A 140,655-nucleotide genomic window follows, 5' to 3' on the forward strand; every position below is an offset into this window, starting at 1 on the left:
AAAGAAACACCTCCCGTCACATAATAGTCAAAACACCAAACGCACAAAATAAAGAAAGAATATTAAAAGCAGTAAGGGAAAAAGGTCAAGTAACATATAAAGGCAGACCTATCAGAATCACACCAGACTTTTCGCCAGAAACTATGAAGGCCAGAAGATCCTGGACAGATGTCATACAGACCCTAAGAGAACACAAATGCCAGCCCAGGTTACTGTATCCTGCAAAACTCTCAATTAACATAGATGGAGAAACCAATTTATTCCATGACAAAAACAAATTTACACAATATCTTTCTACAAATCCAGCACTACAAAGGATAATAAATGGTAAAGCCCAACATAAGGAGGCAAGCTATACCCTAGAAGAAGCAAGAAACTAATCGTCTTGGCAACAAAACAAAGAGAAGAAAAGCACACAAACATAACCTCACATCCAAATATGAATACGACAGGAAGCAATAATCACTATTCCTTAATATCTCTCAACATCAATGGCCTCAACTCCCCAATAAAGAGACATAGATTAACAAACTGGATACGCAACGAGGACCCTGCATTCTGCTGCCTACAGGAAACACACCTCAGAGACAAAGACAGACACTACCTCAGAGTGAAAGGCTGGAAAACAACTTTCCAAGCAAATGGTCAGAAGAAGCAAGCTGGAGTTGCCATTCTAATATCAGATATAATCAATTTTAAACTAAAAGTCATCAAAAAAGATAAGGAAGGACACTTCATATTCATCAAAGGAAAAATCCACCAAGATGAACTCTCAATCCTAAATATCTATGCCCCAAATACAAGGGCACCTACATACGTAAAAGAAACCTTACTAAAGCTCAAAACACACATTGCACCTCATACAATAATAGTGGGAGATTTCAACACCCCACTCTCATCAATGGGACAGATCATGGAAACAGAAACTAAACAGAGACGTAGACAGACTAAGAGAAGTCATGAGCCAAATGGACTTAACGGATATTTATAGAACATTCTATCATAAAGCAAAAGGATATACCTTCTTCTCAGCTCCTCATGGTACTTTCTCCAAAATTGACCATATAATTGGTCAAAAAACAGGCCTCAACAGGTACAGAAAGATAGAAATAATCCCATGCGTGCTATCGGACCACCACGGCCTAAAACTGGTCTTCAATAACAATAAGGGAAGAATGCCCACATATACGTGGAAATTGAACAATGCTCTACTCAATGATAACCTGGTCAAGGAAGAAATAAAGAAAGAAATTAAAGACTCTTTAGAATTTAATGAAAATGAAGGTACAACATACCCAAACTTATGGGACACAATGAAAGCTGTGCTAAGAGGAAAATTCATAGCGCTGAGTGCCTGCAGAAAGAAACAGGAAAGAGCATATGTCAGCAGCTTGACAGCACACCTAAAAGCTCTAGAACAAAAAGAAGCAAATACACCGAGGAGGAGTAGAAGGCAGGAAATAATCAAACTCAGAGCGGAAATCAACCAAGTAGAAATAAAAAGGACCATAGAAAGAATCAACAGAACCAAAAATTGGTTCTTTGAGAAAATCAACAAGATAGATAAACCCTTAGCCAGACTAACGAGAGGACCCAGAGAGTGTGTCCAAATTAACAAAATCAGAAATGAAAAGGGAGACATAACTACAGATTCAGAGGAAATTCAAAAAAATCATCAGATCTTACTATAAAAGTCTATATTCAACAAAACTTGAAAATCTGCAGGAAATGGACAATTTCCTAGACAGATACCAGGTACTGAAGTTAAATCAGGAACAGATAAACCAGTTAAACAACCCCATAACTCCTAAGGAAATAGAAGCAGTCATTAAAGGTCTCCCAACCAAAAAGAGCCCAGGTCCAGACGGGTTTAGTGCAGAATTCTATCAGACCTTCATAGAAGACCTCATACCAATATTATCCAAACTATTCCACAAAATTGAAACAGATGGATCACTACCGAATTCCTTCTATGAAGCCACAATTACTCTTATACCTAAACCACACAAAGACCCAACAAAGAAAGAGAACTTCAGACCAATTTCCCTTATGAATATCGACGCAAAAATACTCAGTAAAATTCTGGCAAACCGAATCCAAGAGCACATCAAAACAATCATCCACCATGATCAAGTAGGCTTCATCCCAGGCATGCAGGGATGGTTTAATATACGGAAAACCATCAACGTGATCCATTATATAAACAAACTGAAAGAACAGAACCACATGATCATTTCATTAGATGCTGAGAAAGCATTTGACAAAATTCAACACCCCTTCATGATAAAAGTCCTGGAAAGAATAGGAATTCAAGGCCCATACCTAAACATAGTAAAAGCCATATACAGCAAACCAGTTGCTAACATTAAACTAAATGGAGAGAAACTTGAAGCAATCCCACTAAAATCAGGGACTAGACAAGGCTGCCCACTCTCTCCCTACTTATTCAATATAGTTCTTTAAGTTCTAGCCAGAGCAATCAGATAACAAAAGGAGGTCAAGGGGATACAGATCGGAAAAGAAGAAGTCAAAATATCACTATTTGCAGATGATATGATAGTATATTTAAGTGATCCCAAAAGTTCCACCAGAGAACTACTAAAGCTGATAAACAACTTCAGCAAAGTGGCTGGGTATAAAATTAACTCAAATAAATCAGTAGCCTTCCTCTACACAAAAGAGAAACAAGCCGAGAAAGAAATTAGGGAAACGACACCCTTCATAATAGACCCAAATAATATAAAGTACCTCAGTGTGACTTTAACCAAGCAAGTAAAAGATCTGTACAATAAGAACTTCAAGACACTGAAGAAAGAAATTGAAGAAGACCTTAGAAGATGGAAAGATCTCCCATGCTCATGGATTGGCAGGATTAATATAGTAAAAATGGCCATTTTACCAAAAGCGATCTACAGATTCCCATGCAATCCCCATCAAAATACCAATCCAATTCTTCAAAGAGTTAGACAGAACAATTTGCAAATTCATCTGGAATAACAAAAAACCCAGGATAGCTAAAACTATCCTCAACAATAAAAGGACTTCAGGGGGAATCACTATCCCTGAACTCAAGCAGTATTACAGAGCAATAGTGATAAAAACTGCATGGTATTGGTACAGAGACAGACAGATAGACCAATGGAATAGAATTGAAGACCCAGAAATGAACGCACACACCTATGGGCACTTGATTTTTGACAAAGGAGCCAAAACCATCCAATGGAAAAAAGATAGCATTTTCAGCAAATGGTGCTGGTTCAACTGGAGGTCAATATGTAGAAGAATGCAGATCTATCCATGCTTATCACCCTGTACAAAGCTTAAGTCCAAGTGGATCAAGGACCTCCACATCAAACCAGACACACTCAAACTAATAGAAGAAAAACTAGGGAAGCATCTGGAACACATGGGCACTGGAAAAAATTTCTTAAACAAAACACCAATCAATGGCTTATGCTGTAAGATCAAGAATCGACAAATGGGATCTCATAAAACTGCAAAGCTTCTGTAAGGCAAAGGACACTGTGGTTAGGACAAATCGGCAACCAACAGATTGGGAAAAGATCTTTACCAATCCTACAACGGATAGAGGCCTTATATCCAAAATATACAAAGAACTCAAGAAGTTAGACCGCAGGGAGACAAATAACCCTATTAAAAAATGGGGTTCAGAGCTAAACAAAGAATTCACAGCTGAGGAATGCCGAATGGCTGAGAAACACCTAAAGAAATGTTCAACATCTTTAGTCATAAGGGAAATGCAAATCAAAACAACCCTGAGATTTCACCTCACACCAGTGAGAATGGCTAAGATCAAAAACTCAGGTGACAGCAGATGCTGGCGAGGATGCGGAGAAAGAGGAACACTCCTCCATTGTTGGTGGGATTGCAGACTGGTACAACCATTCTGGAAATCAGTCTGGAGGTTCCTCAGAAAATTGGACATTGAACTGCCTGAGGATCCAGCTATACCTCTCTTGGGCATATACCCAAAAGATGCCCCAACATATAAAAAAGACACGTGCTCCACTATGTTCATCGCAGCCTTATTTATAATAGCCAGAAGCTGGAAAGAACCCAGATGCCCTTCAACAGAGGAATGGATACAGAAAATGTGGTACATCTACACAATGGAATATTACTCAGCTATCAAAAACAACGGCTTTATGAAATTCGTAGGCAAATGGTTGGAACTGGAAAATATCATTCTGAGTGAGCTAACCCAATCACAGAAAGACATACATGGTATGCACTCATTGATAAGTGGCTATTAGCCCAAATGCTTGAGTTACCCTAGATGCCTAGAACAAATGAAACTCAAGATGGATGATCAAAATGTGAATGTTTCACGCCTTCTTTAAAAGGGGAACAAGAATACCCTTGGCAGGGAAGAGAGAGGCAAAGATTAAAATAGAGACTGAAGTAACACCCATTCAGAGCCTGCCCTACATGTGGCCCATACATATACAGCCACCCAATTAGACAAGATGGATGAAGCAAAGAAGTGCAGACTGACAGGAGCCAGATGTAGATCGCTCCTGAGAGACACAGCCAGAATACAGCAAATACAGAGGCGAATGCCAGCAGCAAACTACTGAACTGAGAATAGAACCCCCGTTGAAGGAATCAGAGAAAGAACTGGAAGAGCTTGAAGGGGCTCGAGACCCCATATGTACAACAATGCCAAGCAACCAGAGCTTCCAGGGACTAAGCCACTACCTAAAGACTATACATGGACTGACCCTGGACTCTGACCTCATAGGTAGCAATGAATATCCTAGTAAGAGCACCAGTGGAAGGGGAAGCCCTGGGTCCTGCTAAGACTGAACCCCCAGTGAACTAGATTGTTGCGGGGAGGGCGGCAATGGGGGGGAGGGTGGGGAGGGGAACACCCATAAGGAAGGGGAGGGGGGAGGGGGATGTTTGCCCGGAAACCGGGAAAGGAAATAACACTCGAAATGTATATAAGAAATACTCAAATTAATAAAAAAAAAAAAAAAAAAAAAAAAAAAAAAAAAAAAGAAAGGGATCCCTGCTAAGAGCAGCGGTCTTTCTTCATTGTTAAAAAAAAAAAAAAAAAAAAAAAAAAAAAAAAGTTATCTCTATTTTTAAAATATACATTTCTTTTGATGTTCTATAAACTGGGATGTTCAAATCAGCCAAAATATTTGTTTTAGTTATCTGGAGTTTTCCCTTTTATATTGTATTACGGTTCTCTGAAAAATTTTGATGTTTTAGTCTACTTTGTAGACATTATGGAGTATAAGAGAATTAAATACTACAGTGCAAGTGTAGCTTATTTTATATATCTAACCCTGAAGATTGGGATCAATTAAACAAACAAACAAACAAACAAAACATTTAAAAAGGGTCTTGTTCTGAGTTTCAGAGGATTAGCCCTGACCACCATGGTGGGGAGTACGGCAGAAAGCAGGTATGGTGCCATCTCTGTAGCTGAGAGCTTACATCTAATCTACAGTTGCAGGCAGGGAGAAGGTGGGCCTGGCATGGAACTTCTTAAACCCTGAATTTCCACTGCAGTGGTGCACCTCTTAGAATAGTGGTTCTCAACCTTCTTAATGCTACGGATGCTTTAATATAGCTCCTCATGTTGTGAGGACCTCCAACTGTAAAATTATTTACACTGTTACTTTATAACTGTAATTTTGCTATTATGAACTGTAATGTAAACACTGTTTTATGAGAGTCCTAAGTGACCCCTTCAAAAGGGTCATTCAACCCCAAAGGGTTCTTGACCCACAGGCTAACTGTCCTAATTCTTCCACTATCAAGTGAGGACCAAGCATTCACATATATGAGCCTACGGGAGCCATTCTCATGTAGACCACCACAATTGGGATGAAGCTATGGACAATGCGGTGTAAATAAGCTTTCCCTCTACTACTCTATGGAATTATGCTGTCACAAATAAGATGTGGGTAAGAATTTGATGGCTACTTTTCTCCTGCCATAACATTTGTAGAACCTTCTAGCACTAGGAAAGCTAACCAAAGGGAGGAAGCCTCCAGGTCAGAATCAGCTTGATTCTTTGTTCTATGACTAACGAATATGGTGTCTTTAGAAACAGGTATTAGAAGCCAGGGTGAGCCAATGGTTTCTCTGAGGCCCTGATGTATGGAAAAGGAATGTAGTTCCTTATCTAAAACTAGGAAAATGTGTGGCAAGGCCAATAGCAGTCTCAAGTGCAGGCCTAGGTGGGTGGGGGTGGGGGAGCTGTAACTTCTGATCCTGGGAACCCAACTCCCCCCACAAAAGGACTATGGTTATCAGTCCCAAGGCTATTTCTGTGTTCAGTTTATGACACACTTGAGATATCCTATGTTCTTTTTGTACAATATTGTTTGATTAGCTTCCTGCTGACTTTGCCCATTATGATAACTTCCTGCTGACTCTGCCTGTCCCATGCCCCCCCCCCCACATACACATACATCTGAAGATGCTGTGTTTCTTAATAGACTTGCTTGGCCTAAGGCAGAATAACCTGCTGGGCCATGTTGGCAGGGTCTTACCCTCAAATTCTGGTTGGAGGAAAAAAGTAATCAATCATATCCATCTATAAACCTTGAAAGCTACAATAATAATGGTTCAGTAAGGCATGTGCTCTGGTGGAATAAAGGCACAAGCATAATGAAAACCACTTTCTGATTGTTTTATATCCCTGACTACAACATGAAACCCATACCTAGCACTAATACAGGGACAAGAACCTGCAGCTAAAAAGGTCACAGGGCTAGGGGAGAACAGCTAAATGACATAGAAGTAAAGTGATTCCTACTGAGTTAATGTTGGATGCATAGATGAACACACCTCTCAAATCTTATCAGAAAGCTGCTATTTGCAATAGATGGCGATTAATAGAGACATACAACTGTCCAAGATAAAGAGAGTAAGGGACTAAGGAATGTTCAGCCCTAACTGGGACATCTACATCAAAAATCCTCTCCTCCCAAGGCTCAGGGACCACTGTGAAACAGAAGAAAAAAAAGACTCTAAGAGCTGAGGTGGTTGATAATACAAGAAAGCAATATCCTCCAGACACAGCAAGGCAGCTGTACATACGAATGCATAGCAATTGTGACAAGTATTATGTGCACAGAGGTCCTTGTGCTTACAGAGAAGCAGTAAGAGCACCAGGAATGTTAATCACACAGGCATGTCTCCTCAATGGAGGAGATAAAGTCAAATACATGCATTTCCATCCAGAAAGCTGAGAGTGGAGGTTGTTAATGACCTGGTGACCTTTTTGCTATCTGTGGAGGCAGACCTCACCCAAATTCCCCCAAATAATTATCTGAGACTCTCCCCTTCATAGACCATTACCTATCCTTAGGGGAGATGTCACATTACTTTATAATCTAGTATTGGACCAACCTCATGAACACATGTACTCTGTACATGAGTCTGTAAGTAGTCACACTTAAAGCTTTATTGTGCACCTGGAAATGGACTGATTATTGCCTGGAAACCTTTTCTGAAATTGTACCATGTTTTAAATGTTGACCATGAACTGTCTGGCATTAGACTCCCCAAGTGTCTGATCCAGGTTGATAAATTCGATCTGTATGGGGCAGGGGAAGAGGGCATCTTTCACTTCCCTGCCTGGATACCTGCAGGAACCCCCCTCACATGTGCACAAACTACATACAAGCTTCAGTCAGACAAAATAATAAAGTCCCCCTAATTGAGGGGGGTGGGACTATTAGCAACTGATAGCTGCTGGAAGAGGGAGAGCCGGCTTTCTTTAGGGCTTTCTGGTACATATGTTGGTAGGTAAGTCGACCAAGCTCTAGTGGAAGGCCACACATTCAAGAATGTATAGATAGCACACACTAGATAAAAGGACACAAAGTGAGTGAGTAGGGAAGGGGACAGACCTAGGAGGAGTATGGGGGAAATAAGTATGATCAAAATACATTGTACAGAACTCTCTAATAAAAATATAAGAAGATAGAAATAGGTGGATTCAAATAGGCAATCAGTATCAGAATATACATGATTTTTATGAAAGCTTCTCTTTGGGGACTGGTTTTAGTTGACACCATCCTCCCCTTTATTAATACCATTTAATTAAAACAAAGTCCTAATTTATCTTATTTTTCCAAACTACCAAGATGTCACTGCACAAGGAATGAATAGTGAAAGAAACTTCTATCAGTTCAAGTCAAGTAGAGTACTTTGTGACTGAAAGCAAGGGCGTATTAAAGACAGATTTTCTAGGTACAAATTCCACATAGACCATTTCACTTGGTGTGATGATTTTGAATAAGATTGACCCCTCTTGCCTCATATATTTGAATGCTTAGTCATCAAGGAGTAGAACGCTTTGTGAAGGATTAGGAGTTGTGGCATTGTTTGAGTAGGTACGGCCTACTTGGAAGAAGTGTGACACTGGAGGTAGGATTTGAGGTTTCAAAGCACATGCTAGGTCCAGTTTTCTCACTACTCATGCAAGCAGATCAGGGACAGCACCATACATGATGATAAATGGAATAAACCTCTGAAACTGTAAGCAAATCCCCAATTAAATACTTTCTTTTAATAAGAGTTGCATTGGTCATGGTGTCTGTTCACAGCAGTAGAATAATGACCAAGACCCTTGGTATCGGATCAAGTTAAAGTTAATGAACCTTTTTTTCTAGTGAGAGATGGTGATATTAGATCATAGAGGCCTTGCGATATTGTCTGATTAAACAAGATCATTTATGTAGAGGCTTCAGAAGATTACTTGACAAATTACTGCTCAATGTGTTGATATTTTTAAAGAAAGCATTTACTTTATAAAATTCACCTAAGTTGTACCTCTTGGATTCATGGTAATAAAATTTAACTCCCTAAGATTTTCAGTCATTTTTTTCTGAATTTTATTTAAAAAAAAAAATCACAGGAAACATTAAAATGCAAACTACCAGTAGAGGGAAATAGTCATAGTCCTACACAGCTGTAAGACTTATAAATCACAATAATGACCAGCACGTCAAGTTATCCATAAGGTGCAATGGTGGCATTAATATCTTGGCACTAACCAACAGATGACGAATCAGACCTAAGGCCTGCTCAATATTAGAGAAATCATGCCAGCACTGGAAACCTAGCAACTACCCAGGCTAGTGATGCCGTGGGTGGGTCTTGGTGGAGAACCTGCTACCTCCACTTTACTAAACCAGGATAATTCCTAAGGGTTCTAAATACTTATCCTTATACCTGCACATAAATGTGGCTCTCACTTCTCATCAAAGAAGTCTCTCTTTGTAATAGACAGAACTATTAGAGAAATCTATAACTGGTCAAAATGCGGGGAACAACTACTCTTGGGGTACTCAGCCCAAATAGATGTCTAGAGCACAACATTTGCACCTCAGGCTCAGGGAATGTCCTGGAAGAGGGAGCAGGATTGTAAAAGTCAGAGAAGCAGAAAAGCTGCTGTGTCTCCTAAAAATGACAGGGAAGTTTCACTCATTGTAACAATGGGCTAAACAAGAGGCTAACAACAGCAGTAGACACACTAATGCAGAAAGGGGAAAACTCAGGGAGCCTTCCTTGCATGTAGAAGGGAATGCCCTACCACTTAAGTTTCACTTCAAGTGTTTCTAAACCTTTGGAGCTATATAAATCTAGAATATAAAATGTTTGGTCTGGTAAGATGGATCAACAGTTGAGAGCAGTTCTTCCTCCTGTAGGAGACCTGGACTCAGTTCCAAGCACCCAAATGGCTGCTCACAGCCATCTTTAAGTACAGTTCCAGGGGATCCAATGCCCTTTTCTCACTGTGAGTAACACACACACACACACACACACACACACACACACACACACACACACAAAATGCACTTACATGCATGCAAGCAAAACACTCATACACATAAAAGAAGAAAACCTATAAATTTTTTAAACTTCTGTTAGTCAGAACACATAATTGGCCTCATGTTTTGGTAGTTCCTAAACATGAATCTAAAATACATATTAGTTATGGCTAAAAGTTGTCTTTAAAAATTAAGCAATTATTTATTGTTTGGTTTCTATTTACTGTTAATAAGGATTTCCCTAAATATAGTAAAACTGAGCAGATACTATGTACCCAGTAATTTTCAGGAAAATGGGAATACTGAAATGGCCGTACCTCTACAGGAGCATACAGCTTGATGGGAAAGTTGGGTAACTCTCAGGAAGAACAGTTCAAGATACAACATATATTCTACTCCTACAGTACTAGATAATTCAAATTATCATTTATAAGTACATATCTCAAAAGAATCCATTTACTACATAAATCTTAAAAAAATAATCAAATGATTTCTAAAAAGTAAATCAATAACAGCATGAAAAGCAAATATTAGCATAGGCAGACATGAAAATGTAAGGAAGCTTGCAAGATAAAAGATGACAGGCAGGCCGGTGGTGCACGTCTGTAATGTCAACACTTGGGTGGAAGAAGCAGGAGGATCAGCACTGTCAAGGTCGGCCTGGCCAGACAGGGCAACACAGTGAAACCTTTTTTAAAGGACAGAACAATTAAAAAAAAAAAAAAAAAAAAGAAGTACCTTCACCCACACAATGTGACCAATGCAAAGAGAGGAGCAGCAACGTGAGATACTCCAAAGCCTGGAATCCAGCCCATGCAAAACAAGGACAGACTGGGAGAGGGAAGGCCCCTTCTCCTGTCTCTGCGTGTTCCAGTGGACACAGGAGAGAGATCTTCCTGAGGAGAATATGCTGAGACAGACTAGAAAGGCAGTGCTGCAAGAAGGCATAGAAGCAGCCATTATTTCCCTTCTGTCACACAGGCAAGTTAAAGTGAACAGATGACGAAACCACAAACAAGTGGAAAGGAATCGCAAAAGCAGAAATAAGAGCATCAGAAAGCTTTCAAAGGGGAAAAAATATTAGAAGGCAGGAACCTAACTCAACAGACCAAAAAAAAAAACAAAAACAAAAACTCAAGGAAACAAAAAGATTTCAAATTTGTTTGCTTAATATCTTCATAAGAACAAATGAATAAGCATGTACATATATCAGTATAAATATGCAGTTGATATGAACATGAAAAACTAAGAATTTTAAAATAACTTAAGTAACTGCCGTATGTTATTTGAAAATACTTCGGTCTAAAACAGTCTCAGCAATGTTCAAAACAGACATGATAATGACTGTGGACACAGAAGACACTAGTGGAGAACAGAGCGGTAGAACTTCCCTGAAGTACATTTAAAAGTCAACTAAGACTTAGTGACCAGGAAACGGGAATTGGAGAACACACTCTTGAAAAGGCTTCACATGCAAAATAAAACAGAATATCTGCTACAGTTAGGTTGGAAATGTTCTCCAAAGGCCTGTGAGACAAAGGTTTGGTCCCCACATTGGTACTGGGAGAGGGAAGCCTACAAAGTGGCCCACTGACTGAAGGATTTAGGTTACTACAAGCATGTGCCTTAAAGAAGATTATAAGACTAGAGTTTCTTATTCTGGTTTTAACCCTGCTATCCAGAGAAGAGTGGTGCAGGATGTTGCTCTCACAAAGTGCTGCTCACCACTGCCCAGAAAACAGAGCAGACCAGTCAGAAACGGAAACCTCCTACTGTCCCAGTGAACAACATTGGATCTTTTCATTTTTTAATGAGGTCAACCTCTTTAACAACTAAATCTTTACTACAACTCTGTTTCCACTTCTGAGAAAAGGTTTTACCATGTTTTCTAGGCAGACCTTAAACATATGATGTTCCTACCTCTGTCTGTTGAAAGCTGGGACTCCCACCACACGTGGCAGCTTTTGGTTATACCTTTTAAACATGCTCCTTTTCTGGCTAGTCTCAAAGTTTCCCAGTTCTTTCTTTCAAATGTGTTTGCTTTCAATAGTATCCATGCTGCTGCCTGAGTGCTGTGCTGTTTTGAGATTTCCTACATCAAAAGCACCTCTCCATTCACTCTGAGCTCAATTTCGCATAAAGTTTCACCAAGTTTCTGCTTGGTGATTGCCTCTGGTCAGATACCCTAAAGCTCCCACCTCATCAGCTTGACTTCTACTATCTCTGCATTTCACTATCACCAGTCTGGTCTTCTGAACTAGGTGCCCATTAAGTTCTAGCTATACCATCCTAGGTTTTCACAAGCCCTTGCTCCAAATTTTCCCAAACCAATTCCAGTGGCTTTTCCACACTGTCTTAGGAACAGTCACACAAAGACTACTTCTCAGTAGCTTAATTTTAGCTCACAGTTGAGATTTTAGCCCATGATTGGCTGGCTGACCCCTTTTGAGGGAGGGCTATGAAGAGCTCAACATCTCCTTATTCTTCCTCTTATGAAACGTTTTACTGCAACAAGTTAACCTCAAATGCCTATAGTGGCTAGGAAATGCATGTGAATATACAGTTTCTTATACAATAGAGAATGGTAAAATAGGGAGAGGCAGGCCTAGCAGAGGACATTTACTGTTAACTTGAAGTAAATGTTGTTGCCAGATGTTCCTATTTCTAAAGAAAAGTTAGAAGAGTCATGATGGGGGTTAGGGGTATGCATTACATTTAATTTTGATGCTCCAAAAATAAAGTCTTTCAAAAGAATGTCGGAGACTTGGAAATTTTAACATAAAGTTTCAGCTTTAATTTCTGAATATGAATCCTTTAATAAAAATAATAGATAAGTTAAAGGACAACATGTATCCTCTTATTACAAGTTTGTTATGGTTCAATGTTTGTGAGTCTTACAAACTGAGAGTAAAATCTGTAGACTTACTAGAAACCAGTAAGCTAAAGGGTACAAGCATTACACTGTGAACAAAGAATAATACTTAAAGCTGTCATCAGCAACTACACAAAAGCTGACTCAGGGAAGGTACAGGATTTAGGTTTGAATAATCAAAAAGGGCTCTGTGATCCATGTAGCAATACAGAGTACCAAAGGAGATGATATAAAGACTATGAAGATTGACATTGCTATAGTTTTGCTACAGGTTTTAGATCTTGAATGTTTGCAAAAGGCCCATGTGCAGACATGTTAGATCAGAAATTATGATGCTACTTGAGACAGGAGAGAACCTTCAGATGGGGTTGCCTAACAGAGGAAGCTAGGGAAATGGACATGTACTTGAGGGCTCTGGCCTCTCATCTCTCTTTGACTCCAAGCTGTCACAGCAGAATTTCCTCTGCCACATATTCCTACTATGATATGTTTTAGCCAGAGATTGAACAGTTCAGCAAGAGGGTCAACACTGCTTAAGCCTCTGAACTTGTGAAATCAAAGAAGTCTTCCCTATCTTTGTGTGCTTGGGTACCCAGTGTACGTGTGTATATGAAGGTGAGCCTCTGATATTGTTCCTAAGGACAGCAGTCTAACTTGGTTTTGAGGTAGGCCTTCTCTCTGAACTTGGCACTTCCTGGAAAGGCTAAGCTGACTAGCCAGTGAACCAGATACATACATACATACATACATACATACATACATACATACATACATACACACACACACACACACACACATACATCTGACCCCTGCATCCACCCCATCACTAAGATTATACATAAGAACCACAGACAGAAAATGAATAACTGGAAGAGCTTAATGTTTTACAAACAGACTGTGCATCTAGTATGTGTTAGAACTACAACCAGAAATCTAGGACATTTTCCTTACAAAGCTTCTATTTCAGCAGTTCTCAACCTGTGGGGCTTTACCCCTTTGGGGACTGAATGACCCTTTCACAATGACCACATATGACCATCAAAAAATACAGATATTTACATTACAATTCACACTGGTAGCAAAATTACAGTCATGAAGTAGCAACAAAAACAGTTTTATGGTCGGGGTCACCACAACATGAGGAAATGTATTAAAGGGTCACAGCATTAGGAAGGTTGAGAACCACTGCTCTATTCCTTTGTGCGCCCCCTACAGGTCTACAATGCTAGGATTCATTTTGTTTTGTGCCTTTAAGAATGCCATCACATTGAAAGTCTTGAGGAATCAGCTGACTTTCTAGGCTGAGTAGAGCAAAGAGCAGCCAGTTCAGTGGTCCCAAGGCATGTACGGATTACAGGGCACCACCCAGCTGTAGCTCTGGACTTCTTGCCTTTCTGTCATTAGGAGTCTATTAGCTGTACAAAAGAAAATTACAATTCTGTAAGCCATCACAAACAACTTAATATACTCTTGTTGAATATGCAATCAAAACAGCACTCCCACTGTTATAAAATTAATGCAGAAGCCTTTTACCTGGGAGACCCAGTTAAAGATAATAAAGATGGCTTATTACTTGTATAACTTTGAATTTACAGTTAATTATAAATAATAATTACTACTTATAACATAGCTTTAGGTTGTTTTAGAGATAAAGAAATTAATAAAGAGGCTAATTAACTTTAGATATTGACAAAAGAGAGACCTGTTTGGAACAGACATTATTACCTCATGCATTTATAGTATTTTCTAACTGTGGGTACAACACAGAAAAATTCTACTAATAGTTTCACTTCTGGAAACCTTCATATTAGCCTAGTTACCAAGGATCATCACAGACACATGTTCTGAAAAAGAGTGTGAAAGTCACATCACTAGTGAGAAATTATTTATCCTAAACACTAAGTACCACAGAGGTAAGGAGGTTTGAGCCAGAGTTGATTAATTTAGCAGGAAAATCTTGTCCATCTATTTTACATTATTTGTCAGCCCCCAATCACAATTCAAATCAGTTTCAGGAGTCCCATGAACACAACAGTATCTAAAACACGAGACGCATTTTCCCTCCCATTTGATTTTCTTCCCACGCAGCTCTATATTATTGAGAAAACCTGGACTTTCCCTCTGACTTCTATTTATCAAGAGTCCTACCTCCCAGTACTGTGTAAGCAGAGGCAGATGGCTCCCTGTGAATGAAAGAGTGAGTGAATGAACGAACAAATGAAGGAGAAGACCACAAAAAGAGGAAGATGAGGAAGGGAAGAAGAGGAAGGGAGGAAGAAGAGGAAGAAGAGGAAGAGGAGGAGGAGGAGGAGGAGGAGGAGTCCTACTCCCTTGACAAAAGAGATGAGAGTGTGAGTTAAGATCATCACTGATTATTTATACCTTGAGGCTTGAAAGCACCTCCCAAGTTAGATTATAAACAGAACACATACAGGTGTTCTTTAAAGAATTCAGAGGAAAAGGAAAGGAAAGCAGGAATCTCTTCCGAAGTATACTTTTTCAAGGAGTTAGAAGAATTTATTTTTCTACATGTGAACTCAGAAGTTTTAGTGCAGTGGTTCTCAACCTGTGTGGATGGTAAACCCTTTGGGAATTAAATGACCCTTTTACAAGGGTCAAGTCACATAAATAGCGTGAATATCAGATATTTACATTATGATTCACACCAGTAGCAAAATTGCGATATGAAGTAATAACGAAAATTGTTTATGGTTGGGGGTCAGCACAACATGTGGAGCTGTATTAAAGGGTCGCAGCATTAGGAAGGTTGAGAACCACTGTTTGAGTAGTAGTGGATAGTGTGATTATTATTATCTAGAAGATTAGTTCTTGAGTCCAGGCTACAGAACTTCCACTTTCACTTTCATAGCAGACTTAAATGTGTCCTCTTGCTTTGGTTAAACCCCTTTAGTATTTTATGACAGTTTCATTCATTTGAAAAAAAAAAAAAGCTATGAAATACACCTAATCTTTTGTTAAAGTGTTTAAGAGAGTCTTAAATGCTTAGAATTATTCATATCTAATTCGTAAGTTTAAAGAATTTCAATTAAAATCTCAAGAACTTACAAGAATCAAATACTTAGGGTTGTTATGTATGTGTAGATAATGTCACCTGTCCAAAAGTTCTACTTCAAAGATTAGTACACAAAATTGTTTTGCATCCATTTAAGGGTACTTACTGATCCTTTTAAACCAACTCCAGAACTCCTTCAATGAATAATTACCACTTTATTAACTCTATCTGGGACCAAAGTACAAACTTCAGATCACTTCCCCCATGTACTAGTCTTAGCAGTAAAGAGACTCTAGTGTTGGGGCTGGAGAGATGGCTCGATAGTTAAGAGCACTGACTGCTCTTCCAGAGGTCCTGAGTTCAATTCCCAGCAACCACATGGTGGCTCACAGCCATCTGTAATGGGATCTGATGCCCTCTTCTGCTGTGTCTGAAGATAGCTACAATGCACTCATATGCATAAATAAAAAAAAAAAAAAGAGAGAGAGAGAGACTCTAGTGTTTCAAAAGTCCCATCTTTTCTCCCAAGAATAAAAAATCAAGAACATTACTAACAGAAAAGAGTAAAGGTTAAGGAACAGTAGGACTAACAGAGTCTACAAGTTTCCAAGTTGACACAGGGCGGAAACCTTTGTCAAGTTTCTCCAAAGTCAGTCACCTTATTTTACACTATCTTGCAAATGTAGCTTGTAAAGGTGTTTGGGGTTTGTTTGCTTATTTGGTTTTTGTTTTCAAAGCAGGGTTTCTTTGTATAGCTCTAGTTATCCTGGACTCTGCTGTGAAGGTTAGCAACAAACAAACAAACAAACAAACAAACAAACAAACCACCATTGAGAGTGAGGCTGACTTGTGTTAGAGTTCAGAAATTGCTAAGTACCTTAAACTAAGGGAGACTTGAAGACTTAGGAGCAAATTCTGCTGCCTTCCTATTTCTTAATCCGCATTTTCCTCTGAAAGTAGTCATAAAAACAAGAGTTTCCTTTCCTCGTGGATGATGAAAGGAACCTAACACCTAGAAAGGCTACTCTCAGAAAATCCTCTTTCTAGAGGAGAGGAGCTCTGTCCCTCTGACCAGGTAGAAGGAAGGCTACACACAAGTAGAGATAAGAACAGGGAGAGTGGCAGCACTTGGGATGCAGACAGCTAAATCCCTGAGTTTAAGGCTACCCAGGCCTACAGAGAGGGCAAGTAGAGCTATACAGGGAAACCCTGCTTTGAAAACCAAAAACAGGGGTTGGGGATTTAGCTCAGTGGTAGAGCACTTGTCTAGGAAGCGCAAGGCCCTGGGTTCGATCCCCAGCTCCGAAAAAAAGAACCAAAAAAAAAAAAAAACAAACAAACAAACAAACAAAAAAAAACCCCAAAAACAAATAGGCAAACAAACGCCAAACACAGGACTTGGTACGTTCCTCCATTTCAGTCAACTACCATTAGATCATGCCCTTTTGTCCAAACACATTCCTACCCACCTGCCTATTCCTAAGAACAAAACGGTTTCCCTGGGACTCTTGGTCTTCATTTCTGAAAGCTCAACGCCACATAAAATTTTGCTTAAATAAGTCTATATGTTTCTCTCGTGTAGCCGACCTAAAGCTTTAAGAGCATGCATGGATCATGACCTTGTGAGCAGGGGAAAAGCCATCACACCTAATACTTGAAGAACTTTATGAATTTAATTTTCCACAATGAAACCACCAATAAAGGATGGCTACTCTTTTCTACTTAAAAAGACATTAAATTAGACTTTGTGAAACTTTCCTACAACGAAGAATGAATGAGACAACCAAGAAACTCAGATCGGTCAGCAACAGGCCTCATTCAAACTGATGTTGCAGTGAATTTTTCTTTTGACAATTTCATTTAAAACAAATGGAGATTATAGCTTATTTGCTTGGTGAAAAAAATGGATGTGTAATACAAAAATAGCCCCTGACAGTGTTTTCACTAACTCAATATTATCTCACAGATGTGTGTATATATGTATATATACATATATTAGTATTATATAATACAGTAAAAATATTACACATTATGTGTAAAATGTGAGAAGGCTTTTGAAAATCTAGAGTTTAATCATGTTGGCCTCTATACATAAAATATGCTGTGAAGCTGTTAATTAATTGTAAAACTAAAATATTGCAAAGCAGCTCTAATATTTGAAAACCTGTAGCAGCCACGGTCATATCTACTTTAAACAAAAAGATTGCAGCAAATGACTTTACAGCTTTTTTAAAGTCGAAATAATCTGAATTCCTGTATTTCTAGTTAGACTACGATACAATAAGCAAACTCAAAAGACAAACTCATATGATATATGGCAAGTCCTAAATGTGGAGCTAAATACAAGAAAGTGAGAAGTCTAAAGACTCTTACAAGACAGAGAGAGGTTATTGGAACAGGGTGAGCTCTAATTACAGATTCAAAAGGATTATCACCAGGACAGAGTTAACTAAAAACACTGGCTTCCCTTTCCTTCGATGTTGCAACAGTTTAATTTCTCACTTTGTAAAACTTGGGAATTATCTTCCCAAACTGTCTCTAACCAAGTGTTAGCATATTAACAATTCGATGCAAGGCTACAATCATCGGTGGATCAAAAGGAAAATTAGCGTGGAAGCTAGGGATGCTGAATATAGATAACTATCTCCGTGGAGATGAGAAAGTCAAGAGAAGGGCTGAACAGCAGTGGGCCACCAGCGACACACTCGGGAAGCAAGCGCCTAACCCATTGGAAGGACTATCAACAGGAGGCAGCTGGCGGAGCGGCCTGAGGAGCTGCACCGGTGTTGCAGGCAGCCCGCCCTCCTGTCCTACTTTACCCTCGGTCAAAGCCACCAGTCACCTGGAATGGGAGTTCCGGAGTGACTCGATCAGCCGCTGCTTCTGCTGCTGAAGACTGGTGAGGCCGGCAGGGGACCCGGCCGCGGAGGATGACGCGCTCTTGGTCAGGGGAAAGAGCCAGCTCATCCTCCTCGGGTCCCCGGGCCCGAGGCCCTAGAAGGTTCCGGCCTGCTCTTCCTCGCTTAGCCCAGTGGTTCCTCAGCGACCGAGCACGGCCGGGACCAGGCGCCAGGGGCCGCGCCTTCTCCGACACGCCGTACTCGCGAGTCCCAGGCTCCAGCCGGATTAGTTATCTCTGCGGACGGCTGGAAAAGGGCGACTCGCCTGCTGGACAGGACCCGGTGCGCTCTCGGCCAACACCACCCGGTCAGTTAGCTAGGCCCGTCGCCTGTCCGGGAGCTCCCCTGCCCAGCGTCAGTCACCTGCCCGGCCCGCCTCCTGAGAGCCCCGCCCACTCGGGGCTTGCGTCATCATGCCGCGCCCTCGATAGGACGTGCGAGGAGCGACGTCGCAGCGCTGGGCAGAGCGCAGCTCCGGCTCCCCTTTCCCCTTTGCAGGGCGAGAGCTGTCTATGGGGCTCCCTCTGCCGCCGCCGGTACCGCCACCGCCACCGCCGCCGGGTGCTATCTCTATGGCGAGGAGGAGGAGGAGGAGCGCGAGCTCAGAGACACAAGTAGATCCGGCGGGACCCGGGCGTGCTGGGGCAATGGGAAAGGGGCGGGAGTGGGAGCCGGAGAGGGCGCGCGATGGCGCCCGCTGAAGCGCGGCTGTGGTGGACAGAGCTGGCAGAGGGGGGGTATTAGAGGGGGAGGTAACGGGCCGGGGGCCTGTCTGGGGCGCGGCGCGCAGTGATGACGCCACCGCTTTGTACCTGGGACTTCGTTGTGGGAAGGAAATTGAGAGTGGAGGGCGGTGGCCTACTTCTGAACTAGTAGCTCCTCTTCGCGGTGGTTGGGAGTCAATCTGACTCTAGTAAATGCTATCAGCACCCTCGACCTGGCTGTGTGCCAGCGAAGAGAGTTATCCTTGACATGAATGCGTCTGTGCTTTCTTCACGTTGCCCACGGAGGACATGCGACCTCAGTAATGAGAAGGCCTTTGCTGCCTCTTCAGGGACCCTGAGACCGCAGTAGAGAAGAGGGGTGGAGGAGAGCGGTGTTAAATTACAGTGTTTCCGTAGTGTGTGAGTGTACCGACGTTGGCAGGAAGGAGAGTAAGAAAGAAGGCGTGCCCCTCATCACCTTTTGTTTCTGAGATTTCTCCAGCTTGCATTTACGAGTTTAGGACACAAAGCCATCCTCCTTTCACTCGTTTATTTTGTTGGGGGGGGGGGGGGTTATTGTTTGTTGGTCCCTGTTCGTCTCTATTAATTATCTCATCACTGTTTACCTTGTGAACCTTGTGTTTATGGCGTAAATATGAGGTCCCTTTTTGGCAGCCAGGAGAAATGTTTTTGAAATTAGAAATTTTTAAATGCTCACATTTCATTGCCTTCCTCCTTTCTCCCTCCCGCTATTTGAGCATTTATTTCTGAGATTGCCTGATGCTTTTCAAAACATTTTTTAAAAATAGTTCCTCCAATCTGGTTTGAATAAGATTTTAAATGTTTTGTTAGAAGAATAAAAGCAAGCATTCTATTAAGAAACGTTTGATTTCGTTAATTTCTTTTTTTTTTTTTTTTAAGCTTGAAATGGATCATAGTTTTGTGAAGAGTGAATTGAATTCGGAGCAGATCTTAGTGAGATTTATATTCACCTGGCAAATCGGTGTTGTGGTGCTTTTATTCCCTATATATTAGCTCTGTACCTTAAGAAAAGTAACTTTCTAAAACTTGATTTTGTTATGAATCATGAACTTTGAATAAGTAACCTAAGGTTTATACCAGCCCAGTTTTATAATTCACATTCATGATATCGGTGCTTTTTATTTCAACAGGTACACAAGTAAAGAGTAAAGTATTTTTATGAAACAAATCTTCAATCAAGTATAACATTTTGATGCTTCGCATCTAGACTCCTTGTGCTGTCACTATGCCAGCAGCAACTGTAGATCATAGCCAAAGAATTTGTGAAGTTTGGGCTTGTAACCTGGATGAAGAGATGAAGAAAATCCGTCAAGTTATCCGAAAATATAATTATGTTGCTATGGTATGGACATGACTAAATCTTTCCAAATGCCTTTCATAAGGGTGAAGTGGGAAGTGTGTGTGTGTGTGTGTGTGTGTGTGTGTGTGTGTGTGTGTCACACAAAGACAGAAAGAGAGACTGAGACAGAAAAAGTGAGAGAGTGAGACAGAGAAAAAGAGAGATAAGGAGTGAGAGACTGAGACAGGTTTCTGAGACTTGCTGATTAAGGGAGGCTGGCTGGCTAGGAAGCCTTGGGCTCCAGCTGCCTCTGCTTTCCAAGTACTTAAATTGCAAGCCCACGGACTATGCACCTTTAAACACAAGATTCTTGAGATTGAACTCCAGTCCCTGTGATTGCACGCCAAGTTCTTTACCAAATGAACTGTCATCCTCAGCCCTGGAGTGAGTTTTTAAAACCCTGAATTAATCCCTTTTCATTGATAACTAGGGATTAATTTAATTATAAAAACAACTTCTGTTTCCTTCAGGGAAGGCTATCAGAAACAAAACTATTTTGACAAGTTGAGTTTTTTACTGCTTGCCATCATTTGCAAGGGATTAGGAATCAGGGGCATTTGAATAAAAGTGGCAGACATGCTTTAGGATTTGGGCTTGCTTCACCTGGCTTTAAGGGCTTAAAGGAGACAGGCTTTGCTGTGCTCTCAGGAAGCTATGGCATTCCTATGGGTTCTTACTGAGTCTGAGCTGCTGAGTGAGAAGGCAAGAGTGTGATATACCAAGGCTGCAGGCGTGGAGGAGTCACTCATTGTGGTTTAGACTTTTTTTGCTAGGGAGAGGAGGACATGGTTACAGAATTTACTTGTCTGATGTACAGTTTTGTGAAACTGATTACATTCAGTGGGAGGACTCTAGAGCCTATCTAAGAATGTCAGCTCAGCTCTTAGCAATCCCAAGGCCATGCTACTAGTACCAGATAAACTTTCAGAAGCCAGTGAGTTCCTGGGTATCTTTATACACAAACAAAAACCAAAGTAGATCCTTTAATAACGCATTTCCAAAGCTCCAGAAACACACTAGATCATTGAACAACTCTGCTCTTGTATGTGGTATTCAGTCTGCCTAGAATGTTGGGATGATTATTTTTCTGCTGTGTTACTACATTTTGTGTATTTGTTATAGCTAACCTGTTTTTCTTGATCTACACAATTACTAGCTCTAGAAGGCAGTATTTCAATGTCTTGCACCTCTTTCCCTGGTCCACTTCAGGTCTAGCCTGTTTATTGACTCCAGTAATTGACTGCTGATTGTATTAAATTCAGGAAGTTTTGATTTCTCTACTGTTTCATATTGACTTACTATTCTCCTCCTCCTCTTCTTCTTCTTCCTCCTCCTCCTACATTTTCTTCTTCTTTTCGTGCTAGCCTTAATTCGAATTCTCATGCTAAGCTAATACATAATTTTTTTACTATCACAAGTTTTTAAAAAAAGTGCATCTCTGTGAATGAACAGGATACTTACTTAAAATAGGAATATCTGTACATAACATACCATTCAATAAAGGTGTACTTGTCCATAATTAGAGCAGAAACTTTCTGTTTGAGTGGGGACTATTATTTTTATGAGCAGAAGAAATTGCTAGTGGTATATCTCAGATAATAAGGAACAGCTGCATTACAGAAATAGCAGCCTGCAAGAGGGACTGTGAATCTTGACATGCTTTCTGTGAATTAGACAGAAAATACCTGGGCTAACTAAAGAAATGACATTAATGAGACTTTTACTTTGGTGTCAGATAAATGTCTCACTGCATTGTTTGGAAAGCACAGTATATTTTCTACTTTTAAATCAATCCTTCATGCAGTTTGAGTTTAGTAATGTAATGCTATAAGTGTGGTTTCATATGCATACTCCTTAGGAATGAGATTATGACTTTTCCTTGGAAATGAAGGAAATATTTGCTTGAGTTTATTATGAGTTATCAGTACAGGGTAATCATTTAATGACAAATTTCAACTAAGAAAAAGTAATTTAAGTTTATAGAATTTTGAGGCTTAATAAGTAATTAATGCTCTTCATGCTTTTAAAATAATCATTGACTATCAACATATAGAATTTCATTGTAATAGAATTCTCTGACTTGTATCAAAAATTTTCTGAGAGTTTATGGTTGTATTTATGACCATCTAGTAAATACTGAATTTTACAATTACTTCACAGGACACCGAGTTTCCAGGCGTTGTTGCAAGGCCCATTGGAGAATTCAGAAGCAATGCTGACTATCAGTACCAACTGTTGCGATGTAATGTAGACTTGTTAAAGATAATTCAGCTTGGACTGACATTTATGAATGAGCAAGGAGAATACCCTCCAGGAACATCAACTTGGCAGTTTAATTTTAAATTTAATTTGACGTAAGTGGGAAAAAAATATATGACCCCAATTTCCCTGGAAATTTATTAAATATAGAAATTCAAAAGCTTAGGCTTATTATTATGAGGCAACTGTAATTGCCTCATAATTAGAAAGATAATAAAAACTTTCTAATTTCAAAGACTTTAGTTATAGAGATGTTATTTCTAAAATATGATGACTGATTTTATGGAAAGTTGTGAAATTGTATTTTTGTTACTGTTTCTGTTATGTTTGTCATTGTTTAAGGTGCTGCAGATTAAACCTGGGATCCTAAACATGACTCTTACATTTTACTATTACATTTTGCTGCTGTTTTACTTTTTTTGAGACAGAGTCTCATTACATAGCCCAGGCTGGCCTGGAACTCTCTATGTAGACAGCGCTAGGCTCAAACTTTCAGAGATCCATCTCTTTCTGCCTCCCAAATGCTGGGATTAAAAGGCATGTGCCACCACACATAGAACGGTCACATTTGTTTTATGCCCAACTTGGAATTCATATGACTGGGGTGGCACTTTGCTGACTAAGCACACGGATACCATTGAGCTACACCTCCAATCTACTATAGATTTGTTAAGAGAGTCATTGCTCCTGTGAAGAAATTTTATCACAGTCATACTTTGCGTTCTAAATACTTACCACATGTAGTAAGATGTTCTTGGAAAATTGGGGATATTTTCTTTTTAAATTCATGTTCTTTAAAGGACTATTCCGATGTAATCCTTAACCTCTTAATCTACATACAGAGGACGTAATAGTATTGAAACTTGCATATATACCACAATCTGATGTCTAACTCAAATCTTTGGTATAAACTATTTCTTTAGTTAAAATAGTTCTACATTATTTATTGTAATCGTCATAGCTGAAGGAACTGCATGAAGGTGAGTCCATCCTTTTGACACAGCATCACTGGCTAAGTTCATGCTCAAGAACCATGCAGTTGGATTTTAAAATTTATGTGTATATAAATATATACATACACAGACACACACAATGTTTTAAGTAAGTTTGCCACATTTATAACTATTGTGGGATACATGTTACTTCTGAACTGTAGGAATAAGTGCCTAGTAGGGGACAGGGGCATGTTATTTCTGTTCAGGCATGGAAATAAAGTATATTCTACACTATGTTACAATATTTTGGTCCCCTTCTGCTTTGTAGCCCGTATTTGTGTAATGTGATCAAAAATCTGGTTTGAAAAATAGCAACAGAACACAATAAGAAGATCAGTGTTAGTGTCTACATAAGAATTCTTTGTTGAATATGTACTGTGTCACATGTAAGACCTAATGAATAGCAGGACTGATGGTTTTAGAAGGTGATAGTGTCAACACTGCAGTTGTGGATCCTTAAAGTGTGTTGTGTTAATCCTGTAAATAATACTGAGAGCATCTGAATATCAAGTACTGTACTAACAGCCCCTGGAGACCCTCTGAAGGCCTGCGTGCTCACCTCCACTGTTGTAAGGCTTCATGAGTACCACAGCTCTGGAACAAGTTGAAAATACCCTCCCATGCTTTCCTCACTGTGCTCTTTAGTTTTTTCTATTTTATTTCTTCAAGGTTTTTTTTCCCTTCAAATTAATCGTCAGGATATTGGGTTTTGTTTGTTTTATTTTGTTACATAAGATACATAGTTTGTGACTGGGAATTAGTATATCGTGTTTCAGCTAGTAAAGCTGGTAACCTCCTTTGCTAGATGGTAATTTTTGTAGCAGTGACTTTTCTATTGTTCTCTGAGGAACATTTTGATTTTTTTCTTACTCAAGCAAAACTAGTTTTACTGCCCATTTCGCTACTATTTATACTAATGGTAGCATCATAGGAATGGTAAAGAAAAGAGTGTAAAGGCTGGTGAGGTGACTCAATGCTTAAGCCCCTGCCATCATGGTGGACAATCTTAGGTATAATGCTCAGGACCCACATAGTAGGAGAGAACTGAAGTTATGATATAACCTTAATATGTGTGATATGATGGACATGTGCCTGCACACACACGATGAAAATTTTAGTTTAAAATGTTGAAGACCATAGTGAACAACGTTAGTCAGAGCAAAGGCTTTTGAGAAGATGAAGGTAGCCCTGCCTGATGTGGGCAGGATCATAGCAGCAGCTTAGACGCTGAAGAACGGTGGAATCCACCTTGTTGAATGCCTAGAAGAACATGTCAGTGCACAAGGCTCTGCGGCTAATGCTGGTGAACATTGTCCAGCATCATCGTAACGTAGTGCTTTTCATGTCTCTCTCTCTCTCTCTGTTGTCTGTGCTTGTGAAAATGTTTTGTTTAATTCTCACATTGGTCCGAGTCAGGGTTCTTCTAGGTTTGCCAGTGTCCTTTCAAGTTTTACCATTAGCATCAAGAGAGTAAATGACAAATCATTACTTATGATAAAAAGATTTGTGGAAAGATATGTATGGTCATAGTATGTATCACATTAAACTTTGCGTAGATCTTGAGAGTAGGGTAGCACAGAGAAAAACATGCTTCAAGTGTTACTTAGCATTCTCCGAATCTTGAAGGCATGATTTGTAATACCTAAATCAGTATTAGGTAACACTTAGGAACAAATAAATGCTCTCTATGTAAAAATAACTTTCCTTAGGCATATTGGTATTTTGGTCACTGTAACTATTATACTTACTGTGGGCTTGTTTATTAGTGTGTGTTCTAAAGCTAAGACTCTGCTTTCTTTGCCCAGTGCTTGATAAACTCTGTAGCAGAAGAGCATCCCAACCTTAGTTAAGGAGAACACTGGCTGCTACAGTATCCTCTTCAGAGCTAGACTTGAGGGAGCTGAGTGTCCTCACCACTAATATCCTAAAACTGCTGATCTGATAGATAGTCTCCTCAGGTTAAAGGTTATGGTGAGGTAAACACACTTGCCTGGGGTAAATTTACCAACATGAAGACTATTAACATTGAAGTGTATTCATTTTAGAAAACCTGACTTTAACAATGTTACACTGTTAGAAATATGAAGCACATTTGCTGACCTTCTTTTCTCTTTTTGTTTACAAGAAGAGCATGCTTTTGAAACTGGATAGTGTTGAAAAGTTGAAACAACTTTTACAAGTTTCTCAACACTTCCTCCTAGTTGTTGTATAACTTATAGTTTTGGTATATATTAAGGACATCTCATTTATATATGGTACTGTTATTCAGAGTTCTGAGTAATTGGTTACTTGACCTTTTTCTGTTTCTTTGTTTGTTTGTGTGGGTTTTTTGTTTGTTTGTTTTTGAGACAGGGTTTCTCTGTGAAGCTATGATTGTCTTGGAACTTGCTCTGTAGACCAGGCTGACCTCAAACTCAGAGATCTACCTTCCTCTATTTCCCAAGTGGGCCTTTTTCTTAATGTTCTGTAGTACATCTCACTATGCTATGATGGATGATTAGGACATATGCTTTAAAATTAGATGATAGCTGGATTGGACGACCAGGTGGATGATTAGGGTACACGCTTTAGGTTTTTTAGTGAGCCGCTCTCATGGTTCCTGACTTATGATGGCTCAATTTACACTTTTTGACTACATACAGAAGTAGTATGCATTCAGTGGACGAGGCATTAACTTTTGAATTTTGTTCCTTTTCTACAGCAGCACTATGTACTCTGCTGCAGTGCTGGGTAGCAGTAGGAAGCTTATGGCTTCTGCTTACAGCTGGCTGCTCTCTCATATGATAGTTTACATTGTACTCTGCTGCCAAGCCATGTAGGTGATCTAATAATATGTTCACCTTTTTGATACTGTCTTCCTAACTTCTAATGATATTATCAGGACATAACATTAATCATGGAGGATCTGTATATCTTTTGGAAACTTTGTGGTTAATTTATTGGAAGTAGAGATCTCAATCCAAAGTTGAAAACATTGTTAAGCTTTATTTATTTATTCCCAGAATGAATATTTAAGTTTTAACTAGGCACATATGTGCATATTAAGAAACAAGCAGGCTTTTGCTACTGTTTTCTGAAGTTGTAGTCCTTTGCAAGTTGGAAACTCGTGCTCAGTTTCTTCCATCAGAAGAGTAAATAGCCTATTGTGAATAGCTTGCTAATTGGACTTGTGAGAATACTTCCTTTTTAGTTGTCTTCTTGTCACTCATAGCCTTTGCAATTTTAGGTATTTTTTGTGTTATTAATTTATTTAAGTTTTTATTATTTGAGTTTATTTGGGTTTACTAATTTAATTTATTAAAAACTAAAGATGGCTAACCATCTGTATAACTATCTGCATTCCAGCTTATCTGTATTTTAACTTGATGATTTTATCATAAATTTTAATTTGTTGGAGTTGATATTTTTATGAAAGTACACTTGACTTATTAAAGGAAAGTCTGTTTGAAAGTAAATGACACTTGAAGAAGGTATTGTATCAACCCTATGATGGGTATCCAGATGGGATAATCCAGAAATTCTTTAAATGTTGGTAAGAACACATGTTAGAAGTGTAAGTTCTTATAATAGGGTTGGTTCAGATGATAAAAATAGGAAATTTGGTATTTTTACATAATTAGTAGATAGTGCATCTTTAGGATATTAACTGAAAATAGCCATATATACCTATGCCTTTTGGGAACTCTTTGGAGGTTTTTACATGGTTTTCATTCATATTCTGTCATAACTAGAGATTTTGCTACCTTAAATCTCAACGATAGATCTAACAGGCAATAGTCAACACCAGATAAAATTTTTAGATTTTGACTAAACAATGTTATAGTTACCCTTTAACGTTAGTGTTAGTATTTTCCCCTTTATTGCTTTAATGTTTAAGAGTAGAGAAAGTAGAATATAGAACATTTAAAGAAAAGGATAGTACACTGATTTGGAAATGGGACTCCTAATTGCTATGGAATTCCCCTTACTGTAGAAAGTTTCCTTCATCCTCTCTAGAGTTTGACCTCACTCATAAGGCTATGAGTTGGGTATTATAAAGCATGAGATCTATACCAAACTTTATTATAAAAGACTCATTCTACGAAGCTTAGACTTGAATTATATATATTTTGCAGAAGAGAGAAAGGGCCTGTTCATATGTCTTTGTTTGCCAGTCTTACTTTATTATAAAATACCGAGGTATTGCTCCAGGTCTCTCACCTGGGAATTGTGATTCAATAGGTCTGGGACTGCATTGGGACCTGGGAATCCATATTTTTGGTAAGTTCCCCTGGTGATTATTATCATTGGGCAAGTTGGGGAAATAATGACTTACAAACCCTACCTCATCGATGCAGTATTTAATTTGGTAATGGTTACCTAATGTTACTGTAATAAAATAAGTTGAGCATGTGGCTAAGAGCAGCCTGAGCCTGGAGAACAGTCTGCTGTAGTCTGATTGGTTAAACGTGTTTAAACAGGTTCAGTGTGAGCCCAAGGACCTCATTTAAGGGACATGATCTTAGTATAATGAGATATTTAACTAGGGTCTGAGGCGGGGCTGCATTGGAATTTATTCTGATATCTTTCCTACAGGATTTTTCAAGAGAAGTCATGATGTAAAGTGATGGTTAGGGCTCCTTTCTGTTTTTAAATGTTTCAATTCTTAACTTTGTCATTTAGTTCTTGACAGTCTGGAAACTAAAACTGACCTTTGAAATTGATTTCCAGAGAATAAACTACAAAAATACAATTAGTCAAAGATAAACATTTATTTTGGTTTTGTTAGTTTTATTGCAATCTTTCATAGAAATTTTCTTTTGCTAATGGTAGAAAGCAATGTTAATGTTAACAATAAGTAAATAAAAATAAATGGTAAATCCACAAGATACTTTTTTATGAATCTTCATCTTCTTAATATAATACCTAACGTATTTGTGCTCAGAAATTACAGGTAGCTTTTCCTCTGCTTTAAGTAGAAATGTGCAGAACTGGTTTATAGTTAGGCTTCCTGGCTTGGTTTAAGGTCATCTGTCTAGGATTGTATTTGCCTCTAATTGTATGCGATTGCTGGAAGGAGAAATGATGTCATAACTGAGTCTTTAATTCTGAACAGTTCACTGCTTACTAGAGCCACCGAAAGGCTCCTCATTTGTGAGAGGAGGCGTCTCCTTTCTCTTTAAGATGGAATGTAGTTTAACTCAGCCACAAGAGATGTTGGCCACTTGGTGTCTCCTTCCTGGTTCTGCTGAGAGCATGAGAGGTGTGCATAACCCCTCATGGCTGTGGCTACAGCTCCATCTGGCAGCCCTAAACTAGCTGCAGAGACTGAAAAGAACATGTCTGTGGTAGCCTCTGGTGAGTAAAAGACCCTTTTTAAGTCCAGTGAGATTTATATAATGTTTAGAAGCTGATGAGATTGAGTTGATGGTAAGGGTTAACTCACCATTGGACTGTTTCAAATGATTATTTACTTCTTGGATACTTTTCATTTTATTTTTCTTGATCATTGTGAAGCATTTGAATGGTTGGACATAAACCAGTCCTCTGTCTTGTTTCTGCACTATAGTTGTAGGCGTAAGTGGAAAACAACTGATAATGGAAATTTTGACCATTTTTTTCTCTCTCCTGCCAGGGAGGACATGTATGCTCAGGACTCTATAGAGCTACTGACAACGTCTGGCATCCAGTTTAAAAAACATGAGGAGGAAGGGATTGAGACCCAGTATTTTGCAGAACTTCTTATGACCTCAGGAGTGGTTCTCTGTGAAGGGGTCAAATGGTTATCATTTCATAGGTAAAAAATAAAAGGGTGGGGGGGACATTGCAATATGCATCCATCATATATCTGCCTTATACCTGTTTGGGTCACTATACCAGCAATTCTTTGCTTAGTTCTAGTGAGTTAACTGCCACGAGCATGTGTAATACCTCACTGAGAACGTTTACCTTTTAGCAAGGCATGTGTTTTAGCCTGGGGGAGGGATTGGTGCTTAGTGGAAAGAATGTAAACTACAACCAACTTTCGTTCAAATCTGGCAAAGCTATTGAGGATTTGTGTTCCTCTTCCTTCTTAACCTTTTTTTTAAGTCTTAGTTTATGTTTATATAAAGGGAGGTATTAATTTTTTAAAAACTTGATAGTACTTTCCTGATGTTAGCCACTGTGCTGAGATGCTAAAACTGAACACAACAGACTAAAACTTTCCCTCCCATGTACTTTCCATTCTTCTAAAGGTAAAGCAGCAATTTGAATGACGTAGTGTCTAGTGTGGCATGTTATACAATAATAAGTGTTACGAAGAATTGATCCACAAAGACAAGACCAAGAACGGATATGTAGGAGGTTTTTTGGTTTTGTTTTGTTTATTTTGCTTTTTGGTTTTGTTTTGATGAGGTGATTGGGAAGGCTATCCTTAGAAAAAATGTCTTGCAGATATTTCTCAGTGGTTGATTACAACCCATACAAAGCATTTCATTTTATATACTCTGTATGTGATGATGTTTAATTCTTTATTATTATTATAAAAATAAAACCGGATAGTTAAGGAGGATTTAAATATTAAACAAGCTAGATTAGTCCATTCAATATCAAAGATATGTCTTTAAAGTCTAATCAGTCTATTTTTTTTAATTATAAATTCTGCCAGTCATGGTACTTGGGAGACAAAAGCAGGTAGATCTCTTGAATCTAGGGCCATCCTATTCTTCCAGCCTAGCCAGAGCTATATAATGAAGACTGTCAAAAATTAAATAGTATGTATATAAATTCTAAACTATAGCATTTTATTAGAAGTAAGCAAAGCCATATTGCTGTATTTTAGAGAACTGGCAAAGTTACTTCTGCCAACTATTAGTGAATTTAAGTTTCTGCTCTTGGGTACATGTACCAAAGATCTTCCATGGTAAAACTCCCCTTTCAAATTATAAGTAAAATAATAAACATCAAATAAAAGTTTATCTTGTATGTCCTCTAAAAGATAGGTTCAGTAAGGTCATTTGCCAAATATGAGTTCAAATTATAGGTGAGAAAAAGATATTTTATAGCTATAATTCCTTTCCTGTAAACCAGTGGAGAAAATCCATGTACCTAAAGGTCCATGTACAGCAGACATTTGTCTGTATAGAGATCTCTGGGTTGGGCACTTGAGGGAAGGCTTGCTGTCGCAGGCCCATCATAGAAAGTAACGTCGAAGGAGTTCAGGAGTGGAGGGACCTAGGCAGCTGGTGAAAGACTGGTGATAAGGATGTGTGACCTCAATTTGAGGCAGAAGGAGAGATGGTGTTGTATTAAAAAACAGTTCTTTTCCCTGGTTCCTACCTGCCATATTTAACTTTCCCATTGATAACTATCTCTTGGAGAGTTATACTGATATAGAAACAACATTTGGGGGAATGTACATCCTAATAAAGTCACTTAGTGGAAATGAAATACTCTGTTAGGGATTTATTCTTTGAAATTGGTGAGTGTCACCATCTCATGTAAATGGTGACAAGGTTTTACATGGTTTTTGCCTTTGAAACATTAAGTCTTGCTAGCTTATAGCATTTTTCATATACCTTCCCATTCATCGTGTCAGTGACCTTACTGAACCTATGTTTTGGAGGTGTGTACTTGCATGTGTATATGGTGGTCATAACACTCAGATTTTACTTGGACGTTTGGGATCAAACTCAGGTACTCATGTTTGAACAGCGTCTCCCCAGCCCAGAATTTTACGTATCAGAAAAATATTATTTAAATGACTATAGAGTTAAATTGATAATATCATGTGTTTAAGATGCTGAGTGATGAATTTCTGCATTACAGTTATGAATGTTTCTCTTTTCATTGCTCCTGTTTGCACATTGTTGTTAATCCTTTTGCCTGTAGTATGACTTATTTAGCTTTCTACCTGAAAAACTAGGTCTTTCATGATATTAATGTATTTTTTCTGTATTCTTTTAATCTTTTTATTAGTGGTTATGACTTTGGCTATTTAATCAAAATTCTGACCAACTCTAACTTGCCTGAAGAAGAGCTTGATTTCTTTGAGATCCTTCGATTATTCTTCCCTGTCATCTATGATGTGAAGTACCTCATGAAGAGCTGCAAGAACCTCAAGGTGAGGCTTCGGGAGACTTTACCTGGAGCTTGAACAACCCTTTCACAGGGATCGATTGAGACCATTGGGAAACGCAGATATTTATGTTATGATTCGTAACAGTAGAAAAATCACAGTTATGAAGAAGCAGTGAAAATAATTTTATGGTTGGGGGTCAGCACAACACAACTGTATTAAAGGGTCGTAGCATTAAGAAGGTTGAGAAGCAGTGATTTAGACCAAGTAACTTCTATAATATCTTAGGCCTGAATGTTTTAAGCCATGTTTTAAAGATCATGTTAAACACAGTTATATTATCTGATCCTGTTGTTCTTAAGTAGTAGACGGCCCTCTTCCAAGCTGCAGTGTTCATCTTGACAGGAGAAGGTTTGTTTTGGGTTTATGTTTTGATTGGTTGGGTTTTTGTTTTGTCATAGATTTTTTAAATTTTATTTTATGTATATGGGTATTTTGTTTGCATGTGTATCTATGCACCAAATGTGTGCCTGCTGTCTGAGGACATGAGAAGAGGGTATCCAGTCCCCTACAATTGTAGTTATGGATGGTTGTGAACCACCATGCTGTGCTTGAGCTGAACCTGGGTCCTCTGCAAGAACATCAAGTGTTCTAACCTGCGGAGCCATCTTTCCAGCCCAGAATAAGGTTGATTAATATATTAATTACATTAAATATATTTTATATACACACACATTCTGTGGACGTTCATAGTAAGAGGTAGCAGAGGCTAGAGGAGAGCGCTAGACTCCTCTGGAACTGAGTCATGGGTACTCGTTAGCTGCAGTGGGTGCTAGGAACTTGGTCCTCCACAGCAGCAGTGCTCTAGGGGCCAACTCTTTAGCCCCTAGAATAAATTTTTTAAAAAGTCAAGCTAAGGGCCAGGTTTTTGTTATTGATGCCAGATTGAGAATCATGAACTGAAACGAAAGTATGAGGTATAGCACACTTACTGGGCCTATTACAGCGGTGCTCACACTCCCAGCACACAGAACTATCCTAAAGATACAGGTTGTGGTTGACGAGCAGCGGGCAGCGACATTCAATACTGTTCTAACGTGGTTTTCCTGACTAGAGACTCTTTATTGTTTCTTGTTGAAGTATGTTATTATTTACATAGCTAAAACTGATTAGGTTTAAGTACTGTATAGTAAATATGTAGTTTCCATATAGATAGCAGCTTATTCTGATACTACTTAAAATATGTGACCATTTATTCTTAACCTTTGAACAAAATAAATGTTTCCTGATTAAAGTACTTCGGTTTAAGAGCAAATTCACCTGAGTTGGCAACGGATCCCTGGCAATACAGTGAGTGGGTTTTTAGTTGCTGGATTTTAGTGTGATATTTAAATTATAACTAAGGAAACAAGTGTATTTATAGCCAGTATTGTCCCTCTCTTCAGTAAAACCAAGGTTGGTCAAGTTTCTTTAGGCTTTAGAAAAGTGAATGTGTAAGCTTTGATTTCAACAATTAACTGAGAATTGCAGGACACAGGTGTTTGCCTCCAATATAGGTGTGGTGCCATATAACTGGGAGAAGTTCTTTGCAAGATTATTTCAGACTATCAGCTGAAAGTTGTAGAATTCTGTGTCATTTGAGGTTTCCTCATAAGTGAACTCCAGCAGAGTATTCTGATTGCTTACACAGATGGGTGGCATGCTGAGAATCTAAGTCTGATCTGGCTCTGACGTTTTTGTTTTTGGTTTTTTTAATTGACAGCTTGGTATGATAATAGTTTTCATAAATAGTCCTAACTCTTTACTCATCTATATATTCAGAAATGCCTAAAAATATATCAAGTATTTTCTTGTGTGCTGTGTGAGCTGCTCCCACTGAAAGTGTATGTTAGTGATAAGGTGCTGCCAGTCGTTCACATTTAGTCTGTGTCTGTATTACCAGTGGCTGCTAAGGATACATAGTGCACACAATGCTGTTTAGCACAGAAGTAGTTGGTGGGCAAAAGTCCTATCAAGCTAGGATGGGACTTCGGAGGGCCTGACTTGCTAGTAAAGCCTTTGTAATTTAAGGAGAGCGTTGATTGGTAGTAGTCTGCTTCTGTCTGTCTTTTATTTCTTCTCTTTTCCTTTCACATTCTTTATTTTTCTCAGTCATGGCTATATTAATGTAAGCATATCATAGCAAACCATTCTAAAAGAGTTATATCTGTAAAATTCTCTTCTTAGTTGAGAAAATGAACATTATGTGGCAGACTGACAGCAGTGGTCTGAACACTCGTGCTGTCTTTGTTTTATTTAGTTGTAAATACTTCAGGGGATGCCTAGATATTTAAAAGGAAATGCCTGTACTCAATACTGAGTTTTTAATGAGTGATGGCACAATACACTGAGTGTGACTAATACCTGTTACCCTGAATCTGATCTACTTCCTCCATATCTGTAGAAAATTGTTTGCTTGTCACATGCCTTAAAATGTATAATTAAGATAAAATTTTCCTATTAGAATTTCATATTTGGTAACAAGGCTTTTATGGTCCACAAATGTATTGCAGATTAATATTTTATCAATCCCCTTGCCATCTTTACAAGGTTAATCTTTACATATTAAAAACTTATTCATATTTTTGTCAGTGTCTAAATGTATAGTTGTGAGTTCCAGTCCCAAAGTCTTCTCTTTGACAAGCGACTGTTCTTCCCTCTAGGGTGGACTGCAGGAAGTTGCTGAGCAGTTAGAGCTGGAGCGGATAGGACCTCAACACCAGGCAGGATCTGACTCACTGCTTACAGGAATGGCCTTTTTCAAAATGAGAGAAGTATGAAGACATCAGTGCCTTTTTCTTGGTTGTTAGGTAGAGAACATTAAAAGTCTGATGACAAAAGTTTTGGGCATTAAGAACCTACTAAGTGAAGATATAAATAGAGGTACTATATAAGTTACATCCACCACATTTGAATGAAAGTGTTAAATAAGTCCTCCTGAAATGTCATCCAAAAAGGAAAGATAATAAATTCTTTATAGAATAAAAAATTCTTTTATTCTGAAATACGTTGCTTACAGAATAAAGGATTATGTGATTGTAGAAGTCATGTACATATGAACATACTGTTTTTTAGATGGACAGAGCAGAGGCTAGTGACTTTAAGCTGAAAGTTAGTGAGGGAACACTAGAGGCCTTTCTTTTTTTTTTTTTTTTTTTTTTTTTTTGGTTCTTTTTTTCGGAGCTGGGGTCCGAACCCAGGGCCTTGCGGTTCCTAGGCAAGCGCTCTACCACTGAGCTAAATCCCCAACCCCACTAGAGGCCTTTCTTAGACCCCACAAGTGCCCTTCTGAGTCAGGGAATGTGTGTCAGAGTTTCCTTAGTTTGTACCTTCTCTTTCTTGAAAATGGTGGTGAGAATAGATTTGCTCGTCTTTCTTTGCTTTGAGGGTTTTATAAAGTAGAACTTAAAGTTTTTACTAAGTCTTAAAGGGCTTTTTGAATTATAGGTATTAATTAACTCTAAAGTCTGATATATAGTTGAATTAAAAGCTATTTCAGGAATTCCCCCATTAAGTACTTCAAGAATAAAATTGATAGGAGTAGAAGGGTGATGTGTAGTGGAACGAAGTCTGTTTTTAGGATAGATAACCATCCTAGTGATAGATATCACGGTTACCTCACTGGTGGTAATAAAACAATATTTAGTTATAGACACATACACACACATATAGATCCTATTTTTTGTTTGGTACAAGTGTGTGTATGTGTTTGTGTCCTATTTTGGTTTGGTACAAATCGTGTATGTGTATGTGTGTGTGTGTGTGTATGTGCATACACACACACATGCATGTAATGCATGTATGTATGTATGTATGTATGTATGTATGTATGTATGTATGTATATAATGTACCTACAGAAACACATTTTTACAGAATACTTGCTGTGGAATTATTTTGAGTGTATTCTCTTGGTAGAAGTATGTTATTGATACAAAGCATTTGATCTGTGTTGCCAGGTAGTATCAATTTAGAAGTTACTTGAATTGTCCACTTACGCAAGTAAATTGTTTAGTTTCAATATAGAACCACCTTTTGGATTTTTATTTTAAAAATGCCTTATAGCTAGTTAATGGTGAGTTTCTGGCACCAGTTTGTTAGCTTTATTGCCCTTGGCTTCAAGGCTGGCAATGTAGTGAGAATGTTCAGGTGTTTACTATCTATAACATGTTTAGGGTTTGGTTAATTTTAATCAATTCAGCCTTGCACTTAGACTTAAGACAACTTAAAATGGTGTAACATCTCCTCTTCTTCTGCCATTATCTCTCTCATTCTTTGAAGGTTGTTATATTAAAGAAATTAAACGGTCTGCATGTTTTTATGCTCATAAATTCTCGTTAAGATGAAGTAAATGTTAATGAAAAAGAAAGACTTGCATTTTAAAGGGTCCTTGAGCCCTGTAGTGAAGGGCGTCAGTCAGTCTTATTCGTTAAATATGCAGTATAGCTTCTCCAGGGAACATCACGGGAAAGAGTTGTTCTACCTAATTAATAGCAATTACAATGTTGAGATATAAACTACAGGTCATATCATTTGCTTAAGATGATTTTTTTCTTTCGATTTTATTTTTAGATGTTCTTTGAAGATCACATTGATGATGCCAAATACTGTGGCCACTTATACGGCCTTGGTTCTGGCTCATCCTATGTACAGAACGGCACAGGGAATGCATATGAAGAGGAAGCCAGCAAGCAGTCGTGACAGGAAATAGTCTTCTTATTTTTATTTTATACGAGTTACACACATGCTTGTATATAGGTTTTATCATCCCTTAAATAATAGGCAATACCTGCCCCTCCTTTGGTAGCCCTTCTTTTCTGCTTTCAGTAATAAGTATGGCCTTTCTTAGCTATGATCTTAATAAATTAAAGTACATTCAGGTTAAATCTGGCCTTAATTTAATACACCTCTTATCAAGCTTGTGTGACAAAGCTACATTACTGAATAATTTGACAAACTTTGCCTACTTGAGCTTGGTTTTGTTTTTCCCTTTCCTAAATTAACTAGCATTGACTGTAATTTATTTCCCTCTTCCGTGCCTCTCCTCCTATTCTGCAGTACTTATAGGTATTTAAGATTGTGGACCATCAAGTTTGCACTTTATAGAGTGATTTCAATCCTCTATTTTATCAGAAATTGTGATTTTTCTTGCTCTTAGCTAGAAAAATGACCATCCACCACCTTTTTACAGTATTTGCTTGTTTTTGACATTCAGAGTACAGCACGTGCATTGTGCAAATTGTTGATTCAACGGGACTAACAAGAAGACAAGGAACTACTGAAGAGCCTAGTAACTACTGTTTCTGTGTGTAGTGTTTAACCTTCCGAACACATCTCCTGTCTGTTGGTTTCTAATTGGCATGCATAGGCTGCTATGTGACTGAAGAATTTCAAACCAGCTTTACACCCTTCAGGAAGAAGCCCTTGCGATTGGAGGTTTCCACTCTGCCAGAAAGAAACTGGCGTTTAAGATGTGGAACTACAGTTTTATGACAGCAACGCTTCCCTTGACCGGCTTCCTTTTACTCCATCACTTTTACCCTTAATGTTTTATTTTATAAACATATTTATGATGTTCTTGATTTGTTGACTACGCAAATCAATTTCATTAAAGTCCAAAGATAACAAGTCTTTAGGTACATTTTATATCAAATTAAAAATACAAAAAAAAATGTGATTTCATAAATGCTACAAAAATAAATAATGGAGAGATTTGGTGCAAAACAACAAAATGCAAAATATATATATAAATACACACATATAGCTAATAAAATTACCTGAGGAGTGTAATGCTTGTTTATTTTTTTGTGTATATCTTTGCAATCTATTTTATATATATTGACAAGAGACTGTGAAATATTTAGCCATGCAGAATACGTGACCACACCAGAGCATGTGTTGGAAGATTTTGGTGAACATTAACTCTACCCTGAAGTGACGGACTACAAGTTGTAATGTGTGTTATCTACACTTCAATCAATAATATTAGAAAGTCTCCAACTGTTAGCAACACAGTTCATTTCCCTTGTACATTCTGTATACATGATACGAAAATGCTGTACCTGGGCGGTCCTTTTTAAACTAAACATTATTTGCAAAACAGAGGGTATTATTTGTTTTTAAAGCTTTTGTAAATAAAGGCTTCAAGAATGTTTTCCTATATATTTGTGACTGGTGACTTTGGTTTTGAAGCATGCACTTAGAAGTGTTGAATACTTGAGGCATTTTCTCTGGGAACAGGATTTGGTCATGCTTCAGTACCTGGGGTGGTGTGTGTGTGTGTGTGTGTGTGTGTTTTCAATAAATTGGTCTGGTTTTTTAGTGTTTAAAGTTCCAGTAAGCTAGCAAGTGCAAGGCCCTGGGTTCGGTCCCCAGCTCCGAAAAAAAGAAAAAAGAAAAAAAAAAGTTCCAGTAAAGCCATCTGGTCCATAAGTAAATTCTCCAGCCTGGGTCTGGGCCATAAAACAAGGCATGCTGTACCCTTTATATCAACTGTCTTCTCTTCCTTACCCTGACTGAAAGAAGACGGGGTGTGGAGGCTCACATCTCTAATCCTGCTGTTGTGACTGTCCTAAGTCATTATTCACTATGTTGGTGAGTTCAGCTGCACTCCCTTGCAAAAGAATCTTCCCAGTTGAGCTTTTTATCTGATTACATCCCATCAAGGGAGGATGGGGAGGGCCAAAATAGCCTCATTTGTATATCCAGACACTCTACCATTGCACAGCTTTTCCTTAATTGTATACATCCCAGGAGAGGTTATAGACCTGGAAGATGAGGGGAAAGTTGAGTATATGCAGATAAGGAGAAGCCCTCCTCCCCGTTTGGTAAAGGCTTTCTAGTTACAACTGTTATAAAGGACGGGTATCCATACCATTGCAAGTAACCCTCACCTTATGCTCGGTAAGGAAACTCTACAAACTCAGTGTTTCCTCAGAGCGAAGGTGGGCCTCGATTTGCGCTTGGAACCCTAGGCAGACTAAATGCTTCTATCTGCCCAGGAACACCTAGCAATGGGGAAATCCTAGGATGATTGTAAGTTTGATAGAGAAGAAAAGCCTGGCTTCAATCCCCTGTAGCCTCCAGAAAGGATAGAAGGGGATCTCTCTGTCTTTGGCTTCTGTAAGACTTACAAACTAAGTATATTTAGCACAACCTTATTATAATTTGTTTTGAAAATTCAAGATAAGGCAGTGTTCTGTGGTTTCTTTTTGGTCTTCCTCTCGGAACTGGAACTGCTTGGTCCATAGTCTCTACTGCTGCGTTTCCTGATTGGTTTCAATCTGGCTTTCTTCTCTAGAAGTAGTAACAACTTTTGCTCAAAACTGTTAAAACCTTAACATATCTCAGTTTTGAACACATTTGATCCATTCATCTGGAGTCAGCACTCTACAGAAGAAAAGTTAAACTGGTCTATAAGGCAGTCTGCTGTACTTTTGCATCCTGCAAACTGAGTGGTTTTTTAGTTTTAAATAGTTGGACTGCAGAGCATGTCTTGACATGAAAATTATGTGAGATTCCAATTTCAGTATCTATACATGAAGGATTTGTGTAGATTTATTTTAGTATATGCAAATGAATGTGTGCACCTGGTGCGTGCCTGGTGCTTGGAGAGACTGAAGAGGGCTTTGGGTCCTCTGAGGTTACGTGTGGTTATGAGCTACTGGGTGTATGCTGGGAATAAAACCCAAGTTTGGGAAAGCAGCCAGTGCTCTTAATCACTGAGCCATCTCTCCAGTCCATAAATGAAAGGTTTATTGTAATTGAGCCACATTAATCATCCATGAATTGTTCATTTTATTTGACAGTAGGAAAGATGGCTTGCTGCCTGTGATGTGCATGGTCATACTCTGCTGGTAATAATTTGACAGCATATGGAGTGCCATATGTATTGAAACAATACTGTTGTATTTTCTCTACTACCTGCCCATTATATCAAACAGGACATGTGCAATTTACATGTGCTTTCAGGTACTTGAGAGCATAGCTTTGGGGAGGTTGACTTTTATATATATATATAATCCTGATAGACTCAAGACATCATCACTATTATCCTGGTGTCTGCTTGGTTTTTATTTTACATTTTCTGTGTGTGTCTGTGCACCACATGTGTGCTTGATGCCTATGGAAGCCTGAAAAGAATGTATCTGGCCCCCTGGGTTATAGTTGTGAGGTATCATATGGGTGTTGGTAGTCAGACCCACATCCTCCAGAAGAGCAGCCGTGTTCTTAACTGCTGGTCTTCAACAGTGTCTGTCTACATGTTTGCGTGTTCAAGCGGTTTCTGGGCTTACTTAGACCATACACTCCAGCCCTGGTGAGTGCTTGGATAAGAGAACTTTAGCAAATGCTTCTATGGTGATCTTGTTTCTTGTTAAGAAACTCTCTGAAAGTCTCCCTAATGAATTTACACGTGGCCAGAAGTCAGGGAGAGTGCTGTCTTCCTACTGGATTATCCGGTGTGCACATGTATTGTGATGCTGTGATACTAATTTGGCAAATACAGTATGTTGACATTTCCAGAATAAACTCCTAACAGCGTTCCCCACTTAGGGGAAAGCAATAGAAGAATTAGAAACGTTTGAGTTATCCTGTCACAAAATAATTTCATGACATTAAAAAAGAAAATAACCTGCAATCAAAGCGACTTTACAAGTGGCCAGTTCGTTGGCCAAAAGAACTCGTCCACCATGTCCTGCTTGATTGTTTCAAGTAAAGTGTCCAGAGAAACACCAGACCTTTGGGGAACAGTTGCTTGAAGACTGAAAAAGACATTGGAAGCAACATCAAATGGTTTGGAATACAATCCTTTTGCATTGAATGAGCCAGATGTTACAGGAACTATTGGCCTTCATTTTAAAGAAATCAGTAGTGAGTATGAACTGAAAGAATTAAAAAAATTGAAAGACGTTTGTGACCATTGTCAGTATAAGAAAGTGAAATCTGCTGGGGGCACTACAATTGATCATAAAGACAAGCAGGAAATGTGTTAATTGGCCAGACTTATAAAAACTTGTAAAGCATTAGGTGCTTATAACATGCAAGTGTTCAGTTTATTGTCCATTAATGGGTTCTTCGAAGGAAAGTATGCTGTGAAGGACTTGCTAGTGTCAACAATTCACTTCATTGACCCTCACGAGCTTACCCACTGGGTCTATGAATTTTTGAGACAAGCAGAAAATTCTGTTTTCATGTTTCCCCCAGGCCCATGCTTGCTATGAGTCCCAACCAACCGTGAGCTCCTTATTTAGACCAGACCTTAAACGTGTAGCTAGCCTTCTTCCTCTTCCAAGTTTGAGACAAGCAAAAAATTCTGATTCAACTTTGACCACATTGAATTCAATTCTAACTTTTATTGCTTTCTTTCTTTTCAAAATAGCGTCTGAGGCTGTGGTGGTGCACGCCTTTAATCCCAACACTTGGGAGGCAGAGGCGAGTGTCTCTCTGAGTTTGAGGCCAGCTTGGACTATAGAACAAAATCCAGAATAGCCAGGGCTACACAGAGAAAACCCTTCTCGAAGAAAAACAAAACCCAAGGTTTTACTATGTAATTATGGCTCACCTCAAACTCACTATGTACTCAAAGAGATTCCCCCTCCCTCTTCTGAGTTCAGGGATGAAAAGTATGCATGACCACACCAGGATTTTTTTTTTTTTTATTAACTTGAGTATTTCTTATATACATTTCGAGTGTTATTCCCTTTCCCGGTTTCCGGGCAAACATCCCCCTCCCCCCTCCCCTTCCTTATGGGTGTTCCCCTCCCAACCCTCCCCCCATTGCCGCCCTCCCCCCCACAATCTAGTTCACTGGGGGTTCAGTCTTAGCAGGACCCAGGGCTTCCCCTTCCACTGGTGCTCTTACTAGGATATTCATTGCTACCTATGGGGTCAGAGTCCAGGGTCAGTCCATGTATAGTCTTTTGGTAGTGGCTTAGTCCCTGGAAGCTCTGGTTGCTTGGCATTGTTGTACTTTTGGGGTCTCGAGCCCCTTCAAGCTCTTCCAGTTCTTTCTCTGATTCCTTCAATAGGGGACCTATTCTCAGTTCAGTGGTTTGCTGCTGGCATTCGCCTCTGTATTTGCTGTATTCTGGCTGTGTCTCTCAGGAGCGATCTGAGAGACACATCCGGCTCCTGTCGGTCTGCACTTCTTTGCTTCATCCATCTTGTCTAATTGGGTGGCTGTATATGTATGGGCCACATGTGGGGCAGGCTCTGAATGGGTGTTCCTTCAGTCTCTGTTTTAATCTTTGCCTCTCCCTTCCCTGCCAACGGTATTCTTTTTCCTCATTTAAAGAAGGAGTGAAGCATTCACATTTTGATCATCCGTCTTGAGTTTCGTTTGTTCTAGGGATCTAGGGTAATTCAAGCATTTGGGCTAATAGCCACTTATCAGTGAGTGCATACCATGTGTGTTTTTCTGTGATTGGGTTACCTCACTCAGGATGATATTTTCCAGTTCCAACCATTTGCCTACGAATTTCATAAACTCGTTGTTTTTGATAGCTGAGTAATATTCCATTGTGTAGATGTACCACATTTTCTGTATCCATTCCTCTGTTGAAGGGCATCTGGGTTCTTTCCATTTTCTGGCTATTATAAATAAGGCTGCGATGAACATAGTGGAGCACGTGTCTCTTTTATATGTTGAGGCATCTTTTGGGTATATGCCCAAGAGAGGTATAGCTGGATCCTCAGGCAGTTCAATGTCCAATTTTCTGAGGAACCTCCAGACTGATTTCCAGAATGGTTTTACCAGTCTGCAATCCCACCAACAATGGAGGAGTGTTCCTCTTTCTCCACATCCTCGCCAGCATCTGCTGTCACCTGAGTTTTTGATCTTAGCCATTCTCACTGGCCACACCAGGATTTTTAAACCCTGGGTTAACAGAAGTTTTTCTGAATGAGAACTGTCCTCAGTCAACTATTGGGACAGCAGCTTTGGCTATTGGCTTTTTTTTTTTTTTTGTAAGTTTGATAGCATTCCTTAACAAGTTTGCGTGAGTACACACACACACACACACACACACACACACACACACACACACACACAAACACACACACCTAAAAATTAAAAGATGTTAAAGGCTCTTTATAGCTGCTGTAAGGTCACTATTGTAATGCTATGTTATGTCCAAAAGACATAGCATTTCACAGTCCTTTGCCCTATTTTCCAGCTTACATTCTCCTTTTCTATGATATTCACTGAGCCTTGGCAGTGATCTGCATGTCCTGTGTACGGCTGAGCACTTAACCACGAAAGAGCTTCTTCTTAGTCTATTGAAAATGATATAAAATGAAGTGGCATACTTGAAAAATGACACCAAGAAATGATTGATGGGATCTCATAAATGACTTTTAAAAATGATCAATATGCCTCTTATAAAGGCATACATAGTGAACTTAAATGACTTCCAAAATTCTACAGAGAACTCCTACAGCTGGTAAACACCTGCAGCAAAGTGCTGAATACAAAATGAACTAAAAAAAAAAAATCAGTACGTCTCCTATCTACAAATGGTAATGAGCTGAAAAATGAAAAAAGAAATCTGGAAAACTGCTGGGGACAGCATACCAGGACAGGGACTGCCTGCAGCAGGCTGGGGTGGAGACATCTCAGGAGCCTATGGCAGCTCCTTGTAAAAAAAAAAAAAAGGATGGTGTCCGAGAAGCAGGAAACATCCCCCACAGGGGACCCACCATCTGAAATACAGACTGCCTGCAGTAGCCTGGGATGAAGACATCTCAGTAGCTGGCAGCAGCTTTTGTAAAAACATCTGTTCCCACTTCTCCTAACCTTAGCCCTGGACAATGGCTGTACAGATTTCATTTGTGCATGACTGCTTTTCAGTTAGCCTTGGTGTGCGTAATTATTCTACTATATCTGACGTTCCTATTTCTTTCTCCTTCTGCTCTGGTGAATTCTGTAAAAGGAGTTGTTCCTTGATGTAATGATTCTTAAACAATTAAAAATTGAGGCATAGCGGGGCACATGATGGTCCAGGTACATGCTGTGTGTTCTCATCTTGGAAACAATGTAATAACTACAATGGTAGTTCCAGATTAATGCTTGACTTACAAAAAAACATTTGAAGAAATTATTAGAAAATGAAATAGAACCAATATTGGGACCCCAAAAAGGAAAAAAAACTATTGAAGTTATGAAATAAGTTTTGCACAACATTTGAGAGTAGTTCTTGTATAAGAAAGTATAGAATACATAAAATTATATACTAGTAAAACTAAGTCAAAATACTGGGACTCTTATGAGAGTCATTGTGTTCAATGTGCAGAAGCAGAAAGCTAGCAGAACTGCTGAGTTAAGGGTTAACTTGATTCTTTCTGACCACAGTCTGGCAACTTTGCCCATGTCATTTATCATTAGAGATTCACAGGAAAATGCAAGTAGCTGACCTTGGAGCTCTGAGCTCTGAAGTATAATACATCAAAAGTTAAAGTTTAAATAATAAGTTTGCAACTTTATTATTATTTTGGCCACGGGTCTGGGAATAGGGGAAGCTTGAAACTTTGGGGAACAATTGTAATTTTTTAACTATATTTAATTTTTTTTACACTCCAGATATTATCCCCTCCCAGTCCACTCTCTGACTGTTCCCATGTCATACCTCCTCCCCAGCTGCCTGTTTCCTCTAGCCTGCCCCATCCCCCCATCACTCAACCCACCAGACTTCTAAACTCCCTGGAGCCTCCAGTCTCTTGAGGGTTAGGTATATCTTCTCTGACTGAACCCAGACCCAGCAGTCCTCTTCTGAATATGTGTTGGGGGCCTCATCTCAGCTGGTGTATGCTGCCTAGTTGGTGGTCCAGTGTCAGAGATCTTGGGGCTCCAGGTTAATTGAGACTGCTGGTCCTCCTACAGGGTCACCCTCCTTCTCAGCTTCTTCTAGTTTTTCTCTAATTCATCCAGAGAGGTCAGCAGCTTCTGTCCATTGGTTGGGTGCACATATCTGCATGTGACTCTTTCAGCTGCTTGTTGGGTCTTTCAGACAGCAGTAATGATAGGTCCCTTTTTGTGAGCACACCATAGCCTCAGTAATGCTGTCAGGTCTTGGGGCCTCCCCTTGAGCTGGATCTCACTTTGGACCTGTCACTGGACCTTCTTTTCCTCAGGCTCTTCTCCATTTCCATCCCTGCATTTCTTTCAGACAGGAATAATTATGGGTCAGAGTTTTGACTGTGGGTAATCCCATCCCTCACTTGATGCCCTGTTTTTCTGCTGGTGGTGGGCTCTACAAATTCCCTCTCCTCATTGTAGGGCATTTCATCTAAGGTCCCTCCCTTTGAGTCCTGAGAGTCTCACCTCCCAGGTCCCTGGTACATTCTGGAGGGCCCTCCCTCCCCCACCCCCTACCTCCCGAGGTTGCCTGTTTCTATTCTTTCTGCTGGCTCTCAGGGCTTCCGTCCTTTTCCATCCACCAATACCTGATCATGTCCCCCCATTTCCCCTCTCTATCCCCTTTCCCACCTAGGTCCCTCCATCCCACCTTAATTCTTAATTCTTTGTGGAATGTGGTTATTCTTTTGAATTTGATTTGGCAATGATTATACAATGTCTTTTTTTCTACCTGTTTTTAGGGTATCAATAAAAGACTGGGCAAGAAAAAGGCAAGAGAGCAAGTGGAGAGCTAGTGAGGTGAGAATGAGGTGCCCATGAGGTGTGTGTGTGTGAGGTGAGTGTGGAGTGAGTAGAGAGAATGTGAGAAGTGTGTGTGTGTGAGGGGGGGGGAGACTTTAAGCCTTGAAAAATTGCCTGTCCCTTTGTACTCGAAAAGTAGTCTGTGTCTATTTATTGTGAGGCTTCCAGATATTCCTTCTTCCCATTGAAAACTCCGATCCTGTGTCAATGCTGGACCCAACAGGAAACAACACCTTCATTAATTAATTAATTGCCACTAATAACACCTTGGTGTGACTCTAACCAAGCAAGTGAAAGACTTGTATAACCTGAACTTCAAGTCTCTGAAGAAAGAAATTGAAGAAGATCTCAGGAGAAGGAAAAATCTCCCATGTTCATGGGTTGGTAGGATTAACATAGAAAAAATGGCCATCTTAGCAAAAGCAATCTACAGATTTAATGCAAGCCACATCAAAATTCCCAACACAATTTCTTATAGACCTTGAAAGAACAATTCTCAATTTCATATGGATAAACAAAAAACCCAAGATAGCTAAAACCATCCTGTACCATAAAAGAACTTCTGGAGATATCACCATCCCTGATTTCAAGCTGCATTACAGAGCAATAGTACTAAAAACTGCTTGGTATTGGTATAGAAACAGACAGATTGATCAATAGGCTTGAATCAAAGGCCCAAAAATAAACTCAGACACATATAGACAAAGAAATCAAAAGCATACAATGAAAAACAGAAAGCATCTTTAACAAACAGTGCTGATCTAACTGGATTTCTGCATGTAGAAGAATGCAAATAGGTCCACACTTACCACCCTGCACAAATTCAAGTCCAAGTGGATCAAAGACCTTGACAAAAAACCGGATATACTAAATCTAATAGAAAATGTGGGGAGTAGCCTTGAGTGTATGGGTACAGAATGTACCAATGTATTGGTACAACTTGCTGAACAGAACACCAATGGCTGAGGCAGTAAAATCAACAATCAATACATGGGACCTCAGAAACTGCAAAGTTTCTCTAAGGCATAGTACATTGTCAGTAGGGGAAAATGGCAGCCTACCAATTGGGAAAATATCTTCACCAACCCTACATCTGACAGAGGGCTAACATTTTACATATAACTTCTATACAATATATATATAGCTTAATAAGTTAGGCACCAACAAATCAAGTAACCCAATCAAAACACATGGTACAGAGCTAAACAGAAAAGTCACCACAGAGGAATCTCCAATGGCTAAGAAGCACTTAAAAGAAGTGTTTTTGAAGGGTTGATTTGGGCTGGAGAGATGGCTCATCAGTTAAGAGCACTGACTGCACTTCCAGAGGACCTGAGTTCAATTCCCAGCAACTACATGGTGGCTCACAACCATCTGTAATGGATTCAACACCCTCTTCTGGTGTGTCTGAAGACAGCTACAGTGTGTGCGTATGTGCGTGTGTGTGTGTGTGTGTGTGTGTGTGTGTGTGTGTATGTGTGTGTGTACACACATACACACACACACATCTTAAAAAAAAAGAAATGTTTGACATTCTTAGTCATCAGGGAAATGCTAAACAAAACGACTCTGAGATCATCTGAGATTCCACTTTCCACACATCAGAATTAAGATCAAAAAACTCAAGTGACAGCACAGCAGATGCTGGCGATGCTGTGGAACATTGGGAACACTCCTTCATTGCTAGTGGGAGTACAAAGTTGTACAACCACTCTAGAAATCAGTCTGGCAGTTTTCTCTTAAAGTTGGGAATATTTCTACCTCAAGACCCTGCTATAGCATACCTGGTCATATACTCAAAAGATGCTCCACCATCCCACAAGGACACATGCTCCGCTATGTTCATAGCAGCTTTATTCATTATTAGTCAGAAGCTGGAAACAACTTCTTAGATGCCCCTCAACCAAAGAATAAAGAAAATGTGGTTCATTTATACAATGGAATACTGCTGAGCTATTAAACAGAAGGACATCATGAAATTTGCAAGCAAACGGATGGATCTAGAAAATTTCATCCTGAGGGAGGTAAACCACACCCCAAAGAACTTACACAGTAGGTACTGGTATTGGGAGGCATCTCTAGGATGTGCCAGAGACCTGGAATGGGGGAAGCTCTCAGGAATCGGTGGGGGTGACTTTAGCTGACACTCCTACCAGTAGGGGATATGGGACGTGAAGTGGTCACTTCCTGCATTCAGAAGGGAAAAAGACACCAACCCGCCCACAAAATTTTCCATCCCAAATTTGTTCTGCCTACAAGAAGTGCAGGGACTGCAGGGACACACATGGAGCAGAGACTGAGGAAATGGCAACTAATACCTGCTCTAACCTGAGACCGATCCCATGGGCAAGCACCAAACCCTGCAGAGTATTAATGATATTGTTATGCTTGCAGACTCGAGCCTAGCATAACTGTTTCCTGAGAGGCTCCACCCAGTAGCTGACTGAAGCAGATGCAGAGGCAGAACTCAGACAGTCTTATGGAACAGTTGGGGGAAGGATTGAGGGACCTGGAGGGGATAGGAACTCTACTGGAGGACTAACAGAGTCAATTCAACTGGACTCTTGGGGCTCTCAGAGACTGAATCGCCAAGCAAAGAACATGCACAGGCTGAACCTAGGCTCCCTGCACATATGTAGCAGATGTGCAGCTTGGTCTTCCTGCTGGTCCCTGACAGCTGGAGTGCTGACTGTCCCTAAATCTGTTACCTGTCTGTGGATTCCCTAAATGAATCGCTTTGTCTGGCCTCAGTGGGAAAGGAGGTGCCCTAGTTCTGCAGTGACTTGATGTGCCAGGGTGGGGTGATACACAGGAGGGGCCTCCTCCTTGACAGAGTAGAAGGGGAGGGGAGAGGTTGTGGAGGGCAACTGGGAGGAGAGAGGATTCCCTCTGGATGTAAAGTGAATAAATAATGGGAAAAAACTTTTTTTATCCCGTGTAATTACCAGAGTAGTGCCCTTGTTTTTATCTTTTACCTCATACAGTCCAAAATATTATCTATCCTTTTACAAAAAGCAAACAAACAAAAAATTTGTAGACTCTCTACTGTGGAAAACTCTGGGGCTCCTATATGTCCTGTTGGTTATTTGATCTGCAATACCCTCGAGGTAAACAATCTGAAGTGGAATTAAGTTATAAATAGAAACAATAAACACCTCACTTTCATAAGATGAATGTATATTTATAATTTACTAAGTTGGAAAAGAATGGATTATTTCCCCCAAATGGAGGTACTTTGTGTCATGATTTTTAAATCTTCTTGGTATAATGTATATGAGACATTTACATGTAACAGAATGTAGCAATGCAGGAGTTTATGCAAATCATCCATTATTTCAGCCTTTAAAATTCTTTTAAGTTAGGAGTTACCTTAACAGTTAATCATAGGATTTTTCTATACTTTCATTCTGAGTTTCCATTTGCGAGATGATTTGGTATTAGTTATTCTGTTATATTCTGTTTTATGTAAGATGTAGCATAAAGGGAAATACACTGTCCTATAGTAAGTTGTAAAAATAGTTTTTTGTTTTTTATTTTTTTGGCTGCATGAACCAAATACATTTTTTTTCTGCAGTTACTCTTTAATGGCTTTGCAAAGATCCCCAGGCAATACCGTCCTCCTTGACACATAGTAACTCAGTGAATGTAGTCTCCAGCTATATTGTATCAGAAGAGAAAGGTTAAACTTGTTGTGGCTCCTCTTTCAAAAGACAAGGGCCCCCTTTCCAGTACCATGGCAAGAAATAGGGCTCCCTTTAATTTAAGCTTTCAGAAGCTCCCCATTGGAAGAACCCCAGGACAAAATATTTTGCATCACAGTTGACCTCAGTCCTAAGTTCTTTGAATGGGGGTCTATTTCAGTAGTGGCTTTTGTTGTTGTTGTTGCTAGTTTTGCTTTCAAAACAAGAAATTTACATTATTAACTGTCAGCATCACCAGCAGACCTACATATCAAAACAAGAAATTTACATTATTAGCTGTCAGCATCACCAGCATACCTACATATAAAAACAGTCCCTGTGCTCTGCCTGAGCCTCAGTTGTCTCTGCTGCCACTGAGGGCTCTTCCCTGTCTTCTCAGCTTGCCCAAGGGTTCACTTCAAGCCTTTTAACCCGCATAGAGTAATATTTAACCCTCTATAGCTCTGTAGACCAGGCTAGCCTCTAACTCCAGAGATCCACCTGCCTCTGCCACCCAAGTCCTGGAATTAAAGGCCTGTGCCACCACTACCCCGTTGGCAAAAGTTTTATTAAGCTCGTTAAGATTCTTTAAGATTGCCCGGTAAGGAGCCATAAATAGTGGTAGAAAATAGAGGGGGAAAAAAAAAACAAAACCCAATAACAAAACATTTAATCAAAACTTGTGAGACCATCATTTTAATAACTGAACCAAAGTCAACAGGAACTGCAACTTTCCAGGGTTAAGTTCATTCTTTAATTTAGTCTTTAATTATACTTTGGAGCATTTTTTTTCTCCTCAGTTTAAATAAGCACCTTTATATGTCAAATAAATTACTAAGTATTAATGAAGTTCTGTTGTATGAGAGTCTCTTCCTGATAGGACAGACACACTTAACTACTCATCCCAGAAAGAGAACCCAGCAAATAATGACTGCACCAAAGACCGACCTGGTGAAGAGTATTTATCGAGTTACTAATAGGGTATGGGGAGAGAACTCAGAAGCAGCTGTGTTGATAAAGAAAAAAGAAAAAAAAAAAAAACACAAGCAAACCAAACAAACATAACCAACCAACCAACCAAACAAACAAACAAAAATCATCCCCAAAAGGGTAAAGACTCAGGAACCTCTCTGTATGACTGGCAGGCAGCGCAACCAATCAGAGTCTACCTTCCTGCCCCACCCCTGAAGTGGTTTACGGAGAAGGGAATCTTCGAGAATCTTGCAAATTTTGGCTTAGAGACTGAGCTGTTACTGTGTGGGCTCTGTGATGGTCAAGCATCCTCCACTCACATCTCAAAGGGACTCCAGGGGGACAGATACCCAGATAATTTCAGAACCTCCTGGTATACAGCGCTGTGCTGAGAGGCGCTTCTCAATCGTGTGTATAACCACAGGAACGCCTGGAGCACATGCGTTCATCATGTCAGTGGCACCCACTGTACACAAGCACAGACTACAAGAAACAACCACCCCTGGAAAGAAAGGGTTCACGGTTTGAGTTACTTAAGAAGTATGAGTTTCCACAAAGGGATCTAATGTACAGACACGTTAGTGTGGGGTGTGTGTGTGTGTGTGTGTGTGTGTGTGTGTGTGTGTGTGTGTGTAAGATCATTGTTCAGTTTTGTCACTTTGTACAAAATATTGGCTCATCGGAATACATTCTAGGTGGGGAGAAGGAAAGGCTACTCTGGGAAAACTGCCGTGCTTTATAGTGTAAGCCGCCCCACTGATACTGATCTGTGCATATGCCTCTGTGCTTAAGAAAACTCAATGAGGTGTCAAAAGCACTGCTTTCATAGGTAAACAATTACACAGGATATAAATACAGACTACAGATTCAGCCAACAAAGTTTACCCATACTTAAAAATGGGAAAAGTGACTAACTTGTAACATAATAGCACAACATCTTTTCTATGTTTTCTTAAAATGTAAATTGCATGTTAGATTACTCTCTATAAACTTGGTTAGTAAACTCTTTGCACCTGATTTCCTTGGTGGAGGTCGCTTGTTGTTAAACAGTTGATACCTACAGGTTACCGTGTACTTAAGTTTTACAGTATACTCCCAGCTGTCCTCGGAATTGTCTAACAGGTGATCCTTCATCCCGTCTCCAGGGAGACGTGCTAGTACTAAATGGTTGGCATGGATGCTGTCAATAGTAGCTCCAGTAGACTATTATCAAAAGCCTCTCTTGAACGGTATTGACAGTGCCAAGGCAATTTCATCTAGGTAGATAATGAAGACAAACAGAGATATTCATTAGAGAATATCACAAAGAAATCCAAGGATGTGGGAAGACAGCATCGTTGTATTCTGATGCGAGTGCTATCGTTGAACAAACCAGTCCTCTTCTATGATACTGCAATAGATGGAATGCAAATACATGAAACACTTATTCAATACTTTTAAAGGAATGGTTTCTTAAATCCTGTTGCCTTTACGGAAAGAGCTCTTAAATCGGGGAAAATGGAAATGATAGTTTTAAGCATAAATCAGGACTTTCGGAGTGTGTGTCTGTACAAATCTTTTCAAGTGAAGTGTTTAAGATGCTGTAGAGAGTGCAGACATATTTATTCTATGCTTGTCCACCCAGGCAAGATGGCAGTAGACTTCTGATGAGATGTGCAGTCATTCCCTTCATTTATCCCTCCAGTTACAACCAAATGACCAACAAACTCCAAAGGTTAAATAACTGGATGGAAACAGAAATAACCATTACAACATACTGAAAAAAATTTATTTTTTAAATGTTTTTCCATTTTGACTCCTAGGACTATGGACTTAGGTGTTTAAAATAAGTACATAAACGACGTAAAGAGAGCAGAAATAACAGTATTTTAGCAGGGTAGAATGTAAACCCTCCCCTTCCCCACCAGCTACCACTTTGATAAAAGGACATGCTCACAGACTCTTGTCCTGGAAGATGGATAAGGGAGCACTGTGCTATCAGAAAATCTGCTGCATAGATCTTCGAATACACCACATGCTGCTGCCCAAAAGGCTTCTAGCGGGAGCTATGAGCTCCAGTCTGGCACTTCCGGTAATGACAAATGACCCAAACATGCTTAAAGACGAAAGGGAAAGCACACTTCATCCTCTGAGTCTTTCGAAGTAGATTGTCAGATCAAAGGCTTTAGCTTGAAATCATGTGAAAGCAACCCTCACCCTCATGCCCAGCATTGCGCCCAAGTGGAACACGAGGAACTGACATCATCTCTTCCTAAACACTCCTAAAATTCCCAAAGGCTCTAGCAAGGCTGAGTAATTGCAATGATCTTCCATTATTCTATTCTCTCCAGGTCTTTCAGTTTGTAGTGAATTCTTGTGTATGTCAATTATCTAGCCTTTTTAAGAAAAAAAAAAAAGCTAATCTACTTGAAATTCTCAAAATTAGTACCAAAGGAATAGCACAGCTCACTACTCTAATGGTTAATTTACAAAACTTACTTCCCAGACTTTTTTTTTTAATGAGATGTTTTCCTTTTTGTAAATAGTGCATTCAAGGCACAAGAGCTTCTGAGTGTATTTACTGAGGCCAAATGTTTTGGCATCAACAAACACATTATTTTAGTTTACCTTAAACTACATTTCTAAACAGCATGTCGTTTAGTTCACGGTAAACCAAACTTCCACATTTTTAAATGATTTGCATAATTTAATCTTGATAGGCATTTGAGGAAGAATATATATCAACAACTATAGTTTTGATGAAAAGACACAGAGATGATACAGGTGTGCATGGAGGAAAAATCGATTGAATCTATCAGAAATGCTTAGAAACTCAGTCATTTCACAATAACACCTAGCAAGTAGTGAAAAAACAGATTTGATAACATCCAAACCAACAAAAGAGTATTACCAGGCAATCTTGATAAGAATTAGCATATATTCCCTCTGATTTCAAATGAGAACACATGAAAATAAATTTCTTCATATAAGTTCTTTGTCAAAATATTATATTAATTCTGACAAAAGTTTTTATCCAATTGTTTTGAACAGAGAGCTCAAGCTTCAGTGTTCGAATTTTCTAATGGGAGACAAAGTCTAGAACTAGAATTAAAGCCTTCCACCAAGGACAGATAACCTTTAGCTGTAGGTGGCCTCCATAATGAATTCATAGTTAATGCAGCTCTCTCATATGAAGGTAGTTTCATATCATAAAAAAATTAAGGAAGGATGATTTCTTACCTGCTCCCAAATACAGCTTAGCATGATAAAGTGACTTGAAAAATTTTAAATCTTAAGATTAACCTAAATTTTCTAAAACAGAATACCAAATAATGAGATTATGTGACAAATTAGACAACCCGAATATCTGAATGAAAACTGGCCCATAAACTTATTCTCAGTTTTTGGCAAAAAATATTTTTTTAATTACTTTTGAAGGTTAATAGTAATTTGTATTAGTTACAGAAGTCTATATATTGGAATAAACAGTGTTCTGTTTTAAGCATCAGTTTGGTGATTACTTGAAATTCTTGATAGTGCTGTGTTTGATCCCCATCACTGAAGACAAAATTCGCATATTTAGCCAAAGGGACAATTGGCCAATGGTGCCATCCAATTGGAAGCTTGTTCCAGTCTTCCACAGCCTTGGTACCTAAAAATCAAACAAAAACCAATGAGACTATGTTAAACACAAAACCAGCAACTTATTCTACATTTGTTACATTATCACACACCCTGTTGCAAACTGTTTCCCATGATGCAAGGCTTGGTGGAGGCCTTCTTGAATACACACCTCCAGATTTAATGTACACACATAACAGATGCTCTTACTCAAGGCGCTGTCAATGTAGATTCTGATTTGGTAGGTCTAGGGTAATGAACAAGTTTCTGCACGACTATCTAGTTCCAGGAGATAATTCTTTGTTCATCCCTCTGAGGACAGTTGAAGATTAGGAATATCTGAAGAGTTAAGGGAAACTTAAGGAAACGTATACACATGATATCACAGCACGTTTACATGTTCTGTTCTACAATAAGGAGGGTTGGGTATATTAAAATTAATGCTTTAGCATCACAGTGCATTCCAGGAAATATACAACTATTTGTAAATTATGCTGAAATGAGAAAAAAAATCTGTAAAAGGCCACAGACTAAGCTTGGGACTGGTATGGTATGGTATGGTATGGTATGGCCCAGTATGGTATGGCACAGTATGGTATGGTGCTTACTTAGAATGTACAACGCCCTGGCTATCCATCCCCAGCATCTCTACCAAAGCTGCAGAGCATTTATTAATGTAGTTCAAAAGGACAAAAATAGAAGATACCATTTGACAATCTGTATTAGGCCCATCAACATTAAACACGGTTCCATAATTTCTTATATTTTATTTTATGTGCATTGGTGCTTTGTCTGTATGCGTGTCTGTGTGAAGGTGTCAGATCTCCTGGAACTGGAGTTACAGACAGTTGTGAGATGCCATGTGGGTGCTAGCAATTGGACCCAGGTCCTCTGGAAGAGCAGCCAGTGTTCTCAACCACTGAGCCATCTCTCTAGCCTCCCTAGACACAGTTTCATGAATGCATGAATTATGTGACTTGCAAATGTGAGACACAATGCAAGTGGTATCAGTAAACATGGTACTGAATGCCTTTGATCCTACCATAGCTAAGGCAGTGGCAGTAGAGGCAGGCAGATAGGTCTCTATACGTTCGAGACTATCCTGGTCTACACAGTGAGTTCTGAGGCAGCCAAATGAGACTTTGCCCAAAACAAACAGTCCCCTATCAGAAGCCATCGAGGAAAGAGTGAAGGCAGGCAAGTAAGTTTTCTGGAGATGGCTCACCATGTTGCATGGCTGCCATGGGTAAACTCTGAATTACAGGGCCTTCAGAGATTTTGGCCCAGGACTGCTTCTGGCTGCTAATATGCCTTTCTTGTCACTATTACATAATCTAATGATTCCTGGACATTATATTAGCTCACCCTATTGGGCAGATGTTCTGCAGATCAAGAAAGACATACTCACATGTAGCAATGCTTTATAGACGCGTTGATGATTTCACAATTCCCGATAATGATTTTATAGAATTCCTAAATTTATAAAAGTAATTTCCAGCCCTCTGAAAAGCTGCAAATAGGGCTTTGTAAACCTTCATGTGTCACAGGCTAATTGTGCTAGGATAAGAAAGCAGGCTTGGAACAACTTTATGACTAGGGGAAACATTCCTTTAAGTTAGCTATGAGATTACTATCTGGTAACTAAAGGTCATGAACTTGGGAATGGACAATTTATTGTAGGTGCGAGGACAAAAAATAAAATATTGACTTGTTTACCTATACAAAACTGTAAAATTAATGAGACTCAAGGAAGATGATTTTGTTTCTTGATAAAACAATGCTAATTTATGACATAAGAATTATTGTTTTAAACTTTTAATGAACTTATGGAGCTAGTAACAGAGAATAAATGTTTAGTCAGGTACTAGTCTTAGTAGGAACATATGGTAAACATTTCTGCTGTAACTCCTTCTCAATTTATGACTTAAATTAGTGTCTTAAAACTTGTTATGGGGGTTGGGGATTTGGCTCAGTGGCAGAGCGCTTGCCTAGGAAGCGCAAGGCCCTGGGTTCGGTCCCCAGCTCCGAAAAAAAAAAGAACCAAAAAAAAAAAAAAACTTGTTATGAACATATGGAATGTGAAGATACTTCGAAGACCATGTAATCAATTCTCCGGGGAAAGTATAAGATCTAAGAATGACAATAAGGGAAGGGCTTTTTCTTACTTTCAGCATTAAAAAGGTAGAAGTTTCTTCTTTGAGCAATAAAGGTTGGGGCTTCTTTTTCATCCTGAATGAGTGAGTGAATCCTTGTGGAGTTGATGAGACAGGTAGTTGGGATGCAACCAGTGTGTGTGTGTGTGTGTGTGTGTGTGTGTGTGTGTGTGTGTGTGTGCGTGTGTGTAAGATTGTGTGTTTGTGTCTGTGTGAGTTGAATGTGCAAAAGATTTTCTTTCTGTCTGCATGGCTTTCTTTTCCTTTTACTCTTGTTCACAAAGAGTTAATGAAACTCTGAGCTACTCACTGATCATTGAAGGGTTCTGAGTTAATTCCTGTCTTTATCCCCTTCTCCTAAGCAGCAGGAGTTAATTACCAGAGGCCAATTTTAGATTTAGAATAGGAAAGAGTTATAGACAGAAGAATTGCCAAAGATAAACAAACGTTGGCCTTGCTTTTGATTACATACTCTATTGCTTGTCTGCCTTTCTCAAAGAACTGGTGCTGAGGGCTGTATACCAGCAGTCCCTATCGTAGGAAAAAATTAATTTAAAAACGTTTCTGGTGATGGTTGTTACTTAAAAGAGAAGCATGTAAAAAAATTACTTGGTGGTTTTTTGTTTGTTTTATTTTTTTAAGGTGTGTGCAGTTGATTTTGCTACCATTTGGCTACAAATATCAACTTTATAAGTTCAAATGTAATAAAATCAACCTTCTGTGGGTTTTTAATTTTAATTGCTCAAATCATCTCTATCGACTATTTATTGAGATCCCATATTGCTGTCTCTGTGAAATGTGTTGGGCTTAGTTATTAACAAACACAACACTGGTCAGTGTCAGAATATTAGAATGCAAAGGAGACTTAGACACAGCGTTATCAATTATAACCAATGTTTTAAAATACTGTAAACAAACCTGGGGGACTCTGTGTCTTACACAACTGTGTTCTATAAATTTTTTTGAAGATTTATTTATTTTCTGTATCTGAGTATAACTATAGCTGTTTTCAGATTCACCAGAAAAGGGCTACAGATCACATTGTAGATGGTTGTGAGCCACCATGTGCTTGCTGGGAATTGAACTCAGGACCTCAGCAGTGTTCTTAACCAATGAGCCATCTCTCCAGCCCAATAAAATGTTTTATTTGCAGGATTAACTAGTACTTCATATTTTTGCATTCATAGGTCTACTCTTAGGATCTTTTCTAGAAATGTAGTAATACCTACTTGGAATTTAGTACAATTCAGAATGTTCCATTTTCACCTTCCTAACCATTGCTATAATTAGTCTGATCTATTGTAATATCATATATTCAGAGGTGACCCATGGCTTCCCAAAGCCAAAACACTACTCAACTGGCAGCTTATAATTTAATTTGTGTCTCCCCCACCCTTGAGACAGAGTCTCATTGCGACGCTCAGAATGACTTGAAACCCACTATTTAGCACAGGCTGGTCTTGACCCCGACAAAGCTCTACCTGCCTCTGCTCCTGAATTTTTTTTTAGATTAAATGAACTTCTGTATTTTGCCCTTATTTACATAGTTATTTATCAAAACCAAGCAAAGTAAACTTAAAAACATAAATAATCATGTTGATCCAAATTATTTTATTTTGGACAGCAATCCCATGCCTCCCTTAAAACTGAAGATTTTAGAATGCAGTTTTTAAAATGGAAGGTTGTGTTTATAATGCTTGATGTTTAACTTGGCTATATTGTGCTTATTCTTTGTTTACTTGCTTTAAAGATTGGATCTTTTCATGTGGCTTGGCTTGCTGGGAACTCCTTATGCAGACAAGGCTGACCATGACCTTGCAGCCATCTTTCTTTCTGAGATCCAGGATTACAGGCGTGCATACCATATATGGCTACATTGTATCTATTCTAGTGTTGCATGTGTTGGGAGAGAACTGGCTTTTTAGTGGATGCACAGGTGTATTGTGCTAACTACAGGCTTCTAAACACAATAGGGTTTGAGGAAACTTATTGGAAAACACAAGTTTACTTGTTATTATAATTTTAAGAAAATGATCAGGGTCAGTTATTAAAGATGACCTATAATGAGTTCCTCCAGTGAGTGATCCAAAATGGGGATGAGGAAGCTTGTTCTGACAAGACTTAGTCATCTAATACTTAGACCAAGTAAGAACTTGCTTATAGATGATCAAAGATATGATGATAACCCTCAATGAGAGAAAAAGTTAATTCTATGATCCTGCAAAATGTAAGATGATGTTTGTTATAGGATCCATGCCTGTCACTTTTCCATCAACTTATTTCTATAGCTTGTTAAGTTAGCATATATGCTGGCTAATTCTGAAGCTAGGTCCATGTCCATGTCCAACATGGTTCATGGAATCCCATAGGTCAAGTAAGATATCTTCCAGGTCATTCAAAATAAATATTGTTCATGGAAACTATTAACTCTTTGAAACTAGGAAACTGTTAAGAATAAAGTATAACAATAAAGCCTAAACATCTTACTTTACAAGAGTGGTTTTATTTTGATTGTAGAGTTAAGTCTCGTTCTCCATAGTTAATGCAGGGTTGCTCATACCTTAAAAAACATGAATTAAGATTTTTTTTTTGGCTTCTTTGAACAAAAAAAACCCCACAAAACCTCTAGCTATAAAGGTCCTCTAGAATAATAACAAAAAGTTTTGTATATTGTATTCATTTTTGATTCATAGAAACACGTTAGACATTCGCAAATTACACAGTATTAGTTAAATCAGTCCTCTCTCTCTCTCCCTCCCTCCTTCCCTCCCTCCCTCTCTCTCTCTGTCTCTCTGTGTCTCTCTTCCCCTCCCTCTCTCTCTCTCCCTCCCTCTCTCTCCCTCTCTCTCTCTGTCTCTCTGTCTCTGTCTCTATCTCTGTCTCTGTCTCTCTCTCTCTCTCTCTCTCTCTCTCTCACACACACACACACACACACACACACACACACACACACCCAGAATAGGGGCAGTGAGGGCAGACAGAGCTCGTTAAGGAGGCAGGGGACCACAGGAAAGAAAGATGTGCAGGAGCAGGCACCGCATTCCCTTGACTTCCTGGCCTCCTCCCTTTCTCACCAGATGAAAGCAGTCTTTGCCCTCCCTTCCTTCTCATGTCCTTCTTACCTCCTTTACCTCACCCTTTAGCTTCTTGACTTAGCAATTGAAAAACAATAAAAACCAACCTAACTGCCAAGTAATTAATAGCACATTAAACAAGAAGTCAGCAGTATGTTAATGTGTTCTGTAAGGTGAAGTATAAATCCTTCCTGGAAGAATGACTTGTGAGCCTCCCTGACAACTGCCCCTGCACCACTCTTTTGTTTCTATGGAAACTAGTGTTCAGAAGCCAAATAAGCACCATCAATTACTGTGCCTCATCCTTCCCACAGCCGGGAAAGAGAACTATTATGTCTGAGAGTGAGAGAGACCAAATCACGAGGCAAATGCATTTTTAAAAATAACTAAGGTTTGCTAAGAAAACCTTACATTTTGGGACAATGTGGCTGAGATCAGATGTTAAACAACTAGAATTTTTACTCAGGGCTATCTGTTCTGTTCAAACTATCACTGAATACCAGAGAGATCCCAAATAAATCACTCAGCACCTTAAAGTATAATGAACCCACATGTGAATTTTGAAAATGAAAGGGAGTAAAGTAAAAACAAGTTAAGGTTTAAATATGAATGATTAAAATTGAACCCTTCTAGGTAACAAGACCTTAGTTAGATTTGTGGGTTTGTATTCATTTGTTGGGACACCAAACACACACACACACACACACACACACACACACACACACACACACACACACGCACGCGCACGCACACACACCTACCTGCATTATAGTCACACTATTGCATTTAACCCTTACAAACATTGATACTGTAAAGATAAAGAAACAAAATCTAAATGCCATTAAAAGACCGAGATTGGTAATTATTTCTGAGTTCAAAATCTTGCTTGCTTGTTCTATGTTAATAGATTATAGTGCCTGAAGTAATAAAAAAATTAGTAAAATCGTCAGCAAGAAGGGGAACGGGGAGTGAGAGGTGAAGGAGCCCAAAGCAGCTGAAGTTAAGGCGATTGCATAATCACTTTAGATAGGCTGAAACTAGATGGGATTCTTAAGGTAAAAGACAAAAGTGCAGCATTTAAAATCCATTTCTGGAGACATTTATCACATCCTGAATAGATCGTTTTCTTTCACTTTGAAGACTCTGTATTGTGAATCACTTACCATTTTTAACTCGCCATAATAAGGGTGAAATCTAAGCGTTTGATGGGAGTCTCACCCAACAATAAGGTTTGAGGCGGTGCAACAGACTTTCCTCCTCCTTTACCTCTTAAGAACCCAGGCTATCAAACGAAAAGCAAGTGCACCCTCACCGGCTTTGCATCTCCCGGAGTTTGAACTGTTCTCTGTCCAGGTCTGAGAATCCGTAAGGAGGTGGCTCTGTGACTCTCTCAACGGCTTTGCAGGAAACTGATGGTTTTCAGGACTGACAAAAAACAATCAGGATTCCAAGTCAACTCAACTGGACTGTTGAATATTCCTCAAAAGAATGAAATGCAGAAATCTTGCAATGCAAGATGGTCTCAGGAAGGACCCACGACAACCAAGGACTACAAGAGAAAGGCATTAAACCAGTGGTTCTCCATGAGAGAACCACTCTGTTTTGTCTTCTTGCATTCTGGGTTATGCTGAAGTGACGATCCCCAACTCTGAGAAATGTCCATTTTGAATATAGAAAATGGTCTGAGAGTCAAATAACACTAAATTCTCTTTGACATGCAAGTGAATTTAGTTAGCGTGCTATAGGATTTATTTGATGATCATTTATTAAGTTGTATTTATGCCAAGTGACACTAGCTTCTCGCGATAGTGGTTTTGAAAGAAGATTGAGGGCCATGGATGTGGGCTCGGCATCTAAAGCATTTGTCTTACAAGCATGAGATCCAGAGTTCAGATCCCAGACCTATGTAAATGCCAGGTGGGTGTGGCAGCCTGACTGACACTCAAGAAAGGGTTTCCCTGGAAGAAACAAGCTAGCAAGGCTGGTCAAAATGGTGAGCTGTAGGGTCAGATGAGAGATCCTTGTCTTGATGAATAAAGTGACTAAAGATCAAAGAAGACTCCAGATGTCACCGAGAGCCTCCTAGAGCACGCACATGCACACACACACAAATATGTGCACCTGTACACATGTATGTACCCACATACATGTGGGAATGCATATACATATGCAAGCACACCACGAAGACACACATAACATCAAATAATCAACCTAAGGAAATGCATATTGACTTTATCTAGTTGTATGCATGTCTGGAGCAAATACAAAAATGACGGTGAGAAGAAAAATCAAAGCAAAATTTAGATTTGTGTTCGGAAAAGGACTTTGTTCAGTTTGAACAAAGGAACCACTGTCCTTTTGCAAGTTAAAGTTGGGCATTATCTTGTAGGAGCTTTTTTAAACATCTGATATTATCACATCTCAGAAACCTAATATACAACTTGTGAAGTAAAAGAATAATAATAATAATAATAATAATGATGATGAAAGAATTTTCTTAAAAAATTAGTTAGACTGATATGCAATAATGTATTTGATGGCACAGAAAATAAACATAAAATATTATTTAACTTGGGGACATGTATTAACACAGAAACTCTTTTAAAATACCCTCATAAATTATAACAATGTTTTTTTAAAAAGAACCATCTTAAAATATGAAAAATTTAAAAAGAAATATTGTAATATATTTATATATTCACATATATTATATATTATATATGTGAATAGATATAAGCCTGTGTGGGCACACTTTTTAAAATTTTACTTCTTTTTTATTAATTTAATTTTATCAAATTATTAAGTTTAAAAAATCAATAACTTTTGAAGCAACAAAAAAGAAATTAAAGTATTTAGAAATTTTAGATATATGGAAATGACATTAAAGATCTTTCAAGGGCAGACTGAAACTGTCTAGTAGCCTATGTGTACTGACTGGTTTTGTGTATCAACTTGACACAAACTGGAGTTATCACAGAGAAAGGAGCCTCCCTTGAGGAAAAGCCTCCATGAGATCCAGCTGTAAGGCATTTTCTCAATTAGTGATCAAGGGTGGGACGGTCCATTGTGGGTGGTGCCATCCCTGGGATGGTAGTACTGGGTTCTATAAGAAAGCAAGCTGAAAAGAAATGCAGGCCGACAGGAACCAGATGAAGATCTCTCCTGAGAGTCACAGCCAGAATACAGCAAATACAGAGGCGAATGCCAGCAGCAAACCACTGAACTGAGAACGGGACCCCCATTGAAAGAATCAGAGAAAGAACTGGAAGGGCTTGAAGGGGCTTGAGACCCCATATGAACAACAATGCCAAGCAACCAGAGCTTCCAGGGACTAAGCCACTACCCAAAGACTATACATGGACTGACCCTGGACTCTAACCTCATAGGTAGCAATGAATATCCTAGTAAGAGCACCAGTGGAAGGGGAAGCCCTTGGTCCTGCCAAGACTGAACCCCTAGTGAACATGATTGTTGGGGGGAGGGCGACAATGGGGGGAGGATGGGGAGGGGAATACCCATATAGAAGGGGAGGGGGAAGGGTTTAGGGGATGTTGGCCTGGAAACCGGGAAAGGGAATAACAATCGAAATGTAAATAAGAAATACTCAAGTTAATAAAGATGGAAAAAAAAAAAAAGAAAAGAAAAGAAAAAGAAAGCAAGCTGAAAAAGCCAGGGGAAGCAAGCCAGTAAGAAACATCTCTCCATGGCCTCCTGCTTGCTGACCTGCTTGAGTTCCGGTCCTGACTTCCTTTGGTGATGAAATAGCAATGTGGAAATGTAAGCTGAATAAACCCTTTCCTCCCCAACCTGCTTCTTGGTCATGATGTTTTATGCAGGAATAGAAACCCTGACTAAGACACCAGGTAAGCACATTTGTTTGTTTTGCGCTCTCTCTCTCTCTCTCTCTCTCTCTCTCTCTCTCTCTCTCTCTCTCTCAACTAGAAGCAAGAGAAGACACAATCCAAAGGGATAAGAAAGTACAGTTAGAAACTTGATGATATTATCTATGGAGAAGTTGAGAGGTCCACTAAGAGAGAAAAACCATGGGAATAATCCCCCATCTCCTGGAAGCAAACTGGGCTCCTCGGAGGAAACCACTGACAATGGGCTGTTGATCAGTGACGGCCATGACTTAGGGAGGATAAGTCTGGAGCTGAGTCAGCTCCTGGACACCCAGCTAGAGGAGATAACAAGGCCAGAACAAGGCTGATTATTGAAACTCTTCAAGGTATCACCAAATATAACAAAACTGACATAGAAGCCAATCAAAACTAAACTTGTGCCACGGCTTTGCCCCTTACCATCATATTAGGGTCACCTAATCCTTCTGGAAAATTCCCCTAGCCCTGCAAAAAAGGAGCAATGGTGTGAGTGTGTGTGTGTGTGTGTGTGTGTGTGTGTGTTGTGTATGATGCCCATACACATATAACTGAAAGTGGTAAGAAAACATTGATGCATGCATAGGAAAAAAATAAAATAAATTATAAACATATAAACACACACACACACACACACACACACACACATAACTGTAGTTACGGAATCAATCCTAGGATCTTGCAACCTTGCACATACACTATGAACCTGAGTTCTACCACTGAATTATCTCTTCATGTAGGTCAGTTTAGTCTTGATCTTGCTAAACAGCCCAGTTGGCCTTAAATTTCCCTTTAGTTGTTCAAATTCAGCCTCAACATTTAATTGAAAGGCAAGAAATACCTGTTGAGTACACATCACTTCAGGTTCACTTAGCAAGGTAATGCTGTCAGAAATATGATTTTCCCCAATCCTATAGTACAGTGGTTCTCAACCTGTGAGTCATGAACACTTTGGGGGTTGCATACCAGATATCTTTCATATCATATATTTATATTATGATTCAGAACAGTAGCAAAATTACAATAATGAAGTAGTAACAAAATCATTTTATGGTTGGGAGTTGCCACAGCATGAGGAACTGTATTAAAGGGTCTCAGCATTAGGAAGGTTGAGAGCTACTGCTATGGCACTTAGAAAATGGAGAGAATGCTGCCTCTAAAATGTACAGATTCTTAACGTACAAAGACCACTTAACTGTGGGTCAATAATATTAATGTAATCTACTATTAAATTTTGCAAAAGTTTGAAAACATATCCTAAATAATTTAGTAGAGCTCAGTTATTTCATTGGTGTATAGGAAAATCATTAGCATTTAACAGTGTATAATTTTCAAGCCAGATCACATAAAGTTTGACCCAGGAAGTGACTGATGCCTTTGATTGTGAAACACATCAGAACAGCTCTTTCGCTAATGGATAGGATTTGACCTGTATACATCTCGCACTAAAGATCTGGTAACAAATATGTTTTTAGTCTTTTTAAAAAGATATGTTTATGGAGAGAGAAACCCAACCGCCTGGTCAGGTGGGCACTCCTGAGGCTGCAGAGCGGAAGAGACCACCAACACTGCTCACCCCTGCCCACATCCCTGGCCCAAGAGGAAACTGTATAAGGCCTCTGGGCTCCCGTGGGGGAGGGCCCAGGAGCGGCAGGACCCCGCCGGACCCTGAAGGAAACAGACCGGATAAACAGTTCTCTGCACCCAAATCCCGTGGGAGGGAGAGCTAAACCTTCAGAGAGGCGGACAAGCCTGGGAAACCAGAAGAGACTGCTCCCTGCACACACATCTCGGACGCCAGAGGAAAAAGCCAAAGACCATCTGGAACCCTGGTGCACTGAAGCTCCCGGAAGGGGCGGCACAGGTCTTCCTGGTTGCTGCCGCTGCAGAGAGCCCGTGGGCAGCACCCCACGAGCGAACTTGAGCCTCGGGACCACAGGTAAGACCAACTTTTCTGCTGCAAGAAAGCTGCCTGGTGAACTCAAGACACAGGCCCACAGGAACAGCTGAAGACCTGTAGAGAGGAAAAACCACACGCCCGAAAGCAGAACACTCTGTCCCCATAACTGACTGAAAGAGAGGAAAACAGGTCTACAGCACTCCTGACACACAGGCTTATAGGACAGTCTAGCCACTGTCAGAAACAGCAGAACAAAGTAACACTAGAGATAATCTGATGGCGAGAGGCAAGCGCAGGAACCCAAGCAACAGAAACCAAGACTACATGCCATCATCGGAGCCCAATTCTCCCACCAAAACAAACATGGAATATCCAAACACACCAGAAAAGCAAGATCTAGTTTCAAAATCATATTTGATCATGATGCTGGAGGACTTCAAGAAAGACATGAACACACTTAGGGAAGCACAGGAAAACATTAATAAACAAGTAAAAGCCTACAGAGAGGAATCGCAAAAATCCCTGAAAGAATTCCAGGAAAACACAATCAAACAGTTGAAGGAATTAAAAATGGAAATAGAAGCAATCAAGAAAGAACACATGGAAACAACCCTGGATATAGAAAACCAAAAGAAGAGACAAGGAGCTGTAGATACAAGCTTCACCAACAGAATACAAGAGATGGAAGAGAGAATCTCAGGAGCAGAAGATTCCATAGAAATCATTGACTCAACTGTCAAAGATAATGTAAAGCGGAAAAAGCTACTGGTCCAAAACATACAGGAAATCCAGGACTCAATGAGAAGATCAAACCTAAGGATAATAGGTATAGAAGAGAGTGAAGACTCCCAGCTCAAAGGACCAGTAAATATCTTCAACAAAATCATAGAAGAAAACTTCCCTAACCTAAAAAAAGAGATACCCATAGACATACAAGAAGCCTACAGAACTCCAAATAGATTGGACCAGAAAAGAAACACCTCCCGTCACATAATTGTCAAAACACCAAACGCACAAAATAAAGAAAGAATATTAAAAGCAGTAAGGGAAAAAGGTCAAGTAACATATGAAGGGAGACCTATCAGAATCACACCAGACTTCTCGCCAGAAACTATGAAGGCCAGAAGATCCTGGACTGATGTCATACAGACACTAAGAGAACACAAATGCCAGCCCAGGTTACTGTATCCAGCAAAACTCTCAATTAACATTGATGGAGAAACCAAGATATTCCATGACAAAACCAAATTTACACAATATCTTTCTACAAATCCAGCACTACAAAGGATAATAAATGGTAAAGCCCAACATAAGGAGGCAAGCTATACCCTAGAAGAAGCAAGAAACTAATCGTCTTGGCAACAAAACAAAGAGAATGAAAGCACACAAACATAACCTCACATCCAAATATGAATATAACGGGAAGCAATAATCACTATTCCTTAATATCTCTCAATATCAATGGCCTCAACTCCCCAATAAAAAGACATAGATTAACAAACTGGATACGCAACGAGGACCCTGCATTCTGCTGCCTACAGGAAACACACCTCAGAGACAAAGACAGACACTACCTCAGAGTGAAAGGCTGGAAAACAACTTTCCAAGCAAATGGTCAGAAGAAGCAAGCTGGAGTAGCCATTCTAATATCAAATAAAATCAATTTCCAACTAAAAGTCATCAAAAAAGATAAGGAAGGACACTTCATATTCATCAAAGGAAAAATCAACCAAGATGAACTCTCAATCCTAAATATCTATGCCCCAAATACAAGGGCACCTACATACGTAAAAGAAACCTTACTAAAGCTCAAAACACACATTGCACCTCACACAATAATAGTGGGAGATTTCAACACCCCACTCTCATCAATGGACAGATCATGGAAACAGAAATTAAACAGTGATGTAGACAGACTAAGAGAAGTCATGAGCCAAATGGACTTAACGGATATTTATAGAACATTCTATCCTAAAGCAAAAGGATATACCTTCTTCTCAGCTCCTCATGGTACTTTCTCCAAAATTGACCATATAATTGGTCAAAAAACGGGCCTCAACAGGTACAGAAAGATAGAAATAATCGCATGCGTGCTATCGGACCACCACGGCCTAAAACTGGTCTTCAATAACAATAAGGGAAGAATGCCCACATATACGTGGAAATTGAACAATGCTCTACTCAATGATAACCTGGTCAAGGAAGAAATAAAGAAAGAAATTAAAAACTTTTTAGAATTTAATGAAAATGAAGATACAACATACTCAAACTTATGGGACACAATGAAAGCTGTGCTAAGAGGAAAACTCATAGCGCTGAGTGCCTGCAGAAAGAAACAGGAAAGAGCATATGTCAGCAGCTTGACAGCACACCTAAAAGCTCTAGAACAAAAAGAAGCAAATACACCCAGGAGGAGTAGAAGGCAGGAAATAATCAAACTCAGAGCTGAAATCAACCAAGTAGAAACAAAAAGGACCATAGAAAGAATCAACAGAACCAAAAGTTGGTTCTTTGAGAAAATCAACAAGATAGATAAACCCTTAGCCAGACTAACGAGAGGACACAGAGAGTGTGTCCAAATTAACAAAATCAGAAATGAAAAGGGAGACATAACTACAGATTCGGAGGAAATTCAAAAAATCATCAGATCTTACTATAAAAACCTATATTCAACAAAATTTGAAAATCTTCAGGAAATGGACAATTTCCTAGACAGATACCAGGTATCGAAGTTAAATCAGGAACAGATAAACCAGTTAAACAACCCCATAACTCCTAAGGAAATAGAAGCAGTCATTAAAGGTCTCCCAACCAAAAAGAGCCCAGGTCCAGACGGGTTTAGTGCAGAATTCTATCAAACCTTCATAGAAGACCTCATACCAATATTATCCAAACTATTCCACAAAATTGAAACAGATGGAGCCCTACCGAATTCCTTCTACGAAGCCACAATTACTCTTATACCTAAACCACACAAAGACACAACAAAGAAAGAGAACTTCAGACCAATTTCCCTTATGAATATCGACGCAAAAATACTCAATAAAATTCTGGCAAACCGAATTCAAGAGCACATCAAAACAATCATCCATCATGATCAAGTAGGCTTCATCCCAGGCATGCAGGGATGGTTTAATATACGGAAAACCATCAACGTGATCCATTATATAAACAAACTGAAAGAACAGAACCACATGATCATTTCATTAGATGCTGAGAAAGCATTTGACAAAATTCAACACCCCTTCATGATAAAAGTCCTGGAAAGAATAGGAATTCAAGGCCCATACCTAAACATAGTAAAAGCCATATACAGCAAACCAGTTGCTAACATTAAACTAAATGGAGAGAAACTTGAAGCAATCCCACTAAAATCAGGGACTAGACAAGGCTGCCCACTCTCTCCCTACTTATTCAATATAGTTCTTGAAGTTCTAGCCAGAGCAATCAGACAACAAAAGGAGATCAAAGGGATACAGATCGGAAAAGAAGAAGTCAAAATATCACTATTTGCAGATGACATGATAGTATATTTAAGTGATCCCAAAAGTTCCACCAGAGAACTACTAAAGCTGATAAACAACTTCAGCAAAGTGGCTGGGTATAAAATTAACTCAAATAAATCAGTTGCCTTCCTCTATACAAAAGAGAAACAAGCCGAGAAAGAAATTAGGGAAACGACACCCTTCATAATAGACCCAAATAATATAAAGTACCTCGGTGTGACTTTAACCAAGCAAGTAAAAGATCTGTACAATAAGAACTTCAAGACACTGAGGAAAGAAATTGAAGAAGACCTCAGAAGATGGAAAGATCTCCCATGCTCATGGATTGGCAGGATTAATATAGTAAAAATGGCCATTTTACCAAAAGCAATCTACAGATTCAATGCAATCCCCATCAAAATACCAATCCAATTCTTCAAAGAGTTAGACAGAACAATTTGCAAATTCATCTGGAATAACAAAAAACCCAGGATAGCTAAAGCTATCCTCAACAATAAAAGGACTTCAGGGGGAATCACTATCCCTGAACTCAAGCAGTATTACAGAGCAATAGTGATAAAAACTGCATGGTATTGGTACAGAGACAGACAGATAGACCAATGGAATAGAATTGAAGACCCAGAAATGAACGCACATACCTATGGTCACTTGATTTTTGACAAAGGAGCCAAAACCATCCAATGGAAAAAAGATAGCATTTTCAGCAAATGGTGCTTGTTCAACTGGAGGGCAACATGTAGAAGAATGCAGATCGATCCATCCTTATCACCCTGTACAAAGCTTAAGTCCAAGTGGATCAAGGACCTCCACATCAAACCAGACACACTCAAACTAATAGAAGAAAAACTAGGGAAGCATCTGGAACACATGGGCACTGGAAAAAATTTCCTGAATAAAACTCCAATGGCTTACGTTCTAAGATCAAGAATCGACAAATGGGATCTCATAAAACTGCAAAGCTTCTGTAAGGCAAAGGACACTGTGGTTAGGACAAAACGGCAACCAACAGATTGGGAATAGATCTTTACCAATCCTACAACAGATAGAGGCCTTATATCCAAAATATACAAAGAACTCAAGAAGTTAGACCGCAGGGAAACAAATAACCCTATTAAAAAATGGGGTTCAGAGCTAAACAAAGAATTCACAGCTGAGGAATGCCGAATGGCTGAGAAACACCTAAAGAAATGTTCAACATCTTTAGTCATAAGGGAAATGCAAATCAAAACAACCCTGAGATTTCACCTCACACCAGTGAGAATGGCTAAGATCAAAAACTCAGGTGACAGCAGATGCTGGCGAGGATGTGGAGAAAGAGGAACACTCCTCCATTGTTGGTGGGATTGCAGACTGGTACAACCATTCTGGAAATCAGTCTGGAGGTTCCTCAGAAAATTGGACATTGAACTGCCTGAGGATCCAGCTATACCTCTCTTGGGCATATACCCAAAAGATTCCTCAACATATAAAAGAGACACGTGCTCCACTATGTTCATCGCAGCCTTATTTATAATAGCCAGAAAATGGAAAGAACCCAGATGCCCTTCAACAGAGGAATGGATACAGAAAATGTGGTACATCTACACAATGGAATATTACTCAGCTATCAAAAACAACGAGTTTATGAAATTCGTAGGCAAATGGTTGGAACTGGAAAATATCATCCTGAGTGAGCTAACCCACTCACAGAAAGACATACATGGTATGCACTCATTGATAAGTGGCTATTAGCCCAAATGCTTGAATTACCCTAGATCCCTAGAACAAACGAAACTCAAGACGGATGATCAAAATGTGAATGCTTCACTCCTTCTTTAAATGAGGAAAAAGAATACCCTTGGCAGGGAAGGGAGAGGCAAAGATTAAAACAGAGACTGAACGAACACCCATTCAGAGCCTGCCCCACATGTGGCCCATACATATACAGCCACCCAATTAGACAAGATGGATGAAGCAAAGAAGTGCAGACCGACAGGAGCCGGATGTAGATCGCTCCTGAGAGACACAGCCAGAATACAGCAAATATAGAGGCGAATGCCAGCAGCAAACCACTGAACTGAGAATAGGTCCCCTATTGAAGGAATCAGAGAAAGAACTGGAAGAGCTTGAAGGGACTCGAGACCCCAAAAGTACAACAATGCCAAGCAACCAGAGCTTCCAGGGACTAAGCCACTACCTAAAGACTATACATGGACTGACCCTGGATTCTGACCCCATAGGTAGCAATGAATATCCTAGTAAGAGCACCAGTGGAAGGGGAAGCCCTGGGTCCTGCTAAGACTGAACCCCCAGTGAACTAGTCTATGGGGGGAGGGCGGCAATGGGGGGAGGGTTGGGAGGGGAACACCCATAAGGAAGGGGAGGGGGGAGGGGGATGTTTGCCCGGAAACCGGGAAAGGGAATAACACTCGAAATGTATATAAGAAATACTCAAGTTAATAAAAAAAATATGTTTATTTTATGTGTATGAGTAATCTGTTTTCATGCACAGGCGAAGATCTCATTACATTGGTTGTGAGCCACCATGTGCTTGCTGGGAATTGAACTCAGGACCTCTGGAAGAGTAGCCAATTCTCTTAAACACTGAGCCATCTCTCCAGCCCCCATGTTTTAAGTCTCTTAAAACCTTAATGTGATTTTAGAATGTTTGCCAAAATCACAGCCTTGAAGATAATTCTGGGAACACTCCAGAATCCATAGGAAAAAGCACTGTAATCAATACGAAGTATCCACAGGGTAACTGGCCCAGTGCAACTAAAAGTATAGAAATGAAGAAAAACTTTTAAAATTTTATGAATGAACTCTAAAGTTTTATAAATGATATCATGGTTATGTTTTTGTTACTGACTTTCATTTAAAAATCCGGGTATGTTGCTTTTCATAAATATATAAAAAATAATATTTCAAAATGTTGGAAATTCCTATATAAGGTGAGGAGAGATGGCTCATCCGTCAGCAGCACTTTCTGCTTTTGCAGAGGACCTGTGTTCAGTTCCCAGCATATACATGGTGGCTCACACAGATGTCTGTAACTCCAGGAAATCTGACTCCCTTTTATGACTTTGTGGTACCAGGCTAATATGTGGTACACATACATACCAACAGGCAAAACACTTAGCACACAAATAAAATAAATAAATCTCTTAAAAATTCACAGTAAGATGTAAGTATCCTTCTAAAAGAAAAGAAGATAGCGTCTTGTTTCTTTTGAAATGCTAGGCTCAAAACCAAAAATCGCAATATATTTTATTCAATTAAAATGTTTAGAGATTTAAGAACCGTTTTCTAACTGTGGCCACTATGAACAGAATTGTATGAAATGTAATTGAAACTATGTATCCTCTTTACTATTCCACTGTCTCCCTCCATCTTTTCAAGTGGAAACCATTATAGTAAAATGTCCTTCACCTTTAACATAGTTTTCTCAAAGGAACACAGAATCAAAAGATACAACACACTAAAATACCTCACTTGAAAATAAACTGGGGGGAAGAAAAAGTAGCATTACTTTTTCGCTGTTGAATTTAGTCCTGCAGGAGTGGAAGGTTGTTCAGGATCCTGGTTAACAAGGCAAGTTGGAAAGGAACAGCCATCACCTTGACTGCAATTTAAAAAGAAAAAGAAAGAAAAACATTCAACCTTCTTAATGCTGTGACCCTTTAATACAATTCCTCATATTGTGGTGACCTCCCCAACCATATAATAATGTTGTTGCTACTTTCTAACTGTATTTTGCTACTGTTATGAATTGTAATGTAAACATCTCATTTGCGAGATATGATAGGCAGCCCCTTTGAGAAAGTCATTCCATCTACAGAGGGGTTGTGACCCACAGGTTGAGAAACACTGGTCTAGACACCCCTGTGAAGAAAAACAACAGATTTAACTCTGTCTTGTGTGTGCTTACTTTTATTAATTTGAATTAATTAAAAAAACTTTCAAAACAAAGTACCTTGAAAATATTGGTAACAGCCAATACTTCTTCTCATCGCCAAAAACTTGTCGCATGTTTTTACTGAAACCCAAGCTGAATCCGTTCTTATCTGTTCCATGTCTAAATACTGGATTTCTGAATGCCTCTAAAAGGAACAGAGAAGTGATACTATGAATTCAGAATGTATATACTAGCAACCCCATAATACTGAAACAAGTGTAGTAGGGGAACTCCAACAACTGAAGGGTACTGTACATAGTCTTGAAACTCAGGTTGTCGATTCTGGTTTAAAATATTAAGAAATGAGTAGGTCTGTTTTAATTTTTCACTATTAATTTTTTACTATTATAAGAGTACAAGTGCTCAAAAGAAAATTAGAAGATACAAATGAACAAATAAATTAAAATTCATACCATCCAGATTTTTATTTTATTATTAGTGTGTGTAGGTCAGAGGACAATTCTGTGCAGAGGGCTCCCCCTTCCACCTTTATATGGAATATGGGGATTGAATTCAGATTATCAGCCTTTGTAGCAAGTGTTTTTTTTTTTTTTTGTTTTGTTTTGTTTTTTAATCACTGACCTACCTTTCTAAATATAAATGGGTGGACATACTAAATAATATTGAAACACTGAAATGTATTTTAAATAAAATATAAGTATATTTTAAGTATACTTGATAAACTCTTAAATTAAAAAAATCCATTTTTTAACGTCATTGAAATTTTTACCTCATCATAATTTTTTTCAATTGACCCAAAAATACACTTTATAGTCAGCTTGTCCAAACAAAAATTCAATTCCCAAACAGACATGTCGGTTATGTCCACTCCATGTATCAAAGCTGCGGTCTAAGAATACATTAGAATTGCCCACGGTCACATAACAAATACAAATGTGGAACGTCTGAGAGGCCATTGATGATGTTCTTGTCACAACGCAACGCCACATTCTCCTCTTGAGTAACCCTGCAAAGCAGACTCTAAAACCTTAACTGTAGGATATCATCACATTTGGAAGTAGAGAGATTTTTGCCCATCACTTTGGAGACAATCTAACCAGCAAAGTCAGACACTAAGAAACATGATGCTATGAGATCTGAAGTCTTTGATGATCCTGGATGTTCATGTTTAACAAAAGTTCTTTATTAGACAGGGTCTTGCCTACATAGCCTTGCTATTTCTCAGGGTGGTGCTTTGTTTCTGGTCATTTTCCATCACATTGACGTAACCATTGTTCCAACTGGCAGCATTTTCCACAATCCACTCAACATCTTTTCACGCCTTCGAAGTTGATAATAATGCTACCCTCACCTCTAACTTTGTCAATACCTCTTTTACTTGTTTTTTAGTAGCTAAGCCTCATCAAATTAGTTATATTATAGCAGCCTTATTTATAATAGCCAGAAGCTGGAAAGAACCCAGATGCCCTTCAACAGAGGAATGGATACAGAAAATGTGGTATATCTACACAATGGAATATTACTCAGCTATCAAAAACAATGACTTTATGAAATTCATAGACAAATAGATGGAACTGGAAAATATCATCCTGAGTGAGGTAACCCAATCACAGAAAAACACACATGTGGTATGCACTCATTGATAAGTGGATATTAGTCCAAATGTTTGAATTACCCTAGATGCACAGAACACATGAAAATCAAGAAGAATGACCAAAATGCGAATGCTTCACTCCTTCTTTAAAAGGGGAACAAGAATACCCTTGGGAGGGAATAGAGAGGCAAAGTGTAGAACAGAGGCAGAAGGAACACCCATTCAGAGCCTGCCCCACATGTGGCCCATACATATACAGCCACCCAATTAGACAAGATGGATGAAGCAAAGAAGTGCAGGCTGACAGGAACCGGATGTAGATCTCTCCTGAGAGACACAGCCAGAATACAGCAAATACAGAGGCGAATGCCAGCAGCAAACCACTGAACTGAGAATAGGACCCCCGTTGAAGGAATCAGAGAAAGGACTGAAAGAGCTGAAGGGGCTCGAGACCCCATATGAACAACAATGCCAAGCAACCAGAGCTTCCAGGGACTAAGCCACTACCCAAAGACTATACATGGACTGACCCTGGACTCCAACCTCATAGGTAGCAATGAATAGCCTAGTAAGAGCACCAGTGGAAGGAGAAGCCCTGGGTCCTGCTAAGACTGATCCTTCAGTGAACGTGATTGTTGGGGGGAGGACAGTAAGGGGAGGAGGATGGGGAGGGGAACACCCATAGAGAAGGGGAGCGGGAGGGGTTAGGGGGATGTTGGCCTGGAAACTGGGAAAGGGAATAACAATTGAAATGTAAATAAGAAATAAAAGATGAGAAAAAAAAGAAAAATGAGTTATTAGCTTCATTTCTTTTCTTTAAGTTCTTTTCTATTGTCTCCTGTCTTCACTGTCTCCTTGTCTCTGCTAGATTTGAGTTTACTCTGCTCTCCTTTTACTGGCACCTCCCAGCACATACACACAGTTACCAGTTTAAGATATTTCTTCATTCTTAATATGGACATTTGGAGGTGGGCCTTTCTCTCTGAGGCCTTGAACTGGCCTGTGTTTTGTGTCAACTTGACATAAGTTAGAGTCATCAGAGAGAAAGGAGCTTCCCTTGAGAAAATGCCTCCTTGAGATCCAGCTGTAAGGCATTTTCTCAATTAGTGATCAAGCGGGAGGGGAGGGGTGCATTGTGAGCGGTGCCATCCCTGGGCTGGTAGTTCTGTGTTCTATAAGAAAGCAGTTTGAGCAAGCTAGAAGAAGCAGTCCAGTAAGCAGCATCCCTCCATGGCCTCTGCATTAGCTCCTGCCTCCCAGTTTCTGCCCTGTGTGAGTTCTAGTCCTGACTTCTTTAGGTGATGAACAACGACCTTCAATGTGGAAGTGTGAGCTGAATGAACCTTTTGAACCTTTCCTCCCCAATTTGCTTCTTATTCATGATGCTTTGTGCAGGAATAGAAACCCTGGCTAGACAGGCCTGTTTCATGCCTTATGTCTTAATTTCTTTTCCTGATGCTGTGATAAAATATTTCCACAAAAGCAACTTAAGGGAGAAAGTGTTTCTTTGATTCCAGTTCCAGGCTATAGAACACCATGTCAGAGAAGCAGCACTGTCAGGAGCTTGAGGCTGGTAGTTACATTGTATCCGCACTCAGCTGAAGAGAACAATGAATGCTTGCTGCTCTTTCAGTCTCTTTCTCCATTTATACAGCTCAGGATCCAAGCTGGAGAATGATGTCACCCACAGTAGGTAGGTCTTCCTACTTCAAGTAAGGTAATTGAGACAATTCCAGCCCCCTTATCTGGGGCAATCTCCCAGATGATTCTAGATTTTGTTTAACAACGATAACCACTTCTTGTCTGCAGAGTGAAGTGGAAACTTCTGTTATGTTATCTTTGGAAAGTCAGTTGTATCAAGTGACGTCTGCCAGGGCACACAGGTGGAAGGATGTTTTGCTCAAGCAAACATGAGAATGGATGCATGATGTTCAGAAGGTCATATAAATATGGCCCCGTGGTAGTGGGGGCTTGAACATGGGTTTGCTTTGCTCGACCTTGCTAAGGTCCTCCCTACATATTGGTTCACCTTACACTGCATAGCTGAGCTCCGCTTGTTGCTGAGCTTGTGGTGACACCAGAGAGAGAGAAACTCTTCAAAACACTTCTCATGAAGTTTCTGCAGCTTCATGCCACCCTTGTGGCCTCAGGCTGGTTGGCGAGCCTTGGGCTTTCTTCTGGATTGAACCACCCTTGCTGGTTTGTGTGTGGTCACTGCCAAGTGACTTGGACTGCAGCGTCTGATTCGTGTTTAGTGTTTGCTACTGGACTGAACTGCTGATATCCTGACCACGAAGACTGGGCTCACCCCAAAGCTATTTCTAAACAGGTCTACTTCCTCCGTGTCTGAGTAACTTACCTTTTCCATTCCTTCTGCTGGGCGGTGGGCTAGAGGGGAGGTTGATCACTCATTAAGGTAGTTTGAGAAAAACTTATGCCTACAGTAAAGCTTAACAAACTCTGTTCTGTGCCTACAGTCTGCTGGCTGTTTCAATGGCTAACTTTTCAAAATGAATATTTCTTAGTGGGGTGAGGTTTTCCTTGACAACTCATTCAAAATGGAGCCATCTCCAGCCTTTCTGTCCTACGTCCTCGTCACGGCGTGTTCGTTTCTTTCAAAGCACTCTGCATTTTAAAGTTACTTTTATGTTTGAATTTTGCCTCTGTGCTCCTCAACTGGTTGCTTTTCCCTTGTCCTCCCCTCTGCATAAATACTGCTTTGCATACCATGCACAGTCAATTAATATATGCAAAGAATGAACATGTGTCCATATGACATTTCAAAACGTAGCAAATAAGAAAGATTTTTTTTTTTTGCTATTTCAAGACAGGTTGATGACTTCTGAGTATGACAACTTTTAGTGACTGACTGCCTATGTATTTAAAGGTTTGTTCTCTGTAATAATTTGATACTCACCTAATGTAGATTTATTTTTGCTGACTAGCCAGCAATGATAACCAAAAAGAGAGGACAAGCTGACAGAAAACATAGCTGCAGCAAAGAATAAAAACATAATATGGAACTTGGCTTGAGTATCAGGGAGACCATTCTGTAAGGAAAGGCAAAAAACAAAATGTTTTAGCAACAGAATGAATATTCCCCTACAATTATGAATTCATTTATATGATTGTCTTTTTAAAATAATTTACAATTAGAAAATGACACATAGCTTCATGCTAAATTTTAAGGGGAAAAGTATTTATTTTGTATTAAATTAAAGGCTTATTGGTATATGAACATCTATTCAGAAAAGATTAAAGTTGGAATATTTATTTTGCTTTGCATAACCAAATCAAATTCCAGGAAAAAAAAAACGTGGCAGCATAAACCATACCAGTGGGAAACAAGATAAAAGAAACTGAACATTTCATTAGCATGCTGCATATTAATAAATGTTTAAATAATTTTATTATAATGCCAGAAAAATGAAGATTAGTTGGCATAATTTAGTTCATATTCTCATTGATACATAGATTACTATAAACAATAACATCAACTAAAAGAATACAGGAGATACCCCCACATGAATGCTTCAAGCTCTGGCAATAACATCATAGAAAGACCAACATTAGTAACATCTGTCTGAAATACTTTTAATACCCAGGGGCTGAAACCAGCCAGCTCTGCAAAACCAAGAGAGATGAGTTGCCTCTAGACTGAAAGGCTGGGGCCTAACTTTCAGCAAAGCACTAGATATGCAAGGGACCTCCCATTCTCACATGACCATACTGTTTCATTTCCCTGTGGTATTCACCATTGATATAGGTGATAAGACCTCAACTGGCAGCTTTTGACAGTAAGCTCTGAACGACAGAGACTTTGGTCTTTTCTGTTCAGATGTGTTCCGAGTTTGAAAAGAAAACCACACATAGGAATAGAGGGCAGTGAGATTACAGTCTGGTAGACATTCATTAGGGATCAGCCGCAAACCAGAAGTATCCTTGAATGCTAGAAACACATCAACCCACCTGTTTCTTTCTGTTTCTTAGCAATGGGACCAACACAAATTAGGCATTCACTAACTCTTTAGTATTCAATTTGGTTTACACCTCATTTAATTACCCAACAATTCAGAAATTCTTGCCATAATGAAAGATAGTTTAATGAGAATAAAATAAAAAAAATTCAGTGAGAAAGCAACCCCGGCAAGGACTAGAACACTTTCTAACCAACATGTCATGCTCAGCAGTAATGTTTCTGCAGTTTCCATACTCTAAATTTGTTTCTGACTTATTTTAAAAACATATAGTGTGAAACAAACAAACAAACATCAACTGAACTACCAGGATATAACAGTTTAAAAGATAATCTAGTACATGAGGAGAAAACATTTGTGCTTATCTAATCAATTCTCATTATTCACTGGAGTTAGGCTGCACAAGATTGCCTTGAACTTTGGATCTTGGGGGAACATGGGGCTGGTTTTCTCTTTTCATAGTGCCTTAAGCATCTCCTGACCAATTCACAACCTCATTTGATGTGGGGTTTTATCCAAATACCCCTTATTTAATATAGCGTGTTGACTTCTTGATATGGAAATTCTGAATAACAGCACCATAATTAATGTCTGGATAAAGCACGTATTTTCTCCATAAGACACACCCATAGGAATAGAGGTCTCATTTAAAATAATAGCATTTCATTAGTATGTATAAAGATAATTTTGGTACCTGTAAAATCAACACAAGGTTAAAAACCAACCAAACAAAAACCCAACATCAAAACATGAAAGCAAACAGACCTTGGGAGAAGATACTTGTTTAAAGGATGCTGAGAATGCATATGGTATAATAATACCTTGTTTACCTCAACTAGGAATACATGCACTGTGCAAATATGGACATATCTAGAATCTACTGAGAAAGCTCAGAGTACATTGGCTGGGAGTTATAAATAAATTTTGAAATGGTGAACACACAAACACAGACCATGAGTACAGAGGCCTGACTCTACACAGAATAACCCGATAAAGTCAGGGTTTGCAACAACTCACTGTTGAATGTTAATGCATAGGAAAGTCACTGAAGTGATGACTTACTGTCCAAAATCTGATAAAATACTGTAAATCTGTAGCAGCAATGAAAAGGCAGTACAGCAGAGAGTAAGCCAAGAAAAGGAGGAAGAATTTATAATTTGAAAATCCAACACAATTGTTCACCCTGCCAACAAAACAGAAAGAGTCTTAGTGAGTTACATCTCCAGACTAGGGATAAAAATGTTTAAATGTAGCATAATTTTTTTTTTGGTTTATGTTCATTTAAGACTCATCAGCATTTCATTCATAAAGAACAGTAACATTTTCAAACATGATAAAAAGGAACTTTTGCACTTAGATATTCAATGTTATTCTTATAAATTTGTATTTATTTTATATGCATAGATATTAAACCTACATGTATGTCTTTGCACCATGTGCATGTGGTGCCTATGTAGACTAGAAAGGGACATCAAGTGCCATTGGGCTGGAGTTGCAGGCAACTGTGAGCCACTGTGAGGGTTCTGGTAATCCACTTTCAATCCTTTGGAAGAGTAACAAGTGATCCTAACTAATGAGATATCTCTCTTTACCCTTTGGAATTTGTTGATCTTGTTTGACTAAAATTTTATGTCTATTGACAGTAATTACTGATTTTTTTCTCACTTCCTTTTACCTAATATGTACCATTATACTCTTTGATGCTATAAATTTCACTATTTTAGGGTCCTCAGAGAAGTAGATTAATATGTCTTCCTTCATCTGACTTATTGAACTTAGCACAATATTCTCAAGTTTCACTCACAGTTTAAACATTTAAATTTAGTCCTGTAAGCTGTAGTTTATTACAATTTATCGTATATGTTACCATATTTTACTTATATTGCATCCTTAGATATACATGGGCTCAGATATATTTGTCATTGTGAACACAGTAATGAATAAGATAGCAATGATTCTTTTTCACTTTAATATTTTTAGAGAATAACCTAGAAGTATGAATGCTGTGTTAAATTTTATTTTTATTTTACAATTATTGAACTTCAGATCCCTTTTTGGACCTGTTTCAACACCAGTACTGAATGGAGTTTGGTATTATATTTTCTGGACATGTGACTACTGAATATTTTCTTGGTATACACTCAACATATATACATACATATGTGTGTGTGTTTCTTTTTTCCCCCTTTTTTTCCATCTCTATTAAATTGGGTATGTCTTATTTACATTTCTAATATGTTATTCTTAATATTGCTTTAATCAACCACAGTGAAAGTCGCTGCACCTCATATACAATGAGTTACAAAATAATATACACATTAAGGCAGAGAGTTTGTGACTAAGCCAAAAGTGGCAAGCAGATGTGGGGAGTTCACTAGGTGATCTCTAGATTCTATTTGAATTATGATCAAGTAAGTCGAAGTCTCTTAAGTTTCCCCAAATTTGGTTGAAGCCCCTTCAGTGCACCTCACTGCATGTCATCATGGCAGTAAATAAATGATCGATCAATATGTACTAAATCAAAGAATTAAGAAGCAGAGGTGTGGAAGCCAGCTGGACAGAGTGTAATGCCCATTTGACATTAGATAGTTGTGAGGATGGACTGGGGGGTGGTGGAATCACAACTATAAATACCAATAACACAAAAACGAGGACATTTCGGTGTGTAGCTATTCTCTCTGCTTCCCATAAAATGAGGGCATGGCTCCACGCTCTTCTACAAACGTTAACACCCTCTGTAGCTGAACTGACTGATGCAGATGATGGAGTTAATTCAGTGAGCTTGGATGACAAATCACTGAATACAGTGTCTGCCTCCTGCTTCCTCTCCTCCCAGTCCCTGTTTCCTCTTGAGTCCCCCTCCCCCTCCCCTCCTCCTCGCCTGCCTTTCTCTGTGGATCTTGGCAATGAAACAATACATTTTTTCATTTCTTGCTTTTTGTTTGAAAACAACCTATGTTCTCATAAACTTTGTTCTTGTGCCTCAAAAAGCATAAGCAACAGCCGAGTCTTATAAGTTTGAACTTAAAGGGCCGTGTCCATGGAGAAGCAATTCACTGATAAGTGAAATTGCAGATGCACTCGACTTGTTAATGGTTACGACTGCAGCTTTGGAGGGCCCAGTGGGAATGCAAACAGATCTCTGAGACTGTTTTCTTATGGCACCGGAATGGAAAAAATGGCAAGAAAGAAGATTAGAAACAGTCCTGTACAGTCTTCCTCTAATGATCTCTCTCCAAAGAATGCAGGATATTACTGCCTTCGCTTTACTGGTGTTGCTTTAAAGGAGTAGAGTGGATAGACAGAGGTTGAATGAGGGGCTGGATGGGTATAAGCGAGGGTATTTATGAACCAAGTTACAGTGACTGCTGCCCACTGTGTCTCTTTCTGAAGGGATGTGAACAGAAGGTTTTTTATTAAATGATGAAGAACACTTTTACAGAAAGAAAACGATTATAATCAGGTTTTTATAGCACGTGATTGAGCCTACTGTAACTCATGCTCAAGATCCTTGGGGTAACTGGCCACGCAAGAACCAAGAGTCAAAACCAAGTGTTCCACCATTTGATATATGTACATAGATGATTCTGGAAGACCTATTTCAGGAGGAAACAGAGGAGAGTGTTTTCCTTGAACAATAACAGCACGCTTTTTCCGGACAGCTCTTGGGTAGACATTGTAACTGCCTACTATAGACTCAGTTTGGCCCTAGAAGGATCCAGCTGCACACGGCATTCCCCAGGGAGGACAACAATGATGTGTAGGCAGAAACAATACATTTTGGGTTATATCATTTTAAGGTTGTGTAAAGCTAGCTAGCTATGGGCTGTTTCACAGAAATGACTTTCTGAATACAACTAGAAAGAGACTAAAGGATATTGGAAAGAAAGTAGCTTTCAAGGCCCCCAAACAGAACTGGCTGTGCAACTTTGAGTCCACTCTTCCACTTTGCTGAGCCTTAGGGCCAACAGTATTATTTCTTTCTGTTATCAGTAAATAAAGATAACTTTTTTAAAAAATGCATGGTCTTTAAAACACAGTAGGCAATCAATATATTGAAACTAAAATTATTTACTTCTATTTGAGGAGTTATTAGGTAACTGCACCAAAGTCTTATAAATATAATTAATTAAAATTGTATGCTAAAGGAAAAAAACATTCATCCAGTAGAAAAAATCCAATAAGATCAATACTACAGAAACTCTCATTTAGTTAAAAAGACAGGTATGAGGCTGATCTCCTAAATCCTAATGGGTAGTTTTAAGTGTCCAAGCAGACCTGCAAGTCCATGAATACAAAGCCTGAGAGGCACTGTTTATCTAACATTTCAAATTCTCAGGGTTGATATGTACTCTGAAGTCCAAAACCATATACGAGACCTATATTAAAAAGTCAGCTGTATTTCCAGATAATGTCCTAAAAGCCCTTCAACAAATCATATTCAGATAACAGGTGTAAAATGATTTTCATATACTGGTGTGAAAACAGTTCCAGAATACAGTGAATGGGACAAATGATCCACATCCAATCTATCAATTCTGTGGCCATTTGTAGGGTTGCTGCTGTTGTTGTTAAGGGAAAGATCATGCACATGTATGTATGCATATACAAACATATACATGGACAATTTAGACCTAAACAGTAGCCATAACAATACCAAAAGTGGTTCTCTGGAATTAGGGAAGAAGTAAAAACAGACTCTAGAACCACACTATGCTTTATCTGTACTTGGGGGGCGGGGGAGTACTGAGGATGAACTCAGATTTCATTGTTTACTATGCATGTGCCCTACCACTGGGATACATCCCTAGCTCTCTATTTTAAAATTAAATTCCTAATTTTTTTTGTTCTGTCAGATATTAAACATAAGGCCTCATGCATACTGGCTGAGCACCCAGCTCATCCCATCTAAAAATTAAAAAGGAAAAAGTCGGATGCTGCATTGGATTGGCACCTGAAGAATATAAGACACCTCGAGTCCAGTAGTCACATACTGACACGGCTGCTGATTTCTGTAGGGGGTGCGGGAAGGCGCTGTGGGAACAAAGGTAGCAGTTTTGGAAACATCAGTGCAGGAGCGAGTTCAATGAACTTGAGATTGAAGAAGCTATGCTGTGCAAGCTTATCTCTTAATAGCTGCAGTCATATAGCAATTCTTGTTTACCTATTTAATAAGATCTAAGTTAGAAAGATCGTGAAATTATCCTCCTTTCTCACTGTGACATTTGAATTGTTGGATTATCGTAAGTCACTATTTTCTAGCTTTGAAAGTATGTGTATCTAACATTGGGTAGTAGGAGCCATGGTAGCCACTGACCTGGGACAAATCTGATTGTCTCATCTCCCCATTCTTTACATCACAACCTCTCATTTAAGTGGAAAGATTGGCATCAGCTGTCTGGCCTGATTCTACTGCCCACTGTGTTTAGATTGCACAATAAATCTAAACAGGAGAATCCTAGATGTGAGCTCTCCTCAAAGAAGACCCCGAGACAACAGCTTGGATACAGGTAGGTGGGCTTGTGTGTTTGTTTTTAGATAAAGATGGTAAGAAGAACTGCAGATGTATCTTAGGGCATGTTCAAGGTCCGGGGTTTAATCCCCATCACCGTAAAAAAGGAGAGGAAAAAGTGTCGATAGTGTTGGGTTATTGGTCAGGCTCTCACTGGCTGAAAGGATCATCCTAGAGGTTGGGATATCCTGGCACTTCTGGATTGACCGTGTGAGATAAGCAATCTTGTTTAGGTAAAAAGAAGCCATGATGGGAAAGTAAAGGAATGGAGACAGGTTTCTGAGACTGGGGGAGGTCATTAAACAGAGGAGCTGCTCCCTACGAGAAAACTGTAGTGGGGGCAAAGGAAGACAGGGAAAAGACAGATGAAGGTCAGGAAAACTTATAATTGTGGATATCAGGTGGGTGGGAGAGTGTGCTGAGAGAAAAGAATAGGGAACAAAAGAACAAACGTGTGTAAATTAGTACAAAGAGGGGTCGTTTATACAGATTTGTAAAAGAAGACCAGCATTCTGATAGGTGTTGACTACTCTTAACACTTTCAGTAAGAAACAAGAGAGGTATAATCCTAAGAGATCTCCAATGCATAGACCTTAACCTTCCCCTATTCTCTCCTGTTCCTAGAAAAATCATTACCTGTAGATATTACAAACTCAAGTGTAGACTTGAGAGCATTCATATCTCTTCAGTATGTCACCCATGGGAGAAGTAAAATTTGTGCGATCATTATAATTAATGCTTGAGTTCAGCCATGGCAACCCTAACATGATTAACATGTATGCATAATGCAAAACAGTAACAAGAATAGGAAAGTTGACTTTCCTTAGCAGATCTTTCAGATAGCCCTCCACAAAGTCACTTTAATTAATGACTAAGAAATAAGAAAAACAAACAAACAAAAATAAAAAAACCAAAACAAAAATCAAGAATGAGTTTTAGGTAGAAAATCTTGTTTAACCATATTTGTGTATTTGTTTACTATTCTACCCACAAATGCAGTTTCCTTGAACTTTTAAAAATGTTAAAGAGTATTATAAACTTCTGTTGAAGTATCACGGTATATAATTAATATGTGAGCATTTATATTTCTGGAAAGTATTTCAGTGCATCTGTGTTTATATATGTGCATAAAAAGAATACCATTTGTACATGTAAAACATGTAAAATTAGCTTTAATGTTATTAGCACACCGGTTTTAAAATTATTTAATGAAAATTCTCCCAAATGGAGGCTCTCTGAAACTAATTAAGTACTTGAAACTAAGCCTCCTAGGACAAGTAAGGTAAACCAATTAATAAAAAGATTTGTAAAAGGTGTCTCGATTTATTTTAAGTTTGTAACTGATAATAACTTGTTTTAATTATAGGTTCATACTCACCATGGGCAATGATGGTCCATCTTCAAAATACATCTAAAAATACCCAAAAAATAAAACGATGCCTTATGAGATATTTCCAACAGTTGTGGCACGTAGAAAACTACAGAATCATTTATTTAAAAATAGAATACAGTAAGGACAGACATTCTCATCTAAAAGGGACATTATAGCTGTCTCTAGTCATAATAGAACAATAAAACTTCCAAAGTACACTCCTCAAGATACAAATCACTTTCTTTTTAAAAGGCTACTATATTAATACAAGAGTGCTTTGCATTAAAACGTGCAGAACCTCAGTAAATGTACACAAAGCCTATGTAAAATTTGCTCTTTTCTATCAATCTTCAGGACAAGTTTTACTGTTTCTGTCACGTATTAAATGTACAACAGTATTTTAGTATGTGAAGCCAATCAAGGTGTCCTTTTAAAGGTAGAGAACAGACGCGTAGCATTCGCTGAGTGAACCTGCCACATGGCATTGCTGGAAGAGTACACTTTTATGTCACCTGGGGGAGCAGCATTAACTGTATCAATACTATGGCTAATACAAGGAATAGTCCACTCATGTCTCTAAACAGTGGCCTAAAAGCGTGAATGCAGACTGTGGTGGCAGTCTGAGAAGCGGTGGCTCAATGGTGAACAACACGCCCACGATCATGGGGATGCTTGAGAAGCAAAGTTTTTCTTTTTTTTTTTTTTTTTTTTTGGTTCTTTTTTTCGGAGCTGGGGACCGAACCCAGGGCCTTGCGCTTCCTAGGTAAGCGCGCTACCACTGAGCTAAATCCCCAGCCCCAAAGTTTTTCTTACTTATCACAGACGGAACAGTGATGGCAGCGGTCTGGCTTTATAAGTCGGCATCTGTCACAATATCGGATCGCTGGGAACAAAGAGTTCGCTTAGTCTTAAACTTAACAAGTCACTGAAAAATACAATGAAATAGCTTTTCATCGTCATCCCAAATTTAAACTGTAAAAAGCATACTGTATTTAAGTTTGATCAAAGGGGGGAGGGGGGAAGGATACTCAACCCACTTTAAACACAGCATGAAAGCATTTGCCTAGAAACAGACTTCTCTGGAGAGATTTTCCAAGAGCGGGAGACCTCCTGGGGACATTTATCTCTGAGTTCTCCATCCTTAGTAACTACAGCTCAGGGGGAATCTGTGTTCATTTGTACTGGTCAACAGAAAGGCTCCCTCAGCTAAATCGATTTATTCCTGGGACTAACTGGGTGAGGAAACACCACAGAGACGTTTTCTAGAATGCGTAAACACACGCTTTTGGTTGCAAAAGTTGGAAAAGACTTCACATCTAGGTTGATTATGATTCAACAGTATAAACAGGTCCCAGAAGAGGCATTTCCAATCAAGGATTTGTGTTCTTGGAGGAAACACTGGCACCTTTTCTTCAACAGCACAGGGAGCACAGTCTACCTGGATGACTGATTCTGAGACGGTGTTCCTCTACACAAACCTCAGAGAGTGCACCAGATTGTGGTGGAAATTGTGTTAGATGTAGACTCACTTTGGTTCTAATGTGAGTTAAAAGCAAATGCAAATTACAAAGCAATATTAATGAGGGATTTTGCATTTTTATGCTAAATTGTTGAAAACAACGCCTATCTTATATTTAAGAATTCTCATCTTGGTCTAGCCATATTTTACGTACTCAACAAATGAGCTAATGGGTCATGAGAGGCAGGCAGACGTTTAAAGCCACAAAACATGTCTGGGTAAGTCTTGGTAGTAATTATCTGTAGTCCATGTGTGTTGGTTTTTTAAAACAATGGCTTAGTTAGGTGTTAAATGACCATAAAACATAAGCTAAGCAGGATTAAGTTATTTGTATAATAGTTCCCATTTTAAAGGCAGATAACAATACCTAAATTATGTTTTACACAACTCATGCAATTACTGCTTTAATCTTATTAAAAAAATATTTGCAAAAGTATTAGTTTTACACCCCCTATACATATTGCTTCCTTAAATACAAATAGGAAGGTTCATAATTAAAACTTTAAAAGCAAATTTTGTACTATGGATGTAAACTTCAGCAGCCCTTTATGTGATCACCAAGTCACGACCAAGTAGGAGGGACAGAATTAGAGTCAGTTCTGAGATCTCCGTGCCACAGTGTGACTCATGTTTCCATTCTGTTTTATGGAACTGTGCAGGAAAGATTTAATAGCAACCTAAGCAATACCAACAGCATTCTTGAATGAATGTTTGGCAGTTTATGAATATGAAGATGCTTTCTGAGTGTCATCACGCCTCATTTGGGAGCTGTTCCAAGGCCCTCATTATCAGGGCTTACCGCCGGACATGGTCCTGGTGTAGATGGGAAGGTCTTTGGCTGCTCGCCTCAGAACTTCCTGATGGGCTTCTCCTCTTGGCTCTCTCTCCAGCAATTCTTTCTCTGCATAAGAGAGATGGAACTGAGGAATAAATTTAAATTTTAATCAGTATTTTCAAAGGAATGACAACACATTTGTCTGCTCTATTATACCCAAAGCTACTTATAAAATATAAAATATTAATGGTATATAGTATACTCAGGAAGGTTAATAGAGTTTCAGATCTGGACATGTCTCAACCTTGAAGACAACTACTTTATGAATCTTAAAAAAGAAAGTAATGATAATGATAATAATAATAATAATAATAAAGTCATACAAATTATTATACCTTTTTCCCAAGTGTTTTTAATGTGAAAGGAAATGGGATATAGAAAATTGTTATAAAACAAATAATTCTTTCAAAATATTAATTTCATAATAGATAAGTTTACTCAGTTAAAAAATACGTGCCTCCACAGATGAATGTTTCATTTGGATACCATTAGAAACAAAAGGAAAAAACAAAGCAGTCAGATCTATATTTGTACTTAAGAATATTTGAACGGAGGCATAGTTGTTACTAAGAATCTCCTCTGGCAATCAAATAACTAAGTATTCATTTTACTGCTTATAGTGACACTTTGGTTTAACTAATTAACCTTAAGCTATTCAAGAAAAACAAAAAATTATTTTGGCTTCTAGTAAATAATCACACACACCAACAAAAACCCCTAAGTTGGTACTGCATGGACCCCTATGAACAAGTTCAGAAGGTACAAGATCAACCGCAGTGATATTCTGAGGAATGGGGAAAATATGAACTGCAGTTCAATGTCTACAAGATGGTAGTAGGTAGATTAATTAGGACAGGATACATTTAAACATGCTACTGGTGCTGACCCCATGGTCCAACCATGAAGGCCCATATCCCACTCAGTGTCTTGCTGAAAACAGCAACAACTAATTAGCTTATAGAACACATTCTCTAGATAGCTTCAAAATCAGGAAGACAAGCAGGCTGGATATTATCAATAAGGGAACACTCATATATAATAAGATTATAAAGAACAAGGAAATACTTAAAACAAAATGCAGAGGAGTTGTTTCCTCTTGGAGAGTTCAGGGAAATACAACTGTGAAGTTTATAGCAGCCAGAAAAGATAAAAATATTCTGTTTATTTGCTGAATGTTTGCTTAGGCACTTTTATTTGATTATTATTTACATTGTACATTATATATGCTTTCTTGGGTAGTGCTTGGAATTAAATCCAGGGCATCATATATAAAAGGGATGGTTCTCTATTGCTGCCTTAAACACACAGTTTATATTAAGAAATACTTCACAGGGAGGAGTTACTAATAAATCTCTCACAGACTAGATAGATAATTTTTAAAAGAAAGACTTAAAACAACCTGGAGTTGGGCATGACATTTCATGCCTGTAATCTAAACACTCAAGAGACTGAGACAGGATGATTGTGAGTTCAAGGCTAGTCTTAGCTGCTCAGAGAATTTCTACACTAAAAGAAAAAAATTAAGATGACATAGTCATTTATGCAGTGACAAGTCAATAAAAATTAGGTCATGACATTGGGCCTAAATCTTTCCCCTACATGAAATACACTTAAAAATATCTTCAGCTTTCAGGTGTAAATAACTTTTAGCATAATATTTTTGTATGCATGACTTTTTGTTAGACCCAATCATAATACTGCAGACCCATTGCACAGATGCTTCCTATGTGAACTCAGGTACTCAGGCATTCTCCTTACCAAGCCATCTCTCTAGCTTTCCCCATTGCCGTTTCTGAAATCAATTTAAGTTCCATCATTAGGAACTGCCAGGAAATTGTTTTATTAAAAGACTTTTTAGAACTGTCATGTGCACTGAAATAATCAACATTCTATGACTTTTCACCAAGTTTCTGGGTCTTTTTTACCTTAGGAGCAACTTCCGGGGAGCATTGAACATGGAAGACCCTTGTGTGCTTAATATGTAAATCAGTAAATTAGCCACAACACCTGGGTCAGCTCCAAGAAATCAAATATAGGCTGGTGAAATTCTTACATAACACAGAGGTCAAAAATAGCTTTCTACCTTGGAATAGGATAGACTTTATGGTTCTCCCTTCCACTGTTCCCTCCTCCAGAACATTATGATATGCAAAGTCCTGTCAGTTCACAGATTAGAAGACGTTAGCTGTACAGAGCTGAAGGTCTGAGCTGGAAAGTGGAGCTGGTAACTCCTGATATAGTCTCTAGTCTCCAGACGTCACAGTTCTTCCCCACAACCTGGTTTTGCTTTTGTTACACTAATTTTATTGTATATAAAAAATTACATTAGATTTACTAAAAATTTTTTTGAGAAAATAGTGTAAATTTTTAAAATTTCTATACAGCCCATCACTAAGTTCCCCATATTAATATCTTACAGTAGCATGATACGCTTAGCCCTTTAATGAAGTAATACTGGTACATTTTTACGCCACATAAAGTTCAGCACAGATATTCAGATCTTCTGTTTTGGAATATCTTTTTCTACTCTAGTGTTGATACTCTGTATATATCTACATAATATCGTATTATGAACATAACATAGTATTTTCGGTTGCCACATTCCCTCAGGTTCATTTTAGCCTCAGCAATTTCTCAGATTTTCCTTGATTGTTTATGTTTTCCTTTTCTTGTTTCTGCTCATCACCACAGTATTCCTAACCATTACTGGTATTGGGTAGAGGCCCACGCAATTGCAATTTTCTGATGCTTTTGAGTCTTGAGGAGGAAAACAGACATTGCCAGCAGGTCATAGTAACAAGTTTGGCCATATGACACTGACCTTGATCATACAGTTAAGAAGAGTTAAAAGGTTTATTTTATTCATATAGTGTTTCTCCTGCATGTATGTATATGTAGCTTGTGCATGTCTGGTCTCTCAGAGGCCAGAGAATGGCATCATATTCCCCAGAAGTGGAGTTATCAATGATTGTAATCTGCCATATGGGTGCTGGGAACCAAACTCAGGTCCTCTTGAAGAGCCAGTGTTCCTAACCACTGAGCAACCTCTCCAGCATGAGGGAACTTTTGTCAGGGGTTTCTACTGGAACCTTTCTCAAGTTCCTCCTTTTCTGTCCTGTACTGTTTTGAGAAAATTTGTTCCTATATAAAGGAGTGGGGAATTTATGCCTCCATTCATAAAAGATGGATTATTTACAGAAATTATTTAGAAGTCTTCTATAAGACAGAGGTTTCTGTTCTATTACTTATTTATCAATTTAGTCAATTATTGATTTAATTAAGGACTCTCATAGATGTTTATTGCATACTCAGATGTTTTTGCTACTCAAATCATCTGATCTTTCCACTGGGATTTCTGCTGTTGGTCCGTGTGTTCCTCTGACACCTTCTCTTATATCTATTTTTTTCTGAGTACTTATTCTCTGGCACTAAAAATGCCCTTGGCTCACCCTCATTATTCCTGCATAATCCTAAATGTAATCATTTCTCCAAAATGCCTGCCTTCTTCTTACTGGCAAATGCAATAGACACCAAGATCTGAGCTCATCTATAGTTCCCAGATTAAATTAGGATTCAATTTTAACCATATATACAAAAATAAAATCATGGTTTATATTTTAAAGGGAACCAAAAAACTCACTAGAATCTAAAATGTACAAGTTAAAACATAGAACATTCTGTCTACTAAGTTGCTAACAGAGTTTTCATAATAGTAAGCAATGCCAAGAGTCTAATTAATGTAGCTGGTAGTATTGAAAATTACTGCAATTCCTTTGGGTAACAATTTCTCAAGCAACTGAAATTTCCTTAATATAGTAATTCTACATCCAAGAATTTTCAATAAGGAATAATTTAAGATGTGGGCAGTTAGAGTTCTACATACCAATATGCTAATATCAGCTCTCTATGTAATAAGGGGTTAGGGTTAGCCTAAACATTTTAAAATGGAGCATCACTATATCAGGTATTACACATTTCAATAAGAGTATTATGCCACTATCAAAATTAGCAACATGGGCTGGAAGGATGGCTAAGTGGTTAAATACTTGATGTTCTTGCAGAAGACCCAAGTTGAGCTCGTAGCACTCATGCCAAAGTGACTTGAAAGCACCTGTAACTCCAGTTCCTTGGGTATCTGACATCCTCTTGTGGCCTTTGAAGATGGCTGAACATACATGAACACTCATACACACATGTAAAGTGATATCAAGTAAGATCTACCTCACACAGTTCTCTGAGCACACACATACAGTTTTATGTAAAAAAAATCACCTAGAAAAGTCTGATCAAGTCACAAATTCATGGTCATTAATTTCTGTGTGTGTGCTGGGAGGCTTGCCATTTATATGACGTAGTTAAAGGAATCCTGAACATGATGCAGCAAATAGATAAGTAGGAGATGAGGATGTGGCTCAGAGAGGAGCATGAGTTCACGCTGTAGGCGCCAGCTAGTCATGCCTGGAGCTGAGTTGCTGATTGGATACAGATGAGGGAGGAAGAACAGTCAGACGACCCAATGGATTTTGGCCTGAAGAGTAAAGGATGTAACTGCCATTACTGAGATGGGACCACTTTAAGAATATGATCAGAAAACTGAGTAGGAGATCCTAATGTTTTCAGATACATTGAATTTGAATTTTTTTAAAATAATTTTTATTTAATGTATATGAGTACATGTAGCTGTCTTCAGACACACCAGAAGAGGGTATCAGATCCCATTACAGATGGTTGTGAGTCACCATGTGGTTGCTGGGATTTGAACCCAGGACCTCTGGAACCCAGTCAGTGCTCTCAACCGCTGAGCCATCTCTCCAGCCTGAGTTTGAATTTTTGGCATATGTCAGAGAGGTAGTTATTGATGAGGCTGGAGTTCAGGCAGAGGTCTGGGCTAATATATTTATTTGAGAGTTATACTAATGAGATACTATTATAAAGTTATAAAATTAAGTGGTATCCCCAATTGAGATATATAAAACAAGAGGTCTAGAAACTGAACTCTGGGAGAATTCCATGCTTGAGAATTTCAGGAGATAATTGCTGCTGGTATGGATGTAAGCTACAAAGAGAATGGTTATTAGAGAAAGAAAAATACTGGGACAGCACATTCAGGGAGCTACATGAGTTAAGAGTTACAAGAACATAAAGCAGGAAGTCAGACTCAGAAAAGGATAATTGCTGCCAGGCAAGGGAGACAGACTTTTCCCTGTGGGAGTATGTGCAGTCACAGAACAGACACACTGCAGATGAAAATGCTAAGTTTCGCTTTAGATGAAACACTTTACTTCTAGGTGGAAGATGGACTTCTGAAGGCTCTGGGAAGGGGTTATAAGTAAGACTTAAGTACCATGAAGACTGTAGTAGGTCAGAAAATGGTAAGAGGGAGGGACAAATGGGGAGAAGGGAGAGAGAGAGAGAGAGAGAGAGAGAGAGAGAGAGAGAGAGAGAGAGAGAGAGAGAGAGAGAGCGTGCAGACAAAGGGAGACAGAAATAGAGAAAGACACGCAGGGAGACAGAAAGAGATAAAGAATCAGAGGACAGAGTGAGGAGGGCAGACAGAGACAGAGACAAGCAGACACCAGGATCTTGGCCTGCATGACCAGTAGAAGATGGCAGAGATATTTACTAACGTAGGCTGTGGTTTAGGGAAGGACAAAATGGTGAACTCTGTTTTACAGTTGGTATCTAACGTGCCAGTGAACTAACCAAGGTGGAATGTTGAACAGAGAGACACATACATTAGGCTCAGAAGTGATCAGATCTGGGAATCAATGTGAAATCTATCAATGCTGAAGTGGTTGGTAAGCCGCCTGAGTGGATGAGGTCATGCACCCAATTGACTGAAGTCAGCAATTTCTTTCAAACCTACACAAAGGCCAAGACACCTCGAGAGAGATTAGGAGGAATAAATGAATTCTGTATGAAGAAGGGAAAAACACACAGAAAGGAGTGGAGAGTCTGAGACAAAAGATGGTCTGTGAAGCACTATAGTCTACACACACAGTTATTTCTGTGACATATGTGTCGTTTGGGCTTTAACAACTTTTTTCCAGGCCAAAAGCATAGTTTTTGACCTGTATGATCACAGATTCATTTCAAATTGATTGCTTTAGGGAACAATCTACCATGATGTCTTTTCTTTTTAACTTAAACTATTGAAAACATGGTATGATATGCACAGCAAGATTTATTTTTTCAATTCAACAAACATGTATTAGAGCAAATGCCGAGAATACAAAAGTATGTAAGGTACTTTCTCTTGCTCTAAAATCATTTAGTGACGTGAGAGAGCCAGACGTGAAAAGAATATATTCAAAAATGACAATCTAAGGTAGTCATATATTGCGATGTAAAACCTTCTGTAGCAGCAATTGCTAGCTGTCCCCCAATAGCCACTCCTGCCTTTAATGGGCTGACACGACCTCTGAGAGTAAGGACTACATTCCCAGGCTTCCATGTGAGAGAGATGTGGTCACGTAATGAAGTCATCTAAATGCAAGTGGAAATGAAATCAGTAACTCAAAGCAAATGTCACTGAAGGGAAAGGGCACCTCTTTCCAATGTCTATGGCCTGCTGGCTGTAATATATTCATGATGTCTGGAATGAGGGCTACATCTTCAATCAAGAACTGGCTCAGAGAATCAAAACATCATGTGACGGGACAGTAGGATAGAAGGAGTCTGGGTATCTAAAGGTTGTAGACTAGCTATGGATAACTTGAATCACAAGATAATGAATTAAGTTACTTATTGTTTTTTGGTGATTGACAGACAACTATTATGTATACATACTAATTACTAATAATTACTATATAACTGAACCAAATTGTCTATCTGTCTGTCTGTCTATCTATCTATCTATCTATCTATCTATCTATCTATCTATCTATCTATCTATGTATCTATCTCTCTGTATCTACTTATCTATGTATCTATGTATCTATCTATCTCTATCATCTGTCTATCTATCTATCTATCTCTATGTATCTATTTATGTATCTATCTATATGTATCTATATATCTATCTATATCTATGTATCTATCATGTATGTATTATTATGTATCTATGTACCTATGTATCTATGTGTCTACCTATGTATGTGTCTATCCATGTATCTATTATCTATCTATATCTATGTATCTATTTATGTATCTATCTACATATCTATGTACCTATTGTCTTTCTCTTATTGATCCATCTGGATGCTTGACAGTAAAGTACAAAGGAAGGCATAGGAGACTTGATAGCATAATTCTATCAGATGAGAAAGTAAGGACCTAGTAAAAATTCCAGTGTTTATTAATATACACAGATTTTTTTTAAATCCTCAAACATCACTGTATTCAATACATTTGAAACACTAATGAAAAGAGGAAAATTTATTTTCAGAAATTAATATTACAGATTTCCATCCTTGGGATAACTTTGCTATTGTCTTACTTATTAACTTACTTCTTTTGAAGGATTCATGGGCAATGTAAAAATGGTTTTCCAGTATGACCAGACAAACATTGCGAAAAGTAGATGATAAGCCATGAGGCACACAACTAAAATGAGAGAAAATAATCACCACTGTGATAATGCAAAATTTTACTCAAATTATGATATTCATAAAATACTCAAATTTACAAAGATGATAAACCATAAAATATTATATTTTAATATGTTCTATTATATTCATTCAAATAAATACAACTCTTTGAATAAAAACCTAAAGTTAGGAAGATTTGATTTTTTACTATCTCCAAATTTATCACTGCATCTATATCCATAAATAGAACCCCCTCATCTATACTTAGGCACATCTCTAATTGGTTAGTTAGAGCTTTCTTACATTGTTAAAATAGGGCAGTTATAGAAGAGTAAACACAATATTAACCAAATGTAATTAACCAGACTTTCAGGCTTAATGAACTTTGCTTAAGAGAGGCAGAGAAAGCAAAGCAATCCCCATTTAGAAGCTGTTTGCTTAGCTCTACTTGACCCTGGTGGCTTTCCTTGTTATGATGACAACATGTAAACAGGGACCATCTTGATGAAGTGATTTCTGTCCACTGGGGTTCTGTTGCCAAATTTATTACACAGGACAACTGTTCAGACAAGCATCCTGAGTACTTCTTTAGAGAATATAAACACACTTTGTATGTTCTTTTAAAGGCTCAAAGTACTGTATGAATTTAAAATAATGTTGTACTACTGATGATAACTCTGTCTGAATAATATATTAATACAGTTCTAAAATAAATAACTACAGAAAATGTGCCAATTCAGAGGATAGACATGTTTGAGGACTAGGGATGCAGATGAGTGGTGGAGTCCCTTTTCTAGCATGTGCCAGGCCCCTACTCCTAACAAAAATGAAATAAGTAAGCAGAATATAAATTTAGTATTTTAAATTTCATTAGCAATTATTAACTGTTCTGAAGAATCAATGGTATTTGTACCTGTGGAGTCATTTCCAATTTGGATTATCTAATATGGAACTTAAATCAACATAACATAACTACAGGCAGAATTTCATGAATGCTGTAGATGGATAACTAGTTACAGGGTAGTAACTGAAGCTAGGACAGGAGCTAGGATGTCATTAACTCTATCATATCACTATATTGTCAAGGAATATTTTCTTTCAATCAAATACATGTTTTATTGAACTGCTCTTAAAGCATTATATTTGCGATCGTAAAAACATTTTACCTTGTTCACCAATGTTTTCCATGGACACTAGAAAAAGAAAAAAAGAGATAGGCCACAGGTTATATGAAGTTTGAGGAAACAGAGAACCCTGAAGACAAAGGACATTAAAATGGATTTATCACTTGACGATTGGTTGGTTTCTTCAAACCATCATTCTTTAAATATCTGTTCACATTTATATAGAGGAGAGGCAAGCATTGTGGCCTGGGGTAGTAGGCTGGCAGTTTCAGTCAGCAGTACTTTCAGTGGTGCACCTCACCCAACAAAGCAGGGTTCCTCAAGCATGAGGAACCCTTATTGGCCTCTGTAGATGACTCATATGAGTCTTCAACTATAGAGTTCAGATTAAAAATGGCCCATTACATTTCCTGAGATATTTATTGCTCTTTATGAACAAGCACCCATCTGGTCTATTCTCCACAAAGAACCAAATGTCTGTGCTTGTCGCACACATACTTCTTCTCATCCTAACAGCCCATGGCTCTAATTGCTCTGCAAGAAGTATTGAGGGGCTCAAAGTAGGCACGTGGGACCACTATCCCTCACGGCTTCCTCTGAAGAAAGCAGCTGGGTGAAGACAAGTCACAGACAATCTGAAACAGGCTGGAACAAGAAACTGTATTCAGTAATCCACACAATTTCTTTACTTCTTGTTCTGTTTGTTTGACTATGCGTGTGATCTGTTTGCTGTGATCACGTGATCATATGGCCGATAGTGATGTCCTTTGAAGTTTGGGCCTTTCTCAGTTGTACCAAGGGAAGGTCACAGTTTGCTTATGTATTACCCCCCCCCCAACCCTACTCAGTTTTCCTTACTCCAGAATGAAATGTCACTGCCTTTAAACAGGCTGCAATCTTTGGGACATGGGACAGATTTTTAGCGATATCTGATCAAACCCACCTCTTTCTTAAACATTTCTAGAGCTAGCTTTAGAGAACGTTCTCTCACAATACTGAATGGCTGTAAGAATGAAAACATTCATGTCTATAGCATGTTGAAATTTGTTCCTGCATGGCTTTGAACTGTAGTATTGAGATTTCCATTTTGTAAAAGAAAATAAAAACCTAGACAAGACCTCACATAGTTAACATTATCAAACCCCTTTAAATGTGAGGAAATGAACCCCACCTAGCCTTAATTTGTTAGCAAGCTCGTAGGACAGAGCCCTTTGTAAGTCAAACATCAATGGTGCCTGTTTGGCTCATATTGGACATGAGAAAAGAGCTCTGTTGGTAAATTTCTTGCCTAAAAAGTATCGGCACTTGAGTTCAATCCACATTATTCACATGGAAAAAAAGAAGCCAGGTATACACATGTAAATTCAGTGCTAGGAGACAGACTCAGGTTTGAAAAATTAAGCTCTCAAAAAAAATATCAGAGATTATCTTTTGGCCTCTGTATATGCATGCACACATGTGTATGCATACCTACACACACATAAATGGCCCCACACAAAGAAGTGTACCCATAATCACACACACATACATGCATGCATGCATACATACATACATAATACATACATGCATGCATACATACATACATGTACACACCGTTTCATGGGTTATTATTGAAGCTGCCACGTAAGTTTGTTTACAAATGAAAGTAGTCAGAGTTCCCTTTCTGGGACTCCCTGAAGGAGCTTATCTAACAGCATGGGAAAGATTATCCAACACCAGTTTGTTCTCTGAAGTGTCTGAAGAGACCACCACACTATCTCGGGCAGTTTTCTATAGGCCCAGACTTCTCTGTGCTCCCAAGGGCTCTAAACTGATTGTATCGCTTTCCTATCTTCCAGTGGAACTAATAAAAAAATGTAAAAGCAATTTGAATGCATGAGAATCTATCTCTGAGTGACCCTGGTGACAATTCTAGAGGCGCTGGGCTGTAAAGAGAACCTACTTGCTAATCTATGACTACAGTGGTCAGAACTAAACATGGTTAAACAAAGATACATTCAGAAAAATAAGAACAGCTACCATGAGCTGAGGACCTTTCTGTCCTGGAACAGCACTTGTTAAGTGGATGATCCAGTATTATTAATTACATTATTAACCTCACAGACAGAATTTCAGTCATATCTGTTTAGGAAGCTAATGTTTTCCAGCCTTAACTTGTACTCCTTCACCCCCAAATATACAAATGTTCAAAATCTACAAGTGCTGTGTTATATTTAAACAAGGTACATGTAGATCCATACTTACGGCCAATTATTTTGATGACGTTCATATGATGAGATGTAATAGTTCCCAGAGGACATGTTCAATTACACTAATATTATAGGGCTATCATATTTCTTCTTTTTCTTTTTTCTTTTTTTTTTTTTCTTTTTCTTTTTTTTTTGGAGCTGGGGACCGAACCCAGGGCCTTGCGGTTGCTAGGCAAGTGCTCTACCACTGAGCCAAATCCCCAACCCCGGGCTATCACATTTCTTATAGCCATGAGTCTTTAATTTAAATTTAGTCATAGGCCAATTAAAGCTAGGCCTTTCATCACTACGGAAGCAGAGGCAGTTCAAGGGTAGCCTGGGCAGTATGGAGAGACCTGACTTAGAAGAAGCTCACTGGTAGAACAGATGTCTACCACACATACAGGTCCTGGTTCAACCCCAGCACCAAAACAAAGGAACAAACAAATGAATGAACAAACAAATGTGTTTTAGTATTGACTTCCCTTATTACTTGTGAGAGTTAGTATTATTTTTCAAAATGTAAGCACGGGTTTTTCTTATCTGTTCTTAGTGAATTGTGACTTACCCTCCCTCCCCCCAGAGAGCTGAGGACTGAACCCAGGGCCTTGTGCTTGCTAGGCAAGCAAGTGATCCACCACTAAGCTAAATCCCCAACCCAATTGTGACTTTCTTATTAGTCTCTTTATTTTTTGTTTCTCGAGACCCTCTTCTAGGCTCCGAACATACCTAGTTTATACATACTACAAATAAAGTGGTGTATAACCAGCTTCAAATGGGAGAGCACCACTGATTAAATACCAATACCCAGACTGAGGATATAACTTACTAACACACATAAGGACCACAGTAAGTTTCATTTTTATGAAAGAAATGAATGCCCTTCCTAGGATATTTGTCTAATTATTACATTAGCGACTCATCTTGATAATTTTTGCCTAATGGCAGAGCCATCAAATTTTAAAATGTCTTTTCTCATTGTGTAAGAAGATGTGAAATGTTACTTCCAAGTATAGCTGGTTTTCAGTAGCTATTTAAGAAAAGGTCACTCTTCGGCTTCAAACACTTTTCTAATATGTATGTATGCAAATAAAATATACGGGAAATATAAATTTTGAAAATACGAGTAGTAATCGAGTATAATCTGGTTGGGACAGAGTTAAGGACACTGAGTCTAGTTCCTCACATCTACATTAGACAGCTCACAAAACAAGCCCCACTGTTATTAGTGCTAGAGTTTTATAGGGGACGGCAGGGTAAAGCCCGCAGTCAGCTGAGTAGAACCGAATGTCTCCTGCCTCTACCAGAGGCACATGTTCTTTACTACTGTGAAACTTAGGAATACTTTCTTTTTGACAAATTGAACGCAGATCCATAAAACTTCGGCAGAGCTTGTGGGGGAACGCCTGTGATCTTGCAGTACTTTTCTGTCTTCCAAGTTGCTTGAAGCCAGGCTCTCCCTCAATCTTTTCTACTTTACAGGAATGGAAACTTGTCTTCCTTCCTCTTTAGAGAAGCATGCTCTTCCCTCTGGAGAAAGAATGCTGGCAGGGAATGCAGGAAGGAGAGCCTGTGTCAACTACTGGGTGTGTTTCTTCCTGTGCTATGTATGAGGACTTAGTTAAGGCAACTGCTTCCTTGAGTCATCCAAACAATTAAAAGAAAGAGATAATGTTTCTCCTATGTCGGCTTTGAAACATCTTATATTGGGAGCTAAATTAACAGCTTCTTCAGTTTGTCTGAATCTCTCTTTCATATAGTAAATGCTGCTGGGCCAGATATTTGATTCAGTGAAAAATTGATCTAATATGATACAGTGAAGCTTAAAATTGTAGTGTTCTCAACTGTATAACATTCTAAACCAGAAGCCAGGTATTTCTAGGGCAGAATCAATTCATGGATGGATGCTTGTGACTGGGTGAAGCTAACTTGTTTCCATGACTGAGTAAACAGTTTTTCTTTCATTTAATGAAGACTGCCAACAGCCGTCTACATTGTAATAGCTTTAAAAGCACATAATGAAATTACCTATAAAATACTCGGAGGAAATTTTCTATGAGTCAGTTAGGTGCATGATTTTTAAATAGACTGGCACTTGAGCAAGTCACAGGAAACCTGGATTCTAGTCCAGCCCTCCAATAAATGTCACCATGATCACAGTATGGTGCTGAGCTGTGCTTTGTGAGGTTAATACTATAATTAAATAGTATCGTGTTAAAACTCAAAAGCCATATTAAAACCTAACAGTTACTCTTGGAAGATAAAACTATGCTCAATATTAGTACCTAATTTACTAATTTTTTATTTTATTTTTAAATTAGTGTGTGCACACATATACACATGCGCCAGCACACATATGTATGAACTGTGGAGGTCAGAAGAAGACATTGGATTACAGATACTTAGTTAAAAACCCAAAACGACAAACGATGCTCATCCTTAACACAAGGGACTAAACCACTCTTTAGTCTTCCTAAGACTCCTAGTATTGACACTTCTGAGAGGGTTTCCTGAAAGGGAGAAGGTTTATTTTGGATCTAACAGTTTAACTTAATGCACACAAACTTTTTTTTTTATGTGAAGGAAAAAAAAAAAAGAAACAAGACTAAATTCCAAATTTTCCTCAGATAAAACATGTACTTTATTTGGGGAGGGTGAGTAAGACATGTTTGTTATTCAAACATACGGGAGCAATGAAAGCATCTGCAGTAGTAGCTGTGCGGGTCACATTCGAAATGCAGTTCTCTAATTATAACTTAAATGAGAAGAATCTCTTTCTGGTCCACATCCTGCCATGATCTTTTCTGCTCTAGAAACATCCGGTCCTCTTCTGTGTCTCCAGGACTTCAAACTCTCCCCTGTCTAATTGTGTTACAGGAGTTACAGCCCTTTGTTGGCATGGATAGGATGTGGGAGAGAAGGAACAACAAATTATCACCATAGTTACCAAACTGCTCCTGTGTACCAAGAGCGAAACCAAGCCCTCCAAGAATGTCTTCTTAGATCTCATCAGACTGCAAGGCCAGGAGTTTGGGTTCCAGTTCTATTTTCTGACAACCCACACTACCTAGACTGGCTTCCTGTCTCTAGCTATCATCACAATATCTTTTTAGCTTTGCTTGTTTGTTTGTTTGTTCAGTATTTTTTCAAGAAAACTGATTTTTAGCAAGTATCCAAACCATTCCCTGTATCACTGCCATCCCATTACTTCTTTGTTCGATTACCATTAGTCTTTCATATCTAATCTTCTACTGCGATCGCTTTTGTAGAAGTCTGCAACGGCCTCTCTCTACTGTTAATTCTTGAAGTATAAGTAACCCTAGCAGATATAATTATGCTCATTTTTGGAAAATGTTGGCAAATTGACTATGAATTTGTCTTGGATAAATTCAGCTGGGGGAAGCCTCTTATAGCAGAACCCTTTGTCCTTTTGGGCACCTTTAAGGAGCTCACGTTCATCTTTAATGCACTAAAGATCAAAACCAGCACTGCCTTTAGGCCACTGTAATGCCAGGTCTAAGAGACCCCTGCACTTCTTATGAATGTTTCCAGTTTAATTCCAACCATAGCTTCCTCCTCCTACAACATTAAACTATGTTTTCCTGTAACGTATCTACTTTTGTTTTGATTTTTTTTTATTGGAATTAACTTTGGGTCCAAGCACGTACTAACATGCACTCTATTGCTATGTTATCTTCAACCCTGCTCACCGTGTGTGTGTGTGTGTGTGTGTGTGTGTGTGTGTGTGTGTGTGTGTGGTTTTTATAGAACTTCTGTGTGATCCTCATATGCCATGGCTGTTAGCATCCCGTCTAAGCTCCAACTCACAGTTACCTGGCAACAGCCAGGTATGCCTGACACTATGAAAGGGGCTGCTTGTCCCCTTCTCACTCTCTTGCTCTTGCTCTCTTGCTTCCTCTTGTTCTCTTGCTCTTCCCATCTTCTCCTTTTGTCCCTTCTCTCCCCATTCCCTTCCTCCCTTCTCTCCATGTGCTCATGGCTGGCCTCTACTCTTCTCTTTCTCTACTTCTCTCTTTCTCAGCCCTACTGCCCTCTTAACTCCCCTCCTCATGCCCTGAATACACTCTATTCTATACTATACTGTCGTGTGGCTGGTCCCTCAGGGAGAAGGGATGTCTCAGCATGGGATATGAGACATATCCCCACTTTCTCTTTTTGTAAACACATCAATGGCGATTTTAAGAATCATTTCAGAGCCCACCTTCCTCTCTAACCTTAGACCCTACTACTTCCTTCTGGTACTCAATGTTTCCACCCCCCTCCCAGACATTCTGAATCACACTGCCCACTCCTCAAAAGTCCTTTGATTGGCACTTTAACAATTCACAGGAGACCTGCTCCAGCCTGTCCATTCATGCCACCGTGATCACCATATACAGCAGAACTGAGCTAGGATTTTGTTGTTTAAGAAAAAAAGTTGTACGTTATCTTAAAGAGTCCTCCTCTTCTAAAATTAAACTATTATCTTTTAATGTTTTCTGGGGGAAAAACTGACTAAATCCTTGGTCAAAAGTGATTCTAGAAATAAATTTGTCATTGGATTCATACAATTAAGCTGATGTCTGAAGGACAGGGAAGTTGCTACAAGATAGAGACAAAGGGTGTAGAACTTAAGCTCCAAATGCATGGCTTTCCTCTGGGTTACCATGGGAACCAGTCCTCACTCCAAACAGCCTTGACACTCGATGTCCCATAATGGACCCCACATAGCTCTAGAAAAATTCCTCCTTCCAGGGATTTAGCTCAGTGGTAGAGCGCTTGCCTAGCAAGCGCAAGGCCCTAGGTTCAGTCCCCAGCTCCCAGAAAAAAAAAAAAAAAAAAAAAAAAAGAGAGAGAGAGAAAAATTCCTCCTTTCAATTAAAAAATAAAAGCACATTTTTCTATTAAAAATGTAAACTGATGATGAAATCATCTCCCTAAAAACCAGTCCAAGACTTGTGCTGCATTTCAAATAAAACCACCATGTCCTTACATCATCCTTGAGGTCACAGGTGACCAGGCTCTGGCCAACCTGGCCAGAATCACGCCTGTCTTCAGAATCACATCTTTGCACTGTCTTGTCCCTGAGGCCACTGTGCTTGTGTCGAGAACATAGGCTTGACTGTGCCCTTTTGAATCTGAAAAGCTCCTCTGGCACCAACCCCTGGGTTCCTTACCAGTCCTCAAGTGTGCCTTGAGTGTCAGTAATCCCACTCTTCTGTCTCTTCATTCGTTTTTTTTTACCTCTTGGTCCTCTTCTGGGCTGTCTCCTGAGATTTGCATCCTGACTTTATAGCTTCCCTGACATTTTATCTTGGCTAGGTTTTTTTTTCCCTGTCTAAGCACTCAGTTCATCTCTCAGGACTGTTCTGAGAATTAAATTACAAGGAACAAAAGCATTTGGCATAGAGCCTGGCATGGATTAGGGGCTCAGAGTCGAAATGCGGATAAAGATGTGGCCAGAGAAGTGAGGAGAGGCGTTCCCTGGTGCTCAGCCCTAGCAGTTTTACACACAGAACAGGCCAGAAGCACAGTGAACTTGGAGTTCGGAGGTGGTGGTCTCAAAGCTGCTGTAAAGGGGAATGCCAGTTGCTGGGGTTGAATTGGGGCAAGGTCTTTTAAGGTGAAAATGATAAGAAAATGTAACAAATTACACGCCACCTTGGGAAACCATACAAATCAAGCTAAATCAGGGGGAAAGGTAGGCTCTTCAGAGCCTCTCCTTATGCTGCCCTACTGGGTCTGCACTCTCAGGGCATTCCCCTGAGTAGCTGAGAGTACAGGAGTAGGCCAACCTGCCCAGCTGGTGAGCTGTCACTTACTTGTTAGCCTACCCCCCCTTTCTTCCTGACTTGCCACTCATCTTCAGCAGGGATGCTTGGTTACTTTATCAGAGATGTTATAACAAAGTAGCAAGCAGGGGGCCTTAAACAAAGGCTGCGGGGGGGGGGGGGGGATGGGGGTGGGGACCCAAGGGCAAGATGTTGGTGCCCTGAAGCATTTCTCCTTGGCCACCACTTCTCTTTGTCTTCAGGTCCTCTTCCCTCTCTTATACTCTGCTTTCAAACGTCCTCTTCTTTTACAGACAGCACACATAGTGGATTAGACCCTACTCCGGTGACCTCCTTTTAGTTTGATTTAATCTCTTTAAAGACTTTTTTATCTCAGAATGCAGTAGTCACATTCGGATGCCCTCAGATTTGAAACTCTAACCTAAGACTTTTGAATGGAAACATTGTAGCTTCCAATGTCCTCCAAAATCAGAGGTTAGTTTTAACAGGGCAAAGGCTGTATAGAGCGAGATGAGAGAGAAACTGGGGTTAGTGAGGGTCAGATAATAATGGTGGTACTAAACTGATTTTTAAAAGGAAACACTTGTTGAATGCTTTATGTGGAAAATTTGAGCTTAATTTTTTTAAATCAAAGCTTTTTAAAGATTTATTACTTATTTATTTATTTATTTATTTAACGAGTAACATGAATACACTTTTACTCTCTTTAGATTTGTCAGAAGAGGAAATCCGATCCCATTGCAGATGATTGTGAACCACGATGTGATTGCTGGGAATTGAACTCAGGACCTCTGGAAGAATAGTCAGTGCTCTTAACCACTGAGCCATCTCTCCAGCCCCTTGAGCTTAATCTTAAATGTTCTTCACACCTAAATCTTGTAATAGTCTGTGAGGTGGGTCATATTATAGTTTTAAAATATGAGACTTCCTTCCAGAGAGAGGACAATGTTTTAATGGCAGGCAAATTATAAGATAAGCAGTTGATATCTAACTCTGGGCCTATCTGACCCAAAATTCTCTCAAGGAGGTTATATGGCCTCCCAAGACCTGTGACATCTGGTGCCTCCTAACAGTTATGCACCCTGCTGGGCTTCTGGTCCTGGATAGATTTGATTGTTTCCAACTTCAGTAGCTTTTATTCAACTAGTGTGCCAATGATCGATATTCTTACTTAGTTACTTCTTAAGAAGGCTTCAGAAAGCAGGGTAAAAGGTAAAAAAAAACCCTTCTACCATCCCTTTTCTAATAGCCTGTTTAAAACATCTAGGTACAGATATCATATACTTTAGCCACCATTAAAATATTCCAATAACCATAATGATGGGCACGGCCTGAGTTTTTACTGAGTGGTGCACTTCAAAACTGAATAAGAGCTATGTTGCTCTGGCAAGACTGGGTTGGTGGTGACAGAACACTAGGGTTGTCCTAACGTTTGGCCTCACCAATGCAGAGGGAAAGAAATTTAACCTGACACACTTGGAGGGTTCATCCCTGCTTGGATAAGCTGTTAGTAAGGAGTATACAAGACTGGGCTGCCCTGATTAGGAGTCCCAGTTCTTACACTTGTGAACATATTAAATCTAGAACTGCTTCCTTCTTGTTCCAATAGCAGGAAAACGTCTCCATTTTTTTTTTTAATCACAGCAATGGCCCAACTTGAGATCTGCCTCCTTTAAACATTTTATCTGCACAATACAGTAGTGTTAAGTCTAAGCCCAACAATACACAATGGGTTCCTAGAGTCCCGTCATCCAATATGCCTGAAGAACTCTAACCAGATGAATGCAGTCCATTAATCTGTTCTTCTTCCAGGCTCTGGAAACTGCGAAACATTCTCCTCGCTATTTCTCTATGTTTGGCTGCTTTGCATCCTGTGGTACAAGTATTCATCCTTGTGACTGGTTGATTGTTCTCAGCATAATGCTCTCCAGGTTCACCCATGGTATTGGATATGACAGATTTAACCTCGTTGCTTCAGCAGTATGATGGTCATTGGATTGCTCTCTATACCTATGTAGCTCCACTCAACAGTTGGTATTAAGACCTTAGTTAACACTAGTAACACATTCGCTAACTGTACTTAAATCATTAAGAATGGGCACATCTTTCAGCTAAGTCTGCTCTGAGGAAGAAGCAGAGATGATTTTATAAGTCACTGCTACTTTCAAATTCACAAAGAAAAAAGTGATTTCCAATTACAGGCGTAGATACAGGGGGAAATCTGATCTCTAGGGCAGTCCATTGATATTGGCATTCTGGTTTCACTCAATGAATCCAATAACCTCTATCTCAAAACAGACAAGATTGAGGGCCAACAAGATGGCTCAGTGTGTAAAAGCACTTGCCTCAGACTCTGAGGGCTTGATGAAACAACATGCTCAAAAGACCTCCATCCACACACTGTGACAAACGCACACACACACACATCTGTGCGCATACATGCACACACATACATACACACTGACTTGTTTAACCTCATACACTTGTAGGGCTGTCCGTTTTCTACATGCGGCTACAACTCAACTTCAAGGTCAAATAATCATGGAACTTTTTGATTCCAACCCTCCTCCTTCTCAATTTCAAATGTTTGTTCTTAAGGAAAAAACAGAGAGGCCATGAGAAATTTCTATGAACTGTAGGCAGATGCTGGGCTCTCACCAATTCTAGCTGGCTCCCATGTAATAAGCTGGAAAGTTAGAAGGAATCTATGTCCTGAGATTTCTTTATTAGAACCAAATTGTTATAGCAGGAAGAATCATGCTTCCTGCATTGTCCAGTGTAACTGCTCATCTCGTCTTACTCATGTTTACATGTACATATTGTCTTAGTTACTTTTCTATTGCTGTCATAAAATACCATGTTCAAGGCGACTTACAGAAGAAAGGGTTTATTAGGAACTTACAGTTTTAGAGGGTGAGTCCATGACCATCATGGGAAACATGGTCAGGCTTGGGGCTGAGCAGTAGCTGAGAGCTTAGATCTTAATACACAAGCACAAGGACAGACAGACTAACCAGAAATGCCATGGACTTTCGAGCCCTCAAAGCCCATCCCCAGCAACACATTTCCTCCAATAAGGCCACACCTCCAAGTCCTCCTTAAACAGTTCCTCCAACTGGAGACCAAGTAGTCAAACATATAAGCTTATGGGATCCATTCTCATTAAAACCACCACATGTACTATTGTTAACAAGCAAAATTCCTACTTATATCTTAATTATTTTAGCACTTTTAAAAAGTATACAAACAGAAACAATTTTTTGAATGTCAGTTTTTCATTATCTGGTATGGTAACAATTATCACAGAGAACAAAATATGTTATGTTTTTCTTTCTCACTATCAAACATTAGCTATTTTATACCTGAAGAGAAAGAAATAGTGCTTCTCCAAGGAAACACACAATTTCCTAAAACTACCCTCACCTCAGGATAGCACATTCAGAGTATTTACAACCAGAGAATATACACAACATGGCTTACAATTAAGCCAATATTTCTAGGTTAGTAAAGTTATTTGACACTTATGTACTACTTCACAGCTCTCCAGAGAAAAGAACTGCACAAGGCTATAATTCTAACAGCCATGTTGACAGTACTCACTGGGACATAATTTTCAAGGATGCATTTGAGATAAAGTGTGACCTGAAATGCTAGTACCCTCAGTAACTGCTACGGTTATAGCACTGGGTCATGGCTTCTGCTAAACTTTAAGGGACTCAGGCTGTGCACTGGCTCACTGTTCAGTGCTGGATCACTGGGAATTGTGATTGCTTTTGGAAACGTCCCCATCATATGGTCACAAAGTCCTTCCTTTTTGGGCATTATATGATCATTCTTTGATTCTAGCTTGCACTACATACACAATGTCTGTTCTGTCCCAATTATAGCCGATTGTACCCCTTATGCTATGAATCATTGCCCTACAGGATTAGCACAGTCTACCCTGCAGCTGCTGCTGTAAACAAGAAACATTCACTTGAAGTCAGAGCAGGATTCCCATCATCAATGCAGCTCACAGATGAAGGGCTGGGATTACTACAGTGGAAAAGGGCAATGTTAGGCAAAGCACCAGATTATGTACTGGATATATTCCTTAATATATGTGGGAAGTTATCAAATTGTTTTTAAGAGGGCAGTCATCAATATTTGAACTGAATTTCATCTTTTGCTTAATCTATCCCCCGCTGGGATAAATTTTCACTTTGGGTTTCTAGGATCTCCAGCCTGCAAACACTATAGAAATTTCGTTATTCATTCATTCATTCATTCATTGATTCATTCATTCATTCATTCATGAATTATGTTCAGTCCTTGGGTTGTGGATCAGGACCTACAACCATAGTGTTAATTCACTCTGAACCCAGAGTGTAAATTCAAGTGATTTGGAATGGAGCACTGATTCCACACTTTTCTCCACCAACTTCTGTAGGATGTCATTATACAGGTGAGATAGAACGAGGCATGTCACTGGATGTGAAGGAAGGAAGGGTGGGAGAAAAGTTTTAGAGAGGAAGAGGAGACTGGGGTGAGGGGGAAGAGGAGCAGCGGAGAGAATATGGAGTTGGATGGTAAGATTCCTCTCTGCACATTTACAGGTTGTTATGAATGTTCTTAAGGGTTGGATGTGTACAGAGATTTGTATGTCTAGGTGGGCAATTATATCTTATCAATTGGATCAGAGGTTATTGTGTCGTGTGTTCTTTCATGTGGCGATTTAAATGAATTCAAGAGAGTGTGTGGTGGTTGGAGACACTGGATCGCCATGGAACCGGGATGTGTGTGTTTGGCATGGTGGCAACCTGCCTTGGGAACTAGACTAGAGATTGTTGCCAGGCTCAGAGGGCAGCCATCAGCAGTGTGATTTGGAGTGGAGCAAAGCAGGGGAGACGCCTTGCTGACTGAGATGAAGATGTCTAACAGATGTCTTGGGGCACTGCAGTACCAGATCTAGTGCGGGGTAAAAGACAGCCCTTTTAAATATTTTTACAGCAATGAACTCCTGCTTGCCCACTATCATGGTGAAGCAGCGGCAATTACGTTTTCTGCCTCGAGCATGCCCAATGGCCAGTATCCTTGTGAGGACACACAACCCAGTAAGGAGGGCTTCCCCATTGGTGAGGTGGGACTATGCACAACTTGCTGTCTGAGAATCTGCTGCTAAACCATGAAAGGGCAAGAGAGGGAGTCCTGACACATTTCCTGATGAACCTGGAGAGGTTCCCACTTGGACACCTATTATAAGCACCTCTGGAATAATTTTCCACCCAAATTACCTTCCTTGGAAAACTTGCACAGTGATGCTTAGAAAAGACGCAGAGAATGACTGTATTATTCAGGGATCTCATTCCTAGCTAACCCCAAAGAATTTAAACTGAGGATGCCAGCAAGAGTTTATACACAGTGTTGATGTAGCATTAGTCACAATAGCCAAAGTAAAAGTTTAACTCAAATACCCATTGGCAAACAGAGTGTGGTATATACATGCACATGGATATGGATAATATTGGGTATATAATATGCCTGGCATATTATCCAGTCTTTAAAAGTAAAACTGAGCCACATGCTACAATATGGATGGGTTTTGAAGACATTACACTAATGAAGTAAACCAGAAACAGAAGGTCAAATATAAGATTTCCTCTCACAGGAGGCAGGTCTTTAGGATAGTCAGAAAACTGAATAGTGATTGCCAAGAGCAGGGGTATTATTATTTAACAGGTACAGAAATTTGACTTGGGCATTTATCCAAAAGAAAGATAATGGTTATTGGTACAGTGATCCAAATGTACAGACTACCGCTGAACTTTATGACTGAAATGGGTTTTATGAATGGTGGATTTTATGTTGTACATTACCACAGTAAAAACAAACCCCACCTATTCCAGAGTCTACTCACAACCACAAATATATTAACTTTGAACTGTAGCTGCCCTCTTACCCTGGGAAGTCATTCCAGAGTGATAAGCAGACAAAGACAGCCAGGCATCTCTGTCTGGTGAAGTAGCCCATTCATGAGTCTGCCTAAGCTCTCAGTGCCTGAGAATCAAAAGAATGCCCAGGCAAAGAGACAAACCCCACTCCTCTGTGACCTTTTCCAGCCAATGGGAAATAGATTATATTCAGCACATTCTTTAGAAGGTTGGAGCAAGGAAAGGAGGGATTTGAAACATATTTTAGACGATCATTTTCAAAACCTAAAGAGGGTAATAATTTTAGTATTTTTAAAGGAAGATTTAGTTATCCAAGGACCACAAAAAAAAAAAAAAGGGTAGGTGTCTGGACAATGCTGACTTGGTCTGTGTGCTTCTTGCAAATACATTTTATTTTATAGGTATATGGGTTCATACAATCTGCCCAGTCTAAAGAGTAATTACTATACATACATTTTATTATTATATAGTATCATCCTATCAGTTCTCAAATAACATCTATATTTTAATTCACCTAATTCCTTATTACACATATTCACAGTCAAAGTCCAGATGGGAAAAAAATATTTATTTGCAACCCTAAAAATAGGTGCATAAGTATGTGTAAATAAATACTAACATAAGCCTGTTGATGAACGTGAATGGTCAACTAATAAAAAAATAGATCTTTTCATGAAGGACTACATATTCTCTGTTTGAATGTCTACTGTTCCTATTGGGCTCAATTAAACAAACTCAGATGCTGTTCCTCACATGTTCATTCATTCCTAAAAATGAATAGGCTGTTTTTCTCGTAGGAAAGAGTAGCACCACTATGCACATGCCAGACATTGTCATTGCCACAAAGTTCTTTGATACTTCCCTTCCGGATATTAGGAGTTGAATGATCCTGCTTTGGAGTCCTGTACAGATCTTTCCCTATGCCTGACATGCATAGCTTCTGGCTTTAGTCCCTGTGTGTCCTTCTGTCTTATCTGAAATTGTGACCTTCCACATTCTTAACCTTCTTGGTTGTTGCTGTTCTGGTTGCTGCTGCCCTTCTTGTTTAGGAATTTGGGCGTGGGAGTTGCTGCTGTTGTCTTGAGACAGGATCTTGCCAAGTGGCCTAGCCTGGCCTTGAATGTTCACTCTGTCTGTCCGCAGTCCCAAGTGCTGGTACTACAGGCAAATGCTATATGCCCAGCACTCAAGCCCTCTGGCCCTTTTACTTGTTGCCACAACACTATGACCCTCTAACAGATTACATAATCATTTGCCTGTCATCTCTTCCCCAACTCGTGTGAGCTCCATGACTGTGTCGTTTTGTTTTTGTCAATTTAACAGGAGCCTAGACCCACTCTGGGAAGAGGAATCTTAGTTGAGGATGTGCCTTCATTAGGTTGACCTAAATACAAGTCTGTGAGGTATGGTCTTCATCAATGATTGAGTGGTGATGGCCTAGGTAGATGTGGGTAGTCCCAGCCCTCCATAGGTGGCTGGATTGTATTAGAAAAGCAGGCTGAGAAAGCCATAAAGAGTAAGCCAATAGGCAGCACCCCTCCATGACCTCCGCTTCATTTCCTGCCTCTAGCTTCCACCCTTCGCTCCCCACGATGGACTGTTACCTGAAGTGTAACCGGAACAAACCTTTTCTTCTCCAAGTTTTTTGGGTCATCACGTTTTATGACAGCTATGGAAGCCCTAACTAAGACAAAGACCAATCAATAGATGTTTGTGAATGAATACATTAAAATGCTAAATATTGAAATGCTTGGATTTTGGATTCAAAGTTTTGGATTCAAAATCCTTGGATTCTGAAGTTACTAATTACAGGGTTAAGTGTGTGAGAATCTGTGGCAAATGGAAACCATCTCCTTTGCTCTGGCTAACATATGGCTCTCAGTCCTGCATATCTTAGTTTTTAAAATGTACCTATTTCTGACACTAACTGTATTTCATGAAAAATGTGTTATAATGGAGGTCTTGAATAAGTCAAACTGATCTCTGTCCTTCCTCTCTCCCCATCGCTTGGCCTCCCTAGCGGAGTCCTGGATAATCAGTAGTCAGGGTTAAGTACATAAATCCCTGACAGCCTTTTTTCCTAATGCATGCCACTTAGTGACAAACCGGATCACACGTCAGTCCTGCAATGCAGAGCAACCTTGTGACGGTCAGCGGGAGACTCATAACTGAAGTTGTTTTTTGCCTCCTCTATAACTGGTGGGTATCCGGCATCTGTCATCACAGCTCATCCAACCCGCTTTCAGCAGGCTGCCCCTCCCACTCGAGTACCACTCATGAGAATTACATGTATTTTCCAGGCAGGATTTGAATCATGCCCATGTCTACAAACCCAGGGAAAGGCCACTCTGCAGATTCAGCTGCACACCTCTTGGAGACTGAGATAACCCACGGGCCCCCAAAGGGATCTCCAACGGATGTAATCCAGAAGATCATGGACACAACCCAGTCTGGATTTTTTTAATTTGTTTTGGTATTGGGGAAAACCCTGGGTCTCAGACATGTTAAGCACATGCTGTACCACAAAGTCCCTAGCCTGGTTTTAAAGTCACCTCATTCCCCAAACACACTTCGCCAAATGCAGTGAAAATGTTTTTTTTTTTCTTCTTTTTATACAAAATACGCAAGAAACAAAAATGTAATTTTAACTGCACACTAGAAAACAAAAGAGAACTAGTTCACCGAGTCACTGGAGACATAAGGTTCTTGAAACTACATGAAGTCTTCATACAAATTTTATATTTATTATAAGATGATCCTGGAAACTTAAAGCCAATTCAAAGCCATTTCATGCTTTCCAGATAGCGTACATTTTGTTTTAAACGGCATATAACAGGGGTTTTTGCCTGTTGGCTAGGGTTACTTTATTGACAGGCCTCCCTTAGGGCATCTTGCTACTCTCTTGGTTATAACGTAGTGATGAACGCGTAAGGGGCCATTAATAAGTAATTAATTGTACAGTCCACGTGGAAAAAAAAATCTCCAAAGACCAGGGAGAATCATTAGCAAAGAATTTAGCCTATGGGCGTATGCAGGGCCCTCATTTACATTTTCAAATGTAGTCAACAGTGTCTCAGAAATGAACACGTGTTCAGAGAAATGATAAGATGACACACGCAGCCGTCATTGATTCTGGCTCAAGAGCGTCTCTCAGACAAAAATGGATGTTGGAGGCCAGGACGCTGAGAAGGGAAATGTGTTGAGGAGATTTCTGAGTGGGGGTTGAAGTGGGAGATGGGGTAGCAGTGTGTAAGGATCAAGATACATTGCATGTGTGTATGAGACTTTCAAGTAATAAATTAAAATTAAATTGGATTTTTGTAGCACTTCCAAGCACTGGCATTATAAATTCAGTGTAAGAATCCCAGTCAGATGAGAAAGTCAAATAAAGAAAAGGCCATGTACCTGTGGCAAAAATGTGGTTATAATTTGAAAGGGGAATTGTCAAGAACCATTGCTAGTTTACTGCTCTCATATGGGTCTTAAGAAATTAAAGCAGTGGCGTCTGGTAGCATATACTTTTAAGCCCAGGATTTGGGAAGCTGAGGAAGGAGCAAAGGCCTTTAGGCAAGGTTTACTTTCATAGCAGAGTCTATTTCAAACTGGAAGGAAAGGTGAGAGGGAAAGACACATAAAAAGTGTCTTTCTAACCACCTTTGGAATATTGCTTCAACCGGCAGACAGCATGAGGAATCTGCCACATTCTAACTTATCATTTTCAAGTTAGAGTAGACAGTTATTTCTACAGTCATTACAGACGAAGAGCTGCAATCTCAGGAGAGCCCCGAATCACCACTTTCTAAGGAAAAGAAGGCTGGGGGGAGTACAACTGCCCAAACACATGGAATCCACAGGATAAATTATACAGTATGGTTCTCCATGTGTGTCTCTGTGTCTGTCTATTTCCATGTGTGTTCTGTTTCTGCGTGAGTCTCTCTCTGCCTATCTCTTTCTCAGTGGTGTGTGTGTGTGTGTGTGTGTGTGTGTGTGTGTGTGTGTGTGTGTGTGTCTCTGTGTGTGTGTGAGTGTGTCTGTGTGTGTGTATGTTTGATGGAGACTGAACTCAGGACTCAACACAAGCTAGGCAAATGTTCGACCAGTCATCATGCAGGCACACACACACACCCCCCACCACCACATCCCATCTTTCTTTTTTTTTAAATTTTTTTTATTAATTGAGTATTTCTTATTTACATTTCGAATATATCCCATCTTTCTGAGAAGGAAAACCACAAGATTTCCAAAAAATAAAAATAAAACAAATAAAAACCAACGAAGAATATTCCATTGCAAAACCCGTACTAACACGTACCATACATATTTACCTCTGAGTAATTTTGTCTGCTTTTTAATTTTGTGTCTTAGCGATGTCATTTCTCAGCACAAATGTCAAAAATAAGATCAAATGCCTATGATTCTTGAACCACGTTTGCTCTCTCCTCACCATGGATCAAAAAACCACAGCTCAGTTTGTTGTTTGTGCTCAAGCCTTCAACGGTGGGGCCATTTTTACTGTGGGCGGGATGGTACCTCCATACCTACCCCTCCAGTGTGTGATAGCTGGTCTCCAAGGCAGTGGCTCACTGAGAAGCCCATCCCATCCATCTTGGCTTCTGTGAATTTTCTAAGACATATTCTTTTCCAGTCTTCCCATGGGCTCAGTGAATCATATTCATGAGATCCTGTCTAGTTTCACAGACTAAATGGGGAGCATGGAGTAAAAGTGGGTCTGTGCCTCACGTAGGCCACACACAAGTCAAACCACCACTCAGGTTTCACAGCTGGAGCAGACACCTCTGGCTGTAATCTGACTGTGAGACAGGCAGATGTAATTTGATGGCATTACTGCTGAAGTGTGTCTCCTGCCTCATCGATTAGCCTTTTATGCAGCTCCAATGACAATGTACAACTTCTAGGCAGATCCATAGTCCGATTCTGTCATCCTAACACCTATCTATGGAGCTAGCAAGAGAAAGAAACAGCACTGTTTCGTTTCCTCAGGTCCAAGCTAAAGGGGGCTGGTCTGGGTGCCCTGACCCACAGGTTTTCTTAGCTTTTATGAACTACATTAAGTTCTGCAAACAATCTCTGCGAAGAAAACACTTGCCAGGTGACCATGGTTCAATGGCTGGACCTCCCTCAGTTTTGGACAATGATGTCTCTTTTCTAACCTTCGTGTGTGTGTGGGAGAGAGAGAGAGAGAGAGAGAGAGAGAGAGAGAGAGAGAGAGAGAGAGAGAGAGAGAGTGTGTGTGTGTGTGTGTGAGAGCTTGTACAATGGCTTTCCTTCCAGCAACGGGAAACACTTGGGAAAATGGTATGGTATGGATGACAATCCCAGGAAGAGTCTAGAAGCAAGCCTCTCTGCGACTTAATTAAAACTGAATTCTGACGGCAGCAATTCCAGTCAAGTGTGTCTGCGTTTTCCATTGGATGCCCTCATATCAAAAAATGAAGGTCAATTAAAAATCACAGATAAATTAGTTCATTTAACACTTAGCAATCATCTCTACAATGTTAAGAATGTCAACTGTCTTACTGGTGGTATTTCCAGTTTTAAAGACAAAAAACAGATAAGCAAAAAGAAAAAAAAAATAACCTTGGTTATCCTGCAACTCAAAAGACAGAGAGTGCTCTGACACATTAGTAGAACCAGGAACAGAGCAAGCATTTTTTTCCCCTTCTTACTCTGCCTTGAACCATTATATCAAAGTTAGATGGTAGCATAGATCCGGAATTTGAAACATATTTAAAACTTCTGAATTTTGGATTCAGACTTGTTAAGGTTTTAATTTTAAAAATATTTAAAACCATCAAGGAAATAAAACCTCACAGAGTATATTCACACTATTTTAAAGCATAGTGGCATCAAATGCTCTGAATGTCTCAATCTTTTATCGATGCGTCTTCTGTTTCATTTCAGACTGTCCTGATACTTAAGGACGGTAACATCTGTAACCCTAAATTGTCTCTTCGATCTTAATAGACAGACATTGGTGTCCTAAATGGTTAAATGGTTTATGAAGTGAAAGTTTACCAATGACAAGAATATTTGGGGTAGGGGGGATGGCTCAAATTATTTTCATTTTCAGAGGTATTTTGGGTCCTCCAGTCTCTGTCCTTGAGATTGCAGTGGTCCGGCTCATGGAAGAACAGAGCTTAACAGAATCTAAAATGAGAGCTGATATATTTTATCCTTGGGGATATTTGTTTGTTTGTAAGGAACAGAAAGTGAGCCAGCGCACCCTTATATGGATCCCTAAATAGGTGGATTAAATCTGTTTTTTTTTTTGTCTCGTTTTATTTATGTATTCATCTATTTAGAGAGTGATGAGGGTAGCCCAGGCTGGCCTTGAACCCACAGTCCTCCTGCCTCTCTGTGTCTCTAGTGCTGGGTTATGGGCCTGCATCACCACACTTGCCTTCTTCAAATTCTTAAACATCTTCACTATATATAATGGAATATAATAGGTTGCAATCATTGCTGTGGGATGTGTGTGTGTGTGTGTGTGTGTGTGTGTGTGTGTGTTTGTGTGTACATATATGTATTAGTGTATACAGCCCGGAAGGCATATTCAGAAGTCACTGTTCGTTAGCTCTTTATTTTGGTCTGGAGGCTGCATCTCTCTCATACACCTAGATAGAGTTCACCAATTACCTAAGCAGACTAGCCAGGACCTCCTGGGAGCCACCTGTCTTGTCTCCATTTTCCCAGCACTGGGATTACCAGTGTGACACCCATGGCCACTGTTGGGGATCAAATTCATGACTTCATGAATGCTTAGCAAACACTCACTAACTGAGCTACTCCGTCAGCCCCAGAATACCTGACCAGAGTGGTGAGTGCCACAAGTGACCCCTCCACTGGGACACTTCAGGAAGGACATAGATTAGTGGATGCAGCATTCCACTTTCCCTCTACAATAAGGATGAGGCTGGCCCAAAGTACCTCTGAGCTTCGGAAATTGCCATGACGGAGCGCGATGACTTAAGTAAAACCACAAGGAAGGCCAGACCTGGGAGTGTATAATCTGGTATTAACTGTCAGGTAGACGGCTAGGAGAGCATAGGAGATAGTTTAGAAACCTTGGGAGGGACCCTACTTGTCTCAGGCTGCATGAAGATATCTCTTGCCAGTGTGAGACTCTTGAGCTATGCACAAACGCCCCGTCTGAACGATGCACTTAGCAACATCAAGCTGCATGCACACTGCAGAATGGGACGAGGCTTTGCTTCCTCTTAAGAATTACAACTTAGAGTCTACTCAGTCCAGCTCTCCTATGGAAAAGCTAATTTAGCCTGAGGTAGTCTTGGGTACATAAACAATATGTTCTCTTAGAGAATATCTCCTGTTTACCATGTTTTGCCTGTGCATGAAAGGGCAAACATACAACTTAAGTCAGATACATGGTGGGATGGGACAGGTGCCATAGAACAAATGATTAATGAACCAACCAATCAAAATTGAGAAACATGCAAAACGCACCTCTTCTTAACCAGGTCCTCCTTCTTTTACACTTCATGAACGAGCACAGGGAACGGCCATGGCTCTTGGGTATCTTCAGTCATACAACCTGCTTGCTGTTACCAGCTATTCTCACCAACTCCAGCACTCTGCTCTGAATAGTTTCCTGGCTCCTCCGCACTCTGCGTGGGTTTTCACTTCATTGTAAAAGACCCCAAGCCCCAAAAAAGTCCTGGCCAAGATCCTGACCACTAGCACATGCCCAAGGGGAAATCCTGACAGTGACACATTTCAGGCAAACAAGACACTAAAATGGTTCAGCAAACGTATGTGTTCATCTCTTTTAATAATGTTAGGAGTTTTTAGTAAATTTGGACTTACAACAAGACAAAACCCTGTAAATCCATTTAAAACATTAGCACATAGGAGGAACCAGTTTAATTGCCTTCTCCACCAAGCAATGTTCCTGTACCAATTATCACGGAGGCTCTGTAAAGCACACATATGGGGTCCAGCAAATCCCCTGAATCACATCCAAGGCTGCAGGCACTCTTACCCCTCTAATTTCGTATCCTAAGTACACACCCTTATACTTTTTAAACCCTCGGAAGGTATATTACCATATAGAAAATGCTATAGCTAATATCTGAATAGATTGAAGATAGATATGGCTAAAATAAGCCAGGGATGGGGAAAGGGGCAGGAGAAAGAGGGATGTGGATAGGTGAGAGAGAGGAACGCATCGAGGGGGATGCGATAAAAGTGTTTTATTAACTACTAAGCTATATAAACATATTCTACATGATTACTCTGTATAATAGCCCTGTTTAGTCTTTTATTGTCAGAGTTGGATGCAATCTTATCTGAACTACTTGACCCATCCATTACCTCTACCTCCCATATATTTCAGATATACACACATTCCCAAAGAGATGAGTTATTTTTGTAAAACACAAACACCAAGCAAAAATTATGTTCCCTGAGAACGTGCCTAGAGAGCCACATACACGCAGTTAAATATAGAAACTAACTGTAATGAGCATCATTATCTTCGGTTTCCAAGGATACCAGGATAAGCACTACTCCTAGATTGCAGTTCATTCAGCAAAGGGCAGAGAGTAATTTGCATTCAGGGTCATCACTGGCTGTCAGCAGATGTGGAGGGGAGAGCAGGGTAAATCACCCTGCTTCCTGAGTTCTGTGTGTTACCTACTTCACTTTTCAGTCCTTGACCCCTATCCCTTGGTTCCAACCCTGGCCAATATGTCACAGGAGAAAGTTGAAGAATAAACAACAACTTCCAAGAGGACAGAAAGCAAATCCGCAAAGGGCAGGGCAGAGAGAGAGATGGATTAGTGTGAGCATGGGGGTGGGGGCTGGCACTCTCGCTTGCTTGCTTTGTTTGTGAAAAGCAGCAAAGGCTGGCTGTGTGCAGCAGTCACACTGGTCGCCATCTTTGTAGAGAATAACTGTACCCTACACCTCAACTTCTCAGTCAACCAAGCTCAGGGGGTGCAAGGCTTCTGGGGAGCGCCACTGAGCAACTGTCATCGTTTTGCCTTCTCATCTTTGGGATCTAGATGTTTAATAACACCCATGTCCTTTGTCTCTGCGACAATGAAAATAATTAAAACTACTTCCTAACAACTTGGCGGGTGGGAGTATGGTATTTACTTGTTTGTGATGGTCTGTTTTCTGATTGGTTTTACTGTGACACTTTTGGTCACCAGAGGTGGGTAGTGACAAGGAGTGGCAGTGTGCTTTATCAGGTAAATATCAATCAGTAAGAGGCCATGGCCCCTAGGAACTTGCCCTTCTAAGTCAACACACTAAGACTACACACACACACACACACACTTAGGGTGACTCAGATTGCACAGATACCTTGTTTTAAAATATACACAAAATATGGCTCAGGGGCTGAGAGATGGCTCAGTGGGTAAAGTGCTTGCTGTACAAGCATGAGGTCCTGAGTTCAGACTCTCTCAGACCTGCCGAAAACCTGAAGGAGTACAGGCCTGCTACAGCAGCTCTAGTAAATGGAGACAGGTCCAACCTGGGGGCTCGCTGGTCTGCCGGGCTAATGGAAAAAGGTGAGCTCCAGTTTCAGTGAGAGAAGGTGTCTCAAAAGGGACAATGGAGAATTATTGGGGAAGACACCCAATACTGACTTCTGGCTTTGATGGTCACCAGCATTGGGTGAATCTGCATACACATGTACATAAGCAAAGACCACACACACACACACACACACACACACACACACACACACACACACAGAGCACAATATGGTTCAGACAGAATAGCAATTTTCTCTGCAGTTCCTTGACCATCGTCTGTCTACTTAGTAAAAATAAAATCTCCTGTGGAGCATCTGTGATGGATGAAACCTGTACCTTCAAATGCTTCCTCCTGATAGGCATGAGCTATTACACCAGGCTAAGCTTCTTAGCTTAATGGGCTAATAAAGAACAAGCTGGCTATTTTGCTAGGGAAGGCCTTCTAGGGCATTCCTCGCTTGCAACAAATGATACAGTTCCTTATTTCTCAGAGGAGAAGGAATAAAACACAACAAAGTTTCCTAATAGTTGCATAACAGACAGTGTCTATCAAGAAGCAACCTAGTTACAGATTAAATGTTAGTATAGAACCTTGGATTTCTTTCTTTAACGTTCGTCCTATACATTACCCATGACTAAATATTACTTATTTATATAAGATGTCAGTTTTAGACCATTTTTTAAAATCTTAAGTCAAAACAAGTTCACTTAATTTAGGATTAAAATGTTGTTTCTGAATCTAGTCGGCAAAGTAACAATAGCAAAATTTAAAACTATATGAAATGGGAAGAGAGGCTCAATTATCTTGAAAACTATGTCAAAATTATTTTGGTGTATGTACCATTTTGACACCATTTCTCACAGAACCAACATGTGGAGATAAGATGGCTTCAGACAAGATTTTGCACTTCAAGCATGAAGCTTGCATGAAGCTGTTCAGGTTGCAAAGCTTTAAGGAAATGGTTGTCCCACTCAGGGCAAGTGCTTGGTTAGGGTAAAGGGCAGTTAAGTTCAGTGGGTAGACATCTGACAAAATATTCACAAGTCACTGGCAGAAGAGTCATCCCCTGTGTGGACATTTCTTCCCGATAACACACACCAGCTTTCACAAAACCTCCGAAGGCAGAAAGTTTACGTTAAGCTTCATAACTGTATTCCCTGCTTATGAATAATCAACCTCAAAAAAAAGGATCTTCAGTGCTGAAAGTGCTCCACCCACCAATTCAGAAGCTTTATCTTGGACCGGGGCCACTTGGCTGTCTGGATGCAAGAACCTTAGATGATGACTTTCCCCGCCCCACTTTCTATTATCCCAGCATCTAAACTACAGTCGTGTATTTCTCACAGGTCTTCGAAAAATACTTTCTAGTGGCTCGCCCCTTCTGCCTCTTTTTGAATTATAAAGTGGCTAGATATCAACTGTCAAACCACACAGGCTGTTACAACGGTAGTGAGTGAGCGCTGTCACAATGTGTTTTTAAAAGAGGGTCTATGTCCATCGGAAAAGAAGCTGGCTCTGCCACCCGAGGTTAAGGCCAGCATTTCCCCCCTCGCGGGTCTGGCGTAGCTTTGATTCTTGGCCCAGCTTCCAGCCCTCTGGCCTCCAGTGCAGCTTCCAGGCCTCAGCTCTCCATTGAGGCAGCAGACAGTGGAGACCACTGTGGTCCCCTGTTCTGTCCTGCCCAGCGAGGGGGGTGTGGCTGGGGTGGCAGTGGTGAGTGAAAGGCAGAGGGAGGTACTCTGGGGCCATATGTCCTGGGGTGGAGGTGACCCGGTAACCCGAAAGCTGCCGAGGGAAGCCAAGAGAGTTACAGAGGTCAACCAGGTTTCGAGGAGGCTGGCTGACCTCCGCTGGGGCGGAGGAGGGGAAGAAGTGGGGGTGGCAGACAGGCAGGTCCTGGAAAGCGCCCAGGGCGCGCAGCGGGGTGGGAAGAGCCCAGCGGATGCACTGAGTGGAAGCAATTGCGGAGCGGAGCAGTAGTCCCGGGATGGCGAGGGGGATGCGTGTGGGGTTCTGGACGTGGGCACCCACTTACCTATGCACAGCTGGATCGCGTAAGCATAGTAGGACCAGCCCAGAAGCAAGCTGATGAACACCACAGGGATCCAGTAGAGCACCCGCCGGCACCGCCGCCTCACGCCACCGGGGCCCGAGGGCGCCATCTTCCAGCCGCATACACCTGCCCAGCTCCTCCGCCGCCGCCGCCCGCGGGCCTGGCTCGGGGCCGGGCTCGGGGCTCCCGGAGCACCCGGCGGGACAGGCCCGGGGGCGGCGGCCGGCTGTGCTGCGGCCACCGCGGCCGCCGTGGCGCTAGCTCCCCATCCCGCGGCGGCGAGCGGGCGCCGCGGACTCCCGCTGCTCCGCCGGGCTGAGGCGGCGGCTCAGAGGCGGAGGACGAAGGCAATGAGGCGGCGGGAAGCTCCGCTCCGCCCCCGCCTGGTCCCCGCCCGGTCCCCGCCTCGCCGCCTCCCACTGCGCGGCGGGCTGCGCCCTGGGGCGGGGTACAGGGATCCGGGCTCAGACTCCCACGGCGCTCCGGGGCACGCGGCCACCCGTGCGTCCTTGCCGCGGGCCACCGCAGGGGTGCTGGAGGTGGAGACTCGATACCCACCTTGGCCCTCGCTCCCAGTGGGACAGTAATGAGAATTGACACTCGCTCTGGGTCACCCTCCCCAGACGCAAGCCACTCCCAGGGCGCGCTCCCGGATCGGAGGGGACACACTGCGCAGAGTCGCGCGTGGGAGGGACGAACGCCCCGGGACTCCAGCCAGTTGCTATCCCACTCCTCACCTGCCAGGCCCAGGAAGGACTGCGCCACTAAGTCCTTAGGCGCCCAGGCCCGCACCCCTGCATCCTGCCCAGAAAATTCTCGTTTTAACTTGTGGGTGCCAGTAAACTGGCTGAGAGTAGCCAAAGTGCGGTCAGTCCAGAACAGGCCAGCAAAATAAGTGTTTAGGCATGAGGACGCCTACGTAGGTGGTAGGTACCCAGATCGCCACCAAAGAGGGTTGTCAGAGGCCCTAGCCAGAGGGAGCAATTTGCATTTTATGTTGTAAATCCATTGACACTAACTAGAGTTAGGCATGGCAAATCTTTGCTGAGAGAAGATTCTCTTTTTCTGTGTTAAATTGTCTAGTGATTCTAAGAGTAAAGTTTACCACTCCCCCCTACCAAGAGTCAAGCAATTCCTTCTCTGCATTCTTTCCCATCCTATCCAGCCTGACAGTGTTTTCGATTGTGATAGCAATTCTAAATTTAGCATATTGTAGACTTCAAAGCGGTTGCCCTAACCACTGGAAAGGATCCTAATGGTAGTTAGAACAAACATCCCACAGTTAATTGTTGGTGAATGGAGAAAGATACACGTTTCTGAGATTGCCCCTCCCATTATATAAACAATTAGTATGTGTAACAGGTACCAGATATCATTAATGAAAACTATATTTAGGCCACACAACCTTATTGGATAGAATTACTTGATAAACGTGAATAGAATACGGAAGTATAGAAACCCAGCTCCAATCAAGTTCCCCTGGCTTTTCAATTATCTTCCTTAGACTGGATTAACTATCAAGCCAATGTCCCTGAAACAGCGACCACATCAATGCAAAAACAGCCTCACTCACTGGCATTCGAAAGTACCTAGGAAATAATCATCAGGCTGCTAAGGGACTTTAAGTCACTGAAATGTTCTAAGCCAGTGAGTCACCTTATTTTGCTGCGATGTTTTATTCTGTTTGGATATTGTCTAGGATGAACTAGAATGAAAGCACGACTTCCCTGCTTTCTTTAGCTCCTCCCGTAGAAATCAACTTCATTTCTCAACCGGACTCGAATAAGGAATCGAGGGGGTAGCTTCCCTGTACAGTGCATGCTTGGCCTGTTTAAGTCTGTGGGCTCAATATACTCTACCTGCTTCCAATTAATAAAATAATGAGACCCACCGGGAGGAAATGTGATGCCCTTATCAGAACCGAGATACCTCATAAAGATGAGCTAGCTGCTGGCAAAGATTAACGGACATTACCAAAGACTCCGAAGAGGTTGACCCCACCCCCAATCCTGGGAGCCCTGAAGATAGTGTCACTGTGCCCTTCACATACCCAATAACACCTGTGCCATCCTCAACAGCCTCTCAGGGCTTGAAGTCAGGCCAGGAGGAGCAATCATTGTACCCAGCTTTCAGTATAAGCTGTATGGAGTTTTAATATCTTTATAGGTCACAGTTTTTTATTACTTTATCACCACACTTTACTGCTAAAACAACCCATTATTTACATTTATGATACTTGTGAAGGATTTTCAACTCTTTGCCACGTGAAGGGTACCACTGTTAACTGAGTTGCTGACTGCTCTCTGTCCTCTCGGAAACTGTCTAGCACAGGAAGGCAGGAAGAATCATGTCCAAAGCCACACAATCACAGGATTTATCTCCACCTGGCCTCTAATTGGACAGGCATAAACCCACACACACATGAATGCAAGCTCTTTGGTCAGTGAGCCAGTGTTAGACGCTTTCGGGAGCCTGGAAGGATAACTTTCATCCTCAGGAACAGACAGCCTTTGATCTTCCTTTCAACAGGAAAATGGATTGAAGGCTGCACGTAATTCACCAGAAACTTATTCTCCACAGAGCTATATAAGGTTCAACTCTAATATTTAGTCATCTTTTAAAAGATTACAAGGAACGGTGGTAGAATAAAGTCAGGCGGAAGAAGGTGAGAGGAAATTGTTTGCTTTTGTTTTTGAGGAGAACCTGTCTATTCTGGTTCAAATGACCATAGGAGCACCCCAGCGAATCCTCTCTTGGGGTCTCTGCCCACTCAGAAGTTTATGAAATGGTGCATGCATCTTAAAGACATTCTTTTTTAAAACTGCAAGATGCTTAGATCTTGGTTCTATGAAAGATTCTTGACCATCATTCCCTCTGGATCTTCAATCGCCAGGCCTCCAGCCTGTATTTGTGGTTAAAACTCTGAATCTTCACCCAGTCTCTTGAAATGTAAGTGTCAACAAACCACCAGGCCAACCAAGCCCAGAAGCCACAGAACCACCTGGTCTCTAGAGAGCCCCAAACTCCATTAGCTCCGATGCCAGGCTAATCCAGTTCTCAGCCAGTGCACCCAGTTTTATTGACTTTACCTGGGCACTGCTCCGCAGTCACCACTCCCTCTTGAAAGTATCCTTGGCGATTAGCACTGCATTAGGAGAATGTCTTTGAGGCATATTCTGAATTTTAGTATTGTCAGATGTGTGAAAAGTTGTCTCGATGAATACCATCTCCCATTATGACGATAGGAAGTGATGAAGCTGGGGGTGCAGCCTATTTCCATTCACTGATGACTTTCTTGTTGAGGGAAGACTATCTTTTATTGTTTTCTAAAAGGAAGAAGATCAGTTTGAGGAGTGGGAGACTAAACCAGCAATCTATGGTGTTGGTGACTCCCAGGTTATGTGCATGTTATTAAGTAGCTGTGGTCCCTGATTTTAGGTCCACTTAACACAAACTAGAGTCATCTGACAGAAGAGAAATTAAGACGAATTTGTTCATAAGACGATGTTATAGGCAAGCCTGCAGAGCATTTTCTTTTTCTTTTTTTATTGGATATTTCTTTATTTACATTTCAAATGTTATTCTTTTTCTTGGTTTCCTGTCCATAAGCCCCCTATCCCATCCTCCTTCCCTTCTTCTATAAGGTGTTCCCCCTCCCCAACCATTCCCCCTTCCCGCCTCCCCACCCTGACATTCCCCTACACTGGGAGGTTCAGCCTTGGCAGACCAAGGGGTTCTCCCTCCACTGGTGCCCAACAAGGCCATCCTCTGCTACATACGGAGCTGGAGCCATGGCTCTGTCCATGTATAGTCTTCGGGTAGTGGTTTGGTGCCTGGGAGTTCTGGTTCGTTGGTATTGTTGTTCTTACGGGATTGCAGGCCCCTTAGTTCCTTCAATCCTTTCTTTAACTCCTCTAACTCGAACCCCGTTCTCAGTTCAAGGGTTTGCCGCTAGCATTTGCCTCTGTATTTGTCACGTTCTGGCGGAGCCCACAGAGCATTTTCTTAGTGACTGATGGGAGAGGGCTCAGACCAGGCGGGGCTATCCCTGGTCTGTTGGTCCTAGGTTTTGTAAGAAAGTGTCTGAGAAAGCTGTGAGGAATGAGCCAGTAAGCGGCGCTTCTCCACAGCCTCTGCATCACCTCCGGCATCGATCTCCTAACCTGCTCTGAGTTTTTGGTCAGACTACAGAGAAATTATCTTGTGTCTATATGGACGTGGTGCCTATCCATAATAAAATTGATGTCGATAGCTTAGGCAGGAAATAGGAAGTAGGAAATCCAGGAGGCAGAAAGAATTCTGGGAGAGAGCCAGGAGAGCAGTTTCCCCGGGAAGATGTGAGAGATCAGGGTACAGGTAACCAGCCCCTTGGCAGAATGTAGATTAGATTAATGGGTTAAGTTATGATCTAGTCAGAGAATAGCCTAGCTATATGGCCAAGGTATCTGTAAATACATTTTGAGTCTGAGTCTTATTTCTGGGAGCATGGGGCTGGAAGGAAGAACCAGACCTAACTTCTACACCGGAAGTCCTTCAGGGATGAATGATGTGAAAGTGTAAGCAAAAATCTACAAGCCCGCTCCTCCTGACTCGCTTTTGGCCATGGTGTTCCATTACAGCGGCAGAGACCCTAACTCGGACAGCGGCAGAGATTCACTGTGAGAGAGGAACACGCATACATCAAACCTGATGTTTCTGGACACATGTAAAAGGAAAGCAGTCTTAGAGAAGGATCTTGCTTTAGGGAGCACAGTAGTGAAACAGTGCTGAGACGTTGCTATAGAAAATGCACCCTGGCTCTCAGAAGTTGTTCTCAGTTGTTCTGGAATTGACTTTACAAACTTAAAGATCACTTTCCACGACCTAAGGATGATTTTGCTGTGTGACCTATTGGGTGAAAACACGTGACAAATTTAAAAATGGGGGCAAATTGGTCAAGTCTCCCATCAAGCATGCTAAAATTTCTGTGCACTCGTTAAGATGTCTGGCCACTAGGGGGCAGGAGCGCACTAAGCAGTGCTGGGGTCTTGGCACTTTCTTCACAGATTAAATAGCACGAAACATTAACTTAACCGAAGCAATTATAAATTATGACTTAATGATCAATTACACATAATTATAACCACTTATAATTATAGAATTTCACATTATAATTTAGTGGCTGATGAACAGAAATATTAGCCTTACATAGAAATTAAAAAGGCAAAAATAACCTTTCAGTGGAGGGAATCACCTGGATTCTGCTCCCATGTCGTGTCATGTGAAGAGTAATATCTGAAAATAAGAATTTTCCATTTAAATAATTGCTCTTGTTTACCCTCTGTTACCTGTCAATGGGAGCGGGCAGAGCTTACTCAACACGAAGGTGGGCAAGCATCCCCGTTCACGGATCAGCATCTCTGGCATGGAGGGTTTAAAAACAAATATTCAAATTAGTTAGTTGGAATACAAAATACTGGGTTTCACTATGACATTTTCCTAACACCAACTGTGCTCTGTTCAGACGCATTTGCTTCCCCTCTCTGACCTCCTCTCCCGCCTTCTCACCCACTGAAGGATTTTCTTCATTCCATAGAGTCCCCCTACAGCATGTGCATCCACATGCGTGTGTATGGAAGTCTAGGCTCCAAATATGAAAGAATAGAACATAGATTTATTTTTAAGGGGGCAAAGCACTGGCACCAGTTCGATGGGAGAATTTGTTGTTTGTGAGTGACCACTAAAAGGCCGGTAGACGGACCAAAGACAACAAAACTCCGTATGGTGGTGGCACGGCAACCCTGTAGGGTGGTGGCAAGTATCCCAGCAAAGCCGAGGATGGCAGTGGTGATCTAGGGCAAGCTTTTTTGGTGCCAGTATCTTGGCCATGTACCAGTTGCCTTTGTTCCGGCTCAAGCTGGACAATCCAGTCTTCCTGTCGATTCTGCAGGGTACCTACATACCCAGAGAAACATTTGTATGTGTGGAATCAATTAGATTTTATTTATGTTTACAGCTCCATTGGAGTTTTAATTTCATTCTGCATCTCATTTATTAATGATGTGTGACCAGTATGGAGGTCTGGGCTGGGCCTTTCTAGGTTCCTGGCCTTTTAGCCAAAGAACTGAACAACAAGGACTCACAGTAGCCAGATAACTGTATTCTACGTGAAACAAAGAACTGGCTCCCTCAAGTTGTCTCCACGCACGTTGTAGACTATGCATGTGTGGAAACACACACATATGTGATCCATGTTTTAAAAAATCTTTTAAACAGAGATTTACATATTTTCATGTTAATGGGGGGTACAGGAGTGGTATCCCGGGGCCCTCGGCTACAGTCTTTTTATATAATGTAAGGGAGGAAGTAGTGGTTGCTACTGTGGGCCGTTCTTCACTCTGATTGATAAATTAGGTAGATTAGGTAGATGATCTTTTCCTACTGTACTTGTCCCTTCCCACAATGCATTTGATTTTATCTTATGCTTGTCCAATTGTGCATAGGCTTGACATGGTAAATAGTGCAACCTTGCAAAGAGCTCATTTGAAGAACACAGATTTCTTTAATGAAAACGGATCCCAAAGCAGTGCAGACCAGATCAGCCTTGCCATTCTTACTTTGATACATTGGAAATGCATCTGCCTAAGTTTTATCGTTGTTAGGAGAAGAGAAGCTTTTACTGTTTTTCAGAGAGGGGTGTATGTGGAGCTCAGTGCAGATCAATGTTGGAGGTGGGTTCTGAGGTTGCTAAGCAGCCTCATTGCTTGCGGAGTGGGGTGTGTGTGTGTGTGTGTGTGTGTGTGTGTGTGTGTGTATGTGTGTGTGTATGTGTGTATGTATGTATGTGTGTATGTGTGTGTATGTGTGTGTATGTGTGTATGTGTGTGTATGTGTGTGTGTATGTGTGTGTATGTGTGTATGTGTGTGTGTGTGTGTTAGTATGTACAGGTAAAATTTCTTTTTTTTTACCAATATATTATTATAAGATGCATATACTGTGGTCTCAGTCTACTTTAGCTCCATTTAGCTGAGGAACTGAGCTACTCTGAAAAACGGGGATTCAGAAATACAGGAGCCAAGTCCATCAAGGTACATTCTCTAGACCCCACTTCCCACTAAGTGTACCATGCGTACTCATTCAAATTCAATTTTAAAAGACTAAATTTAGATAAGATGACATTCTCAGTCATGGGTTGAGGAAGCCACCCACCAGTGTTCAGTAGCTTCACACGGCCGGGAGTTCCATTACGCAGGACAGATGTAGAACACTTCCGTCACCACAGACAATAGCGTTGGATGGAACTTGACATTTTACCTTTTCTGAATATTCATGAGGCCAGCTTTATTTTTGTACGTGCAAGACAGAAAAGGGCTCCCCATCAAATCTTAACTCTACTGTTATACCGAAAGGAAAAAGTAAAGTAATGGAGAGTTGACATTTTTAGGCTTATATTGGAAATTATTTTTTTCTTCTGAAGATGAGCCTAAAGACTGAAGACCAGTTGGATGCTAATGGAGATCTGTAGTCTTGGAACATAGACTTTGAAAGAGTGTGTGAGAGCAACTTAGGAGAACCGGGGAGCTACATAAACTTTTAAAGATACACACTGAGTTTAAATGCTAAACCAACAGTAATGGGGGGCATGGTGTCATTTCTGGGCAGCATGAGCCTTGGGACATGGAATGATCTATCTTTATTCAGGGCTATCAGAACTCTTTCTGTGTGGCTATTTGACTGTCATTTCACCATTGAAGCATCTGAAAAATAATGGTTAATAAATAATTAAAATAATACAACCCCCGTGACTCTGTGGAGTTGCAGGCTAGATAGAGGCGCTGGGTTTTCTTTTTGGCAGATGTAGGAGGATTGGGGGCTACTAAATCATGTCCAGTGAGTTCATAAACTCACTTGATTCTCTTCCAAGACACCTTATCCTGGGGGCAGGGAACAAAAGGAAGGAAAACAAAAAGAAAGAAAGAAAAATAACTTTGAAAAATGTTATCCTTTGAGTGTATTTCCAAGCGTTGTGGAAGATCTAGATGAACCTGAAGGCAAAGCTCTTCATACAACTTTAAATTGTGGAACTGGACAAAAACCTAAGCAGAAGTTCCTCCTCCCTCTTTATCCCAGCTTGTGTAAAGGGTGGGTAAAATAAACAATAAATATTTAATGATGACATTTAACCAAAAAGCATGTTGACTTTGGATTAGTGGTAAGAATAACATGGTTATTGGGGGGTTCTTCCCTCAGCTAGAATTTATGCTGTGTAAATGACACCCCACAGCTGGGAGTTCTTGGGTCCAGAATTGTTTTCAACCGTTACTTAGAGAAAATATTCTACATATCTATGTTGTTTTCAACTGTTACTTAAAGTATTCTAAATATCTCTGGATTATTTCACTGTCTGATAAAGCCTTTGATTTTTGTATTCCATCCAGTATTGGATAACAGGTCATGCTACAGAATTCTACATTGGCAGTGGACAATCAAAAACATGTATGTATGAAATAAAAGACATAGCTTTGAGGTTTGTCACACATGCAGTACAGTTGTTGAAGGTTCAGGACTGAAACATTTAAAGATTGGGATTTTGTACATTGAGCAAAATAAGAACACATTTTCATTCCCTTTGTTTTCCCTGTGAATTCAATCAAATAGCAAACGTTCAATGAGAGACCCTGCCTCAAAAAATAAGACGTGGTAGTGGAGGAAGACATCCAGCTTTGACCTTTGGCCTCCATGACACTCACACATGTGCCTGTGTAGGAAGGAAGGAAGGAAGGAAGGAAGGAAGGAAGGAAGGAAGGAAGGAAAGGGAAGGGAAGGGAAGGGAAGGGAAGGGAAGGAAATGGAAGAGGGAGGGAGAAAAGAATGGAGGAAAGAAAGACAAGACAAACAGATGAAGGGTAAGAGGTTGTGGCATTTTCAGGAAGATGATTACTTATTGTCTAGGACGCAGTTGAGCACTACAGGGCGTTCTTCACTCCTGGTATCTCTGCTCATCAGTTAGCTGGACCTTTCTTGGGTTTTTATGACAGACAAAAGTATCCTCTTACCCTTTATGGGTTGGAGTAGGGATGGTCAGAGTTTTAGGAGCCATTAACTTCTAACCACTGTTAGACTACAGAATGCCACAGAAGGTCCATCTTAAATAGACAATGGTGGGTGGGATTATTTTTACCATATTGTCCCTTCATATACAAAAAAATTATGTCGATTATATAATGGAACATGCTCATTTTGGAAGAACATTAAATCTGTTTCCAGAGTATTGAAGAGAAGGCAGAGTATTGTCTCTTTCTTTCTTTCTTTCTTTCTTTCTTTCTTTCTTTCTTTCTTTCTTTCTTTCCTTCTTTCTCTCTCTCTTTCTTTCTTTCTTTCTTTCTTTCTTTCTTTCTTTCTTTCTTTCTTTCTTTCTTTCTTTTTGCCCTGTGACATAATATTTCAAGCTAGATATTTAGAATAAACCAAAGTACCAGCACTGGAGTTTGGTTCTCCATCAAGAATTGGGGTGAGGAAATCTAATTTCAACCAAGAAGGGAGCTATTGTGAAGGCAACACATTGCGAAGAGACAGTGACAAGAATATCCCAGTTCATGTCTCTTATTTGAATAAAGGTGTGTTTATAGGGATAGTCCCTTATGTATATATCATTAAAAATTATCTTTCTAAACTTAGCTAAAACTTGATATAAAATACACATAGAAAGGATTCAGAATTACTTTGAATTGCTATGACCTAAAAAACAGAGACATGTTGTGTCTAAAAGTAACATTGTCCCTAACTCATGTGAAATCTGGAGATATTTCCACTAACATTTCGATGCCAACATATATTTCTCAGAACTTGCTGATGTCCATTTTGAGGATAAAGGTGTAAATGATATGCAACGGCTTTGGAATCTTCTCGTCAAAGTAGAGCATCTCCAGCCCTTTTGAATAATCCTCTGGGTTGGGTATTTCCACTCGCTCTTCCTACAGATCCACTCTGCACCCTGATTCCTGCCATAGGAGCCTCATCTCCCATTCATCCCTGTGGATTTCTTTGCCTTCTGGATTCTAGTTGGCTCACTCATTAGGAGGAAGATCAGAGGGTCAGAAAATAGCCTATGAGTGTTTCTTCCATTTTCTTGAGCTTGACTCAAAGGATCATAGCTTATGGGAGATAATGTCCACTCCCTCCCTTTGCAGGCATCAATCCCTGTATTACTTTTCTTTTTTTAATTTTTTTTGGCGATCAGAAGAGAACATAAATTCCCTGGAACAGAAGTTACAGACAAGTTGTGAGCCATAATGTGAGTGTTGGGAATTGAACCTGGGTCCTTTGCAAGAGCAGTCGGTGATCTTAACCACTGAGCCATCTCTCTGGCCCCCTGTATTAGTTTTCCTGAGGCTGTGACAACATATCTGGACAAAGCAAGGGAGGAAGGAAGGACTTATTTTGGTTCCTGATTGTAGGGCACAGTCTACCACAGTGGGGGAAGGCTTGGTGGCTGGTTACAGCACAGCACCCACTGTTAGGAAGCAAAGAACAATAGGGGCAGAGCTCAGCTCACCCTCTCCTTTTGATTCTGTTGTTGACCCATGGGATGGTGTTACATTTAGTGTATGATTTTTCACCCTCAAGGCAACCCCCTCAAAGACATGCCTACATGTTGGTCTGCCAGGTACTTCTTGATCCTGTCAGCGTAACAATCATATTAAATATTACCATCACGAAACTGTTCCAGCTGTCCATTCTCCATTTGCTTTAATTAGATTCTTCTCCAGTTATCAGTTCTAATGGTGTCATCTCTTTTACATTATTAATAGAATGCAACTGACTTATGTGTAAATATAAGCAGTACTTTTTCTGCTATGTAAAAATATGTAAAATTCTACTGAATTCTTATTTAGAAAGTTCGTATTGTTTTAAATTATTTCTGTAACAATAGGAAAACTCAGAAGAAGATGTTATGTTGTGGAATAATCCACACTGGCTAAAAAACAGAAAATTTGGGAAGATAAAGGGGTAAAAACCTCTTGTCATTTCAAGGAGTAGGCAGGACGTGCGTTGTTTATTTAACTTTGCTTCCATTTGGTCTTCTTGATTATTTTGTTAAAGTTGAAATGATAGCATACGTACACAAATTCTCTGGCACATCTTCAGGAAGTGGAGGCTCAGTAGACATGGTGACATATACTTCTAACCATGCCACAGAGGAAGCCAAGGAAGGGAGACTCAGAATTAGAAGCCACCCTGAGCCATATGGTAAGACCCTGTCTCAAAAATAAACAAAACCCCAAACAAAACAACAGACACATCTGAACAAATACCAAGGCGTTGGTGATGTGGTGGCTAGTGCTGGTTTCTTTCTGACTCTAGAACACATCTTTTGGCTGTATTCTTCAATGGCAGAAGGGACAAACAGGTGTTCTTTGGCTTCCTTCCAAAAGGTCCTGACCCCTTTAGAATTCCACAAGTACAGCCTAATCCCATCTTGATCTCCCACAGCCTTTATGTCCCAAGGCATCACTTTGGGCACTAGGATTTCAGCACAAGCATTTGACACATTCAGACAACAGAAGTTAGTGTCTCATTTATCAGAATAAAGTGGACTTGATGTAGCTTAGGACTAAGAAAAGCCACTGTGCCGTTCTTCTCCACCTCTCAGTCATGGATACCCCGAGAGACCGGAAGAAGCCATGTCATGAGCCTACAGCTCTCTGAATAAGCAGTTCTGCACTTTGTCTTTCAGATGCTGCCAGTTTCATCTGGGTATGAGTGTAAGCTCATGTGCTAAGCTAAACTACTCCTGAATGAGCATTCTAGGAGGAACTGTTTACAAAGCATTCTGGGATAATTTTTAATGCTTTAATAGATGTTGCTGTGGCGAAGCGCTGGTTTCAAATATGAGGCACTCGAGCAAGCCTCCCAACTCAAAGCAACTAGCAAATGATTGCTACTTAGAAAACAGCCAGCCAGGGAAATGAGGGAAAGAAAATTAAAAAATGAGAGAAAAATCAATATCAGCAAGAGAGGAACACAGGAAGGTGGCCATATTCTAGTTTTCGCTGGGTAATTCTCATTGGTGGTATTATCCTGGTGCAACCCTGAAGACTCCCTTTTCACTCTTAGAAGAGACTTCATTTGGATGATAAATTATATATCCAGAGAGAGGCTAATACTTTGAAAATTTTCCAACCCAAGCGTGCGCACGAGCGTGTGTGGTGCAGGCTAGGCATACATGTCATGGTGAAGGTGCTTTCCTCAGTTGGTCTTCAACGTCTTATTTTGAGGTGCAGCCTTTTGCTGAACCTGGACCTCACCGACAGGCTAGACCGTCTGGGTAGCCAACCATAATGATCTTCCTCGTTGCTGTCTCAGAGGTAGAACTACAGCCCAGCCTTTTGAAAATAGGTTCTGGGGATTGAACTCAGCTCGGCTGACACAGTGAGCACTGTACCATCTTAACCATCTCCTAGGTCCAGCCCACTTTTCTACTGTAACCCTTACCTTTCCCAGAGCTTTGCTCCAAATCTATCCCACCATCAGGCACAGCTTAGGGTGGCTCAACTTACCAGAAAAACCAAAACCAACCAACCAACCAACCAACCAACCAACCAAACAAACAAACAACCAAACAAACAAACAAACCAAAAGACCTCGTAGGAGCACCTCTTCACTCCAATTCCCTTTGCCAAGTTCTTGCACCAGAGTAAGCAATCTATCACAAGTATATCGAGCCTGGCTCGGAAATCAGGCATACTTGGGGGTGAGTAGTGGCTTTTAATACTCCCTGATACATGACTTTGGGGGATTATCTGACTTCCTTAAACTTTAAATACAAGGAATATAATAACAAATCTATCCCTCAGTAGGATTGTTGAAGATATTGATAATAGTATGCATATAAAATGTATACTGTAAGAGTATATAAATGTATGCACTGAGACTTTTATGTGTATTGTTATGTATTTTATTTATTTATGCATTTATAATATCTATATCTCTATATTTCTATCTCTATATCTATTTATCTATCTTTCTATCTCTACTATGAGTATTTATTGCATAGAAAAACCCTGCCTCCTTAACAGTGGAACACTAGAATTTTAACATGAATTTTACCATGAAAATCTCAAGAATGGTTAACTGCATTTATAATTTATAATGTTGGAACACAGATGAGGTTCATGAAGTGTGCCAAGGTGTTTAAAAGTCAGACTAAAATAGTATTTCCTCTTCCCTCGTCCCCTCCCTCCCTCCCTCCCTCCTCTCTTCTCTCTCTTCCCTCCCTCCCTCTGTCCCTTTCTTCCTTCTTATATTAGATTAATTTACTCTTTCAAAACAAGGTAATCTGTTAGCCACCAAATGCCAGGTACTTTATAATGCACAGAACTGAATAATGATTTTCATAAAATATAAAGCTTTATTTCCACTTGTGAAAGGAAAACCTCTTAGATTAAACTTAAATAGTATATGTGGAAGTATTAATTAGAGGTCTGAAGCCAAATTAAAAAATATAAGTAATATATATAATGCATGTTTTTCATAGATTGAATTTTATTTTAAATTAACTTTGCAAAATATAATTAATTTTATCCTATAAAAGGAATTCATTTTAGCTTTTGACTAATCTTTTTGAACTAATTTTGGGAAAATGCAAATTCTGTAAATGTATAATTTGAAATCTTTGGGACCCTAGCAAGAAGAGCTGTCAGGAGACAGCTTACTTTCTCCTTGTTTCTCTCTGTTTTTTACCCCCGTAGGCACTCTTCACTTCTGTTTTTAGAAACCAGGAAAACTAGTAGACAGAAATAGAAATGCTCCTGCGTACATGAATGATATATTCTCACAAGCACAGCATAAAATATTCAACAAGCCCAGGAGCCTAGAAGCCAAGGAACTCCACCACAGAAAAGTGGCAATGACCATTAAGCTTTGTCTTCTTCCCCTGACAGAACAGTGTCACAGAAACTACCCGGTGGCACTGTGGTGTTTTCCTTCCTCTGCTTCTCTTCTCTTCAGTCCCCGAGTGCTGCTTTATATCTCTAGTGACTCACGATGTCTTTGCCTTTTTGTCGTTCTCAAGGTCAAGTTAGCACTGGTTATACATAAGCTGATTTTGCACGAACAGTCTTCTTGCAGAATAGTAACTAACATTAATAATTAATAATAATTAATAAGTGTCTACCGCATGCTACCGTTGCTGTTTTGTGAGAATTTCCTGTTCAGTTCTCACAGCATCTTTGGACATGGTTGCTACCATCACCTGCACACACGTGAAAACGCTGGAAACCATGAGTACATACTTCGTACTAGGAGGATCGGTTCTCTGTTATACTGGAGCTGAAACCTCACTCACTCAGTCAGGCTTTGGGCTACAATGGTGATTCCTAATCTTCGATTGGGTTTTTTACTTTTCTGGTGCTGGAAATCAAACCCCAGGCCTTGACCATGCTAGGTGGGTACTTACTTCACCACTGAATTGGATCCCAGCCCCACCGAGGTGACTAATGACACCTTGAAAGCCCAGACTTACTTACCATGCTCTTTCAGATGGGTGGGTCAAAGGCAGACCCACCTGTGCGTGCTCTAATTATCGTCCTCTAAACAGTTACAGGTGTGGGACTTGAGACTTGCCCTACTCTCTCAGTTCTCTCCCAGGATCATTGAACCTCATAATTATGCAAGCTTACTCCTGTCTAAATGACATACTGACCGACTCGTTCGTTTAGTTGAAAGGTAAAAACCAAACCAACTTTTAAAAAAATACCAGGAATGTAATAAAAAATTTCATGAATCATCTTAATGAGAAATAGGTACCAAGAGACTTCAATTTTCTTGAAGTGCTAATTAGTTACATGTTCATCTTGAATGAATCTTCTCTTTGGTAGTACTTTGTCTAACAACGCAGTGCAGGCTGTGCAAGGCACCACCATGGTGGTCAAACATTTCTTCCACTGTCCTTGAAGATGATGATGTGTATATTTATTACTAAGGGGCGAGGTGATCAGCATCTTCTTGGCATTGGATAAAGATGGACTGCCATCCTCCGTCAGTCCCTGCATCTTTCTTTTCCTTCTGCTGTTCCTCCCGATCTCTCACTCACCACGTCCTCCCATTTGTCATCCCAGTTGGTCTGACAAAGTCCTTCATCCGTAGCCCACAGTCCTACTGTCCGGTGGAAGGCTATTCTTTCAGAACCTCATCTTTGCAAACTGGTGCAAAACAAAATCACAGCAACTTGCTGTTACTTGTTTGTTGTAAATTTGCATCCTGCACGAGTGCTTTAATTCATCAAGATCTTGCAAAAAAAAATGTCAGTGCATACCTCTGAGTAGCACAGAATATTAATCTCTCCTTTATCAGCTTCTTAACACTCTCTGTTTCTTCATACTCAGACACACTCACGCAAGGGCCCAAACTATCTTTCTTAATTTAAATGTTGCTTTTCAGAATTTCCTACAATGTACCATCATTTCCTCCACTTACTCTCAAATTCATGGCTTCTTTTATTATTATTGTTACATAATATCATTATATATGATGTGTGTGCTGAGGGATACACTTAGTCTTAATACACATTAGTATTGCTTATGTATATGTGCTGGTAAAGCCCTGGGAACGTGTATCTCCAGTGCTAGACCCTGCGAAAGATTGATCCCCCCTCTCTTAGCAGCCTGTATATAGTTGCCTGTAGTAGTGACTCTCACCTCCACCAAGTGTGTCCTGGGGCATGAACTCAGGTCCGAGGCTTGGTAGAAGGCTTCACCTGCTGAGCTGTCTTTCCCTCTTCCCTGAAGTGATACCTGGTGATCTGCTATACTCCTAGATCAGTGCTTGACTTGGTCATCATCAGAGAGGTTCCTCCGGCAGCTGATGGGAGCAGATCCTGAGACCCACAGCCAAACATTATTAGGCAGAGCTCAAGGAACCCTCCTGAAGAGGCAGGGAGGAAGGATTGTAGGAACCAGAGGGGAGAATACCATGAGAACATGCCTACAGAATTAACTAAGCAGGGCCCCTAGGCACTCCCTTCACAGAGCCTGCAGAGATCTGCTATTGGCCCTCTGCATACCCACTGTGGTTGTTTAGTTTATGGTTTTTGTGGGAGTGGGGGGTGTCTCTCCTGATCATGGGCTCCTCTCCTCCTACTGGGTTGCCTTGTTCAGCCTTGATATGCAGGTTTGTGTCTAGTCTTACTGTATCTTATTATATGCCAAAATCTGTTGCTATCACTGGGAGGCCTGATCCTTTCTGAAGGGAAACAGAGGAGCAGTGCATCTGGGGGAGATGGTAGGTGTGAGGAGGTGCTGGTAGGCAGGGAGGCTGCGGTCAGGATGTATTATACAAGAGAAAAAGACAAGAAAATTTGCTTATGGTTCTTCATCTAGGGGCAGAGCTTGTGAACCCGCATCCCCGTTGGAATGTCAACTGGCTTTGTCATTGTATAAATCTTGAGTGATTGTATGCCTGAGATTTCATGGATGCAGCTTCCCTGTCCTACATGGAAGACATTATTTTCCAACATACTCCCTGCCTTCTGGCTCTCATAGACTTTTCATCCCTCTGTCCCTGAGCCTTAGGGGTAGAGCTTGAGCTGTAGACGTATCCGTTGGTGTCGGGCATCCGTCTGTGGTCCTCTGTCTTTGACCAGTTGTGGGTTGCTGTCCTGCTGTCCAGGAAAGTAAAGGAAGTGGGTCATGGGAAGTGGGGGAGGAACTCTAAAGGGGGGGATAGTGGAACGCAAGTGCTGGGGGCAGATGGGGAAAGTGTGTGAGGCTATAACAGAGAAGGGGATGGGGAGGGCAACATGGTAGAAGGATAGAGCTTGTTTAAAAAGACCCATAGGCAATAGTACTATTTCATAATTATCTAGAAATACATATATAGTTTTTACAAATATATGTATATACATATAGGTATATAGTTTTAGTAAACATAGGCCGCTTTCAGTGATAATGTCCTCCCAAGAGTCATAAAAACTCCTGTAGGAAACCTTCCTTTGAGTTGTTGGTCAGGGTTGTACAAGAGACTTAACAACAGCAAACATCATCATCAACAACGACAAACTATGGTTTACTGTTGTGGCCATTGGTTGCCTCCCAGAAGTTGAAGAATATTGTTGAAGACACCACACGCTTTGGCCACAGGCCTTGAAGGAATGAAGCTGGAACTGACTGGAAAACTCCACTGAGGACTGAGCAAGCTGCCCAGGGAGAAAAGCAGTCGGGAGTGTTAGCCTGTGACCCATAACAGTGGCTGCTCTGGCGAGACATCTCCAAGGGTACAGTAACGACACTTACATTTCAGGGGTACCCAGCAGCCATGTGAGTGGATGCAAGACCTCAGTAAGAGAATTCATGCCTCGTAGTGCTGTAAGACTGGCTAGTGAGGTCATGGATTCTAAAGAAAAATATATGGCTGCCAGTTCTCTAAACCAAGGGAATTTCTAAGACCACCCCCAAATACTTTTTTCCCACTAATGGACAAGTACCCCATTTTGCCTTTCCTCAAAGAAGCTTCTTTTCACAGGAGACAACGATCATTAAAAAAAAATTATCTCAGGAAAGGATCAGCTAGATAAATTTTGGAGCCTACAGGAAAATAAAAATGTAGAATCAATGAGAGAGAGAGAGAGAGAGAGAGAGAGAGAGAGAGAGAGAGAGAGAGGTGTTATGATATTACTATATAAAACTTTCCCCTCTGGGCCTTCTCTCAATTTGTAATGTCCTTTACTTACTATTTAACATCATTCCATGTCAGCGAAATTTGCAAGATGTTAAATAATTATAGGCGGATGTGGTGGCATACCTGGAAGGTGGAGCAGGAAGAGCATTGACGTCAAAGACTAGCCTGTCCTGCAGAGCAAGTCCTCAGCCAGGCAGGGCTCTACAGCAGGGCACTGTTGCTGTTCTTAAACAGTTAAACAAGTAGTATGACATTCACCATTTGTATTTTAAAATGTCACTTTAAAAACATTTCAGATTATTCAACTCCTATGTAGACTCACTGAAATCACCCATCTCTTATCTCATAATAAGAGTACCAGATGTTGTATCCAATTGCTCAGGACATACACAAATGCATGTGTGTGTGTGCACGCACACACACACACACACACACACACACACACACACACACACACACACTCACAGAGGTCAGGCTCGTAGAGGTTCAGAGGAAAGCCCTGATGCAGCATGTGACTAGCTGAGGAAACACGTCCTTGACACAGGATGTGGGCAAGGTATCATTGTAGGTACCCGGGACTCCAACCCATGACATAGGATGTGCATGCCTCTGCTTAGGGTTGGCTGCTGTCAATTTATCTCTGGTGTCTGTTGGGAGCTGGGCCAATCCAAGGATTTCTCAGAGGCCCTGTTTAAAGGAAAAAGGAAATATTAGTTCTACCCTTTGCCCAGGGGCAGACTTGACAAGGTCCAGTCTGGGACCATGGCCAAGTCCTCAAAGGAGTCAATCTGTGATTTCTGGGACCGTGCCTGTTACCCTTGGGCTTTGGTTATCAGCTGGGTCTGAGGTATCCCGTGTTCTCCTTGACAACATCACTTAATCAGCTTTCTCTGTCCTGTTCTTTCCTTGCAAACAATATATAAGGTGCTGTGTTTCCTAATAAACCTGCTTGGGATAAGACCTAGCTGGTGCAAGACTTTCTGACCTAAAGCTTTCCTATAGTCATCATTTTTGGATTCCCTGGCCCTCCCTGTCAGGAACTTGTCACTGAAGAATGAGCTGCTGGTTCAGCTTGGGATCCAGGTTCTGGACTGAAGCATCATGGTCCAGGAAATGCCAGGACAGGCATGTTCTATCTCCAATGTCTGCTGTCCCAATCCATGGGAAAAGGCAACCTTCTTGGATTCTGTAAGGCTCCAAACACATCGATCAGAGGTGAAGAGAATTCATCTTCACCAGCTTGAGTTTTTGGGTGGATGCCAGCTAATACACCATGGCAGGGACAACCGAAGGCATAGTGGCCTTCGCTTTGTTCAGTATAGATGCCCGATTTTCCCACAACCTACACCTTTATTGGGGCTCTGCCAGGGTGTACAAGGTGGCAGAAATAGCCTTGGAAAGGAGGTAGGGTTAGGTGAGGCACGGCACAGGGTGGCAAAGGAACCATTCTCAAAAGATGGGGAGGGAGTGGGAAAGAGAGTATCATGTGAGCAGAGGCTGTAAGCTGATCCCCAAACTTCACTCTCCCACTGACTTCACGAACAAAGCGTGGAATCAAATTATTAAGAATCTCTGGGGCTCCACACTTGCTGCTCCTCCAAAGGACCTTCTGTAACCTCAGCTCCATGGGATCTGATGCCTCCTGGCTTCCACAGGCACCTGCAATCCCATGTATAT

At 40.0% G+C, this 140,655-nt stretch overlaps 3 protein-coding genes across 19 annotated transcripts in view; 1 reads left to right on the forward strand and 2 right to left on the reverse strand.

The window, feature by feature from the left end:
• Positions 1 to 18,913, reverse strand: part of Vps37a (VPS37A subunit of ESCRT-I) — a 43,976-nt gene extending 25,063 nt beyond the window's left edge. For 4 of the 5 annotated variants that reach the window (XR_596484.4, XM_063275236.1, XM_063275235.1 and 1 more), the window contains exon 1: positions 18,549 to 18,683. Coding sequence is in view for 4 of the 5 variants with exons in the window: in XM_063275236.1 (XP_063131306.1) it covers positions 18,549 to 18,673 (125 nt within the window). In the remaining variant the exon portion in view is untranslated. Of the gene's footprint in view, positions 1 to 18,548 lie in introns of all 5 variants that reach the window. The other variant, NM_001024867.1, reaches the window with a different exon arrangement.
• Positions 18,914 to 19,017: 104 nt separating this feature from the next.
• Cnot7 (CCR4-NOT transcription complex, subunit 7) lies at positions 19,018 to 38,182 on the forward strand. 11 transcript variants are annotated; one of them, XM_017600125.3, is made up of 8 exons: positions 19,084 to 19,220; positions 20,483 to 20,694; positions 22,852 to 23,045; positions 28,167 to 28,205; positions 29,560 to 29,721; positions 31,884 to 32,028; positions 34,686 to 34,796; positions 36,593 to 38,182. In XM_017600125.3, the coding sequence occupies exons 2-8, from the start codon at positions 20,578 to 20,580 to the stop codon at positions 36,719 to 36,721; spliced, it is 897 nt and encodes a 298-aa protein (XP_017455614.1). In that variant the 5' UTR covers positions 19,084 to 19,220; positions 20,483 to 20,577; the 3' UTR covers positions 36,722 to 38,182. The 11 variants fall into 11 exon arrangements, with proteins under 11 accessions (NP_001100783.1, XP_017455614.1, XP_038950462.1 ...); XM_017600128.3 differs by lacking the exon at positions 19,084 to 19,220 and adding an exon at positions 19,409 to 19,630; XM_017600127.3 differs by lacking the exon at positions 19,084 to 19,220 and adding an exon at positions 19,420 to 19,760.
• Positions 38,183 to 52,066: 13,884 nt separating this feature from the next.
• Positions 52,067 to 121,666, reverse strand: Zdhhc2 (zinc finger DHHC-type palmitoyltransferase 2). 3 transcript variants are annotated; one of them, NM_145096.3, is made up of 13 exons: positions 121,305 to 121,652; positions 95,837 to 95,863; positions 94,592 to 94,686; positions 87,106 to 87,226; positions 85,601 to 85,670; positions 84,794 to 84,826; positions 78,966 to 79,086; positions 76,844 to 76,976; positions 72,390 to 72,516; positions 71,946 to 72,038; positions 60,466 to 60,578; positions 58,567 to 58,639; positions 53,577 to 53,957 (listed from the first exon to the last, which is right to left on the reverse strand). In NM_145096.3, the coding sequence occupies exons 1-12, from the start codon at positions 121,429 to 121,431 to the stop codon at positions 58,599 to 58,601; spliced, it is 1,101 nt and encodes a 366-aa protein (NP_659564.3). In that variant the 5' UTR covers positions 121,432 to 121,652; the 3' UTR covers positions 53,577 to 53,957; positions 58,567 to 58,598. The 3 variants fall into 3 exon arrangements, with proteins under 3 accessions (XP_008769510.1, XP_038950125.1, NP_659564.3); XM_008771288.4 differs by lacking the exon at positions 71,946 to 72,038 and having other exon boundaries at positions 52,067 to 53,957; positions 121,305 to 121,666; XM_039094197.2 differs by lacking the exon at positions 121,305 to 121,652 and having other exon boundaries at positions 52,067 to 53,957; positions 87,106 to 87,207.
• Positions 121,667 to 140,655: the final 18,989 nt, after the last annotated feature.

This window comes from Rattus norvegicus, chromosome 16, assembly GCF_036323735.1.
Source record: "Rattus norvegicus strain BN/NHsdMcwi chromosome 16, GRCr8, whole genome shotgun sequence".
Classification (NCBI taxonomy): domain Eukaryota; kingdom Metazoa; phylum Chordata; class Mammalia; order Rodentia; family Muridae; genus Rattus; species Rattus norvegicus.

Coding starts and splice junctions, on each gene's coding strand:
- Zdhhc2 (NM_145096.3), bottom strand. CDS start 121,431: ATGGCGCCCTCGGGCCCCGGTGGCGTGAGGCGGCGGTGCCGGCGGGTG. Junction 84,827..85,600: donor CACTGTTCCGTCTGTGATAA/GTAAGAAAAACT, acceptor GGGTATTTTTAG/ATGTATTTTGAAGATGGACC. Junction 76,977..78,965: donor ATTTTATCAGATTTTGGACA/GTAAGTCATCAC, acceptor CTTTCCTTACAG/AATGGTCTCCCTGATACTCA.
- Cnot7 (XM_017600125.3), top strand. CDS start 20,578: ATGCCAGCAGCAACTGTAGATCATAGCCAAAGAATTTGTGAAGTTTGG. Junction 20,695..22,851: donor AATATAATTATGTTGCTATG/GTATGGACATGA, acceptor ATTACTTCACAG/GACACCGAGTTTCCAGGCGT. Junction 23,046..28,166: donor AATTTTAAATTTAATTTGAC/GTAAGTGGGAAA, acceptor GTGATTCAATAG/GTCTGGGACTGCATTGGGAC.